At 42.3% G+C, this 142,061-nt stretch overlaps 11 protein-coding genes and 1 long non-coding RNA gene across 22 annotated transcripts; 6 read left to right on the top strand and 6 right to left on the bottom strand.

The window, feature by feature from the left end:
* Positions 1-2,036: 2,036 nt before the first annotated feature.
* dnajb5 (DnaJ heat shock protein family (Hsp40) member B5) lies at positions 2,037-17,185 on the bottom strand. Of its 3 annotated transcripts, none has more exons than XM_083784577.1 (5): positions 16,844-17,185; positions 16,443-16,586; positions 14,550-14,837; positions 12,624-13,318; positions 2,037-4,688 (listed from the first exon to the last, which is right to left on the bottom strand). In XM_083784577.1, exons 3-5 carry the CDS (start codon positions 14,758-14,760, stop codon positions 4,455-4,457), a joined length of 1,140 nt encoding a protein of 379 aa, XP_083640703.1. In that variant the 5' UTR covers positions 14,761-14,837; positions 16,443-16,586; positions 16,844-17,185; the 3' UTR covers positions 2,037-4,454. The 3 variants fall into 3 exon arrangements, with proteins under 3 accessions (XP_083640703.1, XP_083640704.1, XP_083640702.1); XM_083784578.1 differs by having other exon boundaries at positions 16,443-16,534; XM_083784576.1 differs by lacking the exon at positions 16,443-16,586.
* A 3,352-nt stretch (positions 17,186-20,537) lies between these two features.
* On the top strand, positions 20,538-21,802 carry LOC310872547. Its single transcript, XR_014570405.1, has 2 exons — positions 20,538-20,997; positions 21,034-21,802. It is a non-coding gene; the product is annotated as an uncharacterized lncRNA (long non-coding RNA).
* epg5 (ectopic P-granules autophagy protein 5 homolog (C. elegans)) lies at positions 20,992-45,722 on the bottom strand. Of its 9 annotated transcripts, none has more exons than XM_083784509.1 (46): positions 45,629-45,722; positions 45,004-45,127; positions 44,244-44,876; positions 43,593-43,853; positions 43,310-43,508; positions 42,930-43,066; positions 42,727-42,834; positions 42,529-42,602; positions 42,223-42,331; positions 41,007-41,121; positions 40,773-40,923; positions 40,483-40,644; positions 40,230-40,387; positions 39,681-39,832; positions 39,308-39,448; positions 39,018-39,179; positions 38,642-38,764; positions 37,870-38,132; positions 37,471-37,611; positions 37,217-37,361; positions 36,558-36,755; positions 35,468-35,575; positions 35,020-35,142; positions 34,632-34,798; positions 34,298-34,534; positions 33,764-33,887; positions 33,455-33,599; positions 32,593-32,764; positions 32,211-32,373; positions 31,920-32,062; positions 31,663-31,819; positions 30,896-31,090; positions 29,973-30,186; positions 29,383-29,585; positions 28,708-28,915; positions 28,488-28,563; positions 28,281-28,384; positions 27,993-28,168; positions 27,380-27,610; positions 27,068-27,277; positions 24,205-24,349; positions 23,852-24,094; positions 23,508-23,721; positions 23,130-23,348; positions 22,606-22,720; positions 20,992-22,517 (listed from the first exon to the last, which is right to left on the bottom strand). In XM_083784509.1, the coding sequence occupies exons 2-46, from the start codon at positions 45,055-45,057 to the stop codon at positions 22,335-22,337; spliced, it is 7,761 nt and encodes a 2,586-aa protein (XP_083640635.1). In that variant the 5' UTR covers positions 45,058-45,127; positions 45,629-45,722; the 3' UTR covers positions 20,992-22,334. The 9 variants fall into 9 exon arrangements, with proteins under 9 accessions (XP_083640635.1, XP_083640643.1, XP_083640639.1 ...); XM_083784517.1 differs by having other exon boundaries at positions 24,205-24,304; XM_083784513.1 differs by having other exon boundaries at positions 44,244-44,873.
* A 1,965-nt stretch (positions 45,723-47,687) lies between these two features.
* Positions 47,688-56,199, bottom strand: LOC310871945 (protein limb expression 1 homolog). The gene is made up of 6 exons (XM_083783588.1): positions 55,641-56,199; positions 54,565-54,770; positions 54,150-54,290; positions 53,934-54,029; positions 49,692-49,769; positions 47,688-48,323 (listed from the first exon to the last, which is right to left on the bottom strand). Exons 1-6 carry the CDS (start codon positions 55,714-55,716, stop codon positions 47,862-47,864), a joined length of 1,059 nt encoding a protein of 352 aa, XP_083639714.1. The 5' UTR covers positions 55,717-56,199; the 3' UTR covers positions 47,688-47,861.
* Positions 56,200-57,077: 878 nt separating this feature from the next.
* riok2 (RIO kinase 2 (yeast)) lies at positions 57,078-64,293 on the bottom strand. The gene is made up of 10 exons (XM_083783620.1): positions 64,127-64,293; positions 63,436-63,574; positions 63,239-63,355; positions 62,667-62,842; positions 62,439-62,527; positions 60,080-60,271; positions 59,877-59,969; positions 59,251-59,670; positions 58,523-58,622; positions 57,078-57,548 (listed from the first exon to the last, which is right to left on the bottom strand). The coding sequence occupies exons 1-10, from the start codon at positions 64,190-64,192 to the stop codon at positions 57,390-57,392; spliced, it is 1,551 nt and encodes a 516-aa protein (XP_083639746.1). The 5' UTR covers positions 64,193-64,293; the 3' UTR covers positions 57,078-57,389.
* Positions 64,294-65,070: 777 nt separating this feature from the next.
* LOC310872634 (serine/threonine-protein phosphatase 2A catalytic subunit beta isoform) lies at positions 65,071-73,379 on the top strand. Its single transcript, XM_083784674.1, has 8 exons — positions 65,071-65,570; positions 66,388-66,426; positions 66,677-66,847; positions 69,281-69,454; positions 69,593-69,682; positions 70,738-70,899; positions 71,954-72,072; positions 72,425-73,379. The coding sequence occupies exons 1-8, from the start codon at positions 65,469-65,471 to the stop codon at positions 72,495-72,497; spliced, it is 930 nt and encodes a 309-aa protein (XP_083640800.1). The 5' UTR covers positions 65,071-65,468; the 3' UTR covers positions 72,498-73,379.
* Positions 73,380-73,664: 285 nt separating this feature from the next.
* Positions 73,665-76,285, top strand: shld3 (shieldin complex subunit 3). Its single transcript, XM_083784104.1, has 4 exons — positions 73,665-73,747; positions 73,978-74,236; positions 74,386-74,930; positions 75,926-76,285. The coding sequence occupies exons 2-4, from the start codon at positions 74,038-74,040 to the stop codon at positions 76,127-76,129; spliced, it is 948 nt and encodes a 315-aa protein (XP_083640230.1). The 5' UTR covers positions 73,665-73,747; positions 73,978-74,037; the 3' UTR covers positions 76,130-76,285.
* Positions 76,286-77,592: 1,307 nt separating this feature from the next.
* LOC310872780 (phosphatidylinositol 3-kinase regulatory subunit alpha-like) lies at positions 77,593-102,609 on the top strand. The gene is made up of 17 exons (XM_083784900.1): positions 77,593-77,762; positions 78,129-78,640; positions 79,138-79,273; positions 82,813-82,905; positions 83,105-83,176; positions 85,009-85,125; positions 85,501-85,699; positions 87,028-87,110; positions 94,704-94,806; positions 95,322-95,420; positions 96,654-96,834; positions 96,959-97,084; positions 97,680-97,822; positions 98,280-98,456; positions 98,907-98,981; positions 99,225-99,395; positions 99,834-102,609. The coding sequence occupies exons 2-17, from the start codon at positions 78,449-78,451 to the stop codon at positions 100,021-100,023; spliced, it is 2,157 nt and encodes a 718-aa protein (XP_083641026.1). The 5' UTR covers positions 77,593-77,762; positions 78,129-78,448; the 3' UTR covers positions 100,024-102,609.
* Positions 102,610-103,184: 575 nt separating this feature from the next.
* On the bottom strand, positions 103,185-123,370 carry LOC310872751 (protein mono-ADP-ribosyltransferase PARP14-like). Its single transcript, XM_083784812.1, has 22 exons — positions 123,081-123,370; positions 122,637-122,755; positions 120,788-120,815; positions 119,618-119,791; positions 118,683-118,808; positions 117,591-117,692; positions 115,150-117,361; positions 114,704-114,883; positions 114,256-114,352; positions 112,850-113,080; positions 112,131-112,352; positions 111,631-111,742; positions 111,163-111,312; positions 110,861-110,975; positions 110,289-110,521; positions 109,501-109,704; positions 108,560-108,678; positions 108,197-108,426; positions 107,260-107,534; positions 106,804-106,940; positions 104,826-105,000; positions 103,185-104,162 (listed from the first exon to the last, which is right to left on the bottom strand). Exons 1-22 carry the CDS (start codon positions 123,262-123,264, stop codon positions 103,879-103,881), a joined length of 5,709 nt encoding a protein of 1,902 aa, XP_083640938.1. The 5' UTR covers positions 123,265-123,370; the 3' UTR covers positions 103,185-103,878.
* Positions 123,371-124,648: 1,278 nt separating this feature from the next.
* LOC310871648 (L-rhamnose-binding lectin CSL3-like) lies at positions 124,649-127,498 on the bottom strand. Its single transcript, XM_083783266.1, has 6 exons — positions 127,423-127,498; positions 127,159-127,191; positions 126,394-126,444; positions 126,023-126,164; positions 125,424-125,566; positions 124,649-125,157 (listed from the first exon to the last, which is right to left on the bottom strand). Coding segments are annotated over exons 1-6 (402 nt in total). The 5' UTR covers positions 127,454-127,498; the 3' UTR covers positions 124,649-125,155.
* Positions 127,499-130,723: 3,225 nt separating this feature from the next.
* Positions 130,724-131,797, top strand: LOC310872750 (hydroxycarboxylic acid receptor 3-like; the record flags this gene model as incomplete). Its single annotated transcript, XM_083784811.1, has 1 exon — positions 130,724-131,797. One exon carries the CDS (start codon positions 130,724-130,726, stop codon positions 131,795-131,797), a length of 1,074 nt encoding a protein of 357 aa, XP_083640937.1.
* Positions 131,798-138,204: 6,407 nt separating this feature from the next.
* Positions 138,205-139,820, top strand: LOC310871558 (uncharacterized protein). The gene is made up of 2 exons (XM_083783145.1): positions 138,205-139,095; positions 139,463-139,820. The coding sequence occupies exons 1-2, from the start codon at positions 138,239-138,241 to the stop codon at positions 139,716-139,718; spliced, it is 1,113 nt and encodes a 370-aa protein (XP_083639271.1). The 5' UTR covers positions 138,205-138,238; the 3' UTR covers positions 139,719-139,820.
* Positions 139,821-142,061: the final 2,241 nt, after the last annotated feature.

The following is a 142,061-nucleotide window of genomic DNA, read 5'->3' as shown; positions in this document are numbered from 1 at the left end:
AATGTCGAAAAGACCAAGGAGCTGATCGTGGACTACAGGAAGAGAGGACAGAGGCTGGACCCCATTACCATCAATGGGTCTGCTGTTGAGAGGGTCAACAGACTTCTGATATGTCATAACACACACACACACACACACACACACACACACACACACACACACACACACACACACACACACACACACACACACACAGGGACAAGGTGACACCCACAGATTAGAGATGTATAAGATGGAACAGAGAATCAGTTAGAGCGGTGAGTGAGAGACAGCAGAGAGAGACAAGGGGAAACCAGGCGCTCTTGCCTGGGACGAAGGCCTCAATATGCTGTAACCATGGAACGAATGCTTGTAACCTGTAACTGATCAATAAATGGAAAGAAGGAAATGTGCCTGCTTGGATCTCCTATTCATCTCAACAGCAACTTCAAAGGAATTAGGTAAACTAATCCACAGAGCCCTGTAAGAAAAGACACTTCACTTCAACACAGAGGACCTCTCCTGGGATGAGCAGTTTGAGCACACAGCATTAATGGATGTGAGTTTCCCTGCATTCAGGATATACACACACTGTCACTGAATGATGTGGCACTGTTATTGTAACATAATGTATTCATTTTACAGTATCCTTATTGTAATTTTATTTCATTCATTGGTTTTTCTTGTCCAAGAATTATAGTCTTTCTATACTTGCATAATAGGACATATAACAATAAACATCTTCAGTCTTGAATCTGGCTGCAGTTGTTTCTGTTCACATACGGTAAGTTATACCAAGTATACATAAACACTCCATAACCAGTACTGTAACGCAATCAGCAAATTATATTAAAATTGAACAGCAATCTCAATCTACTTATTAGCAACATCTCATAGAAGTGTATGTTTGTACGTCTTTAAATGTTATGATGAATTGAAAATGGAGGACCCTGATGTACAGTAAACGAGTGCTTTTTCTGGTTTTATCGTCATAGCATTTTTTGTATTGACCTGTATTCGTTTGAACTGTACCCATTCTACAAATATATACAAATGAAATACAATTTCAATCAATCAAAAGTGCTTTTCCTTTGACTGACATTTTCTTTCCAATTATGCAGGATCATTCAGGTGGTCTATACTGTAGTAAGCACAGTAAGAAGGAATTGACTCTTACCTCTGAAAGCTCTGATGGACAGACTAGTGAGTTGCTGATCACAACAGTGTCCCTCTGCTTTTTATACAGGTCAAAGTCTGCCAGCGTTTTGTTGATTTATAACTCAAACCAATGGAAAACATCCAAAATGTACTGCAGTCATCAAAAGAGGCCCAGCCAAGACAAACAAGAGCTAATGGATAATGAATATACCTTGTCAAAGACAAGCTACACACACACTATCGTGGTCAGTATCATGTCAATATTATGGTCAGAAGAATCATGTCAGTATCATGGTCAGAATCATGTCAGTATCATGGTCAGAATCATGTCAGTATCATGGTCATGAATCATGTCAGTATCGTGGTCAGAATCATGTCAGTATCATGGTCAGAATCATGTCAGTATCATGGTCACGAATCATGTCAGTATCATGGTCAGAATCATGTCAGTATCATGGTCAGAATCATGTCAGTATCATGGTCATGAATCATGTCAGTATCATGGTCAGAATCATGTCAGTATCATGGTCAGAATCATGTCAGTATCATGGTCAGAATCATGTCAGTATCATGGTCAGAATCATGTCAGTATCATGGTCATGAATCATGTCAGTATCGTGGTCAGAATCATGTCAGTATCGTGGTCAGTATCATGGTCAGAATCATGTCAGTATCATGAAACTGACATTTTTGCTGTTGGAAAACAATCCTAGAAACGCCCTTGGCTGGAAGATTAAGACTAAAAGTTGGTAGCACAGATAAATAAGTTCAGTGGGGCAGGGTATGTGATTCTGGGGATATTCTGTTTGATGTCAAGGTGAACAGACTGGGGGAGCTTTGTACTTTTGTGAGAAAAAGTTCATAAACATAAACAGAGAAAGTTCACAGCTATGGTTTATTTGTTGTAATTTCAAAATGATCATGAGCCTTATCAAAAGCAGTGAGTCTTTGCACACACACACACACACGCACACAAACGCGCGCACACACACACACACACACACACACACACACACACACACACACACACACACACACACACACACACACACACACACACACACAAAATCCACTCAAGTCATTCTTTCAATGAATTTATAATCTGTCAAAAATCTCTTGTGACATAAAAGTGCATCAAGCAACATTGCATTCAAACATTTTCCCATACACTGGATAAATACGATTGATAAGGGTTGAACCACTGTGAGAGCCTTTAGTGCCCCCTACAGCTTCAGAGAACAGCTGCTGCAGTATTGTTAAAACTGCTTTCTAGACAGTCTATAATTGATTTCAAAACAGATGTACATTTCCGTATACAGATATGTTACAGAAATTGGAAGCAATTGTCAAATCACAAACCAAATGCAGGACTCCAGGATTGTCCATCTTTTTGCATGGCTTTGTAGCACTGAAGCATGGCATTGGAACAAGGACAATAGAACCTAGCCTCCACTTTGCAGCTGGGTTTCCCAGAGGATTCTTCACATCTGCAGCTACAATGAATGGAGCAACGGTAAACTTCATGTTAAAGATCCTTTTAGGAAACCTAGACTGCACAGTTATGGCACCTCTGAGAGCATAAAAGGTAACGAATCTTAAACAAAATAATATATTTGTGCACTCTCAAAGTTAAATGAACACTCAGGGTTTTACACTGTGTAAATACGAGGTCATAAGTGTTTTGTATATCACTATGATTAGACTGTTCCCTGCCATTTTACATAGTGCAATGTGGTTTCTTTTTTCAACATTATTGAAATTACAAGTCAGCCAGCTCCAAGTTGTTGGTATCGCACAGCGTACAATATTGTGCTTTATGTTGTTATGACAGTACACGTAATTTGACTTTACTGTGTGTGCGTGCGTGTCTGTGTATGCGTGAGATCTGTGTATGCATGTGTGTGTGTGTGTGTGTGTGTTTGTAAAGTGTGCGAAAAACCAGGCTAAGGCACTTAAAAGTCCCTCAGATAGTGAGGCTGGTAATTCAGACTAACCAGAGCTCAACGTAAAATAACCCATCTCCTATGTGAATATTGTGTAGAGAACCGAAGTCTGACATCAAAGCCGCAAGAGGCCGCAATCCCCCTGAGTCACAGACTAACATTCACCATTAAAAATAACATAGGGTCTCTCAATAGCATGTGGCATATAAGAACTGTGTTCCAATAATAAACAAATGGATATATCATATGGATATGAAGCATCAACCAACTGTGAAAAAGTACGAAGTAATAAAAGAGTAAGAAAATAAATAGATTTTCTCCAAACACAGAGTTGTTATCAAATGCAACTCAATATCATAAATGACACAGAGTCACATACCTGACAGAATCTCCAGGCTGATTTGTTTCTTTTTGGAACACAGTTCTTATATGACGTGACTGAAGATGACTCTATGCCATGATATTTTCAATAGAAAAGATACTTCCATGACCAGGTGATAACGGAGTGATGTCAGGACTTCAATACTCTCTTTGCTTGGCTTTACTGTGCTGTTATGTGATTGTCAACCTCAGATCTTCCAAAGCAGCATAAGAAACACAAGATACATAATTGTATAGTCTGGGACTTCTGGTGCATTTCACCTAGTGTAGCACCCATTGCAATACAGCTGTTGGACTGTGGTTCTGACTTGCGGAGAGAAAAATTCCAAAACTGTTGGTTGGCACCAAGAGGTCATGCATGAGGCTCTGTCCAGCTCTAAGAAAACAGGCAATTTTAAGTTTAAACTGAACTGACAGACACACTGAAACTGATGTCAGTTCCACACTCAAGGTGAAAGCAAATAATCCTATTTGAAACTTGAAATCCCAGAAAACCTTTAGTTTTTGTAAATATTGGATGCTTCGTTCGTTGTATCACAAACAAAAAAGACCGGGCCAGCTGGACGGCATATAAAACCATAAAAAAATTGAGAGTTAAGAAAAGAAGTCCCGGTAAAAGCAAAAAGTAGCCCGAGTTCATCCTCGGTATTACTGTCTCTGTGCGTACACAAAATAAACACAAACAACAATATCCCAATACTGCAGTTTGTCTTGGCACGTTGCTCTTCCTCTAGAAAAGTCCCTGTATATATTAGTGTCTGTTTAACACCACGTGAAATAAAAACAGGCTGGGGATTTTGGAGTGGCAACTAGAAGTAAGATATATGGTCAAATAAAACAAAACGTCACGGCTGTTGAAAGAAAGGAAGATTATCAAATCTTGTGTATTCTGTATGTTTGGCAGTGGCGGAAGGGCCATGTTGAGTCATGAGGGTTTGTCTGTGTGTGTGTGTGTTGGGGAGGGGGGAGGAGGGAGGGGGGGGTCAAGTCTCCCTAAGACTGGGGCAGGTGTTGTCTAATAATCTCCCTGGACTGAGGGGGGATCCTGTCAGGGAAACGAATGGAAAACTCTACGATGAGGTCACCACGCTGCGATGGGCTTTTGGGTAATGGCAGGCCTTCCCCTCGTACACGCTTTACCGTTCCTGGCTTGATGATCTCGTGACACGGGAGCGATATCACACGGTTTTCCAACGTGGGAATGCTAACAGTACAGCCACACAATGCCTGGGAAGAGAGGAAAGAGCAGAGAAGGGAAGAGAAGAATAGTTAAGCATCTTTAATATAAACTACATGCCAAGGTAGATGACTTCATGTTTCCATGACCAACCAAATATCTTTTCAGATATCAGTTTCTGTTTTGCTGCCTTTCACGGTATCATTCCAATTACACAGCCCCACACATGATAAATCAGACCACTGTAAGTGTTTTGTTTTGGTCTGCATTAATCAGGAAACATGACTTGGCTGGCCGTGGCTCAATTCCCAAAGAGCAGGACAGCAATGCCAGCTACTTGAGCATTTCGGTTTTGGACGCTGTGTATGTGTGCGCGTGTCTGAGTTGGGGGTTGCAGAGTGCAGTGCACTGGGGACTAATTTTAGCTGCGGACTCATAGCTAGAGCTAATGAAGTAAGGATTCGGCTGAGGTCGTAAATAGTTGGAGGGCTTGTCAGACGGGCTAGGGCAGGAGGTGGGGAGCCACACACACACACACACACACACACACACACACACACACACACACACACACACACACACACACACACACACACACACACACACACACACACACACACACACACACACACTCTCTCTCTCTCTCTCTCACTCTCTCTCTCTCTTACTGGGCCTTATCACAGAGCCCATTGAATCCTGTCAGAGAGTAAAGAGAGAACTTAAACTTCAGGCTGGGGGAGCTGTGGTTATCAGGAGTTCACCGGTAAGAAAACTGCACTAGATTTGCCTTGGTTAGATACAGCTGTCTGAATCAACAAATATGTGAATAAAGTTTCTGATGAAAATTCTCAGTAGAGATAATTCTTTGGTGGTCTTTACTTACCCAGGGAGTGATGCGATGAGCAAAACAGGGGTTCGACTTCAAGTTTGAACTGCATCGAACCCGTTGCAGGGTGGTTGAATTTCTACCTAATTAAAAGTGAAACTGAGAAGTGCATCTTTGCGGATTGTTTAATACATACGTCTCTCCTTACTCGATTGAGAAAGCCAAGAGAGTAAGTATCATTGCATTGTTGTTACGACTTTAAATTAAATACCCAATCGGTGCCTCTTATAGCCTGATACTCGGCCTGTATTTTCATTTTGTTTCATTTCATTATTCGCCAGAACATATAGTATTTTTTAATGGGCTTGGGCGGCTAGCGATTCAGGGCTGGAGCCAGGCTAGGGCCTCTAGTCTACTCTACTCGTCTTTTTAGGAACTTTCCTCATCTCATCTAGTGGGTTAATGTCAACATATAGGGGCAAATCAAGGAGTGGATAAAACATCCAAACACTGTTTTTAACCCATTCTGACCTGAGATCAGATTCATACGAGGTTTCCACTGGACACACACTGGTCTGATTAAACCCATTCTGACCTGAGATCAGATTTAAAAAATGTCAGTCGTTCTTCGATTTTTCAAAAATAGCAGACCTACAAGCTCATATCGCGCCACTCGGTGGCGTGATATGAGCTTGTAGATCTGCTATTTTTCAATAGGTAAAGCACGACATGATGCTGACACCAAAATGGGTGCCCGTTCAGAATGGGTTAAGCTGAATAAACTTTGTTTTATTACTGGCAAAACATTTTGACCCTTTTATTTTACAAATATTATACAAACGAACATATGATTAATGATTTACATGTATTTTATAATTTTAAGATATATATATATCTTTTGGCTTTATTGATAGTTTACACTTTACAGAAGACTGACAGGAAATGGGGAGAGAGAGAGAAATCAGATAATTAAGATATATGTATACTTTTGGCTTTATTGATAGTTCACAGTAGACTGACAGGAAATTGGGAGAGAGAGAGAGAAGGGGAGGGAGTGACACGCAGCAATGGCCGTCGGGATCGGGAGTGGAACCCAGGCACTATTAAGCACCTCTGAGGGGTAGAGAGACAGGGATGTTGTCCCTGTGGTTGGAGTATGGTGCAGGACAGGTGCTGTGCTCCCAAACGTTGCCGTATGTTTTATCCTCTACTTGATTCTCACCTTGATGTCCAGCACCTGGCCTAAATACAGGCATAGGACCTCTGTGAACATATAGGGGTGGACATTATGGAGTGTTTCTGGTTCAGTCTGGCAGAGCAGCTGCCTCACAGAGAATAGACAGCAACGTTTCCAACCGTGACGTCGCCCTCCTTTCGAACTATATTATGCACATCTACAGTACACGGTGGGTATTTGACCTATAGCACAGGAGCGTCATTTGGGGTCCAAGGGGATGGCAACTGCCAATCTTCCACCCCCTAGTGTTCACGTTTAACCTCAAATGTAGGTTTTTTTATCTGTATATTCTCCACCTGTGAACATTTTTTTCATCAGATCAATCTAATCTACTGTAAATGTGACACACGTTATTGACACGTGTTTGCTTGTCTTCAATCATACATTCATTACCCACTTAAAACCTGCCATCTCTATTTTATCATTCTAGCCAAACATAAAAGAATAAACAATAAAATAGAGAAATGAGCAGATCTATAAGCGCACAATGCATCGTGATCAGCTATTTTAGCTGGTATGTTTGAAATACGGCTTAAGTGGTCACTTCTTTCCCATAAATTACTCCTCTGCTATAGCAAGCCTATAACTGGTATGTTGATGATTGACTCATCTCCCCGTTATGAACATGGTTCCATTCACTATCACAATTCACAAGTCCAGTCCAGTGGCACACAGAGTGGTTGCTATGGCACTCAACACACAGTGCCAGCTGATCTGAGGACCCGCTGATAGAATAAGCCTCAGATCAGACAATAAAGCTCTAGGAAGCATGAACGCACACAAGCACACACGCGTCAATCAACGACTAGTCAATCACTGTCGTACTGTCAACTGTCGTAGAGAACTAAATCTTAAAGTCCCCCCTCCACATTTTTCGGGAGAAAATATTCTAAAGCTCACCTTGAAAGAAACTGGTTAAAAAGACTCCCTCTTTTCCTTGGAGCCTCTGAGTTTCAGGTCTTCTTGGCATGCATCTATTATAGCGATTGAGTAACACAACCATCACACAACAATCCCTGAAAACTAACTAACGGTCTATAGGACTGGAGTTAATCAAATGACATAGCATATGTTTGCCAGCCTAAATGATATCAGAGGTGCAGATGTGAAGTGTCGTCCATTAAGCTCTTAGAGCTCAGCAGTTACAGTTAGCACAAAACTGCGACAGGGCCTCTGCTGCTGCAAGAGGAGAGAAAGGAGATAGTAGCACTGCCTGTTCTCAATAACATCACTCTGCACAGACTGTCTTAGTGTCTTTTATATGGTACCAGTAATAGATGTAGGTTAGTTGATAGTAAGTCAATCTGACAGTCATGCTAAGTTACTAGCTACTACTAGTCTACTACTACTGTCATAATAACGTGCAAATTGGTACACTCAGAACTAACGTCTTGGAAGTATTTCTATGCTCTCAGATAGTCTCCCAGAAAACAAAACAAAACAATCTCCTCTAGAAGGGAAAGTCCCTGGAGCAACAACAACAAACAGTCAACAAGGAGCAATTGTAAGGCGTTGGTTCCAAGAATGGCGCAATGCTTAAACTCAGGTTTAAACACGAAGTGTAGAGGCTTTCTATACAGTAAACTTGACCTGCTCAGTACTTGGTCTGCTCTTTTTCCCCTCTACACCAAATCTCTTTACCGACAATAGCCAATCAAGTTCACAATGCGTCAAAATGTTTGCCTCAGTCAGAATAGGGACACACATTTACTGTGTAGTGCTGCACGATTCTTGCTCAAATGAGAATCTCGATTTTCCTCCACAAGAAGATCTTTATTAAAAAAAGGTCAAAAACAAAAAGAGTACCTAAAATTAATTGGACAGTATACTAGTGCTGCATGGCTCTTCACAAAATTAGATTGTATAGTTGTCTGATCAGATCTCGATAATTTCTTTTGATAAATTGTGCAGCACTAGTACTGGTGGCTGTGTTTTTTACTGCAGCGTTAAACATCCAGTCAGGGCATCACACCTCAGAGCTCCTGGAAGCAGAGCAGAGCAGAGTGTCTCAGTGGAACACAAGCTTTTATTTGCTTTGGATACCGATTCATCTGACCCACTTCCCTCATACCCCCCTCTCCCTCTCTTTCTCCCTGCCTTCTCCTTTCCCTCTCTCTGCTGCATCCAAATTAAGTCTTTTATGTTGGAACTGCGAGAGCATAACCTCTAATTTATTCTTCTCAGTTGAAAATCGGCTATTTTTGGTGAGCAACTATGACAAAGTATTTATGGAATATTCTGCAGTGCAAGTCCAATTACTGTGCAGGTTTAATCAAATACAAACTCGTTTAATTTGTCTACGCAGCAGTTTATTTCCCTTCACAGGACTGTCTCTATAGTGTACACAGCTTTGTGTATTTATTGTCTTCGCCAAGTTGACAGGCCGGGAGCCGAAGACAATGTTTTCACCCCTGTCAATGCGCGTGTCTGTGCGTCCTTGTTTCTGTATCTCAGACACCACTGGAACGATTATTTTAGCTACAGTGATGTCAAATAAATGTCAAAGTCGAAGGAATCTCAGAAATGTTTTGACGGAGCATGACATGCTTCAGTGGTGACAGTGAATCACGTGATGTCTACTGCCGTTTTCCTGCGCTAACTCTGGGTACCACCCAGTGGTAAATCTTCTCCAAATACAGACTGGATCAAATATAACTACTGTTAATATCATACACGAACACGATACAGAGCCCCCTCCCTTCCATCATTTGAGTTTGTGTGTCAATAATGTCTATTAGTCGGTAGCAGCAGTTTGTCTCGTGACGTCATGTGGGTCAATACATCATCATGATAAAAAGGCATTACTCACTTCACATGGATGTGATTTTTTCTTTTGGAGAACAGTTAATAATGTAATTGTCTCCACCAGGCCGAAGGCATGGGGGGAGAGTATGTTTTGCACTCCGTCCGTCCGTGTGTCCGTCCGTCCGTGTGTCCGTGTGTGTGTCCGTGAGCAGCTAATCTCGGCCACCGTTAACCCGGTCGATGCCAAATTTTGCACACACACTCCCTGGATGCCAACGATGAACCTCTGCCCCAAACTTTCCAGAACGGCCTGTTATAGCGCCACCAGGTGGCCGCTTTGTGCAAAACAAGTTTTTGCACAGTACACCTACAGATTTTGTCCAAACATCGCGCAAATTGGTACACAGTCTCTCTAGAGCCATTCAACGAAACCGGTCTTTCAGATTTCTCAGACTCCATCCTGATTGGTTAAGATTGGCTTCCAAAGTTCACAGGAGTGCTCAGTTTCAAACAAAATGCTGCAAATCATGAACACATCGCGTGATTTCCGTGAAATTGTGCACCCACATTCCCACTAGGCCGAGGACGAAATGCCACATGAACAATTTCAACTCAGCCTCAAGGTGGCGCTATAACTGGCCGAAAAGTGTTTTTACCTCTAACTGCACGGAACTGTGGATAACTTTGTATGCCAACTCCCTAGAGGCCAAGGAAAAACCTTTGCCTGGAATTTGCTCATCCTGGTGGAGACCTGTGCCCAGAAGGGCACTTTTTCTAGTTCAAAATACATCTATGAGATTTTTATGCGAATTATTTTTGGATGCACTTCGGTTGAGAGGGCTCTATAGAGCAGTGGTTCCAAAACCTTTTAGCCCGTGACCCAAAAGAGAAATTATACCATCCCCCAACTTAGTGAAAATAGCAGATCTACAAACTCACAAACGTATTTTCACTACTTCTTAAAATATTAGTTTTCTAATCTATGGAATGTCTTAGATTTTAGTTATATTTATTCAAGAAGATTACTTAGAAAACGAATTAATTTGGTATTTATTCATGAAAACTTTAGCTTTTTTGGGAGTGTTTTTGGAATTATAATAATTAAAAACAAAATGTAGGGACCCAAAGAAATGTGTCCATGACCCTCAAATGGGTCCCGACCCACTGTTTGGGAAACAGTGCTATAGACGGTACTTCCAAAACCACATTCACTTCTGCTCATAAGGGGTGCCACAAATGCGAAAGGTTTAACCATATGTCATAGAAATGCTATTTCCCTCTGCAGCTTCCAATCCTTGCATCCTGCTGGCTGCAACCCCACGCCTGCCACAGCCCAGAAGACCTTTTCTAAGTCGCGGCGGCTTTCACAAGGAAAGCGATATGATTAAGAATCCCAGACCGTAGAAGCACAAACTCTTCTTCAAACCACTCAACTAGAGCATGAGAGGCATATGACTGGCAGCATCATTACAATTAGTTTAATTTCACAGACAGACCAGAGCTGAACTGGGCCTACTGCCCCCATAGTAGGAGCTAATTAAATGCCCTGCCAGTCACACTAATAGCAGCCCAAACTGTTGCCACCTTCACATAACAATCCACCTTTGAATGTGTTGTGTTTGTGTGTGTGTGTGTGTGTGTGTGTGCGTGTGCATGTGTGCGCGCGCGCGCGTGTGTGTGTGTGTGTGTGTGCACGCACTTGCGTGTGGCACGTGTGCATGTTCATGTGTGTGCGCACACACAATGTTGTGACATGCTTGAAAATTGTACAAGTGCTGTATATAATTTACAGTATGTACAATGAACGAAAGCATGTGCATGCATGCTTCTGTGTGTGAATGTGTTGTCAGATGGTACTGTAGGTGTGTATTGATACATGAAGCTAGGTGTACGGTGCATACTGACTGATACAGTACATGAACATGTACTGTAGGTAGGTGTATGGTATACAGTACCTACTGATACTGCCCTAATAATTGCCTATACAAGAATGTCACACAAAAATAGTGAAAATACCGAGCTTGAGCTTGTATATAGGCATAATTTCACCATTGTAAAATGTTTTTAGTGGGCACGGTGGGCGGCGCAGTCGCCTCACAGCTAGAAGGTCCCAGGTTTGATTCCCAGCGGGGACGCTGTGGGCACTGGGCGCGTGTTCTCTCCTCCTGAGTCATCAGCGCCCATACCCTAGGTGGTGTTGGCGAAAAGGCCTTTCTGTGTGGAGTTTGCATGTTCTCCCTGTGTAGGTACCAGGGAGGAACTGGTTGGAATAACGTGTTCCTTCCACACGCTACATCATACCAGGGAAACTCCCCCCTGTCACGTGATTAGAAGCGGCCTGCTACATACATACACTGAAGATGTATGAGGTTGGCAGAGGGAGAGTTGGCGCCCAGGATTACAGCTTAGGCGTTGGCACCGGCCAGGTAAAAATAAAAGGGTTACAAAATCGTGGGATAAACATTTAGCAAAACTAATTATAATAATAAAAAAGGAATGGTTTTCATTTGGTTTCCACCGAACAGCAACGATATACTGATAATGTACGTGCCGACGTGCTGTGGTGTATTTACGGTACACGCTGATACATGAACATGTAGGTACTGTTAATGTACAGTATACTGTATATACATGAACATATGCATTAACAGGGTTAAGAGTGAGAGAAGGACTTTGCTTCTCTGCCGGTCACACGGGGCCACCACATTCCTGCTGGCTCACTCGCACTGCAGTGACAGAGCGAATTCACTGCTCCTCAATGATCCTGCACGACAGCAGGGCAACCACACTCACTCACACACTCACACACACACACACACACACACACACACACACACACACACACACACACACACACACACACACACACACACATTCAATTAAAGCGACACTACAGTTGATAGGCCTGCCTTTAGCAGTCTTCACTGAATTCCACTGCTGCACAACGTGGTGTAGATTTGAGAGACATGTGATGAGACCATGAAGATGGATAGACAGACAGACAGATCAATTTGTTAGGTCCACAGAAAGACAGACAGACAGACCGAGACAGACAAGATTAGAGTAAATTAGATTAGATTGATAGACAAATCTATTGATTTGATTGATCGATCAACAGACAGACAGACAGACAGACAGACAGAAGGGATAGATAGATAGAAGAGCGGATCCACCCACCTCTTTCAGATTGATCTTGCAGTTATAAATGATATTGGAGCCGTCTCTCTTAAAGTGGGCATGTCCTTTGTCTTTCAACACAAACGCTATGTCAGCAGGAATGTTCTCTGGGGTCTCGTCCCCTTCCTTGGGGAAGGTGATCTTGGTGCCCTCCTTCCAGCCCTTCTTGATGACGATGTTGAGGATCTTGTCCTCGGTCCTCATGCTCCTGCCGTCGGGGTTGAGCCTGCGGCGGGTGATCTTCATGCGCTTGGTGCAGCCATGGAAGATCTCCTCCAGCGAGACCTTCAGCTCGTGGACAACCGGCGGGTCCTGCTGCTTGTGGCTGGCCGCCAGACGCTCCGAGTGGCCGCCCCCGGCGCCGCGCGCCCTCCGCCGGCCCTCCCCCCCCGGGAAGCCGTTCATGCCGCCGTGGTGGAAGCCGAACTGCCGACCGAAGTGAGCGAAGTGGTCGTCCATGTCCTCCATGTCGGCGTCGTGCTCCAGGTCGTTGCTGTGGTGGTCGTGGTTGTTGTGGAAGGAGGAGAAACCGTTGGTGCGGCCGTGGCTGCGGTTGGAGCCGAAGAACATGTCAAAGGGGTTGGAGCCCCCGAAGAAGGAGGCAAACGTGGCGTGGGGGTCTCCATGGAAGGTGTAGTGGTATGTTGAGCTGCCTGCAGGACCTGAAGAGCTGTTGCCGCCTCCTGCCTTTAAGCCTGAAAGAGGAACATGAGACTTCAATTCAATTCAATTCAATTCAATTGTCCTACCAAGACAGGTAGGATTATTTGGACAGGTAAAAAAAATACACCAGACATAAGAGTTTGGGTTAGAAATGTATATTTTGAGCAAAGAGGCTTTGGCTGGGAGGTGAGTGGCCCCAACGTGGGTGAGAGTATTCCCACAGCAGGAGGAACTGATAAGTCTGAGTACCACACTGTACTGTACAGCACACACACACACACACACACACACACACACACAAACTACGTCAGCCGCTGCTATTCATATCCCCCACCACGTTATGATCTTAGGCCTGTCTGTCTATCAAGACACCCACGCTGCTGGAGTAGAGAGCTAAAACGTGGGATGCACTTATGGTTATGCACATACTGTATATGGGCTCCGGGTTTGTGTTAGTGACGTTAACCCATTCTGACCCGAGATCAGATTCATACGAGTTTTCCACTGGACACACACTGGTCTGATTAACCCATTCTGACCTGAGATCAGATTCTAAAAATGTCAGTCGCTCTTCGATTTTTCAAAAATAGCAGACCTACAAGCTCGTATCGCGCCACTCGGTGGCGCGATATGAGCTTGTAGATCTGCTATTTTTCAATAGCTAAAGCATAACATGATGCCGACACCAAAATGGGTGCCCGGTCAGAATGGGTTAAGAATCACAATGGACTCTCAAGACAACATGCACAAACAAAGGCAGAAAGAATGAAATAGAGAGGAGAGCAATCTCTCTCAGAAAGTGAGTCAGCTGCTTGCCTTCCTTCATCATATTAGGCACAGTTACTGAGCTATTTCTATTACATCTTAATCCAGCGCAACTCCTGACCAACAAGGCTTCACTTTGAAAGCCCTCGAATCTACAGATACATTTTGTTTGACAACAGTGTCGCTTACTGCATTTTTCACTTGGAAATATGTTATTTTCAGTGTACGATACTGTGATTCTGCCAATTAAATGGATAGAGAACCGGAGAGATCAGTAGACACGCACGCACGCACCCACGCACACACACACACACACACACACACACACACACACACACACACACACACACACACACACACACACACACACACACACACACACACACACACACACACACACACACACACACACACACACACACACACACACACACACACACACACACACACACACACACACACACACACACACACACACACACACACACTTCTCCTCACCTTCCTCTCCCAGCTGGTCATAGATCACCCTCTTCTTGGGGTCACTGAGGACCTCGTAGGCTTCTGCAATCTCCTTGAACTTCTCCTCTGCATTGGGATCCTTGTTCTTGTCGGGGTGGAAGCGGAGCGCCATGCGTCTGTAGGCCTTCTTGATCTCCTCCTCATTGGAGCCCTTGGGTATGCCCAGGGCCTTGTAGTAGTCCTTCCCCATCACTATGCGGGCACACACTCTCCGGACTGGGACGACTGGGAAAACCGGGACCCCCTGACTGACTCAGGGCACACTCACTGATGGGGAGACGATACTTAGATTAGAGTCCTGACCTGTATTACTCATGGATAGTTGATTAACAGTATCTACTCAGCTATACCAGTGGTTATCAAACATTTTCATGTCAAGGACCCCCAAATTAATTAATTTGTATTATGTTGCAGACATCCATCAGAAAACATTTTGTGCCAGAGACCCCATACAAGATTTGTGTCTTTATTTCCCCCCCCCCCCAAAAAAAATACTAGAGTATAATTACTGAAAATAGCAGATCTATAAGCTCAAAATGCTTTGTGAACATTCTTTTTTTACAAGCCAATGTATATGAGGCTCAAGTTGCTTAACTGGTATTGATGCTATATTTTGCTGTTAACCCTCCGGGACCGTCACCCCACTTTGAGAACCACTGGGCTAATACACGTTGCATTCTGATTGAGGCTATCACCATTTTGGTATGAGAAATAGCTCAGGGACAAGCGAGCCCTGCCGTGGTGGGTAGCACACCGAGGGGATTTCACTTCCCTCCCTGCAGGACTTGCACCACTAGGAGCAAAGCTAAAAGGATTTGAAGGACCCCCTTTCATCATCCTAGCAATGGACTGTTACGTGCCGTTATGTTCATGCAAACACCTGTGCTGTCATATACAGCCCCTACAGAGACACAGAGGTTTAGTAGCCTTTAGGGGACTGACAGTGTTCATAATAAGAGCCCATTTGGATCCATTTTACGCTCTTGGGGTTCAAATTAACATTGAGGATTTTACTAGGCACATGCATGCACACAGCCCAGGGATTTGAACAATAAGCTGGACAGTGATGCACCGTGCACGTTATGTGGGAGACAAAGGCATATTAATTAAAGTGGGGACCACTTGAGAGGAATCTAGTAAGCCATTTATTCTGGCTGTTGAATACAGTATTGGAATATTACGTTTCTATGCTACTGTTATAGTAAAAAAAAAAGAAAAGGAAAAATGGTCAGTGATGGAATTCCCATCACCTGATTAGGCTATCAAAAGGCTTCTACAGTAGCCTACTGTATACAGTCTGGTTCGTTCATTCATAGTAGGCACACACATGTTTAAACTCCTCGGTCCTCAATTCTAATTTTAAATGGACTAATTTTAGTAATGGTTAAGCAGAAGCCCTGCTGTTCAAACAAGCAATGTGCCGTACAGTTGAGACAGACAAGCTGAATGTTGAAAATGCCTGTATAGGCTCTCCTATCGTCAGCCACAACACACCGCAATGCATGCTGTTGAAAATCGAATTGGCAAACACTGAAACACAAAAGGCGACCGAAAAAATACAAGGATCCGACGTGTGTCACTGTCACGTGTCAGATCGATGATTATGATAGCCTGAGCCTGATACAAATATATGTAACCAATTAGTAGCCAGAGAGGGATATAATAACCTCCTCTTCTTCCCAATAGGCATGGATTATGGAACACAAACACAACCACCAAATACTACTGATAGCAACCATACATGTTTTGACATGGACATTGCAGGCACTCCATCAGTCTATTGCGCTAATTGTCTACAGCTAGTTTACGGAATGTATGTAGGCTACAGGCGATACAAATTAAACATAATGGAATAAATATCATCAATCGTACCAGAATGGTGATGTATAAACGAGGAGTGTCAGAGAGCAGCATGGTCCGTACTGTCACAACGGCATGGTCCGGGTCTCTGCCTCACACAACACCTGCACCGGAGCCTTATTAAATGACGTCACGAAGCCGGGCACATCACCGGCTCTGAAATAGCGGATGATCAAACACTAACCCGGGAATAAACTCTTAACACCTCAGACTGAGACAACGGTGACAGCCCTGGCCTGGCCTGCAGACACAGTCAGTAGGCTGCTAGACAGTAGACACACATTTTTACTTATAATCAATAATTACATTTTGGTTCCCACAGCTGCACTATACAGCTCAAATTCAACAGTTAGCCTATTTTTCCTCTGTTACCTGTCCGGCGGATATAAACTGTTTAGAATACGGTAGCCTACCGAGCTTTCTTGTCTCCAGATCGCACCGATGTTTGCTGGCCTGGTCCGACTGCAATGTAGTGAGAAAAATAGCCGGTCACCCTCCCTCAGCTCAGCCTGCCTCCACACCCAGCCAGGGCAGCAACCAGCTCCACTCTCCAGTCTCCTCCTCAAGTTAAGTTCCTCAACGCAAAAAGTTTGCAGAATGTCGGATGGACAGTAGCCACTCGTTAAGTAAAGTCGTGGATTAATACTTTTGATCTATCTGACCGATAATCAACTAATTTCCTTCGCAGCTCCGACTGGACGTCTGGACTCATGGACTGGTTGTTGTTGTCAGTTATACGGACGGTTCGCTCTGAGAAAAACAGACATATTTGGAGAGACTGGGAGAGAGAACAAGAGGTGGGGGGAGCAAGAGAGAGAGGGAGAGAGAGAGAGCGTTCTAGCCAGGACTGAGTTTGATAGCTCTACTCCACAGAACAAATAGTAGTTACTGTGTGTGTGTGTGTGTGTGTGTGTGTGTGTGTGTGTGTGTGTGTGAGCTAGAGAGTGAGTGAGAGAAGTAGGTATAGGGACTGGGCAGCCTACCTGATTGAGGATGTCTCCTGTCCTCAATAGAGTAGACACCCACTTTTCTTGCACCACTTCACCATCACAGGGGAGAGGAATGACTCAAAATTAAGCATTTCTGTTTTTTCTCCATTCTCACTCTCTCTCGCGCCCACACACACACACACACACACACACACACACACACACACACACACACACACACACACACACACACACACACACACACACACACACACACACACACACCTGTTTAAATCACATTAATAAGCTACAGGTAAACTAAAGTAGCACACTCACACTGGGCTATTGTTGGCCGCCTTCACAACTCTATCAGATATCTCTGGACAATGTAGGAGAGTGGGGACATTCCCTTGTGTCCAGCTGAGTATGTCTTTTGGCAACGTTGGGATTTGTGGTAAGTGCAGCTGTCTCATAGGAACAGCTGCTATTCAAACAGGAACATCCCTCACTCAGGCCAAGCCGCTCTGACAGATACTGTACATAGTACTACTACCGTATGGGAACAAGTATAAAAGAACCCCTATAAAAATCCAAGAATCCCACAAACGGGTAAACTGGATAACGTGGCATGTATTGGCGTTAATCTCTATTCATTAACAATACTTGATCACTATATGTGCACCTGACTGATTAGACTCTTATTTGTTCAGAGAGCTGGACTATGTAGCATGCAATGACACGTCATGGGTATTTTGAGTGAGATGCATGTTAATGTCAACACAGCCACAGGACACCATCTGGTTGTGGGAGCAGGGGGCTTTGTTTTTTGTTTGATTTGTCTTCATCCTAATTGCCAATGATGATCAGTGTGAGACAGTGGGAGTCGAGTTGCTTCACGTGCTGCACTGGAACGCTCCAGGAACCTTTTCTGACCCACTGCTGGTTTCCATGACAACAGGAGAATCTGCCAGACAGCAAGTCTGCTGTGCCCTTTTATCCGCCGTGACGGCCAGGCAACCCCGTCGCCAGCCCTGTGCATCTGGCAAGTGTGTATATCAGGGGATGTGTAAGGGTATTGTCCGTTAGGCAAATGATCATAAGATAAGTAATAACATCAGGTGTCATGTAGAAGCAGAAAGGAGAATCTGAATATAGGCTACTGTATGTGCAGTGTCTGTCAACTGGCCTTCCACATTGGGTATCTTAATACAGTGCAACAGCAAGTATAAATCAATGTACCATTAAAAAAACCAAAGCACAAACATAATCTGGTACAGTGTGTCTGCGTCAGCCAATGCCTGCACTGCAAAACGCAAGAACAGGAGGCATCGTGGGGGACAAACAACAGACGGCCCGGGCTTCACAGAGTCCACCTGCAGGGCATTTAAAAGAGTGAGGAGGAGGAAGAGATGACAGCCTGCACTATCCGTGTCTCACACAGCTTCAGAAAAAACACTGCGTCCTCCATCACCTCGCTCAGTGCTACACTTTCTGTAACCATAGTGACCATTGTTGCTGGCGAGTCACTGCTCTCCCAGACAGACCGAGTGGCAGACGAGGACACATGCACACACGCGCCAACGTGCACAACTGCACACACCTACAAACGCAGACCTGCACTCAAAGGATCCTCCTCCTCACCTCGGTTGCCCTTCAAACGGTTTTCATTGTTGTCTGTAGTCCAAGTCCCTCCCCTTTAACTTAACCAAGTAAACTTACTTACTCTAACTTCAAAATCCATATCCTTTACCCTAGAACTACCGTTAAACCCTAAAAAAAACCCTCATAATTTGTTAACATAACTCGTGACCCTTTTCCTCACTTATTTCTCTAATTTTTACTACCCATGTGAGGGAATATGAGGGAATATCAAGGGTGAGCCAGAAAATAACAGCCAGGAGAATGAGACTAGCAGGACACTGCCAAAGACATCAAGAACTGCCAGCCAGCAAATTGGTGCTGTGGGAACCAACACACAGGCATCGATCACGAGGACGTCCCACACTAACATACGTGGATGTACTCAAGAACGACACAGGACTGGCCAGATGTATGGAGAACCGGGACGACTGGAAGCGACGATGGAGGGCTCGTCTGAGGACGACCTAGAGAGATGTGGATAATTCTCTCTCCATTTCCTGTCAGTCTGTTCACTATCAAAGCAACAAAAAAATCAGACCCGTCTGAAGTGAGTGGTGCTGTACTGTACTGTACAAGCCCTCCTCCCTGGCCTGTGTGTGTCTGTGTCTGAGGCTGTGAAACAGTGACACTTGGTGGTGAACAAACGCTATAACACTATGTTCATGCTTGGACAGACAGACCCAGGGACACACATAGCTGTCTATAGTTGCACCACTCAAAAAATCATGGTCCACTACATAACATATACAGTGAAAATGCCCGTTAATCGGTAGCGGTATTTGGGCATGTCATTATAGGCACAAAAAAACAGAACTGAAAGTTTGTAGTCTCACAACACATTGCACCGTGATTGTAGGTTTGCTATCGAAGTAATTTAACATTTGTATGTGGTCAAGTGGCCGCTAAGCAGTTAAATGGGGCACTGACCATATCCCATAATCACTCTCTAAATCAATTCATTATAGAAACTGCACTTCAACTGAAGCGCTAAACTGGTCCTAGACTGGACTGTACCATAAAACTGACTTGATTCTTAGTCAGGTCAGTTTTCTCTTGGAGTATACGTGTGAAAATAAGTATTTTAGTAAGTATTAAGCACATTAGTCAAGAAGTCTGATCTGGTTCATAAATATCAGCAATGAGAGATATCCTTCCTTGTACTGAAATTAATAGTCTGTTCAGTCTGGCACTGTGGACTATCTTCTCAAAGCAGTCCCTGGAGAGACCCATTCCTGGTCACTGAGTCAGGGACAGAAATGCTTAAGGCATTAACACAGTCACTCACAACATAGCACAGACTTCAGCCAGTTAAAAAAAGCTGTATGTGATTATCCTTAAGGTTGCACACTGCACAGATTGGCAGAGATGATGCATTTAACAAGTGACTGAGAATGTGACAGCCATCTTGAATAATATGACTTAATGATATGGATGGTTTTATTTTAAAATGTCTCACGCATAGCTTTTAGGGAGAAACAAATGCGTGGTGTGTTAAAAAGTATTCCAATTCCATTTACAGGCTCTACAAGTTCATCCCTACTGCTTTATTGATCTGATAGTTTGAGCAATGTTATTAAATTGCACACATTTAAGAGGAACAGCAATGCTGTGGTGCATAAAAATACATACACAAAATGTAATAGTGCATGTACTGTACTCTTTCATAATACAAGCTTTTCCAAAAGATTGACATGGAAGACAAATTAAATTGAAGATCCCTTTGGCAAAAAACAACTAAAAGCAATTTTGGCCATAGATAAAATGTGTAACTGGCAAATTGCAACCAAACATAGATATGTAATACAGGCAGGCATGATATGCAGCTATGCTTATACCAGGTAGATGGTAGAACCATGATATGCAGCTATGCTTATACCAGGTAGATGGTAGAACCATGATATGCAGCTATGCTTATACCAGGTAGATGGTAGAACCATGCAGCTATGCTTATACCAGGTAGATGGTAGAACCATGATATGCAGCTATGCTTATACCAGGTAGATGGTAGAACCATGCAGCTATGCTTATACCAGGTAGATGGTAGAACCTGTCCAGTACTACAGAATGTACTGTATGTTGCAACTAAACTAGAATTGGCAATGATTAAGTTAATTACTTCAGCTGTATTTAATTGGGTCAGATCTCCATGAAATTGCTCTTCCAGAATGTATGTGGACCCCTTCAAGTTCTCCAAATGAATTCTGCATGAAGACTCCTATCCTCAAACCACAACATTCTTTTCCAGAAATGAATTATATTATTCATATAGGATTCAAATAGGCAACAGAAAATAAGCAACAAATTAACAAGGCATAAAACAGAAGTGAGAAAAGTGCAGGGAGACAGTCATAAAAACACATTAATATTATAAAACCTATTCTTTGATCTTGGCTACCTCACCGAAGAGCAAAATCTATGATTGAGTGAGGAAAATAAATAAAACTGCATTGCCAATCCAAATCCAAACTCCACCTTCGTATTGTGTCATTGGTTTAGCAATTGTTAGCCATTGTTCTCACTGTGCTGTCCTAGCATTTAGAAGTCCCCAGATGATTGGCGGTGATCTCTCAATATCTAGCAACACACAACTTAAGTTCTTGAAGATATAGCTGTGCAGCTTCTGTTGGTGGCTAGATATTTACAAAATCCGGACACAGTGCTGAAAACTGGAATCGTCTCGCTGCGGCATACAATCTTTTCAGACAGAGCAGATGTCCATTGTCATTTTACCTAGCATACTAAACGGTAATTTATCCTTAGCACAACCCTTGTGATAAGTGTCACTTGACATAGTTTCAATTGTCTAATGACATCACTGACTTTTTGGAAAATTAAAGTTAAATATTTAAAAACGTGGGGGGGGAAAAGAACAAGTGGTATTTCCTTGGCCTACTGGCAGCGTGCACAAGACACTTGGTGCTGATCTGTCAAACAGTTTGCAAGATTAGCTGTGGACACAGACAGGTCCCATTTGTCGACTGCTTGCAGAGCCACACTGTAAAAAATCTCAATCTTTTCAGTTGAAAAGATGTGATTTTGGCCAGTGACACTTGCCATGACATCCACCCAGGGTCGAGCATTAATGTCAGGGTGTGATCAATCTGGGAATCCATCTGCAAAAAAAAGGGGCAAAGAATCCCTGTGTCGGGGCCCGAATGGCCCGTTCACTCTCCATCAGCTCTCCTCTTGCAGTGGTGCCCCTTTGTTTACATACCTAATAACAGCAGATCCACACGTCCTAACTGGAGTTGCTGACAGATTCGGCTGCAGAGCTCTGAATCTGTCTTGAGAGATTAAGGTCTGATGGCTTGCGTCACCAGTGAATTGTGCTCACTCAGCGGATAATGTGGAGGTATTTGAGGTCAGGGTATAGGAGGTTGGCTAGCAGGGCCAGGAGTCTGGGTCCATCTCTCAGACTGTGTCCTGGGTAGCGGATGAATTGAACAGCCTTGTTCACAGAGTCTTCCAGTTCAGCATACTGCTTACTGCTGGTCATGGCCTCCAATGCTCCCAACACCTCCACACACAAAGAGCATACAAGTTATTAGAACTTAATTACACAAGAAAACGATATGGGTACAAAAAACACCATGTGCTTAACATACTTGCTGTGCCTTAGCAGAGAGCTGCAGGTCACTGTTGGGTTGCAGACGAATCTCAGTCTCTGTTGGCACCTGGACCGAAAGGAACGCTGCCAGACAACGCACCACCACCCTGAACCTACATGTAAATGGGCATGGCATGTGAATAGGCCGATATATTTATTTATTTATTTATTTGACAGGGACAAAGCTCATTAATCAACATGTCAGTTTTCACATCAATGTAAATGGGCCAGAGTTAGCCGAAGCTAAATTTCATCTGTAGTCACTGGGCAGGCTCTTAAAAAATGAATGAATGATAAAAAAGAAGGACAAAGTGTAGTGTGCCTGCACACAACACCATGCGTTGATGCCATGTGTGCAAGCACCCAACACTACGTCCATACAAAAACACAATACAGATAAAAGAAAGACAAAGTGTAGTGTGCCTGCACACAACACCATGCATTGATGCCATGTGTGCATATGTGCAAGCACCCAACACTACGTCCATACAAAAAAACAATACAGGAGGGCTGTTACTTTACCTATTGGAAACAGGTGACTTCTTTCCAAGGCCTATGGCTCCCAGCAGCCCAGAATTAAGTCTCTCCTCTCCCAGCTGAGAGAGCCTGGTTTGCATTCGCAAAAGACCCAACGCTACCCCTACAACCTCCACCTGGCCTGCCTGGGGCTGCAGTTGCTCCACAGACAAGTTTAGGGCTTTGTGCCACCACAGGAACAGTTTGGCTTCATCACCTGGACCACTGGAGACAGACAAAACCTTCTATGACAGCACACACAACAGGTGTAATCCCTTCAGACAGATTGTACAATATCAGAAATGTGTATGATATACATTTCCAAATACAGCCATAGCAGGGAAAGAATGCCAAGGGGTCAGGGATGATTGTATGAGAAAATACCTGGGAAAGGCCTGACTGGTCCATGAGTTGAGTTGAGCCAGCGTTCTCCTGTCATTGGCTGCTGTGTGCTCTGTGTTGAGACGCTGCAGGATGAAGGCATACAGTGTCAGGAAGCTTCCTCCTAACTGGCTCTCAGACAGGAAGTCATCTGCTGTCAACTCGGGCACCTGTAGGGACACCAGCACAGGACCCCAACCTGCAGACTCCTCCTCTGCTGCGCATGTAGAAGAAGGAAAACAAAGACATTGTAGCCGTGTAAAACTAAAGATATCCTAAATTAAAGAACTTTACTTTATATTGACTAAATATTGATATTGACATCACAGTTGGCAGTAGTTAGTTACCGTGGTTGAAGTAAGCAGTGATGCACGCCTCCATGATGCGCGTCATGTGACGCACCGATGCCAAACAGCAGGAGCAGGCGGTGAGGAGCGGCAGGATGGGGAACCCCCTCCCTTTCCTGTCCAGCCACACGATCACATGCGCTGCGAGGGCTTCTCCCGTGGACACGCCCACTCCATTCAGTAATGCCAGGACATCGCTGAACAGGCCGCAGAATGCCATGTGCCTCTGCTCCACACCCCTTTCTACAGGCAGAGAGAGAAGGGGGTTGAAAACACCATGGATGGATGCCTGGCTGGCTGACAGACAGACAGCTGATGATACATTGATGACGATGAGGAATGTGTCATCTCACCAGGTGGGTTGAATGTAATGACACTCTCCAGCAAAGCCTCCAGCTGGTTCTCCAGGTTGCCAATCGTGATGCTGCCTCCCTGCTCCAGAGTGATCAGGGACTGTACACACCAACGCACACATACTCCAGACTTCAATGTCTCCTCCTGACACACACACACACACACACACACACACACACAAACACACACACACACACACACAGTTATTTAACCGGCACATCTGCCTGGAAGCAGAGTTTGCTTGTTATCATCATTTTAGCTTGCACGGTATCGCAAAGTGCACTCTCTCCTTTGTGCATGTGCATTTTAAAGATTATCTTGTGTGGCATTTTGAACTCTGCCAAGGCCAACAAGCCAGGAGGCTGATTCTGTTTTTGGACCTGTCCTGTGTGTACAGCTAATCCCGGACACGGCTGGACAGAGTGGTGTAAAACCTTTAATGCATACTGAACAGGCACCCATTTTGGTGTTGGCATCATGTTATGCTTTAGTTATTGAAAAATAGCAGATCTACAAGCTCATATCGCGCCACCGAGTGGCGCGATACGAGCTTGTAGGTCTGCTATTTTTTTTAAATCGAAGAGCGACTGACATTTTTAGAATCTGATCTCAGGTCAGAATGGGTTCATCAGACCAGTGTGTGTCCGGCGGAAACCTCGTATGAATCTGATCTCAGGTCAGAATGGGTTAATGCATACTCCCAGTAGGACAAGGAAGACACATCACCCCAAATGTTTCATATTGGCCTCATTGTGGTGCGATAACAGGCTGCTTTACCGTTTGGCCAATGACTGTTATAACAAGGTCCAATTACGCCCAACCATTTTGCATTTACTTCAAAATAAATTTAAATACTACTATTGTACACAACGTGACGAAATATCCTGCATTCTTCTATGGAGACAAACGGTATCAATGACATCTTGGACTGCTCTGAAATTAAGCATATGCTGGTCAGCTCCATGCAGGGATCCGCCACAGCGCCACCATGTTTGCGGTAGCTTGTATTGTTTTCATAAGCAACCTTTTCTTTGTTGTATTCTATTACTCTATTTATAAATACAAACAAAACATTGCTGAGCAATTCTGAACATTTCAATATCCTATCCCATATTTATGTCCCATGTGTAATGATTATGCATTTGTGGGATGAGCTGCACACTACAGCTGATTATATGTGGGAGATCTCAAGTGAAATGTGCCATATTGTCTTGCCAAAGTCAAGCAATGTATTCTGTTCTGTTGGTATAGTCTCAATCGGCACACGATTAGGAGCTTGCTTAGGCCGCATTCACACGTGCCAAACACCAATCAAGCAAATGTTTGGTCGTTTTTGTGGGGGTTTTTGGGCCACCACAATGCTTTTCCAATGGGAGTCACATGGTTTGATCAAACATTTGTGTTTGATGAGGGGGGAGGGGAAGAACACCACCAGCAATCAGCAATCAAACACACATTTTTGATCGAACCATGTGACTCCCATTGGAAAAGCATTGTGGTGGCCAAAAAAAAAAAAAAAAACGACCAAACATTTGCTTGATTGGTGTTTGATACGTGTGAATGAGGCCTTAGTCGGACTGTATGTGTTAGAGTAGACTAATAATAGCCTAATAATAGCCTGGTGGTGAATGGAATGCCACCACACAGCCAACGGAGCATGAGGAGGGTGGTGTGTGGCTGTATATGGTACTTCCACCTGCTACTGTTGTAGCTATTGTTTGTTTAACCAGAAAACCCTAGGGGTGAACATTCGGCAAAAAAAATGTTAAAACCGATCTACAAGATCACAACGTGTTGCGCTGCATTGAGACGCCTTGTGAGCTTGTAGATCTTTCTACAAGATTTTCAGCAAAGATATTTAGTATTAGAGGGAGAACAGGAGGGGGCCTAGGATGCCTCCCTGGGGGGGTGGCAGTTAACCAAGTATATAGTATTTAATTTATTTCCTGTTTATTGCTGCTTACCGACTGTTCTTCTGTTGAGCACAGAGGACGGCAATTTTGGCACATTTGCAGTAATGTGCATTGTAAATATAGGATCATTACAAATGGGACATCACTAGGTAAAAAGCTAAATGGACAGCTCGGGACGGCCTAGCTGGGCACCTAGGCTGCTAATCTAGCCTGACAGCGTGTCACGGGTTCGACTCCCGATCCCGACGACCTTTGCTGCGTGTCACTCCCCATCTCTCTCCCCCATTTTCTGTCTGCTTATAGTGTAAACTATAAAATAGAGGCAGAAAAATTGCTTTACATTTTTCTTTTTTTTTGAGAAACTTTACAATGATATAACAAGATATAGTGCAACAAATACACAAAAAAACTGAAATATCAAAACCTAAAGCTATACTGTGTAACGAATAAACAAAAGTTTAATTTGATATAATTATTGACTGGCAAAAGTTTCACGACATCCACATCCAATTAAACTGTACATGGGTCACTTTTCCCGGCAAAATTAAGTAATCTGCAAGGGGCGGGGGGAACTCACAGAAGCTCTTTAAACTGCAGATCTGTGTCACTCCTCCCTCCCCTCTTTGACAACTACCAAAGTGATTGCTGTCTTTGATGCACTAACGAGCACAGAACATGATTGACACAACCGCTCAATTAAGAGCTCCTGGGAGCAGTAGGAATGAACTAAAGACCTGCAATGGTGGTAGTGACCAATTACCCAGTAAGGCTTAAAGGGACCCTTTTTGCAAAAATAAATATGTTAAGGCTATTTGTGCTAATAGTGCACATGATGTGACGTTCAAACCTAACAACCGTTTGGCGCATTGTAAGTTCTCTGGGCACAATATCCACAGTGCTCCACAATGAAACAATAAAATAACATCCAAGATGATCCATTCTCTCTCACCTCATGTGGAGTGCCATGGGCTTGTGGGTGAAGTCCAGCTGCACTGTGCAGTGACTTGAGCAGCAGATGAGGAGCAGAGTCAGTGCTAAGCAGCAGGGAAGGAGGGTAGTGGGTGCCGACGTATCCCAGAATGCCCTGGTAAGAGGAGAGGTCCAGCTGGTACCAGGGCAGGGAGGAGGACTGGACCAACAGGCTGAGTAAAGGGGAATCCTGTTACACGAAAAGGGACCAAAAAAAGAAGAAAAACGATGAATAGAATCGAATATTTTAGTTTTCCTTGACACTGAGAAAACATAAGCAGTTTGGACGTACCGGCTGGCTGAGGAGCTTCTCCTCTTTAGTGAGGAAAACTAACATGTAGAGAAGATACACTAACATGGTGTGTGCCTCTTTATGAGTGCCCACACTGGCTAGAGTTGGATAGGCCTGCGTCATAGTGCTGGGCGGGGCCTGGAAGCTGTCGTTCAGGACGCTGACCCAGTTGACCTCGCACAGGACCTCTCCAAGGAACAGGAAGCAGCTCTTGGGGCTCCCCCTCTCAACCTTAGGGGAACAGGTTCATGAAGAATGAATAAGAAACAGCAGCACAATGTAAAAACATAGCAAATGACTTCAATTAAGTGAAGGAAATGTGACACAGATCAGATTGCTTCCTCTGTAGAGTGATATCAGATTGGTTTTCCATCACAATACCATTAGACTATTATTGATAATATCCCTGTGGTCCTTGAGAGGCAAAGGCAAATTTAGAGACAGGTTGCAGAGACTATATTTATGCAGGTCAGGGTCATTATATCAGTTAGGGGCTAAAGGGCCAAGGTCTGAAGTTTACAGCTGCATGGCTTGCATGTCTAGGTCCAGTGTTTACATGTTGGGGTCAGGGTTTTCAGGTCAGTGGTCAGAACCAGGGACCGTGTTGTCGTACTTTAAAGAGCTGTTCCATGAGCTGAGTGTCGGGGTGTAGGAGTCTCCAGGGAAGGCCGCGGAGGTGAATGTGGTACAGATAGAGCAGGTACTCGGGGGTGCGAGGAGAGGTGCAGCTTTCGCAGTACTGCATCATACACAGCCACAGGGCTCCTCTCTGGCCTGGGAGCAAACGACCTGGTACACACACAAACGCAACTGTAAATTCTGTACACGAGGGCAGACTAGAATAGACTCACTTTAGATAATGGAATGTGTGTGTGCGTGTGTGTGTGTGTGTGTGTGTCACCTCTGAATTTGTGATGTAGTGTGTCAATGAGTTGGGAATAGAGGCCAACCAGACAGCCTGCAGCACTGGCATCGGTTTCCAACCAAGGATAGCAAATTGGGTTACTAAGACATGGGAAGGAACAATCGTGTGGTAAGTCGTAAGTGAGAGAACTGTAACTGAATAGTGGCATCAAGAGAAAGCAGGAGAAAGAGGAGCCATGATTACCCGGCATCGTCGGTGTGCACTGGTAGGATCCACGGCTTAAATAACTTCACAATCTTACTGTGCAGGTCGTGCAGCACTGTCAGTGAGTTGAGTAGAAAACACATTAACCACTTAAGTCCTATATATATTAGCCATGCAATTTGAGCTATCATTATATTGGCTAGTTCCACCATTTTCTACAAAATGATCCAGTCATTCCCAGACTGGAGCACCAGTTTACCTTTCAGAACTTTGCTGCTGCCCACTGGCTCCCTGGCACAGCTGCTGAGGTGCACATTGATTAGACAACCAATCAGATGTTCCCAGAAAGTAACAACCTCACTGATGTACGGGGTCCAGGCAGAGTACAGGCCAAAGGTCCGCAAGTCAGCTTTACTGAGGCGACTCCTTAGAAAGTAATCACTCAGCCAGTCAACGGTCTCCTCTACCTGTTAATGGCCAAAGAAAAGCATTGTCAAGATGCTTGACACCATTATGCTTGTATTATATAAGCCCCTCTAACCAACTGTCAACTGTCGGGGGTAACGCATCCAGGGGGCAGGGCCGAATCCGACGAGCCGCCCCACGTCCGAATCGGTTGAGATATGACAGAGATAACGTGTAGGGGTCCCTCTACTGTACTGGCACACCCAAAATCATCATATATACAGTTAATATGTGCATGTGTGTGTTTGTGTGTGAGTTAGGTTGCGCAGGTGGTGAAAAACAGCCAACACACAGCTCCGTAAGGGAGTGGTTGCACCACTCAAAAATAAAATACCCACCTCCCAGGCTGCGACACACCGTTTAAAACAATTACAGGCAAACATTCTGGAATATCAAAACCATGTTTGACAGTCAATGTGTGGGGCGAAAACATAATCCGACCTGACAGAGATTGCTTTTGGATCCTTACCTGCTGTGGAGAAAGGCTGACAGGGGATCTGTAGGATGGTGGCCTTGGTGGCCTTGGTGGGGGACTTATGGCAGTACCTCGGCCGTCAGTAGTGCCGCTTCCTGGTTCAGCCTTGGCCTTGGTGCTCTGGGAGGTAGGTGAGCAGCTCAGAACTCGCAGGGTCACCTTCCAACACTCTGGACTCAGTAACTGGTCTGAGGAGCCTGACAAAAGTTTTAAATACATTTGCAAAAAAGAGAACACGTAAAAATACTTAGCTCCAATAAGACATCTTTTTTTTTTTTGTCAAGTGACATTCCATGGAGAATTATGAGAGTTTAGCTAATACAGGCACCAAGGACAGTGTCTCAGGGTTTCCTCGGGGCAGGTAATAACAGGGACAATATAATATTTCCACGGGCTGTCACAACATTTTAGAGGATGCTTTTATCCAACTCAAATGCATATACGTAACCATCCAGGACCTTTACACTCCCCACGTTTTACCTAAAAAACTACTATACTAAAACACAATATAGATATTTTACCGTGCACACACACACACACACACACACACGCACACACACACACACACACACACACACACTCACTGGTCATAAGCAGACGCAGACAATCGCTGTAGTGGTCGGGGAAATGGTGTCGTAAAAGCATGGTCCAGTGTTTTGTGAAAAGGTGAAAGGGCGTGAGGAGGTCGGGCTCAGGGTCCCGGCCACAGACGCACAGCGCGCCGTGCACCAGCTCCAGCAGACGGCTTCTCTCAGAGAAGGCGGGATGGGCTTCGCTCAGCCAGTGGAACAAGTCAAACTAGAGAACAGAGACACAGCACGAGAGGAGCTGAGACCTTAAAGCAAAATATGGGATTTGGGAAACAGTGTGAAAGGAGCCCCTTCACACTGCCAACCAGGTGAGGAAATCACAGATTGCTGCTTTAACATTTGCTTTTATGAAATATCCCAGACCATTAGGACTTTATGGAAGATGCTTCTGCACATATTGATAGTTTGACCATTTCCAATGCTCCGATATTAAAATAATAACCAAAAAGTGGCCAATCTACAAGCTCTCAATGTACCTGCGAGCTTGTAGATCGGCTACTTTCGCTGCACAACGTGCTTCCATAGAGGACATGCTGGCTTCTATATGGACTCCAAATGACAGAAATCAGCAACTGAGAACTTTAATCCTATTATATTATAATTATTATATAATATAATTATATATAATTATTATTATTATATCAGTCCAGAGGCAGATTTTGAAAAAAGCCTTCTAGCTTCTAAAACCCAAGGCTGAGATCTTTCAGAGAAATTCACAGAATTCAATCCGGAAATCCAGAACCCGGAAAAGTACAGAAAAAAAAAAAAAAGACTACAAAATACAGGGAGACGTGCATATCGCCAGGCTTCAGAGATAAAGTAAAGGGGAAGTAACGTGGCTGTGGCAGCTGGTCTAAATGGGTTAAGGACATGTAATTATCACCATCGTGTGACAGAGACTGTAGCACGTGGCTAACCTTAGTGAGCAGCATGAAAATGACATCAGATCTGTCAGAGTGTAGTGATGTCACCACGTCCTGGTAGAGGAAGACGATCTGATTGGGCGCGGCGTTGGGAGTGAAAAAGGGGGAAAGGAGATGACACAGACGCCTGTGCTCCAGGATGGTCTTCAGCACGCGGCCACACTCTGCGGACGTGCCTTGGATGAACACCTACGGAAGACACACAATTACAGTTGTCCAATTAATTCTTTAGCCACATTGACCAATTGAAAAGTTTTCACACTTTACCCTCCACCCCAAACATTTTTCAAAACACTTCAAAAATAGCTGATCTATAAGCTTGCAACGCATCACATGTCAATGAATTTTTTTATATGCTTTACTGTGGTTCCTTTGTTATCGTGTTTTTTGCTATGAATTGGGTTGTAAAGTGCACAGAGACCTCCTTGGGGTGATGTTGCACTATAGATAAAAAATAAACTGAAACTGAATGAAGCATATAGGGCGTTAAGAGGTTAATCTCTTTCATCTATTACTAATCAAAAGGTTCTTTGTCCACACACATGTTTAGTAATTTTTGGGGCATTTTTAAGCCTTTATTTGATACTGCTCGAGGGGAAAGACAGGACATGACAATGGAGAGAGAGAGTAGGGAAATGACATACAGAAAATGGGCCGGCCCAGGAATCGAACTGGGGACTCAATGATGTGCCATAACCACATGGCTATTAGGCCACATTTTGTGTTTGCGAGTTTGTGCATGTGTGTGTGCTGTTGTTTACCTGTCCCAGGATCTCCACACAGGAGGTGAGGTACTGGCGTGTTGGTGGGTGTCTCAGTGTGTCCTCACACACAAACGACACCACCTGGTAGAAGGCAGAGACCCCAACGTTCTGCACGGCAGGGTTCTTCTGTGCCTTGTACTTATTCACCAGAGCCCTGAGCACATGACAACATGCATTTGTACTCCCATTCCCATTGAGACACTGTCAGATGAATACATTTCATTTACTTGTGGGGGGTCTCTGTATATACTGACGTGATAAAGTTCTCTGTGTGCACCGCAGCTTTGGCCAGGCTTTGAGGAGGTGCAGCCATGGCATCTGCCTGAAGCTTCTTGATGTCACTACGCAGAGACAGTATCTGAGCCTGTACTGCTTCCTGTTTGTGGACACTTTCACACTGCACACACACACACACACACACACACACACACACACACACACACACACACACACACACACAGTAAACAGTAGAATTTACACAAATTAATAATAATGAAGAATACAGAGATTCTGAAATGGTGGAGTGAGAATTTATGTGGCCTTACCGTGACAGTGATGCTTGCAGTTCCCTGACAGGGCTGCCCACCCTTTCCTCTACACTCCAGCTTCATGGTGACTTGCTCAGGTTGGTTCTTATAGAGCAGAGGAAGGTTCTCCAGTAGCTCCTGTTCCATTGCCACCTGCTGGGCTTCCCGTGACACTGCAATCCTGACACAAAATAAAAGTCCACATACACAATAGAGATTATCCCACACATCCGTGAACGTGATGATGGCACATAAAACATTGTATCAGCTGCTAAGTCTCTTACTTGCACAAAAGACTAGTTTTTTTTTTTGGGAGCTTTTATACACAAACTTGAAGTTGAAGTTTATGTGTGATCAAGTGTGTGTGTGTGTGTGTGTGTGTGTGTGTGTGTGTGTGTACCTGGCCTGGTCCTGCAGGGTGTTGAGGTCAGTCTTCAGCAGTTCAGAAGCAGCTTTAGTGTCGGTGAGGCATGTGGGGGGGATGGCAGCCACGGGGGCTTTCTGTGGCTGCATGTCCGGAGCGGAGCGAGGCACTGGGTGCTTCTGAAGGTTGGACAGGATACGCTCCTTGGCTGCACACAACGACAGCGAAAATGTGACAGAGAAACACATCTGTAGGATTATAGTGGTTAATACATGATGAACTGAGCAAAACTAAATTGTAAAAACTAAAGATTCTGATTTAGAGCTATGCATGTCTATTCTGCATGTGCTTACAGAAACAGCTATTGTTCTCATACTAGACGACAATGAGAACAATTAATACCAAATCCTGCAGATTTCCAGCTTCCAGTAGAACAGAAAATGTACAGAGAATTGCTGAGTATACACATTTGAAACAATATTCCCAAAGTAACCTGATCTCCCATCTCTCTTGATATTGTGGCTGTCGAGACAGGCACAACATTTTATGTTTTTTCGTGTCACACCAAAGTATTGAAAATAGCCGCTCTACAAGCTATTTTAAATAGTTTTAAATAAATAATAAAAAAAGGAACAGTTTTTGGACTGTCCACCCGACAGCAACGACATGCTAAAGATGCTGAAATGGATGCAGTGACGGTCACCTGCTTTGTTTCATTACAACCGTTTTGGCCATTGAAAAGTCTGAGTGGCTGGTAAGTGGTAACTATTTAAACACTCACCACGATCACCTAATGGAATTCATTGTTTGGCCTATCAATTGTTTTTATTTATCTATTGTTTTTAACCCACAAAAAGCTTGAACATATTGTAAGATGTAGGACTTTTTGGACACCTACCGGCATTGGGGCTGGTGTAGTCGGTGAATCCAGGGCTCTGGTTCTGGTGGAAGACGGGCTCACTCTGCACCTTCTCCCACAGAGCCAGGACCTCCTTCTCGTCATACTGCACGCGCTCCTGGTCCACATACTCCAACCACAGCTCCTACAACGTCATAAAACACACGACATGTTGAACATTATCCCTCACAAATGTAATCCGACTGTGTCTTGTCTTCTACCATCACTATTCTAGTTGTTGATTATTCAGTGCACATGTATGCACACATATACCCTGGTCAACACACAGAAACAGACATGCACACATACCTGTTGACGCTGCATGACCTTGGCAAGTCTGTGAGGGTCGTACTGCTGAGGGAGAGAGGGAAGGTACACTTCCTGCTTCTGGAGTGTTTCATCGTCCAACCAAACGGCAAACACACTGAATAACCTGAAGGGAAGGAATCACATACCGTCAGCTGCTACAACTATCATCAATGGAGGAGGTGTGGGATTGATAAATAAAGTTTGATAAGTGAAGGAGGTGGGGTGGGTTTAATAAATAAAGGTTTATAACACATAGTTATAACCAGTAACAAAGGTTTGAAATCATTGTGACATTGTTTGAAGTAATTTCTCCCAGCCCAAGTTTGTTTAACCCATTCTGACCGGGCACCCATTTTGGTGTTGGCATCATGTTGTGCTTTAGCTATTGAAAAATAGCAGATCTACAAGCTCATATCGCGCCACCGAGTGGCGCGATACGAGCTTGTAGGTCTGCTATTTTTGAAAAATCGAAGACACTTTTAGAATCTGATCTCAGGTCAGAATGGGATATGCAAGTTGTGTGGCATGGCCTACCTGACCAGCTCCGTGTGGAGCTCAGGAGAGGTGAGGTACGACGGCTGGGGGCTCTCGTCCCCTGGACTGTGGGGGTCGGAGGAGGAGGGCGTATGCGGCGGTGGCACCCTGAGAGCCTGGCTGGCGGCATGGTGGAAGTCGGACACCTCCTGGAGTCTTTGCCTCAGGTCTCTGAGTAAAGACATCTGGGAGGAGGCCTGGAAGAACCTCCAGCCAATACAACCACCGGCAACCAGCCTGGTTGGACAGTATGGATAAAACGATGGCTTTACTACTCAGTCTTTGGTCTAGTCTAGAGAATAAGAATATGTCTACAGGTATATGTGTGTCGTACCCATAATCAGGGCCTGGCTGTCGGAGGTAGAGCTGCAGGAATCTTTGCCAGACCAGCGGTAGGAGAGGGTGGTCAGGGGGCGTGGCTACAGCCTGACACGCCCAGCGGTACACCTGCAGCCGATTCAGAGACGGAACTACCGGCAACTTCAGCCGCTGCTGTGCCTTCTGGCTCGCAGGCAGATGATTAAGATTAATATTAATGTTAACCACACAGTAAAGTGTTTATCTAAAACAGACAGTGTCCTGATTGTGTATGTTGTTATGCAAACACTGAGGATTTACTGTGCACATACAATACAACGTAATACATGGTAGTTCAATTCAACTAATGTCTATATACGTGTGTGTGTGTGTGTGTGTGTGTGTGTGTGTGTGTAATTTGATACCTTCAAGGCCTGGTCTGGCGAGAGGTCGGGCTCTGACAGGAGCTCATGTTCAACACAGCGTCTGAGCTGAGAGTCGTCCTCAAACATGCCTTCCATGCTCAGCACCAGCCAGGCAAACCAAACCTAGCCAACAGAGACATGACAGGCCCGTTAGGACTGACAACTTCACCTGCTGCCTTGAAAAGGTGCAAGCATAAAGGTCTTTACAGACCAGCAGCGACATGAATAAACGATATGCGTTGGCGAATATTACACATCAAACTATACATTTGGTGATGATCCTTGGATTTTATTCACAGTAAAAAAAATATAATAATAATAAATAAATGTATCGCTTTATCGCTGCCTAATATTCCCATTCAGTGTGGATACATTTATGAGAATTAATCAGACAAAATAAACACTCCCTGTAGGTATGGACGAAAATACTGTGGGTGTGAACTCTCACCTCTCCACTCAGGGATTGGCCTTCTACGAAGGAGGGTGTGGCATTTCCAGCAATCCAGCCAACCAGAGATGAGAGCAGACCTCGGTCTCCATGGTAACCTAAAGCATTCTACATAGGGGACATTGAGACATACAATAAAATAAATGAATACAATACTTTAGGTACCACTATGTGACAATGTAAGGAAGAGGAGGAAATGGATGTTCAATCGTGTGTGCCTGTTTGACTCCTAACACCCACCGTTTCTTAACACTTTTGCTGCTCGTCATGCCTGCCTGTCAGTCAATCATATTGAATAAGATATTTCCTCAATAATGCTATTTTCTTAATTCCTAACATGCCTGCACCCAATAACCACACTGAAACCCAATATACTTCATTGACTGGTATCCCTCAGGAGTCTATAAGTGGCTCCAAAACTGTGGAATGCACTTCCCATTGCAGTCAGAACTGCAGCATCACTCCCAATCTTCCGCCGTAGCCTGAAAACCCACCTTTTCAGACTCCATCATGGCCCATAGCACTTACCCTAACCCCTTAGATAGCATTTCTGTTGGCTTAGATAGCATTTGACACAGACTTATAGCATGTTATGTAGACAGCACTATAATTGTATTGTATATAGTCATAGCACGCCATAGTACATATGTATAGCATAGTAGTAAATATGTATAGTTTATATGTATAGTGTATGTATAGTTTCATTATATAGATATTCCACTGTTACTTTCTTAGCTTACGCATGTTTCATGATAAATGCTTTTATGTGATGTATTCCCATGCTTTTGTTCTTCCTTAAATGTAAGTCGCTCTGGATTAAGAGCGTCTGCTAAATGCCTAAATTGTAAATTGTAAATTGTCCCCTACCCTTTTCGCTCCACACCAAATCTCTTTACCACAAATAGCCGATCTACAAGCTGACAACACGTTGAGTGCTGGTAGTTTGTCTATTTTTGGAAAATGTTTGCCTATTATGTCATGGCCAAGATAGGGATGCTATGGTTCATGTGTTTAAAAAAACAACGGGCCCATAGGACTCCAGCAGTTATCTACGGCGTGTGTGTGTGTGGGTGTGTGTGTGTTTGTGTACCTTATGCTGTTGGTACAATAGTTTCTGCACACACTCCTCCTGGTGGTGGAAGAAAGCTGCACGGCAGATTTGATCCATGAGGAACAGGACCGTTCTGTCGCGGTACCACAGGCTCTGCTGGGTCACAATCCCAACCCAGAACTCTAGAACTGCTACAGCCCCCACACGCCCAGGTCTGGAGCTCTCCACCACGTGGCTCTGGAATTGGAGATTCAAAATACATTGGTCAGACCCACCTTTTTTTAAAGCTTTAAAACTACAATTCTAGTTAGACTTACATTACATAGTTATAGACTTACTATTTAGTAAGTCTATGACTTACATGCAAATACAAATATGTTAAATATAAAATCAGAAGTCTGTTCACATAAGAGAAATTTAACTTTTGCATTGCAGTCACATAGAAGAAATATTATAAAAAATACATATAGTAGATAAGAGAAAAACAAATGTATATAATAGGCCTTTAGGGTATAACATTTTTCATATCAGCGTTTAAAAGGAAGAAGTAAACTCCAACAGCTTTAGTTTATCTGTAACACAGTGAAGATTCCTATTGATTATTCTATGACTTCTGTGTCGGTGTCAGTGGAAGCAATGTACAGCTTTAACTGTACATAAAAATGCATTCATTCTTATAAAGGGTCTTTGTGGTGCACCTGTATGACACTGTTGAGTAGTCTGACGTTGTCTCCATAGGTGGCCCCGGTGAGGAGTGGCGCCACACGGTGGGTGACCTGCTGCGTCACACCCTGAGGACACACACTGTCATACTGCAAGAACAACTGGACACAGCTCACGAACCTGTGAGGGAGGGACGATGGAAAAGTGTTACTTGTGACTAAGCCAGCCATTTATCTCAGAGCCACAGGCCAACGATCAATAGGCTGTAATTAGTTAGGATGTTTCTCACTGGGTGTTCTTGAGCAGGTAGAAGCTGTGAGCGTAGGTTGGAGGCAGGATGTTGTCCAGCAGGTGCACAGCAGCTCTCAGGTGGTGAGACTGAATCAGACTCTTCAGCAAACCAACTCCCTCTGTACAGAACTGTTCCAGACTACAACGACACACAATACAATCCACTTTATTTATATAGCACATTTTGCAAACGCAGGGTTACCAAGGGGGGAGAAAAATAAAAATAAATAAAAGAAACATTAAACGCTGTAAAACATAAAAACACAGTAGTCTGTGATACAGACTCCACCTTAATTAAAGTTCAGATGAAATTATTTGGGGCAATAATATAACATACAATCTTTATATAACTTGTGTGTGTGCGTGTGTGTGTGTGTGTGTGTGTGTGCGCGCAAACCTGTGTCCCACTGTTGTCATCGCTATGGTCAGGTAGCATCCAATAGGGATGCCTGCTTTCACAGCGCGGAGAACAGGGTGCATGCTGGGAGCATGTGGGAACTCTGGGGACGGGCTAGGGGCCGTGCCTGGTGCGGACCAAGCTGCCTGAGGGCTCTGGGTATTGGCATGGAGCTTGAGCCTCAGCAACAGTTGCCATGCCCATTGGCTAAAAGATGCTTCAGGGGACACACCTAAGCGGAGGACACTGGCAAGGTAGGACACCTGCGATAAGACATAGAAAGGGGAAACTTTTGACAAAGAGGTATAGTAAAAACAGTTTCAGTTGCAAAAATCAGCCGTTTCTCTCTGTCCAGGACATTTACAAAGTCATCCACAGCTTCATATGATCTCGGTTGGTGCCGCATTGCAATTTTCAGGAATAGAAAGCATGCCGTTTCTATTAGCTTGGATTCCCCGTCACTGCTGGACAGGTTTCAGAATTGCCCACAGCCCTCCCATGAAACACAGAGTAGAAAATAATTGTGCTATTTTATCATGATCATTAGTGAGGACCAATTATATGAAGATAGGTTGAAAAGTGGTAGTCCTCAATTGGTGCTCAAGTACATACCGGGTGACTATTCCCCACATTTGCACAAAGCTGAGCTGAAATTGCATTCTCCCCTATTAATTTATCTTCTTATGCAGTGATGTTAATCCTTGTATTGTCATACTCTCATATTCTGTCCATCTTTATCCTTTGGGATAAATATGGTTTTATCTGATCTTACCTGTTTGATGCCTTCTGATATGAGGCCACTGTAAGGTTGATCAGTGAGGAACTTCTGATAGGCCTCAGCCACAAGCAGAGCCACCTCACTGTGGAGGGATGAAGGCAAGGCTAGAGAGCCGTCCTACAGAGACAAATACATGGAGGAGGTTTTAATAATAACCATAAAATAATTCTTCACTGGAGCTCGTCAGGGAGATGAAAGAGGAAGGACAGTCTGCTTACAGCTTTTGTGCTCCAAACACATTTCAAAAATCTTTATCTGTTGGAACTTTAAATCAGTCACTTTTCATTTGAAATGGCTAAAATATCTTGTAAAATCCCAAAACGTGTACAAGCACATCCGTGTGACATTTTGAGATGGTCCTACTACCAACCTGAGCATAGCCCCAATTCAGCCCCTCCAGTATGACACAAGCCAACCGGTTCTCCACAGCAGAGAGAGGGTGTTGTAGCAGCCAGGACCCGATTACACGCACCTCCTCTGGACTCGGCTTCCACATGCACAGTGGCAGCTCTTTACATAGGTATAATGCCACCTATTACACACACACACACACACACACACACACGAAACCTTACAATAATATCACTGTATACCGTAAATGCCACTGTGAACCTTCTCTAGTATCTTAGTTTTACAAACAGATAGAATGGCGCTACCTACCATGCCCACTATCTGTATGGTTTCTCTCAGTCTTTCCAGCAGCACAGAGATGATGTATGGATGTGCTGTTGCTATGGCAGCAAGCAATTCACGCCCAACCTTAGAATAGATCTCTCTGGTAGAGACACTGACATAGGACACCTGGGAGAGGAATTGAGAGGTAGGTCCAAAGAAAGAGTTCAGAAGATGTATACTTAAGGTGATAATATGTAGGGGCTTTTCATTACGGTTTGATTATTTACATCTTCTACAATAATGTAATCCATCATCATTAGGATGCTGCCTAAAGAAAATGATCACGGCCTATATTTGATTAAGTAATGGAACGTCACATGGGTCATAGATTCCATTCTCCCTCCTGCCTTCCTCCTACCTGGTAGATGAGCAAGGCGATGGTGGTGATGAAGGCGGGGTCAGAGTGCTGAGTGGGAGTGGCCATGTGTGCCAGCGCCGTGAGGAGAGAGATGCCGTCAGAGCTGTTGACCTCACACAGCCAACGCTCAAATCTCTCCTGGTGCTCTGGAACTGATGGAATAGTACAGAATATCAATCAGGTCTGGAACAATAGATAATGTCCAATTGATATCAGAGATTAAATTACTGTCACAATAAGGGCTTAACACATTAAAACTGGGACGTTTGCGTTGGCTATTCAAAAATAGCAGATATACAAGCTCAGCACATCACTTTGTGCCGCTGCGAGCTTGTACAAGTGCTATTTTTTTTTTAATATCTTGAAAGTGTGAGAACCACTGATTTAGAGGGCATCGGCCAGGTCTTAATGGGTTAACAAAGGATTGGAAACTGCTTCAGAAATAGGTTGACTCTCAACCTGGAGGTGTATTCAGACTGGTAGACCGGTTAAATGTGGCTTTGAGGTGGTCTGACAATAGGCAGTTAATCACGTTATATTTTCAGTTACCTCTGAGAGCCATCAGACAGGCATGCGTGCTATCTGCAGACACAGGTGTTTCTAGTCCGGCCGTCTCAGCACACTGCATGGCATACAGGACCCTCCACAGCATGGAGCTGGACAGAGTCCCGTAAGGCATCTCAGACATAAACAACCAGATGCCCAACCTGGAAGGGATCACCGCAGAGAATAAATGTGTTGAAATACTTTGGCCCTTGAAAGCACATAGCGTAAATAAATAACGTTGTGGATAAGAACTCGCCTCTTGTTCCTGAGTACATGTAGAACAGCGCGGAGAAACAGGTGGTCATATTCCAGCTGTAGCTTGTCCAGAGAAAGGCTGTGGGCGTGGGAGCTGGCTCCTCCAGAATCACTTACACTAACATACTGTGCCCAGTGGTCACTAATGTAACACACCGTCATCCTGGAGGATGATAACAGAGGGGACAATGTAACAATTAAATGATCGATTGTTTGTTGACTCTAGTTTTTTAGAGGTATTGCAGTGCAATTAGTTTGTGTTCTAACAGCCTGTGATTTGGTTGTACTGACCGTATAGTGTGTCCTATTCGCTTGACTAGCTGCCGGTATCGAGCCCGGTTGTAGGTCTGGAGGCCAACGGCCAGAAGTTCAATGAGCGAGGAGGCAAAGGCAAACACACGCATCATCTTCTGACTAGAGCAGGCTTGAGGCTCATAAACACCTGGAACAGGAGATTTGCTTGTTAGCTCGTATACAGAGGTTCAACCGAATGACAAAACAGGAAGACAATGCAGACTCCCTCACCCTGCTTGCTCATCCCCAACATGTGTGAATAAAGCTGCTGGAAGGGGAACTGGGACAGCAAGGATATGAGGTCCTCTTCACAAAGAAGCAACCAGCTGCTGTCTGGGTCCTCGTCCTGTACAAAGAAGACACCATTGCAGACAGAGGTTTGCGAACACACTGTACTGCATGAGTTAACCCACTTTTCATAGGCTAAAATGTTCACAAACATTTACATGCAACAGTTGTATACATAGTATCTCTATATTAGGGCCTAAGTGGTTAAACCAACACTAAAGATTTTACTGTGTATCACAAACCCAGCGTAAACACCTTGTACCTGCTAGTTTTACCGTTTTAAAATCCATGCTTTTATTGTTGTAACTTGATCACAATCAATTAGGACACAAGATGTCATCTTTACAGTGCAAAACCAGGAAATGCCAACTTGGGAAAGCTATATAAATATTTTGCCATGTCTCTTAGTTACTCAATCATGTCTAATTCATTTTTTCTTATTGTTGAAGATTATAAAGATCACAATTTCCGTTGTGTTCGCTGTAGTTCAACTATAATCTTCTTCAAAAAAAACAAAGTTGGTGAGAGACTATACACACTGCACTGACGTCTTGTCTCTACAAGGACATTAACAAAATGTCAGTTTGAAACAGTTTTGTTCATAGAGGTGAAACCATTTATTGTTCATAGAGGTGAAACCATTTATTGTTCATAGAGGTGAAACCATTTATTGTTCATAGAGGTGAAACCATTTATTGTTCATAGAGGTGAAATCATTTACTGTGTACTACGGTATATCATAATGCCCATTTAGCCAAAGTGGACAACAACCCCAGACAGTCACTCCCACACAACATCCACAAGCAGCCTGCAGCAGATCAACATGGGAGCATAGCTTACTTAAGTGGATACACTTAAGCTCAGTGCCACGTGCACAAATGATGTGGCTGTGTGTTCAATGATTAAAATATAAAACCTGTCGAACGACCAATCTGAATATTTGGGGACAGCTCTAAACAAGTTCAGAAAATCAACACTATTAAGCCAATACAAATCAGCGGATATTACATTGTATTGTGAACTGCAATACATTAGTTATGTGCTTTTCCTATTTTATTCGATTCCTTATTTGCCTATTTGAGAAGTCGACCCTCACCAGTAGTGAGGTTTGGTGTCTTTTCCCCACGTTTTAATGAAAACTGAACCACTTCCCACTTACCTCCTCTCCCCCTTCATCCACTAGTGTCCAGTTGCCAGACTCAGGGCCAGAGGCTGTTGAGCTCTGGCCTTCACAAGGCTTCATATGACTCAGGAACTCTGTGCGGTGTCTGGGGGCAGCAGGGCAAAGGTTAGGGATTAAAAGATGATGGCCTGGGTGAATTGCTACACTCATGAAAGCTTGAACCGATTGCTCACTGTGTATCACATTTTTCACATTCCAGGTGTAGCATTTATAGGGAGGATTAGGATGAAATGTTCACACTCAAACTGCCAATTAGTACATTTTGTAAATTCTCTAAATCACCTGGCTGGAGACATGAGGATGGCTAGAGCCTGCATGAAGTGCGATACTCCACAGCTGTTCCCCAACACCTTGATCTGAAGTAGAAACCAGAAAAGATTACCGTCTTCGATATTATTATAATTTTGATGTCGTTATTGCATGTATATTATAATTATGTCTGTCTGTCTTGAATTGTGTGCTGCCATGCCCAGGTCTAACCTGTAGGAACGGTGCAGCCCACTTGCCCACTCCAGCAGGACAGCAGAGGAGGTGGCACAGCAGGTACAGATGCTCGCCTGACCCTCCAGCATGTAGTAGGACTGCCACCTGGGAATTGGCACACAGACATGTCTCACACAACACAACATGATTATAACCATTGGAACGTGTGTGTGTGTGTGTGTGTGTGTGTGTGTGTGTACCAGATTTTCCAGCCAGTGATGGACGTCTGTCTGGAACTGTGCATCATCGAGTACTCTCCGTGTGAAGCTGAACAGAACACTGATGGCCTCTTTCAAGGGTTGAAGAGAGCAAGGTTGCGTTTGGCTACTCGAACAATCTGCACACAACGGAAGCACAAATAACTGTGCAGAGCACTGAAAAACCTTCGTATCTTTGTATGGTGTGGATCTGCAGGAGTCTAGACTTCTGGAAGAGTACGTATGTGTGCGTGGTAATCTCACAGACTGCTGCACGGACCAATGTCAATTTATTTTATTCCATGTTTTCCAGTGTAAAGTTTCAGATTTATACAATGGTCATAACCAGTTTTGTCAGGCATTGTATATAATAATTGTCTCACCATTTAACAGGTGATACAAGTAGGACTCCACCTGGAGGCGGGACAGCAGGGCAGTGTATGCATGCAGCGCCACCTTCTGGTGAAGCAGTTCAGCGCGGGCATCAAATAGTCTCCCCAACTCGGCCAACACACTTGGACTAAAATCAGCCTGCTGGAATCGATGGTATCCACACACCTTTGACTGGTCTGCGCACACGCCCTGCAGGGAAAGAAATCACGCTGAAAGCAATGCACGAGCATAACACAACAACAGATGGGTATACTACTATATTTTGCTCCACACCTGCAGTGTAAGCTGTTCATCTCTAAAGCTCCAGAGACGGTTTTGGGTGCTCTTGCATTCAGAGGACTGTGTATGGAGCTGCGTGTGTGACTGTGTGAGCTGTCTGCGGCAGCGCCAGTAGTTCTGCAGCAGCTCGGTCAGTTCATGGTTCTCTTGCCGGGCCAGCGCACAGAACTGGACAGCGCACACCTCGGCACCATCCAGCCACGCTCCAACACCCCCACACGGCTCCCATACGCTCAGCTGCTCCAGGGAGAATGCCTGAAAGGGAAATAAAGGTGGAACAGTTTTCCTTAGGATACATTTTGCATTGGCAAATGGCAACCACGTAAATGCTTTTCTCTAAACGGCCAAAATGAAAGCCCCCAGAGTGGCCTCATGTCATAACTTTGATACTTCTGCATTTCCTGTATGTTACCACGTGTGTTCCAATTTGTGGCATTGGAAACATTATATGGGAGTTGAGGAATATAAACTTAAGTGTGCTCACGTAACACAATAAGCACTTCACATAATGCTGTGGGCATCGTCTATTCTACTCTATACTGCTGTGAGTGTGCCCAATCGAAAGTAATTAAAAAAAGTAATCCAAACAATAATTCCCCATTTCACAAGACAGCAGCAGCCGGACACATCATGTGTGTAAATTACCTGAAGTTCTGGTTCAGCTTTGGGTAATTCTGGGTACAATCTGCTTCTGGAAAGTTCAGCTACTGACTCAAGGGGTTGTAGACTGGGAGGAGACGTTTCCTGCTCAGGAAGAGCCAACACTGCAGGTCCCTGTGTCCTACAGTTCCTCAGAGCTTCCTCTTGGAGTTGCATCAAACCCTCCTCCAGCACAGGGAGAGAGGGGTACAGAGCTGGGGCACTGGGGGCCAGTGGCTTCTCAAGCTGGGTTGAAAGACAAGTCCATGTCTCGTCATCTCTCCCGACCTCAGAGCCCTGTGAAACCACTCTAAGCTCTGCGCCCCCTTCAACCTTTTCCTCTGCCTCCTTCGGTCGGACTGCAGCCTGAGATGTTGACAAAGTAGGGGATGCATGTAAAGTCTGTGCCAACGGTGATGTGATTGATGTCTGTGATGCCGAGGAAGCTTGATGCTTCTCAGAGGACTGTGCTGTGGTCTCAGGGGTCTGGGCAGGTTCTGGCTGCTGCTCGTCTGTTCCCTCATATGGCAGACTGAGGGGGACATCGGTGAAACCAGAGCTGGTGAGACTCTCTTCAGACACAGCTGATGGGGTTGAAACTTCTTTGACTTCCTCTGCCTGTTTCTGCTTCCTGGCCTGCTGGAAGCACGCAAAAAAGCATATCACATTGATTTCACCAATGTTGCCCTAGTTTTGAACATGTGAGGCTGAGCACATGAGACGTCCTCACGCAACAGTGAACAGAATTGGCTAAGGTAAAAATCACCTGAGACCTCCCGCTACTCTTGGACTTGGTCTTCTTTGGTCTCACAGCCTCCATCTTTTAACGTCTGCTCACGTCACCGCCTCCCAGCTCTCAAGTCATATTCAGCAGGCCTGACACAGTATAACTAGATCAATGTAGAACAGTAGCTAAAGTAAGACACAAACATCATGTTCCTCTCTTTCACAACAGGCCTTTCAACTAAAATGTGCTCGAACAGCTACAAGTTAGGCAGTACCAGGCATGCAGAGTCACTGGTGTAGATAACCAGTTACTGACTGACTAACCAGTTAGTTGACTGTGTTGTCAAGATAAACCTTGCCAATGGCTAAGAGCTACACAAGCCTTGTTATGGGGCCTGCTTGAGGAACCTCGGTAGCAGAAGGGACCAAGGAAGTAGCAAACATGTCTATTATACCTTCTGGATATTCTGTTCCAGTGAAGTCCATATGGAAATTCATTTTTCCTTTCGTTTTCGATTATTCTGACATGGCTACGCTAACACGCGCTATCGTCACTGTCAATTATGTTGCTGTGCTGTCTGTTTGTTTTTCTATTGCTATTGGATCCCCTACAGCTTGGGCTACCTCTAACTGCCTCACAACAGTTCCATGATATCATTACTCACGTTGTCAGAAATATGTTGCAACACATCCAGGGAGCTGAAATTCGACATTGAGGCAGCAGTAAGGCAGCCCCCTAGATCAGCTGTCATTTGTTTTGTTTTGTTTTGTTCCTAGAACTCTATCGCAATCTTTGGTCACGTGACTATAACTGTTGCCATGTCTGCATAAAGAATATGCGACTTTTGGCTTGTTTTTCTCAGAGCCATATCTAGCCCTGGTCCAGTGCTTACAGGTCAGATAGACTTGCTGTAAGCACTGGACCAGGGCTAATCCATATCTAAGGCCCTGGTTTTTCTATAGTTTTTCTATTAAATCAATGCTTCACAAATATTTTCATATCATTGACCCCCAAATAATCTCATAATTATGTATTTCTCCCCCCTTTCCTAGACCTGGTTGCTTATTTCTTACAAAGAATCTGGCAACACTGGTGTCTACTCCTTTTTTCATTACGGAACGGCAAAAGGGTCAAAGCATACGTGAGCGAAAGAAAGTCAAGACTTGATAGCGGTATAACATTATAACAGGGTTATTACTTATATAACTTATTATAATGTAAGCGTATGATTTTTAGTATCAAAGGACATATTGACATCCAAATCCAGAGACATATTGGACAATTATTCAGTTAAATGCAGTATTTTGTTTTGTGATTGATTGATTGAAATATTTATTAACAGTTTGCAGAATTACAGTAGCCTACATTACAAGCACAACTCAATACAAAGACTGTTAACTGTGAGTACCAATAAAGCATTACACGTGTTTACAAGAGGGTCCACCATGTTCAAATCATCAAAACATTTAGAGACGTACAAATAGACACTTCTATATAGCCAAAGAACAGAACAGGAATTCGTCATGAAGGAGGTAAAAAAGGGAAAAGAAACATATAGGCCTACAGTGAGGGGGAAAGGGGGTGGGGAGAGGGGATTCAGATTATACGGGGGCTGCAGTTTCGAATTGCAGCCGTCCATATAGGTGCCCTTTGAGAGCGGTTTTGAAGGAGTCAAGGGATTTGCATGTCTTAATGACTGTTGGTAGGGCGTTCCACATTTTGGTGGCATAGGAGCGGAAATAATTTAGTCCCTTGTTTGTGCCGAATCTGGGTTGCACATGGTTTGTTGCACTCCCTAGGCTCTGTGTTGTGGGGGTGGACTTCGTTTACATTAAGGAAGTATTTAGACAGGTACACCATGGGTATCTTGGTGGTGTAGCGAATCTTGTGGACCAGACCCATTGCAATATGCCGTCATCGACCCTAAGCCATTCCAGCCTGTCAAAGTGGGCAGGGGTGAGGTGGGTGAGGCCAAGTAGGAGCCTGACCAGTTTGTTTTGGGAAGTCTGGAGCCACACACACACAAAGTGCAAAAACAGAAGCAGAACAGGGCAGGGCGACAGGCTATTCTATTGATTTCACCACCATTAAGTCAAAAGCAAGTTTATGTAACTTGATTATACAAATTCTGACCAATTAGCAATTTATTGGTTTACAATTTCTAACTCTGATCACATACGTACACAGACACGTTGTAGTAAGAAAACAAAACATTTATTTACAATGTAAAATACATTTTCCCTTTAAAACCTCCTTTAAACCCACAGCTGCCTATATGATCATTTATTGATGAGCATGTATCAACAATTTTTTGCCTTTCTTTTTTCTTTTACACTGTTAGGACTAGTATAAGGAGATATTGTTTTTTTTCCCCCACTGTTTTTATTTACACCTGCAAACCTGTGATGTGACAGTAAAGTTTATTCTGATTCTGTCACCATGGGTTTATTCGATCTTGTTCTTGAGTCATATAGTGAAACCTGGATTACGAACCAGCTATTAACAAAGCAGTCTATCCAGACGCTGGTACCTACAAATGATCACAGAAATGTGCGTAAAATGACATGTCACATTCCCAAGAGACCCTCACATGGTACCCACCAACCCCAAGTATCACATGACTATCCCTGACCAGAACTTTAAACCAGTTTGACACACACACACACACACACACACACACACACACACACACACACACACACACACACACACACACACACACACACACACACACACACACACACACACAGGTTGGTCAGTATGGTTCTGGGTTGTAGGATAAGTTGTGTTCTGGTTGGTGTTCAATCCAAAACAAAACAAAAAACAACACTCCAGTGTCCAGTCCAGTAGCAGTTGGAGGCCTTTGGTCTGACCTTTCTAACACATCCTGTGTCACTCTATTCCGGGTTGATCAAAGGCACATGGTTTTGCTTTGGGCTGGGAGCAGGGCTGTAAGAAGGCAATAGTTTTGGCTTGCCAGAGGTTGGACGGACTGTGTACCTAGTGCTTTCATGGAGGGTTGGCGAGGGACTGCAGGGTGGGGTCACTGTACCCTGGCATGATAATTGCTGGAAAGGATGTTGCTCATAATGGTATATGGGACTCGGAGGTTGACTTAGGTGCGTGTGTGTCTGGTGTATGAATGCCTGGCTCAGAGCCAAGGTGAGGATCTCAGTTTTCTCCTTGTAGAAACGGAGCTCGGTGCCTCGACGCCGGGCCAACACCAGCTCCCTTTGTGCCACATGCAGCTCCTCCCCCAGTCGCCCAGGCCATCTCTGCTCCCGTCCCATCCAGTCCAGAGCCATGCTGCTACGCATGTACTCATCAAGGCCTCGTTGGCAGTAATAGGCAATCACACTCTGAGGAAGAGGAGAAATGGGCAATCACGTTGCAGGGAAAATAAAGTCAAATGCTTTGTGAAGGAATATAGCAGCGGTTCTCAAACATTTTCACTTCAAGGGACCCGTCTGAGAGTATACAAAAGGTTCCATTTGTAAATGTTACAGACCCGTAAGGGTCCATTTTTGACCACCTTCAAGGCCCTGGGCCCCACTTTGAGAACCACTGGAAATACTGGATTACAGTATTATAATTTGCACTAAGTGGGAGATATTCAGTCTGATGAGCTAAATCATCATCATATGTTGGTGATGTGCGACAAAAGCAATACTTTTTTTAATTTTTTTAAGACTCTAGAATAGGGATTCTCAAAGTGGGTGTTGTTTCCACATTTTAGTGGCATAGAGCGAAATTAATTTAACCCCTTGTTTGAGCCGAATCTGGGTTGCACGTGGTGAGTTGAACTCCCTCTGGTGTTGTGATTGTGGACTTGGTTGACATTAAGGAAATATTTTGACAGGTACATGGGTATCTATGTAGCGAATCTAGTAGACCAGGCACATTGCAGGAATTGCTGTACTCTGTCGTCAACCCTAATTCATTCCAGCCTATCAAAATGGGCAGGGGTGAGGTGGTGAAGTCCAGAGGTGCCTCAGAATATATATATTTTTTCTCTTCACCAAAAATAGCCGATCTACAAGCTCATAAACACGCCCGTTGTAACGAGTTGTGAGCTGGTATCGGCTATTTTTGGTGAATGTTCCCTCCAGAATAGGGATGCTAGGGTTTAAGTGGTTAAATGCCAAGTACAAAAGTCCAATACTTGTCCTAATAGAACCAGCTCAGTGGCCTTATGGTCAGAGTGTCCGCCCTGAGACTGGGAGGTCGGGGTTCAATCCCTGGCCGGGTCATACCAAAGAAAATGGGACCCAGTGCCTCCCTGCTTGACACTCAGCATTAAGGGTTAGATTGGGGGTCCCTGTGACATGCTAGCGTCATGTCCAGGGGTTGTACTTTTACATCAAGCTGCCTCATTCTACAGAAACAGGAGATAGGCTCCTGCCCTATGGGCCTCATGGCTCGACAAGGCTACTTACTGTCCTAATGGAAGCAGATATTCTCTCAGGTTTTCCTCGTGACATACTGTATCTTAGGCGGATTTACATATTTATGAACCGTTAATATGACAAAAGGTGTTAGTATAAAGTAACAATGTAATTCAGGGAGTGCCGTGGTACAGCATATATATTAACATATATTTTTTGTCATTTTTGAATGCATATTTGAAGTTTTTCAGAAAACTTAGGTCAGGATTTAGAAGGCGTTTTTAGAATCGGCCTCAGGTGTAAATATGTTAAGGGAGTGTTGAATGAAGGTAACAGTGGTACCTGTCGAGAGCATTGCTTCTCCCTCAGAGCTTTAAGTGTCCCGTTCCAATGCAACAACTGGAATGCGGTCATCATTTCCTACAGAGAAAAAAGGCAAGTGGCAGAGAAGTGGGACAAAGATAAATTATATTGAATTTGTTTTGATTGACAGTTTGACACCATGAGTAATTTGGATCATGAACTCAAACATCGAGGAATTGAGTAAACACTCATATTGTATGAGTGAAGCCATAACCAGACTGATTACTGTTAGGCCAGACAGAACAGGTAGACCTTTATCTCTGATTTAGAATCCACTGTCTGTCTGACTGAACGAATGGCGTCTGTTGCAGATGATTTATTACAGAGTTGAACAGAGACGGGCGAGATTAACATGGATTAACCTAATCAGATACAGATGGAACATGTGACATGTTTATTGTCTGAGGTTGAAGTCCTCTGTGTACATCCTACCCAGATATGGGTATGGTGTACAGGATGTTACATCATACATTTACCCAGCTTACTTGAGTAACTTTGAATAAATTGGACTTGTAACAGTAGTTACAACATACATTTAACTTTTTCCAAAGTATATTTGAGTAAGGAAAAACATACTTTTACTCCTTGGGCCAAAATTAAAGGAGTAAAAGTAATATTTCTCAAATTATTTGGCTACATTCACCTTGATAACCTTTTTAATTAAATGCACATTCTCAATTTGTTTATTATTAAAGTACCACAGACGAAAAACTAAGTCTAAGTCCAAATTTCATTCTGACCCCTCCACGAAAAGGCCTCGTTGTCCCTTATCAATCATTTATACATTATGGATCAATAGTGTAGACTTAGACTGTTTTTCGTCTGTGGCATTATTTCCATCAGAGTCAGAGAGACTTCAGACAAAGAGGCTGACTGGTAGTATTTGCATTTGCTCAGCTGTCACATGACTCAGTTTCACCAATCAAATGTAGCTGGCTACATTTGATTCACTCCTCACAGAATATCTCTGTGCCAGCAGGTGACGTGAGGTTACACACACAGAATGAGTGAACAGACTAAACAATAGGTACATTATGCACTGCTCTTTTGTATCCATCTCTCTTCTGCCTTAATTTGTTAGAATAAAGTTTTCTTTTTATCTTTATTTTGTAAAAATCTAAATGATTACTTTGCATTGTTTGTTTTTGTTTTTAAGTGATATGGTTTAGGGTTTAGGTGGGCCATATTAGATTTTTCACATTGGCTATTTTAAATGTTGTTGATTTCAATCAGACAAGCATTTATAATATTATATTTTTATTATTTTAGGAATCTAAATTATTTTTTATACTTTCTTACTCTCAAGTGATTATTTGGATGACTATTTTATTTCTATTTGAGCATAATTTTAAAGTAACAATACTTTCTATAGCACCTACAGTGCTTACTGTTTTCAGCCTGTACAGTAGTAGTTGTAGTAGGATCCTGCCTGTCTGACTCTTTGTTTACCAAACTGTCTGGCACCTACAGCAGTGAGGTTTTTATATTGTGGTGTCAGCAATTCTGTTCCACTGGTTACTGTGGAACAGCAAGCCTGTGTACCTGTCTACCATGAACAATATACAAGCACATGTGCAGGTGTGACCCATGTACTGTAACACACAGGTGCATATCTATATAAGTGGGTCTGGGTACACACACTATAGCATAAATAGGTTAACACACTCGAAGGTATGTACGGGTTGTACACATGGCCATGTGCATGTATAGTCAAGTGCATGTGTCAAGAGGAAGCTAAGATGCACATCCACACCCTGTATTGGGCAGGTGCTGAGCGAAAAGTAGAAGACTAAACAAAATGTAAAAACGCTCACACACTGATAGGCTCCATCAAGAAAATGAAAACAAAATGAAAAACATTACATACACCTAAAAATGCTGTTACCATGTGTATATGTCCACACATGATAGGGTTTGCGTGTGTCTGTGCATGCGTGAGTGAGTGAGTGAGTGGGTGGGTGTGTGGGCGAGACAGAGAGAGAGAGAGAGAGAGAGAGAGAGAGAGAGAGAGAGACAGAGAGAGAGAGAGAGAGAGAGAGAGAGAGAGAATTACTTGGAACCTTTTCATCATGATGTCCTGCTTTCACAGGAATGATAATGATGCCATTTCCTCCTAGTAATAACCCTCCTGCTGCTGGTGAATGATTATTTACATGGAGGTAGAAATATGAAAGGTTCATTATGAATGTGATAGAATTTGGCTACACTTAGCTTACTAGCTTCTCATATAGTCATTACGTAGTTACCTTAATGTATATACTATAATAATGAATCCATTTTTGAAGGGTGCTAGCCCCTCCAACATCTGGCTTTTGAAATTACATCATATGGCAGCCAAGTCTATTGACTTATAATGTTTGTTTAGAGCACTTTGACATCATATGGCACAGCCAAGTCTATGGACTTTTAATGTTTGTTTAGAGCACTTTGACATCATATGGCACAGCCAAGTCTATGGACTTTTAATGTTTGTTTAGAGCACTTTAAACAAACGTTACCAGGTGCCCCTGACTTCACACAGGTGTAATATACCTTTATTGAAAGGATAAGCCCCTTGAGATGTCGCATCTCATTTTAGAGGGGGTCCTCAACACAGATACATTGTACAATACAGTTCACAAAGCAATACAACAGTACAACCACACAGAAAGGACAAAACAAAACAAAAGCTCTCCCAAAGATAGCTCCCACCCCACTGTTTCAACCCTAAATAGCAGAGTTCATATGGGGAAAAATATATACCCTTTGCACCATAAGACCATGTTATTAGGCAAAAAAACTAAACAAAAGCAAACAAGCAATACCAGCATGCATAATGTGATAATAATGAACAGCAGCATCGAGCCAGCAGGGAACACATACAGATCGGTCGGTATGTTATATTTATGGAAAACAAGGGCAACTGCCAAGAAGAGTACGTTAATTTAGAAGCATGAGCACAGCGTTAGAAGGTGTATGAAAATTGATTCCTTAAATACGTTGAGGGAAGTGATTGATCTGAGTGGACTTGGTAGGTCATTCCAATCAGATGGAGCTTTAAATTTGAAGGCACGGCGCCCACTTTCCTTTTTTATCCTTGTGGGGACTGTAAAGTAGGGATGGTCCGTGTGTCTTAAATTATAGTGTGGTGTGTATGGGACAAGAAATTGTTTTAGGTACTGTGGATAAGGAAAGAAAATACATTTAAAAATAAATTGTAGCCAATGTGAGTGTCTTCTTGATTTAGGTGATAGCCAGTTTAAAGACTCGTACATGGAGCAATGGTGAGTTCTATATGGGCATCTCAGTATGAATCTACATAGGTTGTTATAGGTGACATTGAGGGGGTAGAGGTTTGTATCGGTGGTGTTCTGATATATGACATCCGCAATTCCGCATAGTCTATTATGGGTAGTAGCAGCTGTGAAATTAATCTTTTTCTAATCTGAAGGGTAAAACTATTGATGGATCGATAGAGTTTTCAAACTGAAATTTATTTTCTGAACAATAGAGTTAATATGAGTCTTAAAGGAGAGTTGAGGATCCAGCCAAAGTCCTAGGTACTTAAACTCCTCCACTTTCTCCAATGCTGCCCCATCGGAAAAGTTAAGGACTAGAGGATGAGGGTTTGGGCTTTGAGTGAACAGCATACTGAGTCACTGACAGATTTTCTTTTGTTCAACAGCAGTTTGTTAGAGTGAAACCATTTTTGAACGGAGTCAAAATCAGCCTGTAAGGTACGCTCAATTTTGGAGATAATTAAATTAGATTCGAATAAATAACTGTGTCATCGGCATATAGTTGAATATGACTGTTGGAGCAGATTGAGGGTAGGTCGTTGATAAAAATTGAGAAGAGCAGTGGACCCAAGGAAGAACCTTGGGGTACGCCCTTTTCCATGATCGTGGAGTGAGTCGAGTGATGTGATGTTTGCCATGCATCCTACTATAAATGTGAGGCCAGAATCTCTGTTTGTGTGTCCGTTTGTAGTTCACATAGTTGTTGGTCGGATAGGTGCTTAGAGTATATACTCTATGGATAGGTGGTTGTCCAGAATCGCAACCACCTACCCAGAACTGCCAATCTGACCACTATGCCCATATGGGCAAAGAAATGGGCATAATTTATTTCCCCTCTAACAAAGTCTCAATCTTTTTAAATGCATTGAAATTTCATAGTTAACACACAATTATGCATGATTTGAGAAAGTAGGAGCTGCCTGCAACATAACTCCCATTCTACCTGGAACTGAAGCATAGTCCGACCCATGTAGGAGCTTAGTAGCAGACTGTAGGTTCCTATGCTGGTGTTTGGGTCACACGCGTCTTCTATAGAAGCCTAGAAGCACAGTGAGAGGCAGGAGATATTTTTCATCAGGATCATTACAGCAGGATAACATTCAGTTTAAATAAATCAGAGCTGAAGCTACAGTACGTGTTTGCATTGGCTGACACTCACAGCACTGTCTGTGGAGGCCTGACACAGGCTCTGACTGATAAACTGAGGGGTGATACGTCGCGATGGTAGCTCGTTTACCAGGGAGTTCATCAAAGCCACACGAGCAGCATCTCTACGGGCCTCTGCCTGAGTCTCACACACCTACACATGGGGAGATGGAGGAATATGAAGGAAGAGATGAAAGGGAGGGAGGATAAGATTGTTCACTTCACAAAACATATTTTGTGTCTGTTGTTCCTGGGTTAAGGTTTGAATCGCCAACTCTACAACAATGTGGGTGACTGATAAATTAAAAAACCTTGGAAGAGTGTGTAGTACTGTAGATATAGCAGATCTACAAGGATCAAGTGAGCTTAATCTGACTCAGTGTTGTTGTGTAAAGACATTGCTTTCAGGAAGTTACAAAAGGACACACCTTGTAATTTCCAAAGCAGCTTCCTCCAGGTAGAGTAACATAGCAGACATGGGGCGGCCCAGGGGTAGGGGCAGATTCATACAGCAACAAGCTGTCTGAATGGCCGGCTGAGTCCATCACAGAACACTGGGATTCACTGGATGACCCGTTCAGCTGGCCCACCTGTTTCTGCTCCCAGAAGTGATGGAGCATGGACACCACATTCACTGGATAGAAAACAAGTTGTTTAGCCTAAGATATTCAATACATTGTTGCATGCCTTTTGTTCACTGTATTTTCAGGGAGTGACATGATCATACATTCAATTCAAGATGCTACCGTATTTAACTTGCTTACAATCAGTAATGAAAGCATTCATCACCACAACAGAAAATGAGGTCTGTTTTGAAAATATTTGAGCCAAACATATGCATACGAGTTCATCTGAGTTTCTTCATAATGGAATGAAGTGCACAGCGCAATTGCAATGACAATGTAGAGTATGTGATTAATTAATCTTAATCAGACACAGAGTGCATCAAGGGTATTGTTATGCTGGTGATAAAAGGAATTTGAAGCCTCTTCTCTGACACTATTAGAAGTTAACAGTTTTTTCTACAGAGAACTGCATCTGCTGGCATGTGTGCATGAATGTGTATAAATGTTTATCTATGAAAGTAAAACAATCATTTTTTAAACTAGAAAATTAACATTCCCAGACATGGTTTATTTAAGTGGAATTAGGTACTGGTACCACCCCGTCACGAGGCTGCACAGATCAGCATTTCCAGGGTTTCTGACCCTCAAGAAAGATTTAGCAGCTTCCTGTCGCCCTCAAAGAGAACTGACTGAAGGTTAGGCTATACCCGATTGATGTATTGTAAGGCTCATCTATCGTACATGTTATGTAACAAATCATCAAGCTATCAGTAGTTTCCCTTTGCTTGCACTGGATAATAATTAACACTTAAAATTAAGATTTTGTCCATTTTGCAGAATATACACTTACACAAAATAAATTATATATTGGTCACTCAAATCTTGGATAAAATATTTGCAATATTTAATGTTGCACCTCGTGTTTATTTTTTACTTACGGTCTTTGAGGTCAGTGTCAGTCTCCCTTTCTGACAGGTGTGACATCATGTTCTCCAGCATGTAGTCTCTACTCATTCTTCTTCATCCAATTTTCACCCCCGAGTTTCACCAAATACATTCACACCAGCTTTTTCACAGACTTCATCCAGTATAGCTCACACATGCTTTATCAAAGTAAGAGCAGTTGCAGCTTAAACACAAACTTTAAAAAGAGCAGCCTTCATCGTCCACACAGGCGGGAACACACTTAAGGAACAAACCTGAAATCCTAATGCCTCTTCACTCTCCCTTTCTCCGCTCCAAAACTCCCTCTTTCTCCCCTCCTCCCTTGTGTGAACATCTCCCTAGGTTTTCTCCTCTGAAGCAGACCACCTTTGTCACCCACACTGCCAATTAACTCAGAGGGCCCCTCACTCTTTCTACACACAAGTTTGCATGCATATATGCACAGACTCACTCTCTCACACACGCTCAGAGGTCTGGCACTGGAATGCTGTACCCCTCCCCTCAGGCGGTGCAGCTGGCTAATCCCTGAACAGTCAGTTAAAGACATACACAAACTTGCCCAGTTGAGCCACAGAACTTACCCTTTGACAATAACAAGAAAATGTGCAAGTCTGGGTGAAACATTTTTCACACAGAATATCTTCAGCATCCAGACATCTGACCAATGAGATGAGATGATGATTTGGTGGGGGTGGAATGGAACCATGCTGTTGACTTGAAACGCCTAGTCTGTGGCCATCAGACCCAGGGCCTGAGTTCCATTCAGGCTCCTTGTATGAATGGCTATTGTTCTGGTTTGAATTCCCATTCCCTTACACATTAATGAACTAAACGCTGAGAAAGGAGTGGTCTCTTTGCTCCCCAAGTCCTTCACATTACATTCACTTCATGGTGTATATATCCCAGTGAGGCACGGTAAATTGGTGTGTCTATTTCCTGGCCAACTGGAGCAAACTGCACCTTATGCTGAACACATTGTTGTGTCCCATGAGCATGTATGCTCCCACATGCGTTTGTGTCCATGTGTGTGTGTGTGTGTGTGTGAGAGAGACTCTATTCAGTCCATTGGTTGCCTAGAGGGCGGATGTGGCTATCCATTCAGACACTTGTCTAATTGTTGGGTCACCTTTGAACCAGAGCCTAGTACCACAGATGAACACTCTCAAAGGAAGGAACTTGTATTCTTGTTCGAAAATCGTAACTCACATCAATCATCCTGTCAGGTTTAAAATGTATTTATACTTTGTTGTCACTTGCTGAAAACAGATTTTCTAAAACGCTTTAGAGAACGATTAAAAGCTTAAGAATCACCTAAGCATAAATAGTTTAAGCTTTAGAATGTTAACCATGAACTTGGGACATGCATGTCTTACATGCATTTCCATTTGATTTAGAAAGTAACTATTACAAATTTCATATTTCAAAGGCTTTATTATCAATTATGCAACTTTATTAGTATGTCAAATTGTAATTTACAATTTCCACTGCTTTATATATACTGAGCATTCATTGAAGGTCAACTGCATACAATACTGACTTTGAATAGTTGCAGAGATTTACACACACTTGACTTTGTCGTCTTCAGCTGTGTCCTTCATTTTGCCTGTTTGCCCAGACTTATAATAGCAGAGTCTTGTTGGTATATCCTCATTGCACTAGTCCATCATGTGTTGTTTAGACCAGATGGGTAGTGAAGGAAAGCAGGCAAAAACACTATTGACAACATTCTTTTGCAGTCATCTTTATCCCCAGAAGGAGTCGTCCACACTGGACTTTATGTTATCCTGGTTCTCTCTCTTAGCGCTGGTCACCAGATTAGCCTCCCCCTTCTGCAGGCGTCTCCTCTGTGCTGCCTTTTGTTGATTGTTCAGCTGCCTCCGTATCTTCTCACGCACCACTTCCTACAATATACAATCACAAAGAACTAATTCAAACAAAAATGTATATACTGTACTAGTATCGATGTATATCAGACCAGCAACGACCATAGACAATTGTTGCAGTTTAAAATGGGGGTTCTCCTGAAAAGTGAGAACGATGCCAGAGATTAACAGAGGCCAAACAGGTGCCAACACAGGAGATTAAAAACATCTTGAAAGTGTTTCTAGGATCAACACCGGGAATATAGACTTTGAGCGCACTCAAAGAAAGAAAAGAGATAGGAAGCAAAGTTTAAAACAAAGTTCAGTCTATAAAAGCCAACATGTTTAGACCTCTCAGGGTCTTCATCAGGGCAAGAACAGTGCCAGAGATTAGCTGTACACAGACAGACGGATGAACAGAGGGCAAAACCTTCAGCCGGACGGAGACAATTATGTATTAGAATGCCAAGATGCGATGCAACTTCATTCGAGGAAAGAAATATTGGGGTGAATATTGCTCATAAAATAAAGGCATTATGAGTCACCAAAATAAGACCTAAAACAAAATGGCAGAACAAGTGTTTAGTGCACTGTTTGTGCTTCGTATAACAGCACAAAAACGTGACAAATGTGGACTGTGATATTCCAGCTGCTGTGGAAACGGTAAAGAAATGGTATTACACGTTTTCATTCTTATGTTCCCGGAGTTCCATATACCCGCTTACCCACAAAAAAGGTTATAGGGTTGTAAGCAGGGAACATGCGAGTTTTGGACAAATCTGTAGGCCTCAAGGCTCATACATAGTCTGGATTTACGGTGGTGGGGTGACCACCGAACTACAACATGACGTCACGAGTCACGGTGAAGAGCAAACCACCGCCACCGCTCCAGCCCTTCTCTGTTTTTACTCACCACCGCTCAATGTTATTTCAGCTCACCACCGGAGCGGTGGTCACCTCATCACCGAAAATCCAGACTATGAATAGGCCTTCAGAGTGTAAAATGTACAAACCGGTGGTATGGTAGAGCAGCTTGCTACGCTGCCTGTTGTGGCCTCGCTGTCTGTTCTTCTCCGTCTGTGTTCTGCAATGTGTAGAAGGCTGTCTGAGTCTCTGCAGGGGAAACACACCATAAACATATTGAGTTTATCATGGTACATTTTGAGACAAATAAAATCAATTCATTGTAATGAACTGGATTCTAATGCCACATTTACACCTTAAAATACTATCTGGATATCTTAAATGGAATGATTCAAACTTGTCCATGTCTTTACACTTGGTGGACTTGAAACTGCGAATGATGTGGACTACGGTCGCATTCACACCTAATACTTCGATAGACTCGATGGAAGACTAGCGACCACTTTGTGGAAGCTAATGGGGATCACAATAAAGAATAAAGAAAGAATAATAAAATGACCAGCATTGAGTAGTGGTTTTGTGTACCTTGAACAGTACAGAGCACCGTCAAATGGCCTTCCTCTATTTTTGAGGCGCTAGCCCCTCCTATATTCAGCTATTAGTGTAGATTCTCATCTTACACAAACATAAGATTCCCATTGACAATGAATAGAGAATTTACGTCATATGTGGATGAGCAAATTGGCAATTTTTTGTCCTACACAAAGATATTAAATTCACATTGACAATGAATGGAGAATTTACGTCATATGTTTCTGAGCAAAGATAAGAGCACCCCTCACCTCAATTTTTTATATAGAACAGATCATTACATTACCTGAAGGGTTTGAACTCTTTATTGGAGGTGGACAGTTCTACAAGTTCCGGGCAAACATCATTCGTTTCATTCTCCTTTTCCTGCATCTCTCCCTCGCCATCACTTCCAGCCATTAATACAGTTCCAGTATCATTTTGTTCTCCTTCCCTGGTTTCACATCCTTCTGCCTCATCCTGTTGTTCAGACACGTTCTGAGAGTCTGCCTGAGGATCACTGACTTTCAGCCCTTCCAGCTCCAGCATTGCATGGTTATATTCCTCCATGTTCACATGTTCAATCTGTCCTTCCTCTTCTCCTGCCTCTCTTTCCTCTTCATCCTCCTCTTCCTCGGGTCCTGCTGGGTCTAGCAAAGTGGCATCTCTCTCCATATCTTTAGTGAATCCACTGGCCGAAATCTCCACATCTAGAGAGCAAGACCGCCTACAGGAATATACAATGAATAGTAATATCTGGAGTTATTGGATTGAATTCCACAACACTTTTTTTTTTTAAACAAACTGATAAGACAGAAGACCGTTATATAGATGTGAGATACCTGATGTCTTTTTTTTTGTGACCAAGTTTTTATTAAGCATTTTTCATTTTCATTACAAATCCCCCATCGCCCACCCTCCAAGGTTCTTTACCTGATGTCTTTGAAGGTTGGATAGAGCTCACTCTCATAGTTGTATCGTCTCAGAAAGAAATCCCGGACACATTTTACATCTCTGTCAAAGTACCTATTGCAAAGAGATTCAAGAAATCAACGACCTGTACACAGATACTGTGGGTACGCCTCTCTCAAAGAAAGTAATATCACAGACAATAGTGTATGAGAAAGAGGACTGACCATTCAGCGTTGAGGTGTGAGGTGGACACCATTTGTGGGAAGTCAATCATGGTTGCATGGTCCTGGTCATCCACCATCAGGTTGAACTCATTAAAGTCGCCATGAATCAGCCCATGATCGGCCAGTTTGACTATCAGCTCCATGACTTCATTGTAGAGAGCAGATGGGTCTTGCAGCTCACGAATCTGATTTCTGATAGATATAGGACAGAAATGTCACCAAGATAAAGCAACATCAATAATCTTCATTTATACTTTTATAAAACAGGTGTTAAAGCACAAGTAACCTTTGGTAGAGGTCTGGGTTATGTACTTACTTTTCCATAAGGTAACTAGTTCAATTGGTGAGATATCTATGTTTTCCTTTCGGACACAAAAGAACACCCTGAATGCATCTGCGGATGCAGATCTTCAAATAGTAAAATGAACATGAAATTGTCATTTTTATTAAAAACAAATGCTGTACTGGGTTTTATAAAGTTTGCGTTTGTTTATCTAGACCTGGTTACCACAATGCTCCGGGCAACACACCCCTCATGCCTCCGCTTCCCAGTTCTTCTGTGTGTGTGTAGTGTCAACGAAGATATGACAGATCAGCGTCACACTCTCACGCGCGCGCACGAGACACCATTTTGGTAATAATTAGGCCTCCATCGCTTTGCCTAAAACACTGAATTATGAAAAGGGCCACAATTGGAAAAGCCTGCCACTGGCTCCCATTTGTTGAAGAGAGATCTATATTGTTATGCTTAAATTATCGCTTTGGCTAAAACTCTGAATCCCACAGATAAAGTAGGCTATATGTACATATAACTACAGGCATTCATAACTACAGACATTAATATAGCCTACCACATAGGATTGTACAATTATATAGCCTACATTTAACAAACAAGCTTGATTAACATTTGTAAATAAGTCAATACAAAAACTGCTACGAGGATAAAATCAGGAAAAGCACCAAGACTTGTTTACATTAGGTATAAAGTAAAAGGAAAACGTGACAGCTGTATGGAAAAAGGGGCAGAAAAACTGGGAGGCGGAGGCGCGCTGCCCGGAGCAGTGTGGTAACCAGGTCTTCCCGTCTGCATAGACTCCATATTCAGGAATGCCTGACAAAGAAGGTAGAGCAGGTCGTCCAATGACGACCGTGGGTTGGGGGTTAGAATCCTGGCTCCTCCTGTCTACATGTCGAAGTGTCCTTGGTGTGTGAATGTGGGAAGTGAGGACGCTGGCGTTGACTGTTCGCCGCTTCACCTCCCAATGTATGAATGAATGGGCCATTGTACGTAGTGCATAGAAAAGCGCTATAAAAATGCAATCCATTATCATTATTTAAGAACTCCATATATGGGCATAAAAGGGACAGACATAATATCTGGGTGGGGCACGCATTTCCAACTTGCATCTTTCAAAGTAGGCCAGTGCCCAACGGGCACCGCTCTAGTCTATCTATCTATCTATGAAATGCACCATGTCTCTGTCTGTCTGTGTGCGTGTACTCGAGAACCGTTCAGCCCACAGACTTCAAATTCAACACACGCATTCCACACCACCGCAGGGGGTGCAGTGGCCGGTGTCGAGTCGGTCGGACCAACAGTTGTCCAGAACCGCCCCAAAAAGGCCTCTGCCTGGGTTCTGGACAGGGCCGCTGCCCAATGCCCATGGTCCATATATGGAGCTGGCCTGTTCTGACATTATTCTGACGTCTGCGTATACTCTATATTTGGGAATGCCTGACAAGGAACTCCCCAGGCTCAGGTCCCCTGCCCATAGACTGCATATTTGGGCATGCCTGACAAAGAACTCCATATATGGGCATAAAGGGGACATACGAAAAAAGTACAAAGACAGCCAACATCCAACCCAAACTTGGGCAGGTGCCGAGCGATGAGTAGTATACAAGGAATAAAAGGGACATAGACATAATATCTGGGTGGGGCATGCATTTCCAACTTGCATCGTTCCAAGTAGGCCAGTGCGCAACGGGCACCGCTGCAGAGGCTCCAATGCATAATATCTGGGTGGGGCATGCATTTCCAACTTGCATCCTTCCAAGTAGGCACCGCTGTAGAGGACCCACAGGCACTGCTCTAGTGTGTTAAATGAGTGCAAGATATCTCGCCAATTGGACTAGTTACATTATGACAAGGTAAGTACACAACACAAACAAACCACTACCAAAGTGTCCCTGTGCTCTAATAACTGCTTTACAAAGAAATAAGAAAACAAGGATTCACAACATATTCAGTAGTTGCATTACAATAATACAATCTACTTTCTTATGAATAAGTAAATAAAAACACAAACAGTAATAATAAAGGAAAAATTATAGTGGACTGAAATGGCGTATTACACACAGTGGATATCCATTGATGAGTTCCATCACCACAGCATGTCTGTTATAGTCCACAGGCTTGGGTACTGGAAAGCCACGATCGTACAATGCCTGAGAGAAATATGATATCACAAAGATTACATCATTTTATAAACGAACATTAGGAAGGTATCTTGCACCAAAGTCAGCCAACTGTGTTGGATCATGAATCAATTCATGATATGACACATCTATGAACTATCATAGATACCTTCATGTAGGCAAACTCCTTCGTGGCAGAGAGGCGAGAGAGGTAAAGCCAGGACATGTTCTTCCTGTGCTTGTGGTAATCTCTCTTAATCTTCAGATTCCTGAAGGAGGTTCGCCCCAATCTGTGAAGCTTGAGAGCATACTGGTCCCCTTCTGGGCTAGCCACGATATATATATCTACAGGGATGCAGATGTAATCAAATGTGTGTAAACATGTTTTAATATGCATTTTTGGGTGCTGTTATTCAACTTAGCTAAAAAAATGTTTTACAGCAATACAGCCTAAGATTGTAATTTTATTACATTTATACCTGAAGTGAATACCTAGCATAATTAACTCTTAGCAGGAACATTTATTCAAGTATTTCAACTCATGACCACTTTATATAAATTCATGAATATGGCAAATGTTTTGTTCACTTTCCAGCTCATTAGGGAACTTGAATCAGTGAATGTCGAATCACATGAAATGTTCTCTAATCAAGAAAATAGCTATAATCATCTAAATGTAATATCTGTGTTTGTGAATTTGTCTTTGTTGTGTACATTCTAGATTTGTTTATTTTGTTTTACCTGACTCTTTCCCCACGCCCATCTGATTGCCAACAGAGAGCAGCACCTCTCTTGAGCAGAAAGTCTTCAGGGCTAGGTAATCATACCCTCCATAGCACAGCCTGTAGCCCTGCCCCACTGAAATGAATACAAACCCCATTAGAACTTTCGGCTACATGTACAATCTCTACCTTGCTAGATGTGAGATATTTACTTACTTTTGTTACGCTCATAAGCCACAAGTTTGTGCTTCACTAGCTCTCTGAGGACCTTGTTGCAGCCTCCATGTTTGAGGCTGGCGATAGAGGCCACAAGACTCACTGGGACGATCTCATGGTTCTTCATCCCCATCTCAACCTGCATGAGGAGGAATAGAATAGATCTTTGAACTGAATGCATGTATGGCAAACCTATGTCTTTAAATGTCTTGATGAACGGAACACACAGGACCACAATGGAAAACAAGCCCCTAGGGCTTTTTGTATTATCCTTTTAGTATCATTGTATAATAATACCACTGTACTAACTGTTAATAAAGTATTCAATCAGAAAACAGCCATCATTGTATAATACCACTGTACTAACTGTTAATAAAATATTCAATCAATCAAAAAACAGTCAAATAAAATTAACTGTACTACCACCCAGCTATACCAAACCATGTTAAAATCCCCTCTGCCTGACTGACTGCTTCATCTAGCGTACATACATACGTAGTCCCTTTCGGAACCCTGAATAACTTTTTGGTATTTGGTACTGAGGTATACAGGTATTCTAGCTACATACAATACATAAAGTAACGTAGCTAGCTACAATGATAAAGATGTGCTACTCTGAGACACAAGATACACTGCAGCTCCGTAAATAATTGGCCTGACCAACTCGAGTAAGCCTACTGTAATCACTTACCGCTGTGAGGACTCGGAAGTCGTCTCGTGTCAAGTACCTCAGGACTACAACATTTAATTTCCCCATATTTACGCTGGCCTGGTGCAAATCTATGAATCTAATAAACGTGAATGTGGATAATTTTAGGATTTTTTCCTTCTTCGTTTTAGTAAACACATGTGCACGGCGGAAGTGAATGACTGAGAGCAAGTGACGAACGAGTTATAAGCGGAGGTGACGACACGACACGTTGATTTCCGTTACGTGACGTAACATGACGACCAGACAGACCCAAAACATTTTTCTGTACTGAAAAACAAGTCTCATGTAAATAAACAATTCATATATTTTAATCAGTTAAACATTACTTAAAAATGACAGCACACTCAAATGTTAACGTCCTTTTCTCACAGATATCATGTTATTAAATAATATGAATTATACACTCCCATTCCATACGATATATCATTTATCAAGAGATCTTTCGATCAAAATAGCATTTTTTCCCCCTCAATTTCATTCAATTCAAAGGGCTTTATTGGCATGACAAAATGCAATGCATAGTATTAGTTGCATACAATGCAAAAGTGGAAAAATACAATAAAAACAAAACAAAATATGGAGAAAACGTACAAAACGATAAGAATTGTGCATTTTTCTCTCAGTCTGCCTTTCTCAATCGCAAGATGGGAAGTATATTTGATGATTTTTTTTATTATTATTATTTGCATAGTGTATATTTGTATGTCTTTAAATGTTTTGGTGAAAGTCTAATCAACCCTGATTTAGTCTTTAATCGTGCTTTTTCTGGTTTTATACTTTTATACAGTTTTTGTATTGGCTGTACCTACCTTCCTTGAATCCTTGGACTGTACCTATTCTACAATCTGTTAGACTGTTATACATTTTTCAATGAATCAATCAATCAAGAAAGACTTCTCCCTCCGTCTCCGTGCGGTGGCGCTCGTACAGCGGAAAAGGCTGCTAAAGATCCCGTATGTTATTGTAGCTAGCTCCTTTAGCAGGCTGGCTAGCTGCTGTGACGCTGCTACATTCTGCCGCTACCCTCTGCCGCATCGGGGAACTCCGATTAATTCGACCCCCCGTGTGAGAACCGTTCGTCGTAGACGTCTGTAACCGTCGTATATGTATTTATCATGATAGAAAGTCACTGAACGGGGCGCTATTTGTAGGAATCGAAGTGAATTTCGGAACCGGTTTGGCGGGACTAGATCGGGCTAACAATACGACGAGCTAAAAGGCTAAAGCGGCTAACCCGCACCACAAAACGGAACCAAGTCGTTTTTACATCACATCAGTTAGGTAGCTATCGCAGCTAGCTTAGCAAGCTACCGCGGCTGTCATGGAAGACAAGACCTTTACTAAAGAACTAGACCAATGGATTGAACAGTTAAACGAGTGTAAGCAGCTAACGGAAAACCAAGTCAGAACACTCTGCGAAAAGGTATGTGGAGCCCGATGTGAAACCAACCATTCTTTTACCGAGATGGAAGGCTTTAATGTGGCCTACATTGTGAAAGGGGGGCGGCTAATTGCTGGAAGGTTGTTAACAGCTATTCCCCACCCCGTTCGAACCATTCGGAGGATTGCTAATTAATAACGTCCACAAACTATAATCATAATGTATTTGATGTATTTCACACTTTAAAGCTACATCAAATACACACAGCGTCAACTTTTATGATTTCGGTGCGAGAATTGAGTCTTTTCACCAATGTCCAGAGAGTGAACCGGTCCCATTTTCAGCCTGTCTAATAATAGGCCTGCATTTTGCATGTTCAAGTGTTTTTTTTTAAACAACCAAAAAAAGATAAAATCCGAGAGTTAATGCAGTGCACGCCATCGTAACATGAACATACTGACAACCATTTGAATGTAATTCACTAGGTTGTTATGTTGCACCATAACAAACTTGTATGTAGCTTAATCCATCAACCTGAAATCGACATAATGTCGGAGACCATTGTAGTGGTTTGGTTTGCAGTGGTTTGGTTTGTTGGAATCTGTTATAAATCTATGTCCTGCTGCTATTATTGTAGAGTGAGATCTTATTTCCAGCTAGAGCTGTAATGTAAGTTATGTGACAGTGACACACAAATGCCATCAATACACACAACTCGTGAGTTTGTGTTCTCAAAATTAATGTAACTTAAACATAATCGACCAATATCAAAGGTTATATTTTATGTATCAGTTGTGATTTAGAAGAATTATGTAACGTGCTAATGATGCTATTACAACGCCTGTGTCTGTCCCTCCAGGCCAAGGAGATTCTGACCAAGGAATCCAATGTTCAGGAGGTGAGCATTACCCAAGATGGTTTCCCTTCTGTTCTACTTGTGATACCATTATAATTTGTATAAAATACTTGGATTAATATCTATATTTAGAATAAAATGACTGTTCAGTGATCTTTCATATCTCCTGGCAGATGGATAAACAGGAATGTTAAAAAACAGTTTTACTTATTTTCAGAATTACGTTGTTATAGGCAGCTCCAGGGTCATACATTCATCATTGTGCAGCAAAACATGAATCTTTGTACTTCAGGTGAGATGCCCTGTCACTGTGTGTGGGGATGTCCATGGTCAGTTCCATGACCTGATGGAGCTGTTTAAGATCGGAGGAAAGTCTCCTGACACCAACTACCTGTTCATGGGAGACTATGTGGACAGAGGCTACTATTCTGTGGAAACTGTCACACTGCTTGTCACATTAAAGGTACTGTATGCACATTTGTTGGCATGTTTTTTAGTGTAGTTCATGAGATATCTGATTAGTAATTTGAACAAAGCAGGGTTTGCTATAGTGAAGTTTTTTTTTTTTTTTTTTTTTTTTTAAGATATTTTTTTGCGGCTTACGCCTTTATTGATTTTTTAAGGGATAGAAAGTAGGCTGACAGGAAACGGGAGAGAGATGGGGGGATGACATGCGGTAAAGGCCGTGTCGGGTCCGGGAGTCGAACCCGCGGCACACCGCGACTGGATCACCAGTCCGGTGCCCAGACCGTTACGCTACGGCCTGGGCCAACTATAGTGAAGTTTAAGGCAATAAAACACTTTTCACTAATATATATTCCATTACATGGAATAGTTTTCTATTTCTTCATGTTGCATGTAGTGTTCTGCATTCTGTTACTGCTGGGCCTAATTTCAGTGATGGATGCTTGTTGAGAAATGTTTCTGAGAAATGTTTGTTACATTGCGTGTCATTATGACTCTTATGACAGACACCACAAAGTCTAATCAACCCTTTTGTTTAGCATATTTGACACACTAAACATCACAGCAAATAAAAACGATATTCTGTGTCTAAAGATGCCCTGAACTGCCACAACACGATATGCTACCTGATTAATACCTTGACTGTATCACCAGGGAGGAGCTGCAGTGTTTTTAACTTGCATTATTTTACAGCGTTATTCTATTTTGAGTCTGTATATATCAATATTGGGTTCATGCGACATTGAATGTGTGTCCAACTATCCAAGATGTCATTGAATAACATTTAGCTACCACTTGCTCCTTAATTGTAAGTCACTCTAGATAAGACTCATTGTAAAAGGTTTATATTTATCTTCATTTTTTTGGCATGAAATGTACCGTAAATGGCCCACACTTGCTCTTTAATTGTAAGCCACTCTGGATAAGATGTTTTGTCTTCATTATTTACAAAGATATGTAATCCAAAATGAGACATTTGTGAAGTGGTTCTGGAAGACTAGTCAGATAATTTAAATTTTGTCTGAATGTGTCACACAAGCAGCTTAATTTACTTGAACAGACTATTGCATCTTACTAAATAGCCTTTTTGCGATTTGCATGTCAGGATGTTGCAGAAGTTATTGTCATATTTGGCGCTACTTTGCACCCATTGTTGGTATCATTGAGCAATGGTGTGTTGCATAACAAACCTGTTTAGTAAATGGGGTAAATCACAGACTGCTTTCTGTCCTAACTTGACTTTGAAACATACCACTGCAACAGTTCTACAGCTTGTGGATTTGCTGTTTTGTGCCACGCCATCACACGACAATACTTTGTATGAAATGGGTCTTAAGTAGTTAATCAGACTAATTGATTTAGTCGACTGTAAAAAAAAGAAAAAGAAAAAAAAACCGTCTGAGTCGGTTTTTTCCTATATAAAAAATTAAACAAATTATCCAAATAGTTTGGGGGAAAAGTAATTGATATAATTATTGCTAAGTTATGCTAACAAAGTTTTTGCAAAAGAAGTTGCAGCCCTAGATATCATTTTAGTGAGTTAAATGACAGAAAGGCTATTATGTGTGCATGTGCACATTTGTATTGAGCACTGTAAATTGATTTGCATGGATGACATGCATTCCTTAACCACTACATGCATGCCAAACCTTCATCCAACCCTCTTCTAAAATAGTCAATTGAAAAGCGACAACCAGCTAAATGTTGTCATTGGCAAGTATTTTGATCTTTCTATTCCAGGAGTCTGCCCAAGAATAGAAGTATAAGAATAGACACTCATACAGTGTACAGTCGGAGACTCTCCTCTTATAGGACTTAAAGATGTACTTAAAGTGATAATGCCAATTACTGTGCTATATTTTGTAATCGGTTATTAACCTGGCTATTGATGATCCATGGCAAATAAATTGATTATAGAATTCAATCGTTAACAATTGTTTTTATTGTCATGCACCTGCAATACAGCTGTTGCAACATTGCAGGTAGTGTCAGGAGCAGAAAATCAAACCAGTCCTGTGCAATATGACCACACAATATTAAGACACATGTAGCATGAGTCAACAACTAAAGTTGAAGTAGATCGGTAGGGGAACAGTGCTCGAGTTATGTGAGCTCATTTCATGCATTTATAGATGCGTGAAATGCATGATGCATACTGTGATCTAGTTGATATCAAATTAGTGGTGTGCGATATAACTAATAGTACGATTAAGATGTTTCCACAATCGCCGTTTTCTGAGAGATTGTGATACCAGTGAGTGGATTGCACATTCTATTGGTTGCAGTTGTATACCTTATTTTAAATTCTGCAGTACAATGGTTTTGCTACTTGCTAAATGGAACTGATTTACAAGCCTACAATCTAGTTTGTGTCCTTACGACCATCACATCTGTTTCTCATAACAATCTGTTTTTCTGCCTGCCAATCCAGGTGCGTTTCCAGGAACGAATCACTATCCTTCGTGGAAATCATGAGTCGCGGCAGATCACACAGGTGTATGGCTTCTATGACGAGTGTCTGAGGAAGTATGGAAATGCCAACGTCTGGAAATACTTCACAGACCTGTTTGACTACCTGCCACTCACGGCCCTAGTAGACGGACAGGTGAGGGATAGAAGAAAAGATATATGTACCTGTTTGTTTATCTGCTCCTTTCTGCCAAACTTCGATAGACTTGAGGGTTTGTGTGTCTAGGCATCTGTTTGTCATGTGATCCTGTGTATAACGTCTCTCTCTTGGTAGATTTTCTGTCTCCATGGAGGCCTGTCTCCCTCCATAGACACTCTGGATCATATACGAGCACTGGACCGCCTGCAAGAGGTCCCACATGAGGTACAGTATTAGTATTACTACAAATGGGTACAGGCTTTAGTTTAGACATACTATTGGTCCGACTGTCATTAGACCGACAACCTACCTCAAACCCTAACCTAACCCTATCCGCAAGCACGGAGCAGCACATCGGACCGCATGTCCGACTGTTGTTTCCACATGTGTGTTCCACATTGGTGTGTAATCTGCGACTGCGTGTGCATCCCACTACCTGCAAATACACAATACACTACTAGTGCTGCAAGCAACTATTGATTATTTTCGTAGCCATTATTCCATTGATTACTTTTTGGAATTGATCAAATCATCTTTCAGTAATAATCGATCTACAAGCACGCATCACATTGCAATGTGGTTGGTTGTGAGCGTGTAGATGTGCTTCAGATTGATTAGAAGTGACTAAATTGATGAACTGTTACAACACTAGAACACATATTGCCCAAAATACGTCCCACATGAGGTACAGAATGAGTACCCACCACATAAAGATACAGGCAGAATCCACATGCATGCATGGCATGCACACATTGCCTGCAACAGGTCCCAAATGAGGCAGGTATGTGTGGTGAGTGACAGCACTTAAGGACATTTTTATCTCTGCTGAACAGTGCATATCCCTGCAATGACTAAAGTAATGTTATAATATAAGTGGACAACCCCCACACACACACACCATTTCTCATAGCCGGGGAGCCACAGGCCCAAAAGCTCGACAACGGTTAAGCTGTGATGTCATGACATACTTTTTATTTGTGTTATGGCCATTTTTGTATATCACACCATAATATAACCAAAATGTCATCATACTTCTAAGTAGCATGTGACATGTCAAACTAGGCGGTTTTCATGATTCTGAATCCATTCCAAGTTTTGCACGAAAAACACTCATTGGCCCATTTGGGCAAGTGGATATGGCCGAATTTAGGCTATCGCCTATAGTAACTGGTGGGAATATGTTAATGATACTGATAATCTAAATAAAATACGATAGTGGAGTAAGTGGACCATTGAACAACCTTGTTTTCTAACAATCACTAATCTCTCTCTCTCCGCAGGGTCCTATGTGTGACTTGTTGTGGTCAGATCCTGATGACCGTGGTGGTTGGGGCATTTCCCCCCGTGGTGCAGGCTACACCTTTGGCCAGGATATTTCTGAAACCTTCAACCATGCCAACGGCCTAACCCTGGTATCCCGTGCCCACCAGCTTGTCATGGAGGTATGACCGACATCTTTTGTTATTGTGTAGGCATAGGGCTTGATTCTTTCATATCATGAAGGTTGACTTGTCACCTTTCTGGTTCCATTTTTCTCATGTATACTAATATAGTTTATACAAGAGACCTTGGGATATTGTCCCACTATTTAACTACTTCTACATACTATACTATACTGAAACAAAGGTGGTTCAATTTACCAAAAACATTTTTGGTTTCCAGTGCTACACACCTATCTAACCTCACTAGGGGAACTGCTATTTTATCTTGTGAAAATGGTGAAGCCTACCAGTTTCATATTGGTATATCACTTGACTATAATCACTTTGTCAAATTTTCATACTTGATAATAACAAGTAAGACGCGCAAACGCAGGAAGCGAACGCAGCTCGTAAATTGCAATAACAACAATTAGAATAAATTACGTACTTTTTTTTTCTTTTTAGTTAGTAATTTATTTAAGTTTTCTACTGTGTGTGTGTGTGTGTGTGTGTGTGTGTGTGTGTGTGTGTGTGCTACAGCTGTGGGTGGTGTCACAGCGGGACAGACAGACACACACACAGACATGATCTGCAGGGTCTCATAGTTAGTGCTCATTGCGTTCGCAATTATAGTAATACTTGAGACTACTTCAGAGTTGGCTGGAATGCAAAGCTAGCATGTCTAGTCCCTTGCTAGAGGAAAACTTGACAGAAAAAGACTCGCTCACTGTATAAATAATGAAGGAAAACTCCTTAGACCGAGACTTAAGAAAATAAGCTAAAAATAGCAAATCACTGAATTGATAAAGACACGTTTTACCGTAATATCCCCTACTTGAACCCTATCATTACTAATATGGGCATTTCATAATCGATGCATATTCAGCAAAAAGCAGATCTACAAAGATTGCATCGCAACGAGTTGTGAGCTTGTAGATTGACCATCTTTGCCCAAGACATTTGTAGAGTGAACAAAGGAGGGGACCCTAGGGAACCCGGGCTCAATAGAAGTATGTATGGTTTATGTGGTTAAGTGTTGTATTTTTCATTTTCTGTATTGTACATTTTCTACTAGGGTTATAACTGGGGCCATGATAAGAACGTGGTAACCATCTTCAGTGCTCCCAACTACTGCTATCGCTGTGGCAACCAAGCAGCCATCATGGAACTGGACGATACCCTCAAATACTCGTTGTAAGTAGTGGAGACATTCTAGTCTGTTATGGATGTGTACCTTAGCCGTTGTTTATAAACCACTTACCTGAAAGCAGAGTTGAAATGCTTCATAAAGGCACAAAGGGGGAGAGAGATGGGGAGTGACACACTGCAAAGACCGTCGGGTTTGGGAGTCAAAACTGCAGCACGCCGGGCTGGCCGGCTCGGCAGCCCAGGTCCCCAGACGGTTGAGTTAACCGTCCGGGCCCCCATGAACTAATGTTAACTCGTTTGTAGATGGTGTTGGTTCCTTTTGTAAAGCCATTTCTCAATTGTACTTTAGGCACATTTTCATCATCTTAACCATGTGCTTTTCTTTTCCCACTCATAGCCTTCAGTTTGACCCTGCCCCGCGCCGTGGTGAGCCCCATGTGACCAGACGCACTCCTGACTACTTCCTGTGAATGTCCAAAGCCATCCCTTTCAATCATCCACAAAGCAACACCCACCCTCTCCCCTACTCCTACACTGGGGGAAAAACAATACTGTACCAGGGATAATATAAACCTAAACTGATTGGCCTGATGAACAGATTATTAAAATTAAAAGAAAAAAAGAGAAAGAAATTAAAAAACAAGAACAACAGCGCCCTCTCCAGTTGTGTTTAGAAATATGCTGTCATAATGCTGTGCTTGTGGAGATGAAAAAAAGAAAAAGACAAAAAAAAACACAAACACACAACGAAATGTTAAAGATTTATTGTTTTAATTCTTTTTTGTTTTAATACATGTTCGAAAATGTTTGACAAATGATAAACTACCAACGTGGACCAAATGTGCCATATTATGATCCTTTACGACATGTACGACTCGCAAGGTTTTTTCCTTTCCTTTTTGTTTTGTTTTCTTTCTTTTTTTTCTTAGAACAGCAATATAACTCAACCTACCTGACATCATCACATCACATCTCATTCATGACATATGTGCTTTTTCCGTTGCAAGTTATTACAAAAAGAGAGGATTGCTTAAAGTAGTACAGCTGTTATTTTTAGCTCTCTGGTCTGCAGCTGGCTGTCATCTCGGCAACTACATACTGTAATTTGAATAAGAGACAACGGACGTATGAATAAAATGTCCTATTGACAAACTACTGGGCTGTATTTGACTTTATTTGTATAACTTAGTTTATTGGTACAATGCTGGAACATTATGTACATTTACGTTAAAATTCTACAAACTAAACTTAAAACAGAAATATTAAATTACGGCTTTCATTTTGTCTTTTAAACAAGTTGGCCCTATATGTGACTGCTCATCTCGGATAATAAATGTTTTCCTTTATATTTATCGTGACTCACGTTGTTTTAATTATTTTGGGGGAGGCAATTGGTGTTTTAATGTATGCCTGCCTAGTGTTTATATGGTCATTTCTATTTTAGGAATCCCATTCATAGGGCCCAGAACATGGCCCAGGAGGCTCTGATCCCATTAGCCGAGAAGATGCATTAGTTCAACACTTCTATCGCGAGATTGTGAGCGACGAGACTTGAATTTAGCAATAGCTTCAGCCATCTACTCTGGCTCCAATACTCTATGCTCTGGCCAGCGCCATTTTTTCAAATGCATGTAAGCCATGTAAGCAATCGATTCGACTGCTGTTTAAGCTATCCGATGATAGATTTCTAATGGATACACAACTGAGCCATCATTTGATGGTATGTACTTAATATGAACCCCCCAATTCAATGATCGTGACAGTGACGGAGCATAAAAGTCTAGCAAACGTTAGCTAGTTTAGTTTATATTACTAGCTCTGGTCCACATAGCTATGGGCAATGGATCAGAGCTAAGCTATTAGGCTACTGCTATCAGTTAGACAGTAACCAAGAATATTTAAATGACTTATAGAGCTTGTAATAAGGAATATACGTGTTATCTTCATTAGGTGCACAAAAAGTCCACAACATGAAGAGGAAATAATCACTGTTGATTACTCTGAGCCTCTATGGAGGATGTGGTTCTGTATTACAAGTCTGCCGAAGCTGTTGCTGAGCCTGAGGTGAACAGCTTGTTGGCGAAGACAGAGGGAGCACTGAAGTCTTTTCCCTGTCGGGTTCCTCCTGTGTTCAGCCCCTGGTTTCCCTCTGCTGGAGACCGCTGGTTGCCCATCAGACCTTCCAAACCCGCTCCCATCCTCAGCCCAGGTCAGTGAGACGAGTGTTTTGATTAAAATATGTAGTAAAGCTCGATTGTTTACCAATACCATGTAGCATCTATCTAAGATATATTTATCCTTTTCACTATCATAATTGTTTCCTTTTAACGGTGTATTTGGAATTATGTATTTCCCCAGATAAAGTCCAGTCATTGGACCTCATTGAAAGACACCATGATTTGACTCCAGTTTTAAACCATGGAAGACAAAGACTATACAAAGACCCCAACACACAGACAAAGATAATACCACGAACACCAGAGAAGCTACAACAAATCAAAGATGTCATCTTCATTAATGGAAATTCACAAAAGCTTAGCACACAGGCGCCTGTCTCTAGACTGTCATTGGCAAATGATGAACCACAAATTCTCAAAGATGGTGTCAACACCACCGAGGACTTTGGAAGATCAGACGCAAACACACTAACAGAATGTACCAGACCATTGCCTGGACAATTGCAACCAAAGGAACTTGAGGATAGACCCCTTAGCTCAGAGGGAGAGCTCATAAGGTCATGGAGCGTACCTGTATTTGTACAGAGTGGTGTTCTGCCCCAGAGTGCTCATAGTCTCTCCAATCAGTTCTGTAGGGTGGTGGGGTCCCATAGGCTCCACCTGCATCAAAGGGCCAAATTGGTGGTGTCTGAGCACAACTGTGGGGTGGCAGGAGACATAGAACAGGTCAGTTTATTCTAGTTTTCTTTTTAATCATATTTATCCTATGGTGTTTTTGAGTGGTGCAACCACTCCAAGGAACAGCAATGTCCGTGTTCACCTACCGGTATTTATGTGACGTTCACCTATGTATCTATGAGCACCAGTATAATGAGTGCCAGTAGGGGCGCTGTTTGCCAGAAACAGAGAGAGGGATAGTGCTGCCTGATAGTGCTGCCTGCTAATGAGAGAGAGAGAGGTGGGGGGTGTTGCTATGAATGGAAATGTACAGTAAAAATGTATTTATATGGTTAGTGTGCATTGGGAGGTCCCTTAACTTGCTCACTAACCCAGGTCATTTTCTAAGATTGCCAAAAGGTACACAGTAGAGTCAAAAAGTCCTATGACGTTTACATTTATGCCATCAGAGTTGAATTAGCACTGATGATACCGTGTATACTATGTACTGTATGTCCATTTCCCTGGGATGTTCTGGTCAGTCAGGCACAGGCTTAGTCACAGAGTCATGTGTCTTGATGCTCTTGATGACCAGTAGTTTGGGCTATGAATGTGTCATCATATGACATGACAGCTCTCGCTTCACCTCATATTTCCTATTAGTTGCCATGGCATCTACTATCTTGTCTAATACAACATAACTTCCTGAAAAAGAATCTTAGAAAAAGGGGAAGTGTTTGCTTAACTTCCTGACTGCCTACCTTTAATGATTTATATCTCGCTGATCCCCTTACAGTATATGGAGTGATTTACAACTACCAATAATATATTAGCTGTTTCTCGACATGTTTTAAAGTGAAAGAAACTAGCCAATTTATAAAATACATTTTCCTTGCTTCCTCCTGCCCCTGCTTATTATTTTACTCATTTCAATAGCCCAGTGAAATAATTAAAATATGTATCATCTATATATTAATACATCTGCTCCTTCTCCCGCTTACGTCTCCCTCTCTGTGTCCTTTCTTTTCTTTGTTTATACTTGACCTGTTTGTGATCTTTTACAGGTATGGAGACAGTTAAGTCGGGCTGTCAGAAGCCGTAAGCTGCCAACATGTAATGCCAACATCCAGAGAGCACATGCTCAGATCTGGGTCTTCTGTGACATTCTCTACTGTGAGCACGTAGGGAAATACATCAAAGAGGAATTCAGACTGACTGGGAAAATAACTCTTTCAGTACACAAACTGGGAGACATTTTCAGCTTCTGAGAGACGTACAATACAGCAGCTTGGTCGACTTGTAACATGGGAGGCTCTATTGGTCTTAAAACGCAATGCAAAACCATGCTATTTTATTTTTCGATTTTATTTAATGTACAATGTGAACACATTTGTTATGGAATTTGTTAATAAATATATATTTTATTGTGTGTAATAAACCAGTGGTTCGTAATAACATCTCAATGTTAATCATTATAAAGCAAATCTAAGAAGAATGCATCTGAGTGGTGGGAATTATGTACAGAATAAGCAGTCTTGTCTGCACTGGATCTGCCTATTTCCTGGCAGAGAACTGAAGACTCAGATGACAGTTGAAATTGATGAACATGGGTTCGGTTTGCTTTCTTGCAGACTGTTCTTATGCTGAATGTATGAATAAATAATTTACTTATAGTCTGGTTTAGTTCAAGTCAGTCCCAGGCCAGTTGTAATGGTTAGAGATGGTGTTCTGGGGTACCAGGTATTTCAGACTACAGATGCTGTAGTAACAAATAACAATGAATACATTATATGCACATTCTTAGCAAATTGTGTTGCTTTTCATAGGCCTACAACATTTATTGGCTGGGTTGTGAAACGGTCTAATCTGGGTAAGCTTCATCCGCTGATTCTAGGTCAGCTCACAGGAGACGTCGCAGACAGTAACTACCATTACCCGACAGCACCCAGACATGGGGAAGAGAGAAAGGAGGAGGATAGGGGTGGGGGATATTATACACGTGCATTATAGCAAAAAGGACATGTAGTGGAATAAGAGAATGATTGGACTATGGCAAGTTACAGTGTAGCTATGATGAATTGAACATGGTGGACCCTATTGTAAACAAGTGTAATGCTTTATGGTGTCCACAGTTAACAGTTTTGTATTGAGTTGTGCTTGAAATGTACTGTAATTCTCCAATCTGTTAATAAATACTTCAACCTATCAATCAGCTGAAAATAGATCCAGGAGAGTGGAATTAGGAAGGAACATTCACATTCACGTTCTGTGTTCTTTAAATGTGTCCTTAAAATAGGGTGGATGGATTACTGAGTAAAGGGAATGTAATATAATGTGACTCTATTAAACCAATGTGTGTGTGATTATTGTGTAGTAGGCTATAGCTTGTTCTTACTGTAGTGAGCCTGCAGCAATCACATGGTTTAGTTTTAGACAGTATAAATGTCACTTCATACACACATACACAGTGTATGTATCCAGAATTCCCCAAGCAAACACTAGGAGTGTACATAATCATTTTTGAAAAGAGATTCTTGAATATGGAAGGACTAAATGGGCATGAATGGATACAGTATAATGCAGTGCCAGTCTTTTGTTGCTGTGCAGAGCGGCTCTCGTCTCTGTCTGTTCTATTCTTTTGACAGCTTTCTTTCTCTGCCTGGCGCATGAAAACTAGGTTACCGGATGTTACGTCACTGAGCGAGCCTGCCTTCTGCCCCGTTGTAATAATCTGTAAAGCAGACGGCCGAGCCACGAGCCCCCTTTTCGCTTTGGAAATAGTCGATCAAATAAAGCATTGTTTCGGACTGTAAAAGAACAATTGGATATCGCAACGAATCATCGCTTCGTAATGGCATCCGTTGGTTATTGTGCTGAAGAGTTTGACGGTGAATAAATAAGGTGGGTTTTAAAGCTGCTGCTGCTGCCTGCTAAAGCTCGGCATGCATTGTCGTCTGTACTTCCTGGGGCCATTTGGTGTCTGAGCTTGTGCACAGTGTTTGTAATGTCTGACTCAGACTGACACCCCTGGTGGAATTGTCTGCAAGGAGACGTTTTTACACTAGATTTGACATATTTTTGCAATGCTAGCACAAGGATTCAATTTACGAACGCTTCCTCCACTATTTCAATATAAACTGCCGTTCACAAGCTCATGATGACTGGCCAGCTAGCGCCAGGGTTCAACGTAATCGCGGACGTGGTCCGCAGCGGAGCCTTACATAATCTAGTTAATAATCCAGTGTTTCTTTTACTGTCTTGGTGCAGGTGGCCCGACGCGCCTACAGATGTGGCCTTTACCGTTGATGCGACTTCTGTACATGAGTGTTCGGAATGTTTTGATTGATAGGCTGTCACCTGGTTTAGAGGGATGACAGGAGTCGGGACACACTGAGTGGAGATGGAGACAGGGGAGACAGACAGCCATGCTCAGTGACAGTTAGTCTAGTAACTATTTGTTTCCCTATACGTCAATCTCAGGATAATTAATACACATATTTTTATTAACAAAAAAACCTGATTATTTTGTTGGTTTATTGTACAGCCATATATATTGATTATTGAATAATAGTATTTGACATATCAAGATGAGCTCAGAGGGTTTTCAGTACAGGGCACTTTATGATTATAAGAAGGAGAGAGAGGAGGACATAGACCTCCATGTAGGGGACATGCTGCTGGTCAGTAAAGGGGCTCTGCTGGCCCTTGGCTGCACCAATGGAGCCGAGGAGAGGCCCTCGGAGATTGGCTGGCTGCCCGGCTTCAATGAAACCACACAGGTAAAAGATACGGCTTCATTTTTGTTCTATTGTATTTGATCATTGCTTTTAAACAAAGAGTGGACATCATCGTTTGTCTGATAAAATGATAATACATCCATGAATAGTGACCAGTTTATACAATACAAGCAATTTACTTAACACCAGGTACTACAGTTGACTGAACACATTTTTTGTCAACAACCCTCTGCTTCATAATTCACACAATACAGTTAAATCAAACCCGGGCAGCAATTTTGCTCACAAGCATCCTCGACTACTAACACCTGATTTACACGCTGTTACTCATTGTGTCGCACACCGAAGATAGCCAATCTGAATTTACAAGCTCACAATGCATCACAGCGTTTGTAGACACTGGCGAGATTTTCTCTGTCAAACAAGAAAGTATAACATGCACTACACAACTGAATACCAATAACAGTAGATCCTAGCCTATTTTATAATCTATCAATATTATTCATTAATGGTATGTATTGTCCTGTGCTGACCAATAGGAGAAGGGAGACTTTCCGGGGACATATGTGGAGTTTGTGGGCAGGAAGAGAATGTCTCCCCCCACTCCTAAGCCCCGTCCACCCAGACCAGCATCAGCAGCTTCTGCCAGGGCTGACTCCGAGTCAGAGTATGAATGTGAGTAAACAGAGCATACGTTTGCTAATGCTAAACTAGGTCTCTAAGCTAAGGCGCCCATTTAGCCTGTCATTAACTTTAACATTATTTGTGTTATTGTGTCTATATAGAGTACAAATCATGCATACCATACAAGAAGACTTTGAAAAGACCAAAGTCTATTACAGTCTCTCATCTACCTACTAAGACTTTGAAAATAATTTGTGAATACTTTTAGTCTGACACCCCCTCACATCTAAACAATGTGTCATAAGTCACAGAGTTTTTAATCACTGACACATTATACAAGTTTGCATAGAGCAGATTTGGAAGCTCCGATGGGAGCAGGATTATGATTTTTGGGGCCAATATCCATCACCAATCCTTTTCCCTCAGCATTCGCCAATACTAATACAGAGTTAAAAAGGACAAGAAAATGATTACTCTTTTCTTCTATATAGTATTTCTGCTGGCTGTCTCTTCTTAGGTCTTAGCCATATTATTGTACCCATATGCTGTGATCAAGTTTGGCCATTATGGATCCATTGTAGTTATTTGTCACATGTTCTTAATACTTTTATTGATTAAATATGTATAAAACCTACAGATGTAACCACTTTCACTTAAAAACAATCGGACAAAAAGACAAAAGAATGACTGCTGCATGGAACACCTAATTGGACATCTGCTCAGGGTCCCTTTGGGTTCACACAGATATTTGGCAGACGTTGAGCAGACATCCACCTAGAAGTTTCACACAACAGTCATATTTTGTTGTCCGAGCATACCAGTCCATGAGAAATGTCTATTAATGGGGTTGGTACTATGCACATGCATTCTGGTACTCTATAAGTAGGGTTGGTTGAGTACAGATAACCATGGCATGGCCAGACTAATATCACTGTGTAAATATTAGTCTGGAACTTCGGTGCGGAAGATTTATTTTATTTCCAAGGGGCGGTTGCAAACAGATTCCAATGTCGCAGCAAAAAAAGTCTCACTTTGAATTGTGGGCTCTGATTGGTCACTCACAACTCTGGGGTGAGCAAACTGTAATTCAAACTGAGGAGTGCCAGACCAATCTCCCCAGAGATTATCTTTTTCTTGTGGCAGATTCATCTGGTTTCCAGGCTAGAGTACAGAGAACCGGTACCATACAAGAAACGGTACCACCACATCCGATACCTATAGAACCGAATAGGTACCATATTGTATTGGTTCTGGCACCGTTTTAAAAGCACCGATTTGGGACAATATTCACAATAAGATATCTGATCTGATAATATTAAAGATGTTATCGGAATGTCAAGACGATAAAAAGACGACTCAAGACAGCTCGGACTGAGATTTCTGACCACTCACCACTGTGCACCAAACGATTCGATTGAGATGAGGGGAGCGCACCGCAACCCCAGCAAAATCCTCATGATTTTGTTTTGACGTTGGAAATTTGTTTGTGACAGTGAAATTGTTTGAAAAGGGGATTAGTGTAAAGCCGGCATTAGTTGTTATACAGTTACAGTACATTTGGCAGTACACGTTCTTTGTGCAATGAAGTACAAGCTGTGCTTATAGGCATAAAGCCCAGGAGCAAATGCATCCAGGATGCTTTGAAGATCACACTCAACTCCCCCTTAAGGTGGTCGGTCAGAAACTCATTTAACCAACCACAGTGCTGCCAAATGGTACATACAGCATCTGTTGCATCCATATATGCAACAGATACATGAACTTAAATTAATTATTGTTCTCCAATCCACCTTGGACGAGAGCACCAAAAGCAAGATATACAGTATACTATAATTATAATAGTATACTATTACAGTACACAACTCCAGCCTAAACTCTTGAGGTAATGAGCTTTAGAAACATCACTCATGTGTGGTCCTAAAGTGGATTTAAATCTGCAACCTCTAATTGTATAGTAACTACTAACTATGATTCAGACCCACCCTTGTACCCTTTCCTATTGCCTTTTAAAAGTCGTTGGTGATTCGAAGAAATGAAACGCACTCACAAGAAAACACCTCACTCACTGTAAGTTGTGTTGGGTAACTGAACACCACAAATCTTCCATCTGCAGTACGTTAGGTGTTTATTTAACAACGTTCTTGAGCTTTTCATGTGATCTTATTGTTTGATAGTTTCCAGTTGCAGTAGATTGGTTGTGTTGGTTGGTTTGTGTTTGAGGTACAGAGTATTTGACGCCAATGCTAAAGAGGAACCTTTTCCTTTCTCTCTTTGGCAGTTTTTTTCTTTTGTCTATCTCATTGTCTTTCTTTTTTTTGGTCTTGTCTTTCTGCCACTAACTTACACTGTTCACTTGTATGCACGCACCTACCCTGTCATTTATTAACTAAGCACAAAGAAACAAATATGCAGACGTGTGCATAAACTGGGGCAGTTGTGCAAGAATACATACTGCAACTGATTGTTTCTTGACTTTCTGCTGTTTCACACACACACACACACACACACACACACACACACACACACACACACACACACACACACACACACACACACACACACACACACACACACACACACACACACACAGAGAGAGAGAGAGAAAGTTGTGCTGGTTTTCACAGTTGTCATCTGACTTCATCATCATTACCATAGAACACAGGAAGGAAATCAGACCTATGTACAAATGCTTCCAAACACACAGGACTTATTGTATAGCATTATTACATGACTTGATGTTATCTAGACTGTTGGTTCTAAAGCAGTTTGTATTTTGCATGATTTTAAACATTTGTGTTCTTTTAATATTCCTCTATAGAGCACCGAAGTCTGACGTCAATATTGGTAGAGGGCGCAAATCCACTGGTTCATGTACTTTTTATTTGCATTGTAATCCCCATAAGGGGATTTTAGACTGCCTCATATAAGAATGGATGGATGAATGGATATGAAGAATCAACTGACTGAGAGAAAACATTAATGTTACTGCTACTGAATTAGTTACATTTTCGCTAGAAACAGACTGTATCATATATGAGTGACTAACGGTCGCAAACAATGCAGAGACACCTCCCTGACAATGTTTGGGCCACAACGCTTATATTAAACGATTTTAAGATGACCACATGTTATTCTCCATAGAGACATTACTTCCGTGAACCAGGGGAATCGAGGGGACGAGCGAGTGACGTCAGGACTTGGGCGCTCTATTTAAATGGTTTCATGTTTACGAACCCTGTCAGAACATCTCATAATACTTTTCTGGCATATCAAGCCACTGGTTGGAAACTGTTCTAGAGAAGTGTTTTCTGTCTTGTGGTCATCACCAGTGGGCTACATGTAAACTTCAAACTGTGATCATACACAGGGCTGATGATAACTAAACAATGATGTACCATATGCACTCCTGTTTCACCAGCAAAATAAGAACTGCTTAAATTAAATTAAATACACTGGTGAGCACAACCCCGCAGTATGCATCACATAAGCACACTAATGTGGCTATTGTCCCAGTCCCATTCATAACGCAAGCACAACGGCTTGTAACATTTAACATTGTGTTGAAATCAACGTGTTTGTGTGTTATCCAGGCTGTGTGTTACCAGACCTCCCAGAACAGTTTGGTCCTCCAGAGACGGCACCCCCTCTCCTCAACAGACTGATGGAAGCTATAGAGAGCAGAGGTAACAAAGACACATGCATAATCTCTCTCTCTCTCACACACACACACACACACACACACACACACACACACACACACACACACATTGAGTCACACTCTACTCTACAAGCTACAGAATCATTTTATTTGGTAATTAAAATGCACAGAAAGTTGTCTGTTCACAGCCAACACCCATAACAATCTATCTGTGCTGAATTCAGGAGTCGAGAGTCCCAGTTTGTACAAGAGCTTCAGTGGAGGAGGACTGGACACCAGACAGCTGGCTGATACAGGTGAGTTCACTATGTGTATGTGTTCATAAATGTATGGGTCATAGTGCCCGGCCGATGCCAGATGTTTGGGTCCGATCCTGATGTTTTGACCGCTATTTTGTAAAGATTCTTTCAACTTTGAAAAACTAGATGGCGCCCAGGCGCATGCCACATTGGCCTTACAGCACGTCGCATGTTCGAGTCCCGTTGACTACCTTTGCTGCGTGTCTCTCCTCTCTCTCTCCCTCTTTCCTGTCGTTTGTCACTTGTATCTATCAATAAAGGCAGAAAAGACGAAGAAGAATCTCTTTTTTTTAATTGATAAATAGTACCTTTTTTGAAAGACAAAACGGTATGAAGTATGCACAAGCAAACGAGTAAATAAACCACAAACCTACGATAAACGATTATAAAACAAATGCAAAAAAGAAATTGTAGTATCGGATCGGGAACGGAAAAAGTGTATCGGGACATCCCTATTGAAAAGTATTGGTTCTGTCACTGGCACCGATTTAAAGACATTGATAATATTAAAGATGTATGATTTTATCGGAATGTCAAGACTACAAAAAGACTGACTTAAGACATGATTTATGACCACTGTAAAGCACCACAACTCCAGCAAAACCCTCATGATAATATTTAGACCTTGGGAATTTGTTTGCGACAGTGAAATACTTTGAAAAGGGGATTAGTGGTAAGGCCGGCATTAGTTACAGTTACAGTTACAGTACAGTTGGCCGTACCACACAGCACATTTTTTGTGCAATGAAGTACAAGCTGTGCTCATAGGCATAAAGCTTTGAAGATCCCACAACTCAAATCCCCCTTCAGGTGGTCAGGAACAGAAACACATTTAACCAACCACAGTACTGCAAAATGGTAAATGCAGCGTCTGTTGCATCCTATGCAACAGCTATGTGAACATAAATGAATGATTGTTCTCAGATCCACCTTGGAAGAGCACCACAAGCAAGATAGATACTATAATTATAAGTGTACACAATGTCATGTTGTGAACTATTTAAAATAAATTAAAGTTAAAATATTGACAACGATGTAGTAAAAAGAAAGTCGAATTATGGCTAATATATCGGCCACACTGATAGATCGGTCTGGCTCCTAATCCCTTTTGTTAAAGGACAACTTTAGTTTTTTCAACCAAGGTTCATGTTTTAGGTTGTTATTAGAGAAAGTAAAAGATTAGTGTTAATTCTTTTTCATTTGCGGCTTTCTTTTGTTTTAGGGATTTTAGCTGTTTTTTATAGGGGGGCGGGGGCATTCGAACATGGGGCTAAATATGTATTTCTTTATAACATTTTATAGTCATTTATTATTTACTATAGTCCTACTAGACCAGTAGACCCCAAGAAATTATATTTGACCACAAAAGATCACTGGATCTACTGAATGTGTCAAACTGACATTGAGCCTGTGACAAACAGTGTGTCCTACACACAGTGTAGGCTACCTTCACATTCAGTAGATCCTGGGATCTTTTGTGGCCAGATGTAATTTCTTGGGGTCTAGTAGGACTATAGTAAATAATAAAAAAAGAAATCGCCATAATATTTTGTAAATAAAGATGTATTTAGCCACATGTTCGAATGCCCCCGCCCCCCCTGTCAAAAATAGCTAAAATCTCTAAAACAAAAGAAAGCAGCAAATGAAAAACAATTAACACTAATCTTTAACTTTCTCTAATAACAACCTAAAACATGAACCTTGGTTGAAAAAAACTAAAGTTGTCCTTTAAGTATGGTTAAATGGGAATAAAATCCCAGTTTCCCCCCCCCAGCTATTTCAGGAAGCATGTGGCTTCTGCTAACGGACTGAGGTGTGCTTCTTTTCAGACCTGGAGCAGCTGGAATTGGTGTGTCTGTGTGACGGGGTAGTGAGGTTCCTCCAGGAGTTGCCTGGGCCGGTTCTACCCACTGTGCTACAGACAGACATGGTCCACGCCGTGCAAGGTCAGAGCCTCTCACAAGCAAATCAAACTAAACAGAGAAATGTTATAATAGTAGTATATAATATAATATATATATTATATAATAATAGTGTAAGAATAGAATAGTCATTGTCATGATTGCGATCACGATTTAATTGTGTTTTTGGCTTCAAAATTACCTTTCTGTTTGGCTTTTAGGCTTCATAAACAAAAAGTCCACAGGGAAGATGTGACAAATAACTAATACAAAAGATAACTGACATATTTATTAACACACTCACTTAAATAGTATATGTACAACCTCACTACGCCTCACTACATGCTGAGAGCTTGTAGGCCTATGTAAGGACAATGTTGAAAAGGGACAATATAAAAAGCAATATACCTTTTCATGCAGAGGTGAGAGACCCAGAGGAGTGTGCCCAGGTGTTGCGTGGTGTAGCCAGCTCCCCAGCTTGCCCTGCCCAGTATGGCCTCACCTTCCTCAGCCTGGCTCGCCACCTGGCTAGGCTCTGTCTTCACAGCTCCAAGAACCAGCTGAGTCCCAGGGGCCTCGCTGAGTGCTTCAGTCCCCTGGTCTTCAGACCGCCTGCCAGGTTAGTGTGTACACACACACACACACACACACACACACACACACACACACACACACGCACACACACGCACACAGTGACACAAGTATAACGCACTCTTCATGCAGATGTCTGGGTGAGTGGAAAGGGAGAGGGGGTTACATGTGTGCATGCCATACACACATGCACACACATCTACAGACATTGTTAAGAGCCTATTAAGTGATGGGACTAAGGGCCCTTTTTACACCTTGGAATGTTAGCTGTTAAACGCGGTTAACCATAGCATAGCATGATGCCATATTTGTACAAATTGAGCACATCATGAACATTGGACACAGCAACTGTATCATACTCTATAGCGCAACGCTGTGAACGAAGCCAACCGCTTCCTTATCGACAGAGCATATCAGTTGAACCGTGTCTAAATAAAGTTAAACAGTCATCTTTCTTTCTGGAAATGTTTACCACTGTCTTAGTGTCTTGTGGTTTCCTGGAAGTCTCTTTTATCAGCCAAGGCTTCAGAACAAAGCTTTTTGTTTATCGTTTACCATATTTGATACATCACTTGTATAAGGCCCCAAAAAGCAGCATTTATCTCGTATTAGAAATAAGCACTGGCAGTCGCTTTGAAAAACGGAACAAGCATAGAGGTAGCTCTCCACGAAACAGAATATACAGATTACTACAGATTGGCAGTCGAATTAAGTCAGGAGATCGGTCGGCTAGAAGGTGTTGAAAAAAACTTGCTGAATGCATTAATGCAAGGCTTGATGTCTTGTTCAAACACAACAAGCCTGCTGCTATTCGACGGTTGAAAGCCAGACGCGACAGTCTACCCACTGCCCATTCAACAACACATTTTCGGCAACATACAGACCCTTCCAACACTTACTGCCACCAAAGTCTGTGCGATGGAGAGCTACTTTAACACTGCAGTCTTGTATGAGTTACAATTATATACAATATCTTAATAACTAATATTATATATAGTGTATCTACTCTATGTTGGTTAATTAGATCAAAATGGGTTGTGCATTTTCTAGACCTATATTACAGACCTATATTAATATCCAGAAGTACTACATGTAAATGTCTAGTGCTCAGTGCTACTTGCTTAATAAAGGATTCTTAGTGGGTTGAAGATGGAGACACAGTTGAAATGGCTATATGGGAAATGGAGACATAAAGAGTTGGGATTTCACTTCTGTCCTAAACCATAGAGGGACGGGATGGCAGAAGAAAAGCTTCTAATCTTAATATCTCTCACACAACTGCACAAACACAAATACCTCATACCCAGTTAATCAGTATGTGTGTCTTGTGTCCGTCGTCTGGTGTTGTGGTAACAGCTGTGAGTCAGGTCCGGACCCCCTCGTTCAGCTTCTGGAGGTTCTTATCACCAGCGAACTCAACATGAACCAGGCTGCACCAGGTAGTGTGTGTGTGTGTGTTTTGAGTGTACACTTTCTACATCCACCCTCTCACACACATGTCTGAACATAGCCAAATGTGTGCCATTTGACTAGCCTTCGTCTGTGTGTATATGTACTGTACTGAATGTGTACTTATGTCTCTAACATGTGTCGCTCGCACAATTGTAATCTTTAACTCTGCTAGCTAGAGATCACCTAAAACCCAAGTGGACCTATTGTTTGTCCGTCCATGTGTTTTTAGTCTTGTATCTCTCGTCAGCAGTTTTGGAAAGTACTATAGGTTTATTAACAGATTTGCATATTATAAAATTGTTGTAGTGCGCCGAATTGTCTCTTGACACCACGTATGTCCACATCTCTCTCTAGTACTGCACAGGACCAGTTAGTCAGCAAACAGGCCAGCCAGTCAGTCAGCTAGACCAGTGGTTTTCAACCTTTTTCATATCACGGCCCATTATTTATTCTGCATTTGGGCCCGAGACCACCATACTAAAGAATATTTTTGTTCTTCTTGCATACATTGCACAATTCCATACTGAATTGATGTTGCCATATATGGTATATATGGTACCATAGGAGAGATAACAGGCAAACGTTGATCAAAATAACAATTCTTCTACATTCTCTAATTGTGTCGACGTCTTGTAAATTAAGTAATACAGATGTTTAACAATAATGTAACTCTTGAGAGTGTAAAATTAAACCAGTTACAATCTCAAGAGTTAAAGATCATAAGGGTCCATTTGGTTACCAACTCCATAATTTAGCTGGGAACCACCTGGAACCTCTTACAGGACCACTGGTGGTCCCTGGACCGCTGGTTGAAAACCACTGAGCTAGGCAGCTTAGCATCTAGTGAGTCAGCCAGACAGCCTAGCATCTAGTGAGTCAGCCAGACAGCCTAGCATCTAGTGAGTCAGCCAGACAACCTAGCATCCAGTCAGTCAGTTAGACAGCCTAGCATCCAGTCAGTCAGTTAGACAGCCTAACAAGCATCCAGTCAGACAAGCAGCAGGTGATGGCATATTGGCATATCATGCCAGCTGGTCAGTCAGTCAGTCAGTCTCTGACTGTCATTTTTAGCCTAGCAACCAGCTGGGCGGCCAAGACAAATGACATCATCGTTCTGGAGGACATGAAAGATGCAGCAGTGGAGGGCCAGGGTGGGGGGTGTTGCCTTGGTGACATCACCGCTGTCGCAGGATTGGTTGGGTCAGGTAGTGATGTCACACATCTCCAAGCCGTTCCCCTGGGCTTTGAAATGAGGCTCAGTCTGCCTGCAGACAACACAGCAGCAGAGGGGAGACTGAGAGTCAAATGGATTATTAGGGAAGAGAAGAATCTGTGTCCTATTAAACCGTAACGAAGAAAACGCAGGGTGAAGGGAAGCGCTTGACCTATTCTTCTCTAGTATTTTTTAATTTGTATTCTCTATGACCTTTTCTTCTCTCTAGTATTTAAGAAAATGTATTCTATCACTAGAGATGAACAGTCAGAACATAACAAAATGTTTGTTAGCCTTTAGTTGCCTCCACAGGACAGCAGGACAGAGAGTAGCTTGCTTGATTCACAATGGGAGATTAGAAATGTCTCTTGATGTCTGAACTGTCCATTCTACCATCGGGATCGGTGTGACTGCAGCAGGTTAGATTTTGGGGAGAGAGTGAAATATGCATTGAGAGAGAGAGCGAGAGAGAGAGAGAGAGTGTGTGTGAGTGGGAGACAGAGAGCGCAGTGCAGAGGACAGGAAAGAAGAGTGTCTACAGCGTAAGCAAGCATACTGTAGGTAAGGTGGAACTGCTTCCTTCTCTGCCCCAGCGTGTGTTGCATCTGTCCAGTGTTCAGCTTAGTGTGTTTTTGGCCGCATGAGCAGAGATGGAAGAGGGCTGCGAGAGATGCGCAGAGATATAAGTGTGGAAAGAAGGACGAGAGCCTAGATTTATTTACCCTCCCCTCTGAAGACCTCAAACACACACACACACACACACACACACTTATAATGCTGTGGTGGTCGGTGAGGTAAGAGGAGGAGGAGAGATGGAGGGATTGAGGGCAGAGGGCGAGGCCATGCGAGGAACAGAGAGGATCCTATGCTACATAACCATGCAGAGCCCAGGTAGGACTACCTACAGCCAAATATGTTAACAATATTGACTCTTGCACGCAGCATTTACAGCGCAACGTGCATTTCCTAGAAGGCTTCCAGTACAAATTATTATGGTGCCGTGCAGAATCACAGACCTGCAAACTAAGTTACATGTCAGAGGGAATCTTTAATGTGTTTGAAACTGAGAATATTCAATGCATTCATCCATTATCCGTTTATCCGTCTGTGTGTCCACAGCTAATCTCGCAAACTACTAGGCCAATCAGTGTCATAGTTCTTGTGCATGCTTCCAGGAGGCCAAGGAGCTAAATTCCCCAATCGATCAACGACGACACTGCCACAAGTCAAGGCCTCAGAATCACAATGATCTCACTAGAAAAAGTGTGGCAACAATTCACCATATTGACAGTCACACGACGGCCATTTTGCTATTAAGTTAATGAAATAATGCCACCCCAAATATGACGCGAGGGCAAAATGGCCGCTGTGTAAATATACTCAATATGTCATCTATGACATAATGAGTTTTCAGCACGATCACAGCCCCTATAGAGCGTCGCAGTCCCGCCCCCTACCACCAGGGCCCAGGAAATGATTCTCCGTTCATTTTCCTCATAGACATTTCAGAAAGTTTTTATTTAAAGACGTTTACGCCGCGGACAAAGCCAACTCTTGTCTTGACAAATCATGACCACAAACACAAATTTTCGGGCCAAACTAAGAATTAGAAAGTAGAAGAAACGGCGGGTTACAACACTTTTTTTTGTTGTTTTTCCTTCTATGTAATTATTTGTTTGGTCCAAAATATTGTGTGTGTTGTCATGATTTGTCACGACTCGAGTTGCCTTCGTACGACGCTTAAAAGGTCTTTAAATAAATACTTTTTGAAATGTCTATGGGAAAAATGAATTGTGATTCATTTCCTGGGCCTGGCATCGTCATGAAAGGGGGCGGGACTGCGACGCTCTATAGACTTCCATTAGAACATTTTAAGTTAACTATTTAAAAAAGTATTAAATATATGTGAGTACTTAAGTACTTTTAGCTCCACAGACAGACACAGACAGATGTTGCATTGTACTTGATAATATATGATCAGGTTCATGTTTTAGGTTATTAGAGAAATTTAAATATGAGTTATTTGTTTTCATTTGCTGCTTTCTTTCGTTTTAGCGATTTTTGCTATTTTTGACAGGATTTTTGGCAATCGAACATAGGGCTAAATATGTATTTTTTTACACAAATTTTTACAGCAATTTATTTTTGTATTATTTACTATAGTCCTACTAGACCTGATCTGGCCACAAAAGATCACATGATCTACTGAATGTCACCCCTTCACATTCAGTAGATCCTGTGATCTTTTTGTGGCCAGATGTAATTTCTTGTGGTCTAGTGTCTACAGATGCATGGTTTTCATATTGTAAATATGGTCGCTAACGTGGTGACTAGCACTTTGACAGCTCACCATCCTTTCCCTTTCAGTTTAAAAAACTGTCATCGTAGCTTGTTTTCAACTGAAACGGACTTCCTGTGCTCTAACTTCCTCATCAAAATAAGAGCCACTTGTAATGATTAGTCAACACTAGTTTTATTTCTATGTCTACTTACAGGACGTTAACATCTCATTTGAGATTGATTGATTGATTGATTGAAATATCTTTGATTGAAATATTTATTAACAGTTTGTAGAATTGACAGTACATTTTAAGCACAAACTCAATACAAAGACTGTCAACTGTGAGTGGACGACCCAATTAAGCATTACACTTGTTTACAACAGGGTCCACATTGTTCAATTCATCAAAAGATTGCCTGTCAGGATTCTCTAAATTCCTGTCTCTCAGCTGTTGGTACGCAAACGCGCATCGCATGCCTTTGATCTACCGTGCAGCAAACATTTTGACGCATGTGTACTGGCGCATCAGTAATGTGCACCGCTGTCTATTATCCCATTCTGAACTGAGATCAGATTCATACGAGGTTTCCGCCGGACACACACTGGTCTGATGAACCCATTCTGACCTGAGATCAGATTCTAAAAATGTCAGTCGCTCTTCGATTTTTCAAAAATAGCAGACCTACAAGCTCGTATCGCGCCACTCGGTGGCGCGATATGAGCTTGTAGATCTGCTATTTTTAAATAGCTAAAGCATAACATGATGCTGACACCAAAATGGGTGCCCGTTCAGAATGGGTTATACACCCAACGTATTGTCCTTGTGAAGTAGTTGTGTTCTTATTGGTTAATATTCTCAAGATTTCTGTCTGTTTAGAGTCTAACCTACTCTGCACTACCCACTGACTCACAAAGTGAATATCGGGCAGCAAAAACTAATTGCACGTGGATTAACGTCGTCGCTACACAGGAATTCAGTCAATCGGATTTCCAGAGAGGCTATGAATGAGATTAGTGTAGATCCAAAGGGAGGGAAAGAAGCGAGGGGAGGGGGTGTTCCAGGACTTGGGAATCACACTACCAGGTGATAGACGGCTGATTTATATAGGGATACAAATCTACTTGGTTGCCTGTTATCTATTAACTAAAACAATCCGAGATGTACGTATATCCCCACGGTTTATTGAAGTAGGCTAATCAGTTCATGGGAAAGGAGAGAGGAGATCCGCACACCATTGTAAAAGCTCCCAAAATGATGTATTGACGGGTATACCTCAGTATACCTGACGAAGGCCCGTGAGTCCGAAACGTTGTATTTTCTTTGTCCGCTCTGTTGTCAATAAATTATTTTGGGTCCTTTTAAAACGCTTTTAAAACGGTGTGTGGATCTCCTCTCTCCTTTCTTATGTATCTTTTTGGATCCTGCACCCGTTGCAATTTGTGGATGTGTGTGCACCTCTTGACCATTGCTAATCAGTTCATCACATATTCACACAACATGCACACATTCAACTTTACACACAACAAGACATTAGATTAACACCAGAATATAAATTATTAAATTGAATTATTTGAAGTAGATGAAGATTTGTTAAGTTACCACAGCTTGAATTTACTTTCTAGTAATGTCATGCAGAATACGCCAAAAACACATAGTTCAAGTATCCCTATGATTCTGAATATCTCGTATAAAGCATAATGATATTTTGCTAGAGGTGTGGGTTGTGAATGATGATGCAACTCCAAATATTGAGATATTTTAGTATAATGTAATAGTTGCTCTGCTGATAAAAAATTGATATTCCAAAATGGTCTCCTCATGGACTTGCATTGCAAAGTCTCAAAGTCACTCTTTATACTACAAATGAATGTTTCTGTAGTGTGAGGCAGCCTGATGTACAAGTACAACCCCTGGACATGACGCTAGAATGTCGCATTGTCGTGGGGACTTTCCGCCAATCCAACCCTGATGCTGAGTGCCAAGCTTGGAGGTATTGGGCCCCATTTTAATAGGGGATTCACACTGAGACGGACTGAATCCGTTTCATTGGAACCGTTTTCGAATACGGTTGCCTGGTCCCCGATGGCCATGATTCACATTGCCCGAGATTCAACAGCGCACCCGGGTACACTTGCATAACACACTTTAATCCTCCTGATGACGGTGTGCTTGATGGCTGGCGCGCACGGACACTGACCATCAACTGTGCGACATTGTCTCAAATAAATCCAGACACACTGAATTGCATTGCCTCTTTGGCTTTTTGCCGTTATACTACTTGTCAGCCTCCCTGCTATTCACTGTGTCAGTCAGTTCTGTGCTCCAGTGTATTAGTTTGCTATGGATTCTACTTTAGCATTATTATTATTTTGTTTTACTTTGGAAACTGTGCCAAGCAAAGCCCAAGAGCCACGTGTAGTCCGCAGAATAAGATCAGCGCGGTGCTGCGCGTATAAGCAGATTCAAAGGAGAAGGGCGGCGTTGAGAAATGCGCTGGTGTTACGCATCGTGCAGAGGCTGTGTTTTTTTTTTTTTGACGCTTGGCTCGTCGACTGCATGCATTCACATTGGAACGATCCGTATCTGAATACACTTCAACGGTCCAGAGACCCGCCCCCCATGCGGTCCCGGGGACGGTTGGGCGATCCGCTCCCGGGAACGGTACGCATCATTCACACTACCACAACATCTGCCAAGTGGTCCCGAGTGCGCACCCGGGACCATAGTGTGAATCCCCTATTAAGAGTCTCTGGTATGACCCAGCTGGGGAAAGCCTGTCCAAAAACAAATCTGAGCATGAACATCATTATAAAGAGCTTTGGTTGTCATCTGCTCAGTATTACATGCAGGATACAGACATTGGATGGTTGAGCATACTTTGCCCTCCTAGTGATGACAACATGCCTCACTACTTTTCCATGATTGCACCGTAACGATGTAATGACATCAATTGATTGAATACTTTTATTAGACAAAAATATACAGGTACAGACTGTACCGTACTGTCAGACATGTAGATATGTAGGCTAAAAGTCCTGGGGACTTGTTTGTGGTCCTATGTATTCAATTCATCATCATAGCATAAAAATAACACCAACAATAACATCAACAAATCACAATATTGCCAAAATAAACCCTTCCTCTCACGCCCCGACTTAACCAAAGTCATCCACGCCTTCATCTATTCACGCCTAGACTATTGCAATTCCCTTTACACCTGTCTTTCCAAAAAAATCAATTCACAGACTACAATTGGTCCAAAATGCAGCAGCCCGCCTCCTAACAGGTGCAAGAAAGTTCGACCATATTACTCCCATCCTCGCCACCCTCCACAGGTTGCCTATCTTTTTAGAATTAATTTTAACATTCTACTTTTTACTTTCAAGGCAAGGTCCGGCCTTGCTCCGTCCTACCTTTCAGACTTACTTGACCCCTATGAGCGAGTTGAGATCCTCGGGAAAAGCCCTTCTCACCATAAAAACAGGCTGCAAAAAGACTATTGGCGATCGGGCCTTTGCGATCCACGCACTCGGCTCCTCGTTTTAAATCACTCCTGAAGACCCATTTCTACAAAGCTGCTTTTAATCCTTTCTCGTTGTGATTTCTTTGTATTTTCTGATGTATTGTGTTTTTCATTGTGCCATTATTCTGTGTTTTTGTTGTTGCCTTTGTTGCCTATGTTCTATGCTCTTGTTGTTCAGCACTTTGTGACCTTGTTCTTGAAAGGTGCTATATAAATAAAGCTTTATTATTATTATTATTATTATTATTATTATTATATGTAAATAAAAGGAGAAAAATCACACCCGTGATCATTGTTTACTATTTGTGTTAACAAAAATAGCCGATTTGCTCAGATACACATGACATAAATTATCCATTCATTGTCCAATGGCATTTAAGGTTTGTGTTAGGACAAAAATCTACACCAAATAGAGACAGATATACAGACACACACAGGACGAAAACATAATCTCCCCCTTGCCTTTCTGGTGGACATAATTGGGCTGCTAATTATCACTACTATATAATATATTTATAGCTCTTCCTTTGCTAAAAATTGTTGTTCAATGTCTCCATCTCAGCTCTGCCTCCTAAACCAGCCAAGCCATCTACTCCAGTCCCGAGCATCTTCAACAACAGCATGTCCCTGCCGGACTCCGAATGGTACTGGGGAGACATATCCAGGTGACTTTACACACGTACTACAATGAGTGTTAATTATGACAGAAGGCTTTGATTTAGTTTTCGTCATAGTCTTTTGAGTACAATTTAGTTGTAGTCATATTATGGTCATCTGAAATGTTTTAGTTTCATTTAGATTTTAGTCTGCTAAATTGACACTGGATTTTGTCTACAAAACGTATTTTGGCAGGCTTTGATGGCGTCGTATTGCCTGATTTTACTCTTGGTTGCATGCTGAAAATAGCCGATCTATATATCTACTAACTAGTGCAACCAAACTTGTCGTTTAGTTCTACTGGATCTCATCTCCACTAGTATCTCACTGACGAAATTGTCAATTATATTTAGTCTTAGTTAGCTTAGCTTAGCTTTTATTTAGTTTGTCAGTGAAAATATGGCAGTCGCCGGACATTTTTCGTCATAGTTTTTGTCAACGAAATTAGCACCGAGTCTACAACATACATACCGACACTACAGTAATTCACACAACCTTTTGTCTTGACGTTTGTGATTTGCAGAGAGGAGGTGAATGAAAAGCTGAGAGACACAGCTGACGGTACGTTTCTGGTCCGAGATGCCTCCACCAAGATGCATGGTGACTACACACTCACCCTGAGGTCAGTTCACTTCTTTAGTAACTTTGAATACATGCCATGCTAGAACTCACTATTCTACAACTCTATTGTTACAACTCACTGTTGCAAGGCGCCATCAGCTCCATAGAGACCAGGATTTAAAATGCATCTTAAGACCACGCTCCCTTTTGCTAAACTCAAATCAAAACTTTTCTATGAATTAAATTGTCATGTGTTCAATGTCAGTCCCATGTTTATTTATTAGAACAGCACAGCCTCTAGAGTCAACTTAGTGTTGCGTATATGCTCTTAGTATTGGTATAATATGCAATTCACCCATTGAATCTTAACCGTCATTGATGAGCCAGGATACTGCATCAGTACCACGTCTGACCACTACACACAAAAAGCTGGCAGTGCTGTAACACAGTGCCTGCTTACTGGTGTAGAGCTTTCTCAGGTCATTGTACTATAACCCTGTTATCAGCTTATACAAACTCGCTGTTATAGAGCGTCGCAGTCCCTCCCCCTTTCAGAAAAACGAGTGGCCCAGGAAATGAAAACCCAATGCATTCTCCCATAGGAATTTCTTATTTCATTTATTTAAAGACCTTTTAAGCGCCGTACGAAGCCAACTCTTGTCGTGACAAATCATGACAACACACACAATATTTCGGGACAAACAAATAATTAGAAAGTAGAAAAAAACAACACTTTTTTTGTTGTTTTTCTTCTTTGTAATTATTTGTTTGGCCCGAAAAATTGTGTGTGTTGTCATGATTTGTCACGACAAGAGTTGGCTTCGTACGGCGCTTAAAAGGTCTTTAAATAAATTAAATAAGAAATGCATTGGGTTTTGCATTGGGAATGCATTGGGTTTTCATTTCCTGGGCCACTCGTTTTTCTGAAAGGGGGAGGGACTGTGACGCTCTATAGAACTATCAAGCTTGCCATTTTAGAAGCTTCTGCAAACTCGATATTCTAGAACTATCTATAAGCTCAATGGTGTTTCAGGGTTCAGTAACTGCCACTTCACTGTTCATCTTTTTTGGTACTGTTGTTTGATACAGCAAAACAATACCTTGAAGTTAAAAGGGACAGTTTTAGTTTTCAATGTATAATCGGTATCATTTCATTTTGCATCTTGAGTAGTCCGGATGGATCCAGGGCCATCAGTGTATTATTGTGCATATCTTTGGTGATCAGTGATCACCTGTGTATTTTGAGACCAGATTAATGCATTTGACTTTTAAACTCATCTTCTGTTCTCTACAGGAAAGGAGGCAACAACAAACTGATAAAGATTTTCCACCGGGAGGGGAAATATGGGTTCTCTGACCCTCTGACGTTCAGTTCAGTGGTGGAGCTCATCAACCACTATCGGCATGAGTCTCTGGCCCAGTATAATCCTAAACTGGACGTCAAGCTACTCTACCCCGTGTCCAAGCACCAGCAGGTTGGTGTGGTAGTTTAATTCACATAGCTGATATACGTCGTAGATAGGAATGAAGCCTGTTGAGATATCTTCATATCATCATGTCATTATGTGTGTTAATAAATGATGATGAAACTGTGTTTAGGACCAGGTAGTGAAGGAGGACAGTATTGAAGCTGTTGGGAAGAAACTCCATGAGTACCATCTGCAGTACCAGGAGAAGAACCGAGAGTACGACAGACTGTACGAAGAATATACCAGGACCTCACAGGTACATGCAACATTACAACGTTCTAAGCTCTCTTTAAATGGAGAAACGATACAAAAAGGAGAGCTCATTGTAATGGCATGGAAAACACACACGAGCACATACAGCTCAAGCTTTCACAAACAAGAAAATCTATTTGCAACAAGAAATAATATACACGAATATATGGTCACTGTTCTGGAAAAATAACAACTACGGTGGTACAGTAAGTGAACAATGTGTTAATTAATATCAAATATCTAAATTCTGAATCAAGCAACTGTCCGGCGTGCTCCCAAAAGCCCGAGTAGACAATAAAATTACCCAAATATATCTTTTAAAGTGAAATTATCCCTTGAATGAAAACAAGCGAGAAGGTGAGAGCATGCAGCATGTTTATTCCTGTACAAGTAGACTTTCATTGTACAATGTTTATTGCCTCACAGCGCAAACTACAATTACCCATATTACAGGTATAGCTAGCTGTTTGGTAAACATGTAAACTATGCAAAGGCTACCAATTCCTCTGAATTCCTCCCTCTGTTGTGCCTCTGCTCTTGCTCTGCACATTTACCGATCTCTCAATCACCCCCCTCCCTCCTTCATCTCTGTCCAACAGGAGATCCAGATGAAGCGAACAGCCATTGAAGCATTTAACGAGACCATAAAGATATTTGAGGAGCAGTGTCAGACACAGGAGCGCTTCAGCAAAGAGTACATTGAGAAGTTCCGCCGGGAGGGCAACGACAAGGAGATCCAGAGGTAGACATTTTAACCCATTCTGACCTGAGATCAGATTCATACGAGGTTTCCGCCGGACACACACTGGTCTGATTAACCCATTCTGACCCGAGATCAGATTCTAGAAATGTCAGTCGTTCTTCGATTTTTCGAAAAATAGCAGACCTACAAGCTCGTATCGCGCCACTCGGTGGCGCGATATGAGCTTGTACATCTGCTATTTTTCAATAGCTAAAGCATAACATGATGCCGACACCAAAATGGGTGCCCGGTCAGAATGGGTTAAGCACTAACTCATGACAGGATGTGGTAAAGACTTAACTCTTCTGACTTTAAATGTCTAAATTGTAATTATATTTCGTGAGTCGTGTCTATGTCACAGTCAAGAGTTGTTGTTCAGCCTGGCTGACGTGAAGTCGATTATGTCAACTTTTAAACGTAAAAATAAATCTTCTTTACCCTGTCCTCTTTTTCAAAGAATCATGGGTAATTATGACAAGCTGAAGTCACGGATCAGTGAGATTGTGGACAGCAAGCGCCACCTAGAGGTGGACTTAAAGAAGCAGGCGTCGGACTACAGAGAGATTGACAAGAAGATGAACAGCATCAAACCTGACCTCATCCAGCTCCGCAAGACCAGAGACCAATACCTGATGTATGCCACACACACACACACACACACACACACACGCACTACTACTGTAAGAACACACATGCAGTAACTGAGGCATGTAATGGGTACAATATTCTGAACACAACCACTAGAGGGAGACATCTTCTGTCTGTATGTTTTAAACACAGACTGGTTTCAATGCATGTCATTGTCTATTCACAGCTGCCTTCAGCCATACATGGCACATGAGCTTAGATCTTTTTTCAGTTAATGTCTTAATATATATTTTTAGATGTCAGATGTTAAGATTACAGCATTACCATACTTACATCATCAGTGCACGGTTAATTAGTCATGATAACCCGGCCTTAACTCCCTCTTCATGTACTTTGACTCTACTCAAAGGATGCTTTTATGGTTGCAGAAACAACCAGACCGCTTAACAACATTGAGTTCTATGTTATAAACTGTGTGTGTATGTTTGTGTGTCAGGTGGCTGACCCAGAAGGGAGTGAGGCAGAGAAAACTGAACGAATGGCTGGGACTGAAGAACGAGACCACAGAGGAGTGAGTATACTCATACAACAGTCTTCCCTTCAAATGAACCACGGAAGTTCAGTTGGGAAACTCTACTGCAAAGCAGCATGCGCATCTCGACCAATACAAAACATTTAGGGGGTGGTACATGGCTGTGAAACCTCATCAATAAAATAGAGACATAGCAAGCAATATTTGATGGTTGGACTGAATGTGTCTGTATGCATATCGGTCTGTTACTGTACCTGTTAACAGAGATTTCCCTGTCTCCAGTGAGTACAGCATGGTTGAGGATGAAGAGGACCTCCCCCATCATGACGAGCGGTTATGGCGTCTGGGGAACATTAACCGTATCCAGGCTGAGTCTCTGCTCCGAGGAAAGAGAGATGGAACCTTCTTGGTCCGAGACAGCAGCAAGCCTGGCTGCTATGCCTGCTCCGTAGTGTAAGGATCATTGGCTGGTGTCTGTCTGTTGTAATGTTAGACTTTTTTTTTATATACCCATCTGTCTGTCCAGAGTGGTAGAGAGATACTCCCTCTCTCTTAGTAACTGGTATATATCCCATTCTGACCGGGCACCCATTTTGGTGTTGGCATCATGTTATGCTTTAGCTATTTAAAAATAGCAGATCTACAAGCTCATATCGCGCCACCGAGTGGCGCGATACGAGCTTGTAGGTCTGCTATTTATTTTTTTTAAATCGAAGAACGACTGACATTTTTTAGAATCTGATCTCAGGTCAGAATGGGTTCATCAGACCAGTGTGTGTCCAGTGGGAAACCTCGTATGAATCTGATCTCAGGTCAGAATGGGATATACATATACACACATACAAATGGCAGCAATACTCATTTTGTTCTCTCTTTCCCTCCGCTCTCCAGTGTGGACGGAGAGGTGAAGCACTGTGTCATCAACAAGACGCACACCGGCTTCGGTTTCGCCGAGCCCTACAACCTCTATGGCTCCCTGAAGGAGCTGGTCCTCCACTACCAACACACCTCTCTGGTTCAGCACAACGACTCCCTCAACGTCACCCTGGCCTTCCCCGTCTACGGCCAGCAGAGGCGCTGAAGCTTTCCTCAGACTTTGTTAACTTTTACAGCCGGCGTCCCGATCGCATACCAACGGAGGTGCCCGAGTGTAGTATTATCATTTGTTTTTGTTCTTCATTTCAAAGTACTACACCATGTGATTTCCGTCTTTTTCCGATCAAAGGTGTGTGTTTGGTCGGATTATAGAAAATGGAAATGCATTCAGCACCGGAGGATATATGACTGGGTGACACCACTCTATATAGAGGTGAAGGGGAAGGTTATGTTTATTGTCTTCATATAGGCCCAGACTATGGTGTTCAAAAGACTGAGCTCTCAGCTGATATGGAGATAAAACTGGGTCCTGCTAAACTCTCAGTGGATTTAATTGTTTTTCTTTTAAAAGGACATTTACCCCCACACCGTTGGTGACACAAAGGCACTTCCTTCCAACAACATCCAGAAATCACATCGATAAACTTCCACAGCTGAATTGAGGTATCAGGAATATCATTGATTACCCGGTCTAGCCCCTTTTACATCCAACAGAGAGAGCTATCCAGGAGCATCCCGCTTTACCACAAGACCACCTCTACATGTCCGTCTGTATGGATCCTGTTGATTCTGAACCTAAAAGCAAATTATGTACGAAGAAGACAATGATGTTAAAGATGAAATGAGGGACAATCGAGTGAAGGAAAAGAGGGACTTTTCTTGACATGCTAAACACTGTGAGTGAAAATTAAACGGGGCGAACTTTAAAAGAGGGTAAAGAAATTGACTGCCACGTATCGTTCACATACAAATAACCCCACTTCACAATTCAGACTCTTTGAAACCACCATCAACACGGCTTGTTTTTCCATTTTCATGTTTCCTTGAGTCAATTTCATGCTTTTAAAGCCGTGTTTGTTTATAGTCGGTGAGTTAGCATCCGTGTGTCCGAGTGAGGCAAAGGTTTTGTTTGAAAATTATGTTTGCCAAGCTGGGAAACGTTGTGGAAAATGACATGTAGCTCAACAAACTTTGCGAATGTCTTTTCTTTTTCTCAACTAGATAGTTTGGTAGATCTTTGTCTTTTTGAAGCAGTAAAATCCAATCATCTCATGATTCCCAAATGAGGGCCCCCTTTCCTTCAATTATATTGTCTTGTTGACAATGGAAACCCACTCTTAACCACTTAAGACCTATATACTTCCATCATACAGCAAATGGCGGAAATAGGCCATCTACAATCTCACATCATGTGAGCTTGTAGATCTGTTATTTTCGCTTGTAGAGCTTAGGAGATCTTAGAAGAAATTCCAAAATCTTCCCATAATCGGGATGCTGCGGTTTAAGTGGATAAATGTTGTTAATGTTATTGTAAAACGTAACACAAACGGACTGATCCCCAAATCGTTCCTTGTAACCTCTGATGGCAAAACTAGCCAAAGTAACAGCACTTGAGCAGACATGCAGCAGAAAGTTGGACTTAACTATGTAACCTAGCCAATGAAAGACATGGAGCATTAAAACTATTCAAGCTATTAAAGGAACACTGAACATGGTTTCATCAGAAACTGCATCTGATTAACAATCCATGATCATGAGCATTTGGTATGGATTTAAATGCGACTGATGCTGTCATTATTGTTTTAAATAGACATTGATCTTCTGCGCTGTTTTGAATCTTTTTTTTTTTTGTGACTCTGGTAATCTTAACCTTCATTGCCATTAGCAAAATATGGAAAAGAAAGTCACATGGTTATTAATTCACCATTGTAGCAGTGTACATTGTTAACCATGGTTCATTCATCTTCATTGCGTTTAAAGTCATTCATGTTGATCAGTTTTAGAGTACTACATTTCTTGCTTATTATAAGCTTTGTTGTATTTGATTTCATTCTGAGGTATTGCGGACATGGATATAGTATGTGAAGATTGTCATTCCACAATGAGATATACAGTACGTCTCTTTTAGGGGATTTACAATAGATCTGGAGGCAAATAATCACTATACTTTCAATAGATGCACACATTGGCTCTTTTTAAGAGCCGTCATGGGTGCTTTTGAAACATTGAGTAATTTCAGGTGGTGCAACTTTTCCAAAATGGACATATAGCATGTTGGAATGAAACGGCTTTAGATATTATGGCCTACACATTCAGGTGCAGTTTCTCAGGCTTAATATTTCTCACCCAAGAATCGTACACCGATATTAGAACCCCAATGAGGGCTAGCCTGAATAGGAGTATTGATTGATTTGGTCCAAATTCATATCCTGGGTGCTGTCCCTTTTTTTTTTTACTTTGGATTATTTCTAGTGCAAATGTTTTTGTGATTTACTTTTCTTCTTACAATGCTATGAGAAGGATGCACACACGAACCAAACCCATTTCTCCACAGACACAGTGGAATATGTTGGAGAGCCTGAGCCAGTAGAGAGTGAATGCGTGTGTGTTCAGCATGGTTTGTGTTTTGACTGTTTGATCTCTGTTTTCATTCCATAGACACTGTATTTTCTGTATCAGAAATCCAGATAGTAGTTATTTTCTTTTTCTTCTCTGCTTCTAATTGACCCTGTAATGCCAGTATCAACGATGTGATGTCACAAAGGACAATAAAGCACCAAGATCTTGAAAATATAAATATTTCTGCGTTTTATTTACATTTGTCTTGGCGTTTGTACATGTGATGTAGATGCTTTGGTTTGGAGCTATAACAATTTTCTTAATTTTATTTATATGCTATGCATACACATACTGTATGTGGATAATGCACACTCGCGCACAGTCAAATATATACTGTAGATGTCAATGGTTCAAAAACACAGCTGGTACCTTCTAGTTCTTTTCACCCTCATTGTTTGCTGCTCTCCACCTATTAGTCTTCTCGTATTCGTATAACACCGGGGCTCCACCGGGCGCGTTGCATCTCCGTCACGTGCGTCAAATGAACCAGGGCAATATTAATGCAGTCACGCAACGCGTGAACGCGGGCAGTGGAGCCACCCTACATTGATTAAAAATGGAACATTCCCTGACGGTGACGGAGACGCGACGCTGACGCACCCGGTGGAGCCCCGGTGTTATATACAGTACTAATTGTTTCAGATTTTTTCATTTTTATGTCACTGTTTCTATTCTAATCTAAAGGTGGTGCTTTGACCTTGTAACTATAACCTAAACATATTTACACAACAGGGTGGCAGTCAGTGTTCAGTGTGTAGTGTATAGAATTTATTTTGATCTAAACGAAAGACAATATTCCTGTATGAAGTTTGATATTAGTTTATTTATAAGTACACTTAGGTTGAAGGTGATTGCTTTGCTTTATATTGCAAACATTATGTTAATAACATCTTGAAACTTATTGTTCTAGTGTTCCTGTCGATTTTTCTTCAAGGTGGACATAATATTACAAGATAGAACCTGAGTTTCAACATTGGGCCTTGCATAATACGAATGGTTATGACTAGCTTCGAATCGCTAATGCTGTTTTTTATTCAGAAACCTTACCCCTCAAATGTGATTACTATTATTACACTTAGTGTTTCTATTACTCGATTCTCCTTAATATTAAGATCTTTCAAACACTAATTCCTGCAGTATAGTCAATTAGCAGTGGCTACCGCACAAAAAGGGACACTCATAAAACAAGTAAAGTTTTGTAGTCTGCCAAACTCCCTCTCTTTCAGCATGTGTACTATCCCTATCAATAAAGAAAAAATACAAGGCAGATTAGACTGTGTACTCTCCTTCAAATAAAAATTTAAAATATAAGTGTAGGTCTGAAACAGGAGCCAGACCTCGAGACCTAGAACATCAAACACTTGCACCTAACCTCTCCACCACCAAACAATTGCTTACCCTACCCAACACTAGTGCTAAGTACGCTTACAGCCACTGGGATTCATTTAAATGTGATAAGATACTCTGGGTATGCTTGTATATCAGAGAAAACAACAAACATTGTTGGCGTGGTTACATTGTCGGTGACACTGTCAAAAAGGTCTGCAGTGTTCCCAGTGCTCCTTTGAGGAGGTACAATCATGCCACGTGCTCCTTTTGCGAAGTCTCCAACCAGAACCCTGGCTAGGTACATGCGACGCTTCCCACTTATGTCTAACTGGGCATAGCTTCCTGCTGAGTACCTGGGGTCCACAGCGAAGTAAGAGCCATTGCCAATCATTGCACCTGAAGAAATAACAAGGAAGTGTGAAGTGAGGGGCACTGTAATCATTGTACATCATCATCAAGAATGGTGGTCCCTTATTGCTCTATAAGCTCCACCCACACGGCAGAATGCTGCGGGGGCACTGACTGTAAGCACATATGGGCGTCAAGGCGCGGCAAAAAGCTGCTCGTGACAGGAGTCTCTTCCTGGTTTTTAGACAGCTGGTGGATAGAAATGAAGCTCCACCCACGCGGCAAAATTCCACGTTGGCCAGAAAACGGGAAACGCTCGCCCCCGCGGCAAGTGGAAGCTGCACACAAGCTTCATTTTCCATCCACCAGCTGTCTAAAAACCAGGAAGAGACGCCTGCCGCGCGCAAATTTTGGCATCTTCGTGACGATACAGTGTGCGTGCACTGACACAAGGAGCCCTATACATTCCCACCGAAACAGGTGAATAGTGTCCGTGTGCTATAAAAATTTCATTAACTAACAATTATGAGAAATTGAACCTAAATTTGTATCATTGGTGTAGTTGTATGATATTATTTTCAATATAGCTACTTTCAAAGTAGCCTTGTCTGCAGCCCAGAAGCCTAATGTTATGTCTCCTTTAATCTAGATGTTGGACCAACAACTGTCTCTGTGAAGGAAAAAGCAGAAAAGTACATAAGTATTGTTTACCATGTTGCCCTGCATAGCTGCGGTTGAAGCCCTGAGAGTTGATGAGATCAATGGAGGTGGAGGCTGTTCCATGGAAGAGCAGCATCTCATTGTTCGTACGTTGGTTCTTCTCCTCCAGACGCTTCTTCATCAGGTGGTAGCTCTGCCACAGTGTCTTGTTTTGGACACGTTCAATCTGTTAACACAATGGCTTTGTCTATATTAGTGTTTCTCAATGGGGGTGGTGCGTGCGTGCAGTGGGCATTCAGAGAACATAAAGGAGTGCTGGGAAGTAATCATTTTGTGCTGAGGTGCTCTGAAGGTGCCAGATTAAACTCGAGTGCATTTCTTTTTTTATTTAGCTGTTGTTTAACAGTCAATAATAATAATAATAATAATAATAATAACTAGAACTGCACTCTGTCGAGTGCCTACTTGCTTGTTGCACTAGTGCGCAAGCAGAGCGTGCAAGTACTGGTATAACTGCCTCTCAATGGTGATGTAATAAAGATATGTTTCAGTGTCAGGTGGATTAAAGGAAATGCCTCTATGTATATGTAATTTGTAAATTGATTAGCGGTATACTGTGGTTACAGTCATCATTACGTCACCATCAAAAAACAATTATACCCTGGCATTGGTACATATCTTCATCACGTCATATGCTGGTACGGGACATACGCATCGTAGCATGACGAAAAACACTACTTGCACGGTCTGCTTGCGTATGTCCCATGGCAGCGTATGACGTAATGATTACTTGTGCTTGATATGGCAGTGGTGTCAGATTACATACATGTACCCATAGAGGCATTACCTTTAATCCACCCGACACTGAAACATATCATCATTACGTCACCATCGACAACCAATTATACCCTGGCATTGGTACACATCTTCATCACGTCATATGCTGGTACGGGACATGCTGCTGCGGGACATCGTAGCATCGTAGCACCTGACACAAAACATTACTCGCACGCTCTGCTTGCGCAAATGAGCATTTGCGCCTGTCGTAGACATGCGCAGAGCAAGTTCAGTCAGGGAACCTCAGTCAGCGCGCCGGCCGTCAATTGGGCCACCGCAGCATCAGGCTCTCATCCACATGATTCACTCAGCCAATCACACGCTCACCCAATCTCTCATACCGGCTACTTGAACCAGAGGTTTGCATTCCTCTGCCTTCTTGCTTGCTTACTGCTGTTGTATCAGCGTGCTGCTGTCATACAACCTGCGCTCAATTCCGCTTGCTTACTGCTGTTGTATCAGCGTGCTGCTGTCATACAACCTGCGCTCAATTCTGCTTGCTTACTGCTGTTGTATCAGCGTGCTGCTGTCATACATCCTGCGCTCAATTCTGCTGCTGCTGCCTTTTTGTATACTGCGTGCTGCTGTATACAAAGTGCTCACCCACCTCCACCCCAGCTACCACCTGTCGTTTTGGATCTACTGTTTAGGTACGGGGGATTCAGAGTCCCTATGGTCGGGATGCGCTTGACCTGAGTACCTAAAAAGCAGATCCAATACATCGCCAAACCATAATAAATATATTGCATTGATTATCTTATATTCAATAAATATATATATTCTCTCCTCCTTGAGTTGTCTGACTGAAGTAATAATAATACAATGACATCCCTGTCCTACATGGCCACGGTTAAGACTGATATGAGGTTAGGGGACTTACATGTCCAGTTGAGACTGAGGCATGCCCGGTTAAGACTGAGGTTATTGAGGATTTGGGATAGTGTTAGTAATGGGTCGGACTAACGGGAGGTCAGAACTCAGAACAATGACATGTTACCGCCTACCTACCTACTTGCCTGTTGCTCTGCTCTGCTCTGCCTACCACCTTTCCCTCCTCATTCCAAATTTGTTTGAATAAACACCCTTGAACTTTAGACCTTTGTATGTCTGCATATGGGTCCGCCAGTTCTTGGAGTATTGCAATAACACAGTTTGATGTTTTAATCATTAGTAACATATGATGTGAACATACGCTGAGGATGTTTATGCTGAGTCCAGTCTTTGTGCATTCTCTCTCCACGTCACTGTATTCCTTGGACCCCTGTTTTACAGGAACCATAAGTGGTGAGCCTTTCATGTCTTCCCAATTTGCAGGCAGAGCGGTCTCATCTGCAAAAAATGTGTTCAATAGTTTAGTTTAAGTATTGGAATCTGAATGTACCAGTACATGTTTAACAAGAATGGGAATATTATTCATGAAGTCCTGGGCAGCTCATTCTACATAAGTACTGTGCTATTGGATACAAAAATGTGCGTATAAATGGAGAAAGAAATGTGCTCAGAATGACATCCTGTCATGAGTCAATAACATGGTCATTCTGTGTGTTTTTGTTTTTCTGCCCCAATGTAACCACAACTCTAAGCCCAGGGTGTGAAAACAAGTGTGTTGTTAAGCATTACACAAAATTTCAATATTATATTTACTTACCTTTCTGCTCTTTACGGATTAATTCAATGTGTCCCTGCCCTTGGATTTGAGTTGCTTTCATTTGCTGCACATCAGCAGTATAGTCTTGGTGGTAAAGTTTTATTTTCACGCTTTGCTTGCGAGCTCGTGCCTCCTCAAGGTCATAGTTGGTCAATATGTCGAAGGCTGTTGGCTGTTGGCACCAAGGCTCTTGGTATTGCCACTCAACCAGTACACTTGCCATGTTGGCTTTCTGTCTGCGATTTTCTGTCCTCTCTGCATTCCGGATCAGGTCCCTGACAAAATAGCCAACATGCTCAATTTAAAGAATATTTAACAAGAAAATACACATTTTCTTTTACAAAACTTACATTTTAGAAACGTTCTGAGAAAAAGCTGAATCATGATTTGGAGATTGTATAAGAGTACAATTTGTATGTAAATAATATTATACAGATCAACAGCAGTAAGCAGTTTTTACACTTTCTAAATGTCTTCTATTGCTTTGGATGTCAAATGGTCCAAATGTCCAAATGGTCCATTCTTGGTAATGAGTTTGAAACCCTGCAGAAGGCCTGCGTGCCGAAACGTGTTCGTTTCTCTAGGTGGACTCTAGGTGGCTGCATGTGATTTAATGATTTCATGATTAGGGGGGAAATAAAAGGAAATACAGTGACTGCTTAATGTATTTCCTTTTTTTCCCCTTGTTTCTTTTCACGCGCACACACAGACACACACACACACACACACACACGGTTGGGTGAGGAAGGGGGCACATTCAGACCTAACAAAGTATTTCTAAAAAGGCAAAAATAAATCATGTTCTTCCAAAAACCTTAAAAAAAAACCACGATTTGTCATGGCTTTTCAAAAAGATAATAATAATAGCAGATCTTGTAGATATGTTGAACAGACAAAGTAGAGCTAAATGGGTTGAATAGGTAAGTGTTGTTCTGACCTTATAGCTGACTCTGCTGAGTGGACGTCCCTGGTAAGCCCCTCCAGCTGAATGCAGGCCTCCTCTTCCTTCCTCTCCAGATGGATACTGACGGTCAACCTCTTCTGCATGGCACTGAGCTGGTCCATTTCCGCTTTTGATAGGTGACTTATGAAGGAGTCAGTGATGGTTCTCTTGTCCTGCTCAGCCACTATCAGCTCCTCAATCTTCTTCTTAGCCAGGCCCAGAGCCTACAGGTGGGGGTTAGTATATACTTATGAAACTGAGATCCTCCTTCACCTTCACACTCACAAGCAGGAGCTGCCCGGTACGATCAGTTGCTAAATGGTCTGCATTTCTATGCAGGCTGCAGTGTTTTTTTACCTGGGAGCTTTCAGCACACAGGTGGAATACTGCAGGCTCAAACTCCTCTCGTACAAACGTCAAGCTTCTGCTGGTGGCACGCTCCTCATTGGGTCCCAGAAAGAACGAAGTAACTTTATCTGACATAAGAGAAAGAACAACATAAGAACTGACATAAGAACAACACATTGTTTTGTTGGCGATCGGTCCAGTGGTTTGCAAGATTAGCTCTGCAAACACAGGTACACAGATCTTTCTAAAGCCTTTCTCATATGAACACTGGAAAATGTAGCTTGATCTCTATAAATTGAGACGTTTGTGTTTTGTTTCGCTTATGAGCCATTGATCATGGAAGTTTGTTCGGTGAATATTTACATCTCAAACTCTAATAAAAAGAATGAATAGGCCCAGGCCGTAGCGTAACGGTCTGGGCACCGGACTGGTGATCCAGTCGCGGTGTGCCGCGGGTTCGACTCCCGAACCCGACACGGCCTTTACTGCATGTCATCCCCCCATCTCTCTCCCGTTTCCTGTCAGCCTACTATCTGTCCCTTAAAAAATCAATAAAAGGCGTAAGCCGCAAAAAAATATCTTAAAAAAATAAAAAATAATAATGAATAAACTGGTACAGCGGTTTCAGCCAAATTGGACATTGCCAGCATAAAGTCTGTTGCAAGTCCAATCGTACTGAGCCTACATACAGCCCCTCTGTTTAAAGTCTGGTAAACGTCCATGTGTGAAAGTGTGTGAAAGTGATTTAGGATGCTAAAGACATGTCCACACGTCCTCTCAAATAAAACCGTGGGGTGCCTCAGACGTGTGGACACGTCTTTAGGTCCTTCTTAATGATATAAAACGGGATCGCTGATCGCTAGCCTTTATCCTGAAAAAGTGTCAATAGACAGCTAACCTCCTAGGCTCCAGAGCCTTGCCGTAATAATAACAGATCTTGTGTGACATACCCACGAACTTCGTCAAGACGTTCTTCTCCTCTACGTCCTGGCCTTCTCTCCTCCTCATGCTGTTGTGGAATTCCTTCATCATGGCTGGCTGGAACACCAGGATCTTCACACTGTGGACATAACGCTGGTGCTTCTTCCTCACAAACTCCACCACAGCCTCTATCATGGCCTCTGCCACAGCTGTGGGATTGGCACCTCCCTGACCTAATAAAGACACACAGATGGACAAACTAACAAATATGGATGACTGATGAACAGGCATATCTGACACACTGAACACATTTTGAACAATGAGAGAATCAGGATCCTTGCTAGAAAATTGGTGAATCTAGGCATGCATGTTGAGAAGCCCCAACATTTCAAGTTTGGCTGTGGCCAACTTGATTCTCACAATTATGGCTTTCATTTGGACCAAACTGTCACCTGAGCAAAGTTGGATACAGTGATTAACTGCTACAAATGAGGTCACACACTGTCACTAAACAAGGTGTAAGCAGTAATGAATGGAGCAGCAATGCTCACATATTCAACCTCATTCATGAACATTTCATGGTATATTATATTGTATTATGAAATGTGTTTGTTTGTTTTACATCACCATTACATCACCTAATCAACATGAGTTAGACTTTAATATATTAGCGCCCCTCACTTCACACGGGTGTTTTTTAACTAAAAACAAACATTAAATCTGTATATAGGAGGGGCCCTCAATAATGTAATCGGAATGCATAATGTGGTAATTATGTCACTCACATCAACGTAACAGTGTTGAGAAGTACACAGACCTGTTCCAAGGGCAGGGAAGGCGACGGAGGTGAATTTCTGTTCTTCACAGAACTTCAGCACATGGTAGACCGCATCTTTGATCCTGCTAGGGTCATTCTGCCCTATGATGTGAAGAATGTGTCGACTAGGGAGAAGTCCTGCTGAGGTCAGTATACTAGTGGATGGTGATAGTGGATTAACTGCAGAAAGGCCCAAAGTTAATGGAAAACACAATGAAACAAATAAACAGAAGCTATTTTCAGAAAGATATTACATCATTGATAAACACATCTATATACTGTGTCTATATGGATTTACTGTAGATAGATATATTGTATAATTTTACAATGGCAGTTGTAAAAGTGTCTGAAACATGTGTACGAGAGCACTGATAAACTACAGTACTTGTATGGTTCACATAATAAACATCACCTGCGTGTGAAGTGAGGGTTGCTCTTATCATCATACATCATATACAGTACATCACACTCCGTGCTCAGCCAATCAAATCATCACAATGTCAATCCGGCCAATCACAATTTGCTCCTCCACTTTTTCTGTCCTCACTTTTGTCTTCAATGTTTGTGTTTACAGAAACACGGAAAGCTCCCTCAAAAATAAAACACCCTCAAATGAAAACATACCAGATGCTGAGCATTCCAACTCCACTTGCAATCCAGCGCCGTCTAAAATGGCCTTGGAAACACCTAGATCAAAATGACAAAATGAAACAAGCAACTAATATTGTGCGACAGAAACTCACCTTCCTCTATTCCTTGATACAAGCCATACATCAAGACAACAACAGTATATTGACTAGAGTAGAAGACTGTCTGTATAGTGACCCCCTAACTCTCTCTCACCATGAGTTTAATGGTTAAAGGTCATAGTCACCTGTTTTGAGGTTGAAGGAGGAGTTGGAGGAGTTGATGATAACATCACTGGTGTCCTTGGTGATGTCTCCAGACGAGATCTCTAAGTTTAGCTGACCCATCTTCATCTGGTACATGCCGAGAGAGGGGGATGACACCTGGCTGAAGGATGCTGGGACACACACACACACACACACACACACACACACACACACACACACACACACACACACACACACACACAAACATAACTATATGTATAACTTCAATTGTTCCAATAAATAAATTCATACATGCAAAGAAAACCTTCCAGTGATGAATAGAGGTCAAATGCAAAGTGTAGATAGTGGTTAGACCTCCACCTCTAGGCACAGACCTGTCATGTGTAGGTCCAACATGTGCTAAACCCTTCAACAAATCCTCATCAACAAAGAAAGAAAAGATATACAAAGTGATATGAAAATAATTGTTTTCAGGTGGAAAATCATACCAGTGGTCTGCTGGGATTGGACAGCAGAGCGAGAGGGTGATGGCCGGTCAAAGGAATGTGCTGCTCCCTGATGATTTCCCTGCTTCTGACCTTTGAACTCCCTGGTAAAACTCTGATAAACAAGAACAGGACAATAATCTAAACTGACACGTTCTGGAAAGGTGGCAATGCTAGAATGGTCATTTCTACTTTTAAATGACCAGCATACAGACAGTTAGATTTGACCGTTGGCTATTCAGAAATAGCAGATATACAAGCTCACAGCGAGCATATACATCTGCTATTTTTGAACATTTTTGAAAAACCCCTTTTGGTGTTTTAAACATTGTTATAATTTAGCTATTGAAAAATAGCAGATCTACAAGCTCATAGCGCGCCACCGAGTGGCGCGCTACGAGCTTGTAGGTCTGCTATTTTTTTAAAGTCTGTTACGTCACGTGTATCGACAGCATAAATTAGGCCTATGGTGAACTAACTAAGTGAATTGAAATGGAACTCACTTCCACAGTCTCTGTGTCACTAGGGTGCAGCACCACAGCCACCTCTCTCAGATACTGGGGCTTTCTGCTCTGGCTGTAGAGGTGGATCTCCTCCAGCAGGGTTCTAGACACCAGAGACTTAGGGAAACGCATGTGACCGGTGCCAATCGCTGGGAAAGACACAGACGCCATTCTGAGCCTCTCTGCCTCTTCAAGGCAATATCTGATGATGGATTTAAAGTTCTGGAACAAAACGACAGCATAAATATTATTGAATGCCGTTGTAGAATGGCGTATTTTTGCATACGCAGGTTTATGAAAACATATCGTAATGTTATGATGTTATTTATCATTGAGATTCATATGTAATCTAATCAAAGGAGAAAAGTGGGGGAAATGGTTGATGTAAGCAACTGTAGGAAAGCAAGGTCAGTTATTATTATTATTATTATTACCATTATTAATTTCAAAAGTATTTCAAGTTTACTGAACTGTACAGGAATGAATGGGTAGAATATTGGCATTGTAACTAAATATTTCCTTTGAGGTCACAGGTTATACTGTGTGTATTTTCTCTTCCTTTATACAGATTTATTTTATTTTATTTTTGTGCTTTGGGCATTACTCCAACAATTTATCATTGGGTGCAAATAAAGTTAGACTTCATCTGGGATTCTATCCATTAGGTTAACCGATGAATTGGACCCCTAACGCCGAGTGCATATAACGACACCATTCACCTCCTCAGCCTGCCCGGCCCCGTTGTCCCAGCCGGGGCAGATGGCATGGAAGACCTTTTGACACTTCAGGCCGAATCCAGCTGTTACGATGACATCAAGAACTGGGGCTGTCATGGCTTCTTGTTTGACCGCAGACTGGAGCCTCGGGCCGGCTCTCTCCAAAATGGCTTTGGAAACGGCTCCTGAGTCCAGGTTTAGGTTTTCAGAGATGGTGTTGACAATGACATCAGTCTGGGAACCAAGTGTGATAGAAAATGTTCATCAATATAACGAAATGGTGCCGCCAGTCCCCTCGCCTCCTCCAAACTAACCTCACGTCACCAGGCTTTCTACCTCCAGTATCACAGCAATTTTATTATTTTATTTGCACATAATGTCTATAAATCTCTATAAATAGCCGATCTGCAGCCTGTGAGTTTGTAGATGAGCTATTTTCGGAGAACAGATATAAATTATGGTGATTACCAATCTGGAAAGACCACCGGATGATCTACATTATTCTTACTATAATGGTGTAGTGTAGAATAGATTAGTATATAGGCTAAATATCTAAGATAGGCAGCACGCTGTCACAGCTGTCTGTCCGTCCCTCTCACAGGCAGGTCTCTCCTGCGCAGTGCACAGCACGACATGCGTAATTAACATAACCGCAATGTGGATGCTAACAGCCCAAGCCGTTCTCGTGTGAAAAGGGTCTTATTTGACTACGCCTCACTTATAGAATTTCCACATTCCAGTTTTAGAGTTAGGTAGGTACAAAGTCAGTTGTCAAAAAGGTCCAGTGCACAGGATATATATTCTATAATTAAATATGCACACTTACATCATAGAGGTTGAAATACCACATGATCCAAGAATTTGGTTACTGGGTGACGTTACATTGATCAACACAAATTTCAACAAAGCATACTTTGTGTTACTCGCCAGTACAGCTGCGAAGAAAATCATTTTGGTTAATTGGAAATCTGAAAAATCACCTTCACAGAGACACTGGCTGAATGAGCTTTCATCATACTGTACCCCTGAAAAGATACTGTACAATGTAAGAAGAAGGCCTGCCACTTTTGAAAAGATATGGGGCAGTTTCTTTGAGGCTCTACCTTCAATATCTCCTCTGGGTTGATTTAGTTTGAGTTTTTATTTATTTATATTGTTGTTTTCATGTATTTATCCGAGTTGTTGCTGTCAAGAGGTGTTGTGTACATACAGAATAATGAGAGCTGTGTAGTTTTCCTTTCTGGGGTGGGCGGGGGGGGTTTGTTTTTACTGTTTTTTGTCTTTTCTTTTTTGAGTTTGTCTTGTCTTGTTTAAAAAAAAAAAAAAAAAGAAATCATGATTCTGTAACTCGTTGTTAATATCTGCATTTTCAATAAATAAATCTTAAAAAAAAAAATATGCACACTTACAGCCTGATCCTGGATGTTTCCCTTTCTGAGACAAATCTTCAGTCCTTCTTGTGTGTGTTTGGTTTCAAGGTCTCTTTCATGGTCTAGTCTCCTATACCTGTTACAAATCACAAAATAAATGAACAATGACTTGAACTAGGGAACCTATTCTGGGCACGTCATTATAGGCGAACATTTGACAAACATAGGGGCAGATTCGCCATAAATAGCAAATCTACAGTACTGACTACCAAGTCACAACATATAGTGACGTGTTGTGAGCTTGTATGTTGGCTAATTTCAAAGCCCAGAATTGCTGTAGAGAGAGAATGCTGCCAGGAAACGAGAATAGTACTTAGTAGTTACTACTGCTGTATTTATTACCACGCATATTACTCAGTAGTGCAATTATAACACTAAAGAGTTTTAGGACAAAGTATAGGACAAAGCAGACAAGCCTTTTCTTTACCCTCTGTCTTCCCCACCAAACCGAAGGTGTCCTCTGGGGGTAGGAGCTCCTCTGGGTCCATGCTGGGCCTCTTTCCCTCCAGATGCTCCTTGTTCTTTCCCCCTGCCCCCTCCACTACCTGTCAGATTCCTGGACCCTGATTGTCCTCTGGCTCCCCGCTGTCCTTGTCCATGATGCCCACTGGGAGAAGAAATGTGAACAAAAGATATAATGTGCTGCAGAACTGTAGTAGCATAGTAGTTATTTTTTTCTACCATACATATAGTATTATTTTGAGGATACATTGTTCAGCCTTTTCAAAAAATGTTGCAGCCTCTAAACTTTGTTCAAGACCAAAGCAAAGAAACAAACACATTTTTATTATAATTCATCCTGTTTAATTGCCATTACGACGACAACCAGGCATGTCCTCCAGAAGATTGTAAATTCATTCACTTTATTTATACCTTGAATATCCAGCTTGTCTGGTGCTTCCCTGTCGCGGTAGAGTCATCTTTGGTAGAGTCATCTTTGGCTGGAGGTCTATGAACTTATTGTAAACAGCCTTGGCTAGAGCCCTCACAGTCTGGTCATTGTTGTCCGTCAGGTGGATCTCAGTCAGCAAACCGGGATCTTTCTCAGTATTGCAGTATTCCCGTACAGCCTGAACGATAGTTTCAGCACAAAGCTCAAGAGGAAAGCCAAACACCCCAGAACTCACTGCCGGCAAGGCAATAGTAGAGCAGTTATTCAGCGCCGCCTGCCTCAAGCTCTCCTGGATGGCCAGGTTTAGCCGTGACACTGCCGTCTTCCTGTCTGAATCAGAGAACCGAGGGCCGACAGCATGAACTACATACCTGCAAGGCAGGTTGCATGAATCTGTCACAATGGCATCCCCAGGTCGCAGACGTCCATTCCTGGCAATGTAGTCATCGCAGAGTTTCTGGAGTTGTGGCCCAGCGGCCTTGAGCAGCGCCAGAGCTACACCTCCGATGTGCTGCAAGTCCTCGTTGGCAGCATTGACTACAGCATCCACCCTGAAGCTACAGATATCAGTCCGTGAGACCGAGACCAGGAGTCCCGAGGCCGTCTGAACTTCACAGTAGACCGATCCTCCAACCCCGCCTTCATCCTCATAGTTGTCTTCATCTTCATCATACTCCTCTTCCTTGTCCTGCTGAAGCACCACCACACAGTCAGCGTCTCTGATTAACGTAAGGAACTTGCTCTCTTGAGACAGGAAGTACTTCTTAGCCCCAGGCTTGTCCACTGTGTGTGCATCGGTGAAGAGAGCCGCCACCAAACTTTGTAGGGAGGTCTTGTATTTCTGGACATGGAGACGTGCACCAGAAATGTTGATTCTTGGCCGGCTGGGATCAAAATGGACCATTACTTCATTTGTCAAAGCAAAACTGGTCCATTCTTGTCTTTTTCTCTCCTGGATGAACTGGACCACAGCATTGGACTTGACGCGGATGGTTTCTTCAACCTGTGAGTAATTTACAATAAATTCCTCCAGGATGCGGGCGACCTCTTTGACTGGGTTGAGGAAGCCGGACACTGTTATTGTGCCTCTTCCTTCTGGGTGGAGATTTATAAGCACCGCTTTCGTCTTTGAGGTGTTGTAGGTTTCCACCAGATTTAAGTTCAACTCCTTCCACTCAGGCATTCTTAGTACCTTCTCATCCTGCACATGCAGAGACTGCATTGAAAACGCAGTCCTCATCTTCCGCTCTGCATCGATAAGAGCATTCTCAGAACTTCCTGTGAGAAGAACCCTGCTTCCGTCCGTGCTGTAAATGGCACAGGTTCCCTGAGATGTGAATAAGTTCTGCGACATTTCCATGGCATCAACTGACTTGAAGAAGTCTAGGAGACATGGGTCCACATCATCCAGGGGTTTCTTACACATTCTGACCTCTCTCTCCAAGATCCAACACTTCACTTTAGAGACCTCTGCTTCAAGGCCCGAAATGGTCAGTGTCTTGGTGGGATCTTGATAGGATAGGTGCAACTCCTGAGAGATATCTGACACCGCTTTTAGCAACCCTTCCTGCTGTAGGATATAGTATTTGGGCGGGCACATGTCCATTGCCTCTGAAACGCTCTGCTGCTGCCTCTGTATCTGCCGCACAGCATTGAGGACGATATCCTGTACAGGACCTCGGATCCGGTTCACATCTTCCGCCTGCCCTGCCACAGTCAGCATCCCTTTTGGTGCATCCAACACCAGCACTGCGTCTTCTCTCACTACTGAACGGATATCTTTCTCCATCATCTTCCAAGCAGGGATATTCACTATACAGTCAAAAGCAGTGTATTGACTCAAGAGCTTTCTGAAGGCCTCTGAAGCATTGTTTTTCCACTTATCCACCTGTCTTTCCGTCAGACCCTTTTGCTTCAATAGACTTGGCAGAGGACTGAGCTTTGCCTCAGGGCTTTCTAATTCCACATTGCAGAAGTAAGGGCACATTTGTTGGTTCATGGCATTTAGCTGTTTCTTCATGAGGAGGAATTTCCAGACAGGGGGGTGGACACTCTCTGTGAAAGGTTCAGGCATCTTCCATGATGGTCTGTCTTTGCCATACAGGGCAGTGCCCAGAGACTCATAGAAGGGGTACACCTGGACAGGGACCTTGCATATAATATGGTCTTCTATCTTGGAGATTGTCTCTGCAACTGGAAAGGTAGTAATTGGAAAAGTATCAGGATAATTGAGTATAGGAAAGTGACAGTAGGTGTAGTGTATATTGAATCTGTTAATTTAATAATTTATAGTTATAATACAATTATTAACATTTAAATTTAATTTGGTGTAAATCAAATACATAATGTGCATACTTAATTGTGTACTGATAGCTTGTTATATATTTAGTATAATGGCTTGGTAACCATTAACCTTTTTCACCTTTAGGATCATCGAAGGTGACAACAGCTGCTTTTTCCTCAGTGATCATGCTGATGCTGACTGGTTGAGTCCAGTTCTTCTCAAAGTAGAGTTCCAATATTTCTGCAAAATCAATTTGTAAAAAATTCATGTTCATTTTACACCATTGATTGATTGATTGATTGAAGTATTTATTAACAGTTTGCAGAAGTACAGTACATTTCAAGCACAACTCCATACAAAACTGTGGACGACACCATAAAGCATTATACTTTTTTACAATCCACCATTTTCAATTCATCAGAACATTTAGAGATACACTTCTATATAGCCAAAACAGGAAATCGTCATAAGAGGTAAAAAGGGAAAAAACATATTCAGTGAGGGAGGGATTCAGATATTACGGGGGCCAGTTTTGAATTGCAGCCGTCCGTAGGTGCCCTTTGAGAGCGGTTTTGAAGGAGTCAAGGGATTCGCAATGTCTTAATGATTGTTGGTAGGGCGTTCCACATTTTGGTGGCATAGGAGCAAAAATAATTTAGTCCCTTGTTTGTGCCGAATCTGGGTTGCACTCCCTCTGGTGTTGTGGGTGTTGACTTCGTTGACATTAAGGAAGTATTTAGACAGGTACATGGGTATCTTGGTGGTGTAGCTAAGCTTGTGGATGTGGACCAGACCCATTGCTAGATGCTGTACTTTGTCCTGTCAAAGTGGGCTGGGGTGAGGTGGGTTCAGGGAAAAAATACTTTTAGTTACTCCAATGCACCGATATTGCCCAGAGAATGGCCTCATAGAGAATATTAATAGAAATCAATTTCTGGCCAAAAAGTACAGTTTATACATGTGGTGGGGGGCTCAGAGTGCTTCCACTAAAAAAAGTAGGCTTTCTAATGACACAACCCGTCTTTCTATTGGTGAGTAGGTCAAACGGTTCTTGAGATTTCCACTAAAGAGGAGAGGCTGGTCTGAGTTCCATGTGAGATTTAAAAGCGAAGGTAGCAAAGCCTTACTGCAGGGCAGAAGCAGAAGCAGTAAGGCTATGAACCAGAGCTAGGTTTACACCAGGTAAATGTCTACAAATCAATAAAACATGTTCAGTATAGAGATGTGTACCTTTAATAACAACCGGTGTGAGGTTCTCCACTCGGACAGCCTGTGTTCTTTCCAGCTGCCTTGCAGCCAGCCCGTACCTCTTGAACTTCTCATTTCCCATACTAGCTTGCATAAATCTGTCCACAACTAAAGAAAACGTCACTGTATCAGTATCATTCGACATCATACTGTCATGTTTCCTGCAGAATCTTTCACTAAATCCATTCATGCCATTACCTTTTCTTCCTCATACTATGCATACCATGGATTAGATATCATGACCTTTCAGAGAGAACAAATTCAACCCTAGTAATTCCATGACAAATGAGTAGCCACAAGGTCGCTTATATCATTCAAGTAAAGAAACAGGTGTAGTGTAGACTAAGGGCTAGATTTTCGTCCCTGCCGTTACCCGCAAGTCAGCTGCTCCCCGAAAATTACGAGTATAAGAGCTTGCTCCTATACTTGCGTGTGGTCATGGGCAAAAACCAGTTGGCACGCTTTCCCCTAAATTGCTTTTTGGTCACACACATTTGGGAAGGCGCATAGTGGAGTTATAAAGCACCTGTAAGCTGTATGCCAAATTAGTTTGGTATAGAGCGGCGCGCACCACGCACCTGCAGCACAAGTGAGACTTCAAGGCAGCAACGCATCACTCTTCCATGGGCTATGAGCATAGACCGTAAGGCTATGAAGCAATATAGCACTGGGCATAACGGGCAACGGATAAGGGATCCCTTAAAGGCAATGGCCTGAAGCACGGTGAATGGTTTCATTATTGTAATGCCCAAACCACACCTATGCATAATGTAAAGGGTAGCGGAGATGTTTTAGGGATTTAGACAGGTGACCAAAATAGCCACTTTAGTGCGGGAACGTCCCTTCTCCAATGATAATTCCCCAAATAGTGCCTTTAGAATGCTCGAACAAAGATAGAGCCCTAAGTTTGTTCCTACCAGTGGGATTGTTGAGGGTCACCACAGCTTTCTTTGTCTCCCAGATGATCTCCAAACTAAAGCTCCCTTCATCAAGCCCAGATACGGTTTCCACCAACATGGACAGCATGTCTATGTTCATGTGCTCAGGGATGTTTTCCAGAACCATGGCAGCACCATGTGCAGACTCTAACTCTGAGGTAAAGGGGAAAAAACATTATCAATAATTTTGCTTGGGGGCACGGTGGCACAGTCGGTAGTGCTGTCGCCTCACATAGATCCAAGGCACACAATGTATGTCGTCACATACATGTACAGTACAATACATCTGGTAGCAACGTTGCAGGCATTAACACCCCGAACGCCCGGGGTTATTTAATCCATTAAATCATAGCACCCAGCGATTTATAGCAGCGGAGCACATTTAGCGACGGATCGGATGCTATCCCGGATGTGGCTGAAGTAGCTAGATGTAGCCAAAACACTCTCGATGCGATCGACAACAACGGGAGGAATGATTAATTCTAACGCGACTAGCGACGGGACCGCGGTGGGCCGTCCAACACATAATCTTTTCTTAGAATTGGACGGAATGATTTAGATCAAGAGTTATTCACGTTTACGATTTTCGATCTCGTCGGCTAAAATCTATATAGTGTACAGGTTTGATGAGGGCCCAGGTAGGGCTGGGGCTTAATTTTAGGGCCTGTTGAGAACTCTAGTTTTCGCTGGCTCCCGGGCGTGGCTGCACTAATAACTTTGGGGCGGGCCAGTCTAGAGTTTCAATAGACAGGTATATGTCAAAAGGGAGAGGAAGAGGAATGTCAGACATATGGAATGTCAGCACAGGTCAGCTCCATATATGGAGATCTAAGGGTTTGAGGTCAGATGTAGAGTTGCTGGCCGGCTCCATATATGCAGATCTAGGTGATTATCCAGTCTTCTCCATATATGGATATCCAGGGTTTGATGAGATCAGTGTAGTGATCTTCATATATGGAGGTGTGACGTGTCACGAGGAAATTTTAGCTTATTCTAATGTAGAACTTTTTTAAACCTATTTTGGGGGCTTTTCTGCCTTAGTTAATATTGATAGAACTGTATGTGCCTTAAACACTCATCCATCAGTGTCCCTACTGCAGTACTTAAAATGTTCAGATGTGAAACACAAATATTTTTAAATGATCTTACCTGCAACATTGTCAACTTTTGGAGGGGTCTGGAGAAAAAAGGAGGACATTGTCACAACAATGACATCACTGTTTAAACAAATATTGTATAATAGGCTAATAACAACAAATAAAATAACATATCTCCAAAGAAAATAAGAAAATAAGGCTTATATTGTCAAACTGCCACCTATTCAAGTATGAAACTTGTGGAGTTAGCAAGTATCAAGGGTCATTAAACTCATTCAATCAACACACAAAGACATAATAATAATCAACAAAAATGTAAAAACATGTAGCAAGTTAAACAGTCCAATAGCCAGAAGGATATGGACAGCTCTCCCAAAACAAACTGGTCAGGCTCCTTCTTGGCCTCACCCCCCGAACCCACCTCACCCCTGCCCACTTTGACAGGCTGGGATGGCTTAGGGTCGACGACAGAGTACAGCATCTTGCAATGGGTCTGGTCCACAAGATTCGATACACCACCAAGATACCCATGTACCTGTCTAAATACTTCCTTAATGTAAACTAAGTCCACACCCACAACACCAGAGGGAGTGCAACAAACCATGTACAACCCAGATTCGTCACAAACAAGGGACTAAATTATTTTCGCTCCTATGCCACCAAAATGTGGAACGCCCTACCAACAGTCATTAAGACATGTGAATCCCTTGACTCCTTCAAAACCGCTCTCAAAGGGCACCTACGGATGGCTGCAATTCGAAACTGGCCTCTGTAAAATCTGAATCCCCCCCCACCCCTTTCCCCTCACTGTATATGTATCTTTTCCCTTTTTGCTTCCTACGGTATATGATGAATTCCTGTTCTGTTCTTTAACTACATAGAAGTGTCTATTTGTATGTCTCTAAATGTTTTGATGAATTGAACAATGTGGACCCTGTTGTAAACAAGTGTAATGCTTAATTGGGTCGTCCACTCACAGTTAACAGTCTTTGTATTGAGTTTGTGCTTGAAATGTACTGTAATTCTTCAATCTTGATAAGACACTGATGGCATTCAGTGTAGCGTAACAAAGGTCAGGGTTATAGTTTAGATAAATACGACTGGTGACTGGAATTCCAATAAGCAAAAATCATTTATAAACAACTAGCCTATCTAAATGAACTACATATTTGTGAAAGTCGAACCATGAACAAATACAGTTCAGAATATTTATTATGGGTGAAATTGAAATATCAAAAAGGGTCAGAAAATGAACATATTCATAAGATATTATTCAGAACAACAGGTTTCTGATATGTAGTTTGTTGTACAGTATCCTCAATCAGACCATACCCATTGTCATGTGTGGATACTGTATTATATAGGCTACATACATTGTATTGTCTACCTGCTGTGGTTATATGATTCATTGAAATGATGGGCTATTATAAATGTGCTGTAAATGTCAGAAGACCTTTTTTTATCTGCACATGACATGATTTCCACCTGACTGCATGGGCGTGTGCATGGCAGTAAAACAGTTAGTAAAGCTAAAGCAACATACTGTACAGTGTACACTCCAAAAAGCTGGTGCTGTCCCCTTAAGTTGACGGTGGGTCAAAAGATTAGTCTCACACACAGTTACAACATAAGTGGATCACAATACATGTAGCATACCTGTCCCCGTGTTACATTTGACACAATCTGAGAATCCCATCGTCAAATATTCGGGAAAACAGCGCCTCCCCTGCGAGGCAACAGTCTGTCTTGAGACTACATTTGACAAAATTAAAGCAACCGCGCGCACGCACGCACACGCGCGCACGCACACGCACACACAGTCACACACACACACACACACACACACACACACACACACACACACCGAGAGAGAGAGAGAGAACTATAGTTTATATACTCACTTGTTGTGAAAGCTTTTCAGTGTCATCCATGGTGTTGGTGGCAGGTGACAGGTGCAACTTTACGCTTGCCTTCTCAATGTTAATTTCGTGATCATCCCTGGCAAGGACTCTCTTTTTTACTATAAAATAAATTGTATTAAACTCAAATACCCACGGTGTATATTACAGTTTAATAATAGTTATCTCGGAATAAAACCAGGCAATCTAGTGGTAGGCTGATAGAACATTTAAAAAACATTTTAATTGAGCACAGTCAAGGCCCTTTTGGGGCCCTTGGTTAACTTTTCTGTATTTTGTTACCAACGTCTCAAATACAGAAAAGGTCCATGGGTCCCGACTCCCGAGAGAGTCAAAGCTCATTCACACACAGACAAGATATAAAGGTAGGCGTGTGATATGTCAGTGGACGGTATAAAAATAAAACATTTAAAACAGAATAGTCACCCTCGTCGCATTTAAAGAACACCGTCGCTCTAGCGGAGTCATCACAGGATGTCTCGACCCTACAGTCCCCTCCGTCCGACTTCTTTTTACTCTGAAAATAGATCTGAAGTTTGTTCTTTATCGCCTTGGCCTGAACAGATGTCCATTCGCCTTCCACTAACACTGCGTAAGGGTACTCGTCCATTGTTAAACTCTTTCATTCGACAGTAAAGCGAGTTTAAGTAAAGACGCAGAAGAGAGAGACTTTGAGCCAGAGCCCAGAAGGCAGAAGTGGAGTGTTAGGTTTTACTTTCGTTTCTCCTCTCCTCTGGATGAAGAGGAAAGGTTTCGTTCCCGCACCTATACTATTTAGACCGGGATCCATTTGCTTTGCAGGTTGCTGATCCGGGATGTCTATGGGCTGGAAACCGGCCTGGTTTTAGAGCGGATGTGCAAAACCGTGCTTGCACCTAGGCTTGCACGCATAACGCATCGCCAGTGGGCGGGCTCAGTAAATAGAAACCATGCTCCTGTGCCTCCTTCCATTGATTGATTGATTGATTGAAATATTTATTAACAGTTTGTAGAATTTACAGTACATTTTAAGCACAAACTCAATACAAAGACTGTCAATACTGTCCATACTTTCATTGTGGGTCAATGTCATGAAGCCTGTTAAATGTAATGCCATGTGATGTATTTTATTATTATTATTATTATTATTATTATTATTTATTATTATTATTATTATTATTATTATTATTATTATTATTATTATTTTAGCTCTGGTTCATAGTAATGTTTTGTGACATGACCTTCTTGCAGTGAAACCTTTATTAAGTATTTTATTCTTCCTTGAGTTAACCATTCTTTTAACCTGAAAACACGTCTCTGCTTCTCTTTATCTCAACCCGGTATTCAAAGTGTACTGTGCAACATACAGTATATATTCTCTGGGTGAATATGGTCACAATTAAGTCACAACAATGGCACAAAGCCACAAACCATCAGTCTTGAGTGGTCCACACATTATTTGGCAGACCTACTGTAGCTGCATTGTATTGATGATATCAGACCTACTGTAGCTGCATTGTATTGATGATATCATGCCAGCAAAGTCACTATAAGAGGATGATGAACCTTTTCTTGAATTTAACTTGAATCATTTAAGATGATTCTGTCATTTCTGTTCTGAAACATTTTGTCATTACCAAATTACTTATCATTGTACTCCCATTTGTTATGATTTTGTCAGCTACTTAAGTTATCTATATAAAAATCACACCCGTGTGAAGTGAGGGGCGCTCTTACTAGCTCTTACCCACATTACTAGGCGCTAAATCCTTTAAAACCATTATTGACCTCATACCGACCTTGAAACATACCTTAGTTACGTCACCAATAATAGTGGCCAAGGGTTTGCATTTGTGCGTAAATTCTCCATTCATTGTCAATGGCATTTAATGTTTGTGTTCAGACAGAAACTATAGCTGTTTATATAGGAGGGGCTAGTGCCCCTCAAAAATTACAGACAACACAGACCAAGGCAATGGTGATCACATTTCTACTTTATTACAGTAGCCTACTGCAATAGCCTATGTAAGTAGACAGAGGTAGAAAAAAAAGGGGGCAACAACCAAATTGGCATTTGACTGTATGCTGTATGCTGTATATTTATTATGCATAAAAAATAAAATGTTATACAAAAGTGTATAAGCTCTAATGCATTTGGTTTAAGAATGAATGAGTATGAACGACCATGTCTTCAACTCTTGCCCCGAAAGAAAAAAGAAAACCAAAGTTGCAAATAAAAAACACAGCTTAAAGTAGGCTATTGCTGAATGATAACTTACAGGCAACGAGTTTACAACATGCTTAGGCGACTTGGTGATTTGGGCTTTAAAAAAATCTAAAAGCATCACATGGGTGAAATTATATGTGAAATATGCAATTTTACAGGAATTAAATGTCCCTTTTTAGAACCCACATATTGAGCGGAGTACATCATTCAGCCTGATCTGTCTATGATAACGAACAATAAAGTTATGAATCTTGAATCCTGAAAGTCACACTCCTGTGTGTTCAGCCGCAGCGTCTCCTAAAAAAGAAGAAATAAATAAGTATTAGGCCTATGTTATATTATTATTTTGAAATGAACTGTGACCTATACCTGATTTCGATACTAAATATTGTCTCATTTGTTTAGAGAAATTACTAGGGGCTGAATCTGTGTGTGTGTGTGTGTGTGTGTGTGTGTGTGTGTGTGTGTGTGTGTGTGTGTGTGTGTGTGTGTGTGTGTGTGTGTGTGTGTGTGTGTGTGTGTCGGTCGGTCTGTGCGTGTGTGCGTGTGTGTGGGTGTCTTACATTCAGTCTCAGGTTTCTCTTCGGGTTTGGCACTGTTGGCACATTCATAGCTGATCTCCAGGTATCTGGTGGCCTCCTTACAAGGGTACTCCCCAAAAACCATCTCTGTCACAGGGACCTTACATGACCTCTTGTTGGTACACCTGAATGGACAGACAAACAGGAAATGGGAAAAAAATAGATCCAATGTAGCTTATTTAATTAGGCGCAAGTTCTTGATGAAATGTTTTCTTTCATATTCATTTTCAAAATGTTTTAAAAAGTAGCTAAATTAAAGCTTGTAGATTGGCTATTTTATACTAATTTTGCGCAACAATCTTGAACGCATTAGGGCATTCAGGCATTAATTAAATAAATAAAAAACATTACAAATCTTGTCTTGACATTCAAAGGTTCCTGCCCGGCAGCAACGACATTATGTAGTCTTACTCATCACCAATCAACTTTTGACTTTGCATCTATTAGATTCACTTTTAAAACTTGCCTGTACAGGCAACTATTCCTTAATATTCATTCCATCACCATCAATAATTGTATAATTGTCCAAAAATATGAGGTCATTTTAAAGTAATAACAAGCTATAAAATGTCACATCTTACAGGTCCTCTACCACCATCTCTGCCCAAGGGAAGGAGCAGTAGTTGTCTGGTCCGTCCTCTGGGTGGCGCTTTCCCTCTCCGCAACGCGTCCCAACCCCTACCTTGTACAGGATGTGATTTAACTTGATCTTACTGCCAACATCTGCCAAATATGAGGAGGACAGGAGAGGAGACTTGGTCAGCGTGAAGAAGAGATCATGTTTGAGTGTGTGTGTGTGTGTGTGTGTGTGTGTGTGTGTGTGTGTGTGTGTGTGTGTGTGTGTGTGTGTGTGTGTGTGTGTGTGTGTGTGTGTGTGTGTGTGTGTGTGTGTGTGTGTGTGTGTGTGTGTGTGTGCGTGCGTGCGTGTGCGTGTGTTTGCCTGTGTTCTTACCACAATTAATTTCGGCAGTATCATTGTGACAGGTATAGATCACAACTCCCTCTGTTAAACAAACACAGTGGTCAGACCGTCAGATGACTCAGATCACAACTCTAGCCTACTGATGGTGAAACAGGCTATTGTAATGATTAATGAAAATCTGTATTAGCTGTTGTAAACTCTAAGTACTGGACCCTCGTCTGGTTTGACAGACAGGTAGTGTGTGCCGGCTGGGTGATTATAACATTAGCTATCACATGGAACCATGGTTTATCCTACCAGTATTAGTTCTTTGTAAGTATGATAAGCATGGTTGTATACCTGAAATAATTATAAAGACAAATCTTGTCCAATTTGCAGGAGTGTCACCACTTTTAAGGTTAATCAGGGTTTCAAGTATTTAGCGAGTTTCATTTTCATTTCATTTTTACTTCAGGGCCGCCCATAATATAATCAAAACCATAAGATAATATTACTAACCATAACTTAAAAAGGCAAAGTTAATTCTCCCAGTGTTTGTTCTGATAAAAGAAGCCCCTTTAGGTAAAATATTGGTGTCTCCTAACCACTATTACTTCTTCAGTTAAAAACTCAGCCAGTTAGTGCACTGACCATTGTACTCATTGTGAGAGCGAGGACCTGGGTTAAAATCAGAGCTTTTGCATGTCCTCTCCCTCCTCTCCCTCTGCCCTTGGCTTTCTATCTTTCTACACTGACCTATGAATAAAGCATTAAAATGGCTAAAATAAATAGTTCAAATAAAAAAGAAAAACTTACCAGCAGTGGTGAAATACCAGGCTGCGGCTAGCACTGAAAAGGAACGCAAATAGGGTTAGTTAGACTACTAATTATTTCTTTGCTCTGCCAAATGTTCATCCTAAATAGACCAATTTACACCTCGTGTCCTGCTATTGGTAAAACACAGCAGAGAGGTAACAGATTTGTCCTGGACATGCATGCAGTTTGGTGTGTGTGCGCACAGAAAATGAACTGAACTAAACACCATGACTTGATCCTTATTGATAATATGTGCATACTCACAGGTGAAGGTGGCTAGTCTCATCGTATACATGTTGATCAGCAAATCAGGACCAAATTCTGTTCAGTGTGTTGTGACTGGCCTGTTGTGTGTTAGAGCTCCTACATTTATAGTGTCCCTGTGAGACCAGACATGTAGACGCCCGTACAATAGCCAGGAGGGTTCTGCTAGGAATTCTGGGCCTCCTGACCCAGATGTGACACTTAAAAACCATAAGGCCTTATAAAACTGTAGGAAACCTCTATAAATCTGGATGTTTTGGGGGCCTACTTGCAAGTTAGGGCCCCCTGAGTGCTATAAAGCCCAGCTGAACTTAATTTACTGATGTTTTCAGGTAAGAAGAATGTATTTATCTGTATCCATTGCGAGGAACATCTTTTTTTAATTGACAGATATTTTAAAATAGAATGGGATCCTAAGCGAACTTCTTAACATTGGTTAACCAGCAAACTGGATATTTAGATTAGAAAAGGACCTTCAAATAATGGTTAGTTATCTGCTAAAGCAGCTTGTATGTTACCATCACATAATGTTTTACCCCATAATGGATATAACTTGAAAGGCACTTCATTTACCAGGACAGACAAGAGAGGTGAGAAAGACCAGGTGAGGTTCAACTGATGCCTCAGGTCTGGACTGACCCTAGAGGACTGCAGTTGCAAGGTAATTATCTAAGCTTGAGAAGAAAGGGAAAGTGTGTGTATAATGAATGTTGTGCATGACTCAGACTAGCTCAAAACAAATGTATCAGCATTGTTTGTGTCAGTGCCTGGACAAATAGAACTCAACTGCGATTGTATCTACAATATTGTGTCTCCCTTCTCCCAGTTCCCTCTTCTTCCCTTGAACTTGCTTCTCCACACAGTAAAGATTTATAGGATTTTACTGTGTGCATGTTTATATCTGCCCAATAAAATAAAGGGGGGGATAGACCATTATTCTTTGAAAGTAAATTATTTTTCTGAGTGCTTAGTACACAAGACCCTCCAAGAGACCATCCTAGAAAATGTCCAAATGTCCAAACATCATAAATGAAGTCCAGGTGCATGCCCCAGGCTCGTTCATAAATTCCACAGCTCAATACTGGCAGGCATAACACATCTACCAGGCACTGTTCAATCAGCATGGGGGGCAAATAATAAGAATAATCATAATTATCAAGATCCCCTCTGCCATCAGGCTGAAGGTTTTGTAGCATCAAAACCAGCCTTGCAAGGTTCTGTAACACCCATGCACCACTCCTACTGCCCATTCCCCTCCCCAATTCATGACTTCATTGACTCTATGACTACCCTGCACTGATGTTTTCATGATTATCATCAATGTTATATGCCTCCTATTTATACTAGATTATACTATAGGCTTACTACTGTATACATTTAGTTACCATTATTTGAGGTATGTCGTATTTATTGATTTTTATTCAAATCATTTATATATTCTTAAAGTTTTTACAGGCATCATCATGGCATTATTTAAATATGGCAATGGCATCATATGATGACTGAAGACTTGAAAGACCGGGGGACTATTTCCTGTGCAAGGGAGCTGTTAAAGATGTGCGTGTACACCCCCGCCAGCTGCCTGGCACAGGCCTTCAGCACTAATAAAGTATGAATCAATCAATCAACCAATCAATTTGGGGGTGCACAATATACAGTACTTTATAAATGCCCCTTTTTTTCCTTTGTAATTGTATTTCCTGTGTGGTATGATGTTTTGCAACTCTGTTGAATTTCGGAATGTTACTTTACTTACTTGTGTCTGGCACCTTGGTGTGAGAGCAGACCACAGGTAGTCTAACACATCTCACAAAGACTGGAGTTCCCCTAGGGGGAATCTGTGACAGCTGCTGAAAGTTTGGTTACCTTATGCGGGTAAAAAGTATTTAATTTTGCTCGCATGTGAGGGGTCAAACAATTTTTCTGAATTCATTGCAAGCATTTCTTTTTCTCCAAAACCACTTCTTGGCAGAATATTGCCCAAGCCTACCTTTCCAGCTCATTGCATGCCATATAGGCTATGAAATTCAGTTTTCAACTTCACTCAGAAGCTGAGTGAAGGAAATTCAGTTTTAAGCTTCTCTCAGATAATGGCTGCTAAGATGAGAGCTCAGGGAGGAACAGTTATGGGTTAAATGTCTTGCTCATAGACATCTCTACACATAGCCGGGAATGGGAATTGAACCCAAGACCTTTGGTTTCTCAGACGGCCTCCCTACCTAATACCCATGTCCGAAGGACAGGGTATTATTAAGTATATAGTATTATAGTATAATGTATAATAGTATAATGTTGTCCAAAGCTGTTTTAAAGTGTACATCAACAACTTAAAAGTAATCCTCTGACATGAGGTGTTCTCAGTTTATATTCATCCATGCTGTGACTGCTTGCGGCGACACACTTTTTGCGAAACCACTTCACGTTGTGTTCCCCCGCAACCCCCCACCTCACCGTTCCTTTTTCTCAATAACAAGCGACACAACTCCCCGCTTGGGAAACAGAGGGATGCAGCAGGTTCGATTCCCGATACCGGCAATGTGAAACGTAATTTTCCATTTCTCTTAGTTTCCCCTTGTGCCAAGGAAATTGCAGCAACCTGCGGTGCAGCTCACATGCTTTTTCCCAAAAGGTAGGTTAAGGGTATCCCAACTTTCATCAGCTGTCACAGATTCCCCTATATGCCTAGGGAAACTGAATTTCAGTTTTTGACATTTCTTGGTAAGGAATTTATTCCCAGATTTTTTTATATCCCCTGTCTAGTAGTGTCTACGGCCACGGGCAAGAACAGAAAGAGAAGGATTAGGCTGGCTCGGCACTGTGTCAGGCACAGGCCACTGATACTGTGGGAGACAACTTAAGGCACAACTAGGATGGGAAGGGGACGCAGCACTTACAGTATGTGGACACACTGAGGCATGGCAGCGGTCCGGATCCTGATGCTGGATATTAGGAAGATATTAGGATATTAGGAAAAAGTGCATATAGCCAACACCAACACCGAGTTGGTGTTGGCTATATGCATTATGCACACTCACTCGCATCGCAGAGATGTTCTTTTTTTGTATTACTAACATGCCGTGTCAGTAAATGACCACATTTTGGGGATGTTCTGTGCAAAAAACAAACTTCTAATGAAAAGAAACATATGGGTGGGTTTCCTGTAACTGACTAAAAGCGTCATCATTCAACCACAGTGCGTCTATGCTCAGTAAGTGCCACCTCTTATAAGCATGCAATGCAATAGGAATTTTCTTATTTAGTGGACTTGTATCCAACAAACCGAGACCTAATGGACGTAAAAATGCACCACTCTCATTTCAATGGAAATTGGCTCATCAAACTGCTACCTCCAGTACTAATCATTGAGTTTATTCTGGGTGTTGTCGGTAATGGCCTGGCTCTCTGGATCTTCTGTTTCCACCTGAAGCCCTGGAAGAGTAGTACTGTCCTCCTATTCAACCTGGCACTGGCTGACTTCTTGCTCATGGCAGCTCTTCCATTCCGTGCAATCTACTACTTCTTTGAGATGAACTGGATGTTTGGTGATACTTTCTGCAACATTAATCTCTTCATGTTTGCAATGGACCGCACTGGAAGTATTATGTTCTTATTGGCTGTTGCTGTGGACAGGTATGTGCGCGTGGTGCATCCCCACCATCCCATCAATTCTTTAAGTATCTACAAAGCAGTATGCTGTGCAGTTGGACTGTGGGTGGTCACGATCTCAATGACTGCTCATCTCCTGGCTATACCAAGAAACAATACAATCCACTGCGAGAGCTTCACGGTTCAGTTGGTAGAGGATCAGTCCAATTTTAAGTGGTTTAATCTGACGTGGCATAGATCCGTGTTTGTACTCTCCTTCTGGCTGCCACTGGTTGTAATACTCTACTGCACTTTCCAAATCATTGCTCATCTGAGAAGGGGACAACTGGCTCAAAATGCCAAGATCAAAAAGGCTCTATGGCTCATCACTACTGTGGTAGTCGTCTTCATTGTCTGCTTCCTCCCGAGTAACATTACACAGGTACTGACCTGGATCAACAGCCATTCTGCAGATGAACATCATAACTATCATGACCATCATGACCATCATGACCATCATCATGACGACCTGGAAATACTGGACAAACCATTTTACGTCACTCTTACCCTGACCTATCTCAACAGCATGTTGAATCCTGTTGTCTACTACCTCTCCATCCCTACGTTCCAAAAAATCACCAAGAGAGCTATTCGACTACTACCAGGAGGGGACACTGCGGAAGCAGGGGACACTGCAGAAGCAGGGGACACTGCAGAAGCAGGGCACACTGCAGAAGCAGGGGACACTGCAGAAGCAGGGGGCACTCGAGACACAGGCTCCAAGACCTGAAGACCATCAGCCAAATGTGACTCATGTGTTACTCAAATAAATGCATTATCTTCCAATGCTCTTTCAAAGCAGATTTTTATTTAAGCCTGATTGAAGCAGTTGTTTCACCCCGGTCTTAAAATGTTATGTGCCTGTCCTAAGTTTATTGTCTGTAGCTTGGTTCTGATACCTTTACTTTTTGGAAACGATACTGTGAAAAGCGCTTTCGCCACTGTTTTTGGACAGCCTTAGCCCCATTTCTACCCGTACAGTGATATCCTGACACACCTCTTCTCGGCACCCGATTCGACTGTTATCAATAAAGACTGCAGGCTGTTCTCGGAGTGTGTGTGTGTGTGTGTGTGTGTGTGTGTGTGTGTGCCTGCAGATTGCAGGCATGCCCAAGCCGAGAGCTAAGGCATCGGCAAAATTCTGTTCAGTGTCTGCAATAATTGGCCATATATGGAGAAGGCGATGCTTTCTGTACCCGTGATCTGTAACCTGAAGCACTTGTAAAGTTTTTCAAGTTTGCGCATCCACTATTGTTTGTGTTCAAGACATTTCTTGTAAAATGTGAATGCAAATAAAGATGTTAAATGTGTGTGTGTGTGTGTGTGTGTGTGTGTGTGTGTGTGTGTGTGTGTGTGTGTGTGTGTGTGTGTGTGTGTGTGTCTGTACTATAATGTTCAGTACTAATGTTCACAGTACTTAAGTTAATTAAACAATAGGCCATGTTCTCTTACTTTTAGTGTTATTAAAACATGGGCTACACAATTTAAGAGTTTTTCTAGCTTTTATTTTACCTTTATTTTACATTAAGAAAGATGTATCCTGTAAACACATGGTGCTAGATGTATTTTCTTGTACGATTTGAGTACAAATTGAGTTCTTCTGAACAGGATCACTTATTTCAACCTATCCATCATCCATGGCTATATAATATTACATTTGGCTAATGGGCATTTATGAAGACCTCTAGTCTTCATAATTGGTCCTTGGTTAAATGCTCATAAGATGGCGCCATTTCTGTCTGTCTTCATCATCGGTATATAGACTATACACTAGTATACAGGGTATGCACATGCATAAAGTCAGTGACAAATTGAGTGGCAAAGTGACTTTAACATCGTTTAAAGTTGTTTAATGCAATCAGATCACATTTGGATGTATATAGGCTGTCAAGGTCAGAAAGTAGTTTTTTGCCTGCAGTAAGCGTTCCCGCATAATTCCGGGTATGATGATGATGTCACGCGCCATGTCAAACAAGATTTAAACATTTTTATGAAAAACCTGTCCGTCAGTCACGCCTCAATATAGTTGTCAGTCCATCACGCCTCCGACGCCTCGTGACATCATGCCTCGTACACACTCCATATATGGCCGTCTCCATATATGAAGATCACAACGATGTTGATCTGACATGATCAAACCCTCTACACTCAAGACACGCTATATATGGCCATGAACCCTGGCCATAGGCTACCTGTTTTTCATTGTGCATTTTCTGGTCAATGAAACAGGAGAAATATATGGGAATGTCAATGGCCATATTGTGACAATATGATAACCAGTGTGATTGCTGCGACGCGAGTCACACTTGCAAATGAACCAAGTTAGTACAACACATGGATCTCCATATGTGGAGCTGACTATCATCACCTGGATCTCCATATATGAAGATCACGACACTGACCTCATCAAACCCTGGATACCATATATGGTTGGTTTGACATACTAGATCTGCATAGGGCTATATGGAGCTGGCCAGCAAGTGCAGCAACTCTATCTGACCTCACTGACACCAGATTATGTGCCGTATTAAGATTCAGAAGCATTCGGAAATGCGCCCTGAACGCACTGGTGGTGACTGCATGGTGTGCTCTCTTGTCGTTTGTTTATTCAGTGCACTCGGTCACGGTGCGTTTTCGTTCGAAAATCCAGTGCGCTGCGCACCGGGTGTGCCGAGTGCCCGCACTGAGCGACCCTACCCTGAAGCTGGGGTTGTCCCGTGTGAATCGGTGTGATGATTGCGTGTGTGACGTCACCGCCCACCACACTCAACACACTGACCACATTCCCGGTGCGCATTTTTGTGTCGTCCCCCCCCCCCCCCCCACACTATGATTTTTGTCCACAGTACATCCCTCATCTGAAACTGAAAAACACCGAAATGGTGCCAGCAGCCATTTCTTTAATGTGAGGAGTCTGAGACCATGAAATTAGGTTGAAATACCGTTGAATGGCCTACCTGGAACCTGACTGTCATATCGTGTGATCCATGATGGCTGATGGCTATAGTTCAATTCAAAAAGTGGAATAAATAGTTAATTTGTAATATTCCAAACCACACTAAAATGTATGGGAATGAAAGTAACATGTTTAATGATAGTTTAGTTTTAGTTATCAGTAACATTTTGAGTTGGATTAAATTAGTTCATTAGTTTTCAAATGCCTGTTGAGAGTAATTACTCTCAACAGGTAATTACTCTCAACAGTCATTTGAAAACTAATGAGTCATTAATCAACACCGTCAACTCTCTCCAGCTGTGTGGGTTGGAGCGAGAAAGTTACGCACATATGCAGCCAGGCACAGCCGCACATTTTGCCTTGATTAGCATACCGGTACATGCTTAGTTTCCTTGTTTTATTCAACTATTCAAATGCCGACTCACTGCCACAAGAGAGAAGGACAAAGAAAGGCAGGAGAAGCTCGAACAAAGTAGATTCACTAGCCATGGTTCAGGGAGCATAATGACAAACGCTCGATGCTGCATGGTTATGTCATGTGGAGCGATACAAGAAAACAAACGGGACTGACCAAAAAGGTAAGGTGCTTAATTAATTTAGGCCTGGCCAGTGGCTACCCCTAGCTTAAAACTGCTGACCTCCAGTGACCAGTTTGAAGGAAGGAGTATAAACACCCTCTTGTCAGCTAAAAGGACAGCTACATAAATATTTCAGGCTCAGCTACACCTTAGTGGCTGATGTTTAAACTTTAGAGGGTGTATAGTAGGCCTATATTGTATTTGTGGTCGGATGCGGTTGGCAATTTGGTATGAGGATGCTCAGTCAGGATGAGAGCCAAGAGCGAAATTCACAAAAACCCATCTTCAAATGTAAACTACTGTAAATTAGCCTACTTGTAAATTGTAGAGGGATCTTAATTTCAGATTCCAGACTGAACCGAAACACGGGATTAAGGGCAGAAAATGCATTGAAGCAGGCAGGTGTAGACATGGTACTCCTAGGTCTGATGTAAAAGAAATGCGTTTACAGACATGCAAGGAAATAATTAACCCCATACAAGGTCATAAACAACTTTATAGAACAGGATGCAGCCCCAGGGATTATGGTTGTGGCTTCTTTAATAACTTCACACATAATAGGCCCATATCAAGAGGGAGTTGTTTGTAGGGGTTCAGTATCTTGCTCTGCACGTCTATGTTGATGGAAACATATTAGCTGTTGACTGTTGTATGGGGTGAATGTGTTATTTCTATGGGGAAACTATGACTGTATGGTAGCCCCTCTCGGAACCCCCTGGGTCAGCCCAATCCGAACCGAACCGGGCTGACCCGTAGGGTCCCTGTGCGGTGATGTGTTTTCGTATGGAAATTCCAGTACACGGATGTAGAAATTCTCTCTAAAATAGGATCTGCGCCAAGTGACGGCATTATTTTCCTTGAGTTATTCTGAATTCGGTAACTTTAAGTAGCTATACATCCCGCTGCGAATATCTCCTGTGGCGCGGAAGCCGTTAAGTATTTTTAATCTTTGTTTGACCGATTTGGTCGCTTTATTTCTTCTTGTTTGTTTACCGTTTATTGTACCGCCTCCCGGTGTGCGGTTGGCTTGTGCCGGCTACGTCCCTGCCTCTGATCTGCTGTGTCATAGCTATAGCGCCACTAGCTAGCCAGATAGGCGGTACAATGAGGTGTCAATAAACAAGGAAGGAAGAGAAGAATCCAAGCTTCCAAATCGGGCAAACATATATTAAAAATACTTAACGGCTTCCGCGCCACAGGAGATATTCGCAGCGGCATGTATGGGTACTTATACTTTACATATTCAGAAAGCCTCACACTGAATAATATCGTCAAAGAGCGCGGGGAGCCGATAAACATGTTGTTTATGTTTTTAAATGGGTGCGTCCCAGGTGGCATGGTAGTAGTGCTACAGGACCCAATGCTATCTGGGTCGAACAAATGTCAGAAACTTCAGTAGCATTTGGGTTCTGCTTGGAGGGCTAACTGTATGGTATGATGGGTCCTGTGTTATGGTCCTCTAATCACTAGGGCTAGTAGGCCAACCTTCTGCTAGAGTTAGCAGTGCACATGTGTCTATAGTTGTCTGCCATGTCCTGAATAAAAAGACAAATTAATAAATCTCACTTAATATCTTTGACAGTTAGGCCTCAAATGTTAAAAATAACTGGAAGCATTATGTGGGCCTCTTTTCCTTCTATGCTTAGGCTACTTAAAAAACAAATGTCATCTACTCAGGCTTTTGTGAACACCCAAGACAGTTGGGGTGAAATATCCCTTTATGCTTAACACACCAATGCAACTCCTTGCAACAAAACTGTTTTGATAGATGATCATTATGGTTCATAACTGGCTGCCTGAAGCCCACCCCTGTGTCTTACCTGCCAGGCCTAGCCGGCCTCTGACGAGAGACCGCTACCCTCGCACTTGAGCATATGACTTATGCCTGGCATAATATCCTGAACGAAACAACTAACTGAAGTTACTGAACTAAGGCAGCACCCCCAAGCAGACTCAAGTCCCGCCACCCCTACAACAAGAGATGCTTGGTTTCATCCCAGAAGACCTGTCTACAAGTGCATGGCTGGCAACTTCCAAGGTTAATTAAATAAGGTTAGGAAGCGAAGACCGTACGGTGGACTCCATGTTGCTCCCTGGAAGGAAATGGGCTGTATGCAACCAACACTTCTGCGTTCAGCTTTCTTGGTCTCAATTGCGCGTGTTTCTTTCCTTCCAGGAAGCAACATGGAGTCCACCGTATGGTCTTCGCTTCCTAACCTTATTTAATTAACCTTGGCAACTTCCTGGAAGCAGGAATGGGAGTCGGCTGAGCCCACATGTCTGCACCACTACATCCAAGACCTGGGAGATGGAGTCGAAGTAGAACCTGCTGAAGTGGCGAGCCTGAGCAGACTGCTGACCACATAATGACCACCTGTCCTCTGTACAGACCTCCTTCAGAGGCTGGCCTCTTCCAAGTGACCAGAGACAAGAGCGTGGCTTTGCGACACTGAGCTGGGCATATGACGACGATACACGAAAGAAGAAATCGGTTTTAAGGCCAGTCCAAAACCTTGCATTGGTGTGATCTGGCCTTTAGTGTAGCGTCTTAGCAATGTTAATATGCAAAAAGGGAGGGCTACAGTATGTCCAACTTTGTTAGTGCTTCTTTGCATTTCACCTCAGGCACCATGTGTCCTTGTTGAAGGGAACTGACTGAATAATGTAAGAAGGAAGCTAGTAGGTAGTGCAGTGCCGTTATGGTGTCTCAACAAGGTTTATCATCGTTTTCTTCTGGGTATAAATTACACTGGGTGTAATAGGAGAATTGGAAAGATGTACAGTTGTCAATTTTACATTCCTGAATGAACCCAAACAGAGTGGAAAATGTATGTAAGGCACAGAGATAACAGTCTGTACTGAGATGTTGTTCCTGCTAAAATTATAATTCACATGCAAATATAGGCTACAGAGGACAGTGGTAACAGTTAAAACGTACTGACCAGTTGTTTTGCTTATCATTTGTAAACTGTATTATGCAAATGTATGTGCCGTTTGGTAAGAATGAATAAAACAGAGCAGTAGTACAATGATACTTATTAATTCCTGGACATTGTCCTCACCTGGTACTTTTCACATATACTATATGTGACATATGCTTAAGCCAATGCTTTTCAATGGGAACGGAGAGTTATTTTGCAGACATCCTCGAATGGCAACAAACCACTCCGTTCCCATTGAAAAGCATAGGCAGAATCTGCGGCATGGGCAGAATTAAAGTTTGTTGGGACCGAACCCTAAGAACACTATCAGGGTTTGTTAGATTCTGACAGGGAGAACTCTTAACTAAAGTGGAATACACCATTTACTTTATCATGTTAATTTGAAATCTGAAGTCTTACGTTTCATGTTTTCTCTTCAGATTTGGAACCCCACTGTATCTCCAAGGTCTGTGTTCTTCATATCTGTGCCTCCTGAAGACTGAAGTGATGGGAAAACCTCCATCCTTTCAATCCATTCATGCAGCTGCTGCCCCTGCGGACAGCTGAAGGCACAGCATCCAACTCTACCCTTCTCCATCACACCTCCATATTTTATTTAGGATTATTCTGTCTTCATCCTACTTCTAGTCATCTACATTATCTTCGATTCCTGTATGACTTCTCCACTTCCTCCGACGCCCTCCTCCTCTCTTGACATGAATCCGTACAGAAATCCAATCATGAACTCCAGTCCCTCACAGTCACCACACAATGCTGCTGCTTCTGTCTCTCCGGTCTCCTTAACCGGCCCTCCACTGTACCTCTCCCCACTTGTTAATATTAACACAAATTACCCTTACCACACCGTATCACCAACTTCAACCCCAACCTCTAATGCAGTTGTCGATACCAGACATACACATCCCCACCAACAAACACCTTATCAAGACTCATTTTTAGTTCAAAACCCAACCCGAGCCGCTAACTCAAACCTCTACTCTTCTCCAGCTCAAGTTGCAGTCCTAAATATCAACCGATCACCAGTCCCTGGTCCAGCTCAAGATGCAGTCCTAAATATCAACCGATCACCAGTCCCTGGTACAGCTCGAACTCAAGACCCAGGCCTGAACCAAGCCCCTATACCAAACAGTTACATGTCCTTACTTCCTGTTTCAACCACAGACTCCTCCCAGATGTCGGTAGTTGTCAACCAATCCCCCTCTCTCTCCCTCTCTCCAACCCTGTTTCTGCCTTCACCACAGCACTTTGAGGATCCCTGCCCTGACATGGAGTGTGCCATCTGTTTCAGCCAGTTTAATAATGTCTTCCGCTGTCCTAAGATGCTTCAGTGTAAACACACATTCTGCCTGGAGTGTTTAGCACGTATTAACGTCAAGTCGGCACAGCCCAACAGGATCCAGTGCCCACTGTGCCGCAGTCTCACCCCCCTGCCAGTCTTGGGGTTGCCCAAGCTGACCACAGACTCTGACGTGTTGTCCTACCTACCTGCTGCCATGCACAGGGTCTACAGCATCCGTTTCAACAGGAGAAAGGGAAAGCTGAAGATCAAAAGGTCTGATTGTTAATTTCATTGAGTATAGTATCTAGAATTTAGATGATATACTCAATCGGCTATAGTTCTTGAAGAACTATTGCCGAGAGGGTCTAACCGGAAGTACAGGGGTAAAGAAGTACGTGGGCGGTACCTGTTGGGTGGGAGAAGTGGGATGAAGGCATACAACAGCAGTGACAACACAGAAATGTGTGGGGAGTAATCAATTGACATTGACCTTCAATTACATGTAATTTTCTTTGCCATATAATTCTCATTTGGGGAGGAATGTTCTTCAGTTTCCCCAAAAATGCAATGCATTTTTATTAAGCATGCTGTTCATGGTGTTTTATCCTTTTCCATCAACTTTCTCTTTCTCTTCAAAAAGGGCACCTGCAGGTCACCGACCACAGGGACAAAGGTCACTGGCCTCTCTCAGGTCTGTCAGCCAGGATGTTGGGCTCCCCAGCCCTCCCCTCCCTGCTCGTGCTGGGAGGAGAGGTGAGGAGAGGGGTGTAGGAGGAGCACTGCTAAGACTAACGGCCAGGCCAGCATGCCGAGCCTTCCTCTTGACATCAGTGGTGTTTATGATGGTGATTCTGACTGGCATTGTCATCTTCCTCATTGCCTTCAAACAAAGCTGAGTGCGTATAGAGAGAATTGCACTTATTGATTTGAGGTTTCATGAATGTGACAGTGAAGCATTTTGCTCTCTGGATATTATGAGTTCGTTTTAGTTTGTCATGATGGCTTAATGCACAAAAATATTAATGTTTGAATACTTGTTTATTGTATATTTATACTTTATTTAACTGTCTTGACTCTTTTTAAATTTGGAGAAACTAATGTGTACCCACAAAGCACAGCCATCTCCTTATATCTTTTATTCTCCATCTTTTTAACTCACCCTCTTCTGTAGCCTTTTCTACACCACCACCTGGTGGTATAGGCTATACGGAGTCGGGTGACCTTTGATTCAGTTCCCCCCCCCCCCCCCTCCCCATGCAAATGAAGACTTTCTGATGCAGTAAAAATGAACTGAGGTGTGTAAGAATGCAGCCAGGACTAGCTTCATTTCAATCTGCTCATTAGTGGATTGTTTATTCAGTTCCAATATTGTCTAACAATACACTCCCTACAAAGGCTGTATGGACTTATTTTAATCACACTTTATTTTAATCTGTATGGTAGAGTATCTTCATTCAGAAAACTAGCACATGAACAATGTTTGGAGGTACAGAAGTGTACCTTCACTTCCACTGATACATTTCAACCCTGTTGTCTGGTAGGACACCTAAGGTTTAATAATGGAGCACTGAATTGGGCACAAGAAACGAGATGTGCCGTCATCTTTATTCTAACTCAGTGGTGATAACTATTGTAATTCTCTATTGGGAGAGGTATTCAAAGGACATAAGACATACAGCTTTGAGCTTTAAGGGAAAAAAATGCTTATTGTTGGTTGAGGAATTACATTTTCTATAAACATGATGAATATTTAATTTGATCCACCTACAATGCAGTTGGAAAATTAAGGCAGTATAAACTGCAACAGTGGAATTCGCACCACCTTTGTCAACACAGTAAAAAAAACGACTGACTCTTTTCATTCTGCCAGTTCTTTACTAGTAGATTATATACTAGATTTTAGATTTTCTTTCAATGGTTTGTGTGTTCGTGTATGTAATTGTAATTTTCTCTCAAACTGTCATTGTTTTATAATCACCTGTTTTACCATGCATTAGGAAATAAACTTAATTTGTGTATTTATGATTGCAAGATGATTTATCAAAAGTTGCACAATCAATGAAGTTCTCCTAAAAGCCTTAATTAAATTCCTCTATGAACTCCCCTAGTAGGAAACTAGCAAAAAGCAAGATAATTACTGTACGTACAGTGCATAGTATGATATGACTTTCTAAATATACAGTAGGCCTATGGCTATAAGTTGCTCTGTAAAGATGTTGTCTTTACAATTGTCCTTAGGGACGATATGGTCTAGCTGAACAGTCGGTGCATCCTTTTAGCATCCCCCCCCCAGCCATGCAGGGCAAGTACATTACTGCGTATGTGATGATCATTCTGGAAAACCTGCAAAAGAAAAAATAAGTCTGCACTCTGCACACCGTTTTGAAAGCTCCCCAAAAACTTTATTTACCAAGGCGTGGTAAAAAAAAAAAAAGGTTTCGGCCTCTGTGGCCTTCGTCAGATATATTGGATAGCAGCAGTACAGGTGTGTGTGTGTATATGTTATGTGTGTATATATATATATATATATATATATATATATATAGAGAGAGAGAGAGGTATATGTGGGCAGACAAATCAATGACAAGCACTCACACCTGTGGGCAATCCCTATTTGGGCTTGAACTTTGCTATGACACTCAGGACTAATGAAGCCATTATACAGAGTAGCCTACACCATGCACTGTCATTTGTATCTATAATAACATTAAAAACACTTAAAGACAAGACCAACACCATCTGAATTGCCTAAAAACTTAAGAGCATTCCCAATACCATCCGCCAAGTGGCGCTCTAACATTAATTCCGTGACTAGGCAAAAAGTGTCTGTTCATGGAAAAGTACAGGCCTGTGGTATAACTGAGTGAGACCCCATCTACAGGGAGAATAGCCACATCAACAATGATGGAATAGATGGAAAGTTTATTTTGCTTAGTTTCAATATATCCAATGGTATGACAGTCATAGCCTGGCCTGACAGCAGGACTGGTCATTAATGTATGAGTGGTCCTGTGGAAATACAGAAGAGGTCAACGTTAGTACTGGGAAGGATGTTTAGGAAGTGAGCGTGACATTTTGCTGACGTAAAACCAGGGTGTCAGTTCTTTTCTTTTTTTTGTAAAGAGACAGGAAGTTAGAATCTGAGGAATATTCCATATCACTCATGCACAGACAGGCATGCCTCAAGACCAAGGTTTGCCAAAAACCTTGAGGTTAGAAAGTTAGGATTTATCACACTG

This window comes from Protomyctophum parallelum (genome assembly GCF_964188405.1).
Source record: "Protomyctophum parallelum genome assembly, chromosome: 15".
NCBI classification, from domain to species: Eukaryota; Metazoa; Chordata; class Actinopteri; order Myctophiformes; family Myctophidae; genus Protomyctophum; species Protomyctophum parallelum.
This window is presented reverse-complemented; position numbering and strand designations above follow the sequence as displayed.

Coding starts and splice junctions, on each gene's coding strand:
- LOC310871558 (XM_083783145.1), top strand. CDS start 138,239: ATGAATCCGTACAGAAATCCAATCATGAACTCCAGTCCCTCACAGTCA. Junction 139,096..139,462: donor GGAAAGCTGAAGATCAAAAG/GTCTGATTGTTA, acceptor CTCTTCAAAAAG/GGCACCTGCAGGTCACCGAC.
- LOC310872751 (XM_083784812.1), bottom strand. CDS start 123,264: ATGGACGAGTACCCTTACGCAGTGTTAGTGGAAGGCGAATGGACATCT. Junction 117,693..118,682: donor CACACCGGTTGTTATTAAAG/GTACACATCTCT, acceptor TTGATTTTGCAG/AAATATTGGAACTCTACTTT. Junction 112,353..112,849: donor GGGCCGGGCAGGCTGAGGAG/GTGAATGGTGTC, acceptor GTTTTGTTCCAG/AACTTTAAATCCATCATCAG.
- LOC310871945 (XM_083783588.1), bottom strand. CDS start 55,716: ATGAGTAGAGACTACATGCTGGAGAACATGATGTCACACCTGTCAGAA. Junction 54,291..54,564: donor GCTGCTTTGGAAATTACAAG/GTGTGTCCTTTT, acceptor CCCCATGTGTAG/GTGTGTGAGACTCAGGCAGA. Junction 48,324..49,691: donor AGAAGCAATGCTCTCGACAG/GTACCACTGTTA, acceptor CCTCTTCCTCAG/AGTGTGATTGCCTATTACTG.
- riok2 (XM_083783620.1), bottom strand. CDS start 64,192: ATGGGGAAATTAAATGTTGTAGTCCTGAGGTACTTGACACGAGACGAC. Junction 58,623..59,250: donor AAAGAGTTCAAACCCTTCAG/GTAATGTAATGA, acceptor TTTCCCCTGCAG/AGACTCAGACAGCCTTCTAC. Junction 57,549..58,522: donor GCTGCTCTACCATACCACCG/GTTTGTACATTT, acceptor TGTATATTGTAG/GAAGTGGTGCGTGAGAAGAT.
- LOC310871648 (XM_083783266.1), bottom strand. CDS start 127,453: ATGTATACGATGAGACTAGCCACCTTCACCT. Junction 126,445..127,158: donor CTGGTATTTCACCACTGCTG/GTAAGTTTTTCT, acceptor TTTGTTTAACAG/AGGGAGTTGTGATCTATACC. Junction 125,567..126,022: donor GAGATGGTGGTAGAGGACCT/GTAAGATGTGAC, acceptor CTGTCCATTCAG/GTGTACCAACAAGAGGTCAT.
- LOC310872634 (XM_083784674.1), top strand. CDS start 65,469: ATGGAAGACAAGACCTTTACTAAAGAACTAGACCAATGGATTGAACAG. Junction 65,571..66,387: donor TCAGAACACTCTGCGAAAAG/GTATGTGGAGCC, acceptor CTGTCCCTCCAG/GCCAAGGAGATTCTGACCAA. Junction 70,900..71,953: donor CCCACCAGCTTGTCATGGAG/GTATGACCGACA, acceptor ATTTTCTACTAG/GGTTATAACTGGGGCCATGA.
- LOC310872780 (XM_083784900.1), top strand. CDS start 78,449: ATGAGCTCAGAGGGTTTTCAGTACAGGGCACTTTATGATTATAAGAAG. Junction 83,177..85,008: donor CAGACAGCTGGCTGATACAG/GTGAGTTCACTA, acceptor GCTTCTTTTCAG/ACCTGGAGCAGCTGGAATTG. Junction 94,807..95,321: donor TACTGGGGAGACATATCCAG/GTGACTTTACAC, acceptor TGTGATTTGCAG/AGAGGAGGTGAATGAAAAGC.
- shld3 (XM_083784104.1), top strand. CDS start 74,038: ATGGAGGATGTGGTTCTGTATTACAAGTCTGCCGAAGCTGTTGCTGAG. Junction 74,237..74,385: donor CGCTCCCATCCTCAGCCCAG/GTCAGTGAGACG, acceptor GTATTTCCCCAG/ATAAAGTCCAGTCATTGGAC. Junction 74,931..75,925: donor TGGCAGGAGACATAGAACAG/GTCAGTTTATTC, acceptor GATCTTTTACAG/GTATGGAGACAGTTAAGTCG.
- epg5 (XM_083784509.1), bottom strand. CDS start 45,057: ATGGAGGCTGTGAGACCAAAGAAGACCAAGTCCAAGAGTAGCGGGAGG. Junction 43,067..43,309: donor CTTGTATCACCTGTTAAATG/GTGAGACAATTA, acceptor CGTTGTGTGCAG/ATTGTTCGAGTAGCCAAACG. Junction 33,888..34,297: donor CTCCACACGGAGCTGGTCAG/GTAGGCCATGCC, acceptor CCTTCCCTTCAG/GTTATTCAGTGTGTTTGCCG.
- dnajb5 (XM_083784577.1), bottom strand. CDS start 14,760: ATGGGGAAGGACTACTACAAGGCCCTGGGCATACCCAAGGGCTCCAAT. Junction 13,319..14,549: donor TGACCAGCTGGGAGAGGAAG/GTGAGGAGAAGT, acceptor TTCCTCTTTCAG/GCTTAAAGGCAGGAGGCGGC. Junction 4,689..12,623: donor GCAAGATCAATCTGAAAGAG/GTGGGTGGATCC, acceptor CTCTCTTCCCAG/GCATTGTGTGGCTGTACTGT.